Raw genomic sequence first — 121,896 nt, forward strand, 5'->3', positions numbered from 1 at the left:
TTTACATTGTCCCTCCCATGGTGACTGGCTCTGGCTATTCTGACCCTATAGCTGTTACGAGAAAGGTATGGGGATACTGATGAGGGCACATGCTAGAACCTCAGAGGGGAGCAACTAGCAGGACCACCTTTGAGCACACTTGGGATCAAATCAGAATTTGTCTTTTGGTTGGTATCTCTGCTTTCGGTCACATCAGTAACCCCTGCTCAAACTGGTGAATCTAAGGTGTGACCCATCTCACAGCTTTATTTTTACTGGAAATAAGGGACCCCGGATACTACCAAAGGCTTCTAGTCTCAAACCTATGGGAGGGTGAGGGGGACTTGGTAGACAGTATGATCAGTGTTTCAGGACAGGGGGCCTTGTCTAGCATCCTCTCCACTGAGATGGTTGGTATAGATTGCCTGGTTGGCCTTTTGTAAATCCATCCCTGTCTATACTTTGAGTGCACAGTTTTATGGAGAAGAAATTCAAGAGAGTTGGCTGGTTGGCTAAGGGAAGGGGGTGTATATTGGAGCCTGGTACCATCTAAAGGTCTGAGGCCCAGAAGGTCAGCAAAGCAGGAAGCTTGATCCTTGCAAGTAGAATGGTTCTGATTGAGACTGCGCTGGGGGCCTGGCTGTTTGGGTTTGGTTCCTTTATACGATCTGCCCAAAGAAGCAGTGACCTCAGGGACTGGCATGATGGCAGTCAAAGAAGGGAACTAGATGAGTTCCTGCTGGAGACCCAAGCCAGGAATTTCTCCAGGTCTCCATGCAAGAGAGCTAATCTGAGACAAAGACTTTTAGGTTCCTCATCTTAGACTACCAACTCATATCCACATGTCCTTTGTTTTAAACCGTATTTGTGAATATCTATGAGAATTATCATATCAGAAGTACCGGCTTGAAGTAAGACAGATCGGGCTTTGAGTTCCAAATGGGTGATTTATCAGCTGTATGGCTTTGACCAAGTTATTCCCTCTGATCCTCAGTTTCTTTACCTTTAAAATGGGAATCATACTCTTTCTTTCATAGTTGCTATGGGGAATGAACAATATGTGCCAGGGCATGTGGCACAGTCTCTGGTACATAGTAGACACTTGGTAGTGGTTGGTTCATTTCCCCTCTTCATCCTCCATCCATTTCCCACTCTCTCCTTCTTCCTCCCCAAATTCTGAAGCACCAAGGATTCAAGGGAAAGAACAGGCCCAAGTAAAATGACACACCCTGTGAAACACCACTTGGGGATGAGTCTCAACTTCAGACAGCATCCAGGACAATCGGTCACCTGATGTGTGGGAGCAAATAATCCCACAGGAGTCCCTGCCGCCATGCCTCTTTCATTTCCAAACCTGTAGGCAAATGAAAGCCATCACGAATGTGAGAAAACAGTGTGGGAACCGAGTCCTGGATTCAAAGAAATAAACCTGCTAACACCTCTTTGCCACCTCCAAGATACACAAGGCATATGGGGAGGAGGGCAGAGAGTGGGGTCATCTTGCAATCATTCATTGTTTTTGTTGTTATTGGGTTTGGTGGCCAAGTCTTTAGATTACCTGGAGCTGCAAGACGCTCAGCATACAGGGGAGGAAGTAGAGGTTATTTAGAACCACTATTACCCTTGAGCGAAGGGCTCCCTCTTACATCCATAGGTCATGAGGTAGAGCTTCTCTTTTAGCCTTCGTGCACTTCCTTGAGGCACTGGGCAGGTTGGAGAAGGTTGTAAAACACTTGACTTTGCTGTGTGTCACAGGACTTTCCACCCTCTGTCCATTTCCCACCCCCACAGGCCCCCAAACCTTCCCTCCTTTGTGCAAATCTGTTTTCACCACAGGAGCACATGCTGTCTCTTCTAGCTACAACACTACTTGCTAATTCAACGATTCATCTTTAATGAGGCCCCCTGCCAATGTTTAAATAGCATTCAGAACAAAGAAAAGGCAATATTTCCCAAACAGCTGCTTCTACTGCGTCCTCATAGCTCATCTCTTCAGAAAATCAAGAAAAATGCATCGATAGAGATAGAGGATGGAAAAATACTGGGTTATTATAAATATTTATCTATATATCTATAGAAGGATATAGATATAGATAAAATGCTTGCTCTCTGATGCCGTAAATGTTAAATACAAGCACCCAGAAGTTTTGCTGGTCTTAGAGAGTGCTGCTCTAGCCAGGTTTTCCTTATTTAGCTTTTTGATTCTTTTTCAGAATTGTTTGGGAGGCATATGCAAAGGTAGAAATAGTGTGGGATTGGGAATTAGAATAATGCAGGCCACCTTTTCGTTCCACCACTTACTAGCTGTGGAAGTGGGCGGGTCACTTAAATTCTTTGACCATGTATTTTTAGTTGGTAAACTGGAGATTACACCTTGAAAAAGGCTTGAAAAAACATTGAAGCAAGGAGAAAGAGAAATATTCAGCATTAGGCCTGAGATAGGATATGTAAACACAAATGAAACTTTTTAGTTATTAGTGAAGAATGGAACAGATGTTCAGAAAGGTGTGGGGAAAGAGCCCAAGAAGGCAAAAAAAAAAAAAAAAAATCAATGGGAAGGAGGAAGAAGCCAGGCCTTTGGGTCTCCTGCACTGGCTGCCTGGATTTTAAAATCTTGGAATTCCATCTGATGCTTTATTTGCCTTTTTTTTTTTTTTCTTTAACCATTTTGAAGTTGATTTTTATTACTTGCAATTAAAGGAACATTACCTACATAATTATGAAAATAACAAGTAACAAAGTGGTTTGTATAGCATGATCCTATTTTTGTTAAGCAAAATATGTGTAACTATCTAAAAAATAGAAGCTGGAAAAGGTAACAAAGGAGGTACTTGGTAATGGGATTATGGGTGTATTTTAATTTCTGCTTTTTGCTTATATAATTAATTCTCCATGTGTTGTCAGGAGAAAATTGCTGTTTGGTCTTCAGTAGCAGACTTATATGGTCTAGCGCATCAGATAACTGGATCTCAGTTGTCTCCTTGGGAGTTCAGAGCCTGGCCTTGGGAGGAGGGACATAGGGCAGTGATGTTTCAAGAGCAGGAGGAGAGTGTGGCTAGAGTAAGGAAGGGGCAAGTGGGAGGAGCTTGCTGGTGAATCCAGTGTTCACTAAAAAATGCCGCTAAAGGACACAGCTTTTTCATGTTTGGTTGCCCAGAAAAAAGGAAGCCTAGACAGTTGTTATCATTGGGAATCATTTGGTTACAAGGAACAGAAATTCTTTCATACTTAAAGTTTGAAAAGTTTTCGTGAAAGAAAATAGGGACATCTCATTGACCCCCAGTTGCAAAATCACAGCCTACTTTCTCTCCATGTTCCTTTCTGTCTCTGTCTCCCCCTCCCTGCGTCTGTTGGTGGCTCTTCACTTCTCTCTGCTCTTGTGTTCATAGCCCAGATGCCTTTGTAAACTTCAAAGCCACCTTGGATGAAACCAGAGAGCCAACCTCACCCATTCTGAGCTTCTAAAGCACATTATCTTGTGGGGCAGTTTTCTGTATTTGTTTTTTTCACCTCTTTGAGCTCATTGATGGTAGAACTGAACTCTTTCTTTTCTGTGTTGTCAATCACCAGAGATCTGCTCAATAGATAAATGTTTGTTTTGAGTAACAAATATAACAGTGTGAGTGAAAATACTTTATAAACTGAAGTACCATGTAATTATATGATATTTTGTTGTGTTCACTCAAGGCAGCTTCTATTGCATTCTTGCTCCAGGCCTGCTCCTATTAGAATGTTCAGGCAGTCCAGGAGAAAAATTAAAAATGAATTTAGTAACTGATCTGTCTCAGAAGTCAGATGAGCTGGGATGTGTAAAAGTGCCTATCACCATACCAGGCACAGAGTAGCCTCTTATATTTTGTTAAGTCCCCGAAGATGTATCTGTTCTCTCAAGAGGGGCCAAGGGTAGGATGTACAAAGGAGAACTAGATGCCCACAAAGGTTTCCTGAGGTCCCGGAGGTTCTCAGTGAAGAGTCTCTTCCAGCAGCTGGAGATAGGTTGCACCACAACTTATTGAAGAGCCTTAGTGCCTACATCAGCCTCCGTCACACGGCTTTGTTTTACTTATTTGACCTTTCTCTTCTTTTCCCATGCTCATTTCCCTTTTATGTCCAGAAACTGTAGCTCTAAGGACCCCTTTATAAAATTTATTTTTTAAAAATTCACCAATAAATTTTTATTTTATTTTTACTTATTTTATTTTATTATGTTTTTGGAGAGAGAGCACAGGCACACGTGGGAGAAGCAGAGGCAGAAGGTGAGGGGGGAGAATCTTAAGCAGACTTGATACCCAGCATGGAGCTTGATGTAGAGCTCAATTTCACAATCCTGAGATCATGACCTGCACTGAGATCAAGAGCCAGGTGCTTAATCAACTGAGCCTCCCTAGTGCCCCTCTTTTTTTTTTTTTTTTTAAAGATTTTATTTATTTATTTGACAGACAGAGATCAAAGTAGGCAGAGAGGCAGGCAGAGAGAGAGAGAGGAGGAAGAAGGCTCCCTGCTGAGCAGAGAGCTCGATGCGGGACTCGATCCCAAGACCCTGAGATCATGACCCGAGCCGAAGGCAGCGGCTTAACCCACTGAGCCACCCAGGCGCCCGTGCCCCTCTTTTTTTGATGCTGACTCTCCACTTAGCATGGCTCATACTCAATATCTTTCTACACCAAGTTGCAACAGGATTGCACTTCTTCCTAGCTGGTCTTAGATGATTCTACCTCGTTTTCATCCTGAATTGCCTTATTTTAGATTGTTTTGATTATAAAGTGTAACCTAAATCCTTTTAGAAGTAGGGTTAGGTAAAAATAAATCCCTGTTTAAATAGCTGTTCCTCTACATCTTTGCTCAGTAGCCTTTAGGAGTATTTAGAGAAGGACTCATCCTGGCCATCAGCTTTCACTTTTCCAGCCCTATCTCCAGTCATTTCCTTTAATGAGACATAATTCAACAAGATATTCAATATTAACATTTACCAGGTCTCTGGTGTTGCTTGCTTATTTGTTTGTTTTGATATTACTAAACCAGTGTTTTCAGGGAGCTCGGAATACAAACAAATGACAAATAATTCTAAAATTTGTTTCAGTTCATCTGTGGCAGATACGGTAGTTCACGTCCAGTCACTATGCCTTTCTGTGCTACAGAGTTTGGAATGCTCCAAACACCCTTTCCAGATTCCCTTGCAGCCAGAAGTGACCACGTTCTTGCTGCTGTGGCCAATGAAATATAAACAGAAGTGAGGCCTCTTGTCACCTGCCTTCCTCCTCTCTGCAGTTAGTGTGGGCCCTAAGGCATGGCAGCCTTCTCTCAGGCTGGTAGAAAGGAAGAAGAGAGAGGTTGATTTCTGGATAGGCAACCCAGGGCTAGTGAGACGAATCAATGTCATTTTTCATGTGAGACGAATCAATGTCTTACCTTTCAGCCATTGTTTGTAGACCAATCCCAACACCCACATCTGCTTTTTCATCAGAGCTTGGTCTGCAATTCTGGAACATATGGAATATGTATTTTTAATGTCATTACTTACTAACTCTATCATTGTGTCTTTTAGCAATAGCCCATCAAGGCCATCTAGCATGACTCATGTTCAGGGGGACAGTGCACATTTACTCCATGCAGGGAATACTTTACTTCCGTTATGGAGATAATCTTAACAGCAAAACTCAAAATTATGATATCATTTAATAGGCAGACAACCAATCAGAAAGGTACACCATTTCATTCAAACCAGTGGGCACCCATCATGTCCCTTCCTCACGAATCTATTCCAACTTTCTATTTAATTCCCTCAATTATCCTGGCCTTTTAGCACACATGATTTTATTTGAACCTAGAGCTGTGGATCCCTGCTCTCTCCCTTCTCTGCAACGTTGCCTTCTTGACTCTTCTTGTCTTGCTCTTCCTTTCTGGGCCTCCTCCCTTTTTCTTTTTCTTTCTTTCTTTCTTTCTTTTTTTTTAAACGATTTTATTTATTTGACGGACAGAGATCACAAGTAGGCAGAGAGGCAGGCAGAGAGAGAGGAGGAAGCAGGCTCCCCACTGAGCAGAGACCCTGATGTGGGGCTCGATTCCAGGACTCTGGGATCATGACCTGAGCTGAAAACAGAGGCTTTAACCCACTGAGCCACCCAGGCACCCCCTCCCTTTTTTAAAGAAGCCTTTTACTAGTCCTGGAGCACATATCTTAGTGAATTGTCTCCCTTGTGGTGGTCTCTATCTATACTACCTATGTCACATAGTTACCTCTAATACAAAGGGACACAATGCCACATTTCTCCAAAAATGTGAATTAAGTGCAGGAAAACAGAATTAAGGAGTAATGATTTGTTCCTGGGGATAGGGCTATGGGTTTAAGAAAGCTTTACAACAAGTTTAATGTTGATGGGATGTTGAAAGTAGAGAGAGGGCTGTCTTCTTAGAAAAGTAAGTTCCATTTTTGGAACAGTTTCAGGAGAATAGGTATTAATTCTTTGTAGAATTTCCCTGGGAAGCTGTCTGGCCCTGGACTCTTGTTTGTTGGGAGATTTTTGATGACAGGTGTTGTCAAGGATGCGGAGAAAGGGGAACCCTCCTACACTGTTGGTGGGAATGAAAGCTGGTGCAACCACTTTGGAAAACAGCATGGAGGGTCCTCAAAAAGTTGAAAATAGAGCTACCCTATGACCTAGCAATTGCACTACTGGATATTTACCTTGAAGTTACAAATGTAGTTATCCAAAGGGGCACGTGCACCCCAATGTTTATAGCAGCAATGTCCACAATAGCCAAACTATGGATCAACATCTAGATGTCCATTAACAGATGAATGAATAAAGAAGGTGTGGTATAGATATATAGTGGAATACTATGCAGCCATCAAAAACAAAATCTTGCCTTTTGCAACTATGTGGCTGGAACTAGAGGCTATTATGTTAAGTGAGATAAGTCAATTGGAGAAAGGCAATCATCATATGATCTCTCTGATATGAGAAACTTGAGAGGCAGGGTGGGGGTTTGTGGGGGCAAAGAAGGGAAAAATGAAACAAGATGGGACTGGGGAGGGAGACAAAGCATTAGAGACTCTTAATCTCAGGAAACAAACTGAGTGCTGCTAGGGATGTGTGGAAGAGGGATAGGGTGGCTGGGTTATGGACATTGGAGAGGGTATGTGTTGTGGTGAGTGCTGTGAATTGTGAAGACTGACAGTTCACAGACCTGTACCTTCACAGACCTGGACCTTCATAGACTTGTACCCCTGAAATAAATAATAAATTAAATATTAATTAAGAAAAGGAAGTAAATTCCAAGTGAAGAGATAATGTATCCAAATACCTGTAGGTGGCTGTCTGCAGAATGCTGAATAGTCTATGGCAGTTGAAACATGAGGGAATGGAGAGAGAGCACTGAGCATAAAGCTAAGAGGAGATGTTTGGGCTAGAGGTTGAAGAAATGGAGACATTTTGAATGATTTTGTGGGTGAATAGTAGCCAATCAAGGCCGGAGGAAAAAAAACCAGGCAGTATATTAAGCAAGAGGAGGAAAGTACCAGCAGCATGGCACTTCTGCCCTCTTTAAGATCATAAATTAATTTTCTTCAGGCCCTAGGCAGTAAATACTATGCTTCCCATTTTATAGCTGGTTGAAGGAAGGCCAGACACAGAGCTAAGCTATGCCAGAGATAACTGGGAGTCTGGACTAGCACAGGAGCAAAGAGTATGGAGAAGAGATGGATGTGGGAGGTGTTTCTGGAAAAAAGCCAGTAACGGAGACTCGATAGGACATACTAGTGGATAATGAGGGACGTAAGACATGGACCTGACAACTCTTTTAGCAATAGAATCAATAAGACAGAGTTGTTTTATAGATATAACCAATAGAATTTGGAAAGAACCAACAAAGTATGGAATCAGTCAGATTAGATAGGGTGGTCACTGTTGTTAAATGTTTCAATAAGTCAAGAAAAGCAAAACTGATAAAAATTAATGAAGAATTCAGGGGACCTTTAAGAGATACATTTTTCTGATAGTGGAGACAATAACTAAATAAAAATGTTACGAAGAGAATGGAAGGTAAGAATGGGGACCAGGCATATGTGCAGCCTTGTTTCCAGGAAGTTTGGCTGAAAATAGACAAGAGATTGTGCAGAAAATTAAGTGGGGGATGGGCATGAAGGGTGAAGAAACATCCTCTGAAGGATGAGAGATAAAGCTTATTCAAAAGCTGAGGGGAAGATGAGGAGGTGGGGTGACATCTTAGCGACAAGAGGGAAGGGAAGATAATAATCCCTTCCATTTGTGCAGAATTTTACAATTTATACAGTCTTTTGTATTCAGTGTCTCTATTCAGTGGGGTGAATAGAAGCAATGTCACCATCTATTAGACAGATGGGAAAACTGAGGTTCAGAGACATCAAAGGACTTTAGTAAGAGGAGAGAACTAGGATATGAACTCAGGACACCTGACACCAGTTTTGTTTTGTTTCATTTTTCCATTTTTATTCTTTGCTTTCCCCATGACAGAAAAGATGGCTTTGAAAGTACTAAAGAGTAGCAAGGTTTTTTTGTGGAGAAACACATTCACCGCCAAACTTAAACTAACCCTGTGAAGTTCACCAAACCTCATTACACTGTGCATGAACAATCTGAGCCTCAGTGAGGCCAGGTGATTTCCATAAGAATAGCTAAGAAGGGGTTGAGAAGAGCCTCAAACTCTTATCTCCTGACTCCTGCTCCAGGGCTCTTCTCACGGAGTTTCTTGCTGACACTACCTCCTCCTGCACATGTGGAAAAGAAAGCTTATGAGTGTTGTGGAAGATAAACCATGGTTCTGCTCCATATTTCTTTCTTTCTTTTTTTAAAGATTTTATTTATTTATTTGACAGAGAGAGACACAGTAAGAGAGGGAACACAAGTGGGGGGTGGAAGGGAGAGGGACAAGTAGACTTCCTGCTGAGCAGGGAGCCTGATGTGGGGCTGGATCCCAGGACCCTGGGATCATGACCTGAGCTGAAGGCAGATGCTTAACGACCGAGCCACCCAGGCACCCCTCTGCCCCATATTTCTAATTCTCTTCCTGTTCCTAGAACATGGGAAGACTGTATAGCTCCAATCCCTTGAATTAGCCATGACCATATGGCTGGTTTTGGACAATACCACAGGAGCTAGTCTGCAGTTCTCCATGTTCTTGCTTCCACTGTCTTGGCAGTCTTGGGAGAGAGAGGGTTGTAAGGCAGAAGCTGCCTGAATGCTGAGGCTAGCTGGCTGGACCATCACCAGCACCCCAAGCTGACTCACAGTGAGTGAGAAACAAACTCAGATGCCTGATATTTGGGGATTGTTACAGCAGCATAATCTAATCTATATAGTTGAAGACCAACACAGTCTTCCCAATGGAAGAAAAAATATCCCAGTGTCTCATAGATAGCTCTGTCATAGATAGCTCTGTTCCAAAAACGTACGAGGCAACCATCTTCCCAGAATAACTAGGAAATAAACATCACTAAGTCCCCCTAGTAGTTAAAATGCCATCAGGACTCTTTTTTTTTTTTTTTTTTTTTTAAAGGCTATATTGGATGGTGAGTTTTTATTATGAGGTTCAGTTGTAGGCTTGAGGAGAAATTGTTTTTACAGATGTTCAGGGTGTGTTATGAGGAAATGGCCTTTTACAGGGGTTCAGATTGATGGGCTCTCCAGGGACCTCCTCTGAATACATGCACAGAGGAAGTAGGGAGGGGTAGGGACAGGCACAAAAGGACACAGTGGAGTTTGAGGAAGATCATGAAAGGAAGGCAGCTGAGTCCATAAAATAGAATAAGATTCAGAGTCACATAGACTTGGGTTTGAGTCCTGGCTCTGCCACTCCTTAATCAAATTATTTAACCTGAGTCTTGGAAAGATGGTTTATAAAGTGAGACTAATGACGATTGCCTCATAGAGTATAATGAACCTAGATAGATTTAATAAATCTCAATTATCATGACTTTTGTTATTACTCTTACTATCTTACAAGGGGGACTCAATGGTCCAGTTCCTTATTTTTTTCATGGAAACTTCAGAGGGAGGATGGGAGAGAAGATTAGAAACTCCTACATCCCTTCTACTTTTGTTTTTTCTTTTTTTTTTAAATTTATTTTATTTTTTTATTTTTTTTTAAAGATTTTATTAGGTGCCTCGTTAGCGCAGTAGGTAGCGCGTCAGTCTCATAAAGATTTTATTTATTCATTTGACACAGAGAGATCACAAGTAGGCAGAGAGGCAGGCAGAGAGAGAGAGAGAGGAGGAAGCAGGCTCCCCGCGGAGCAGAGAACCCGATGCGGTACTCGATCCCAGGACCCTGAGATCATGACCTGAGCCGAAGGCAGCGGCTTAACCCACTGAGCCACCCAGGCGCCCTTGTTTTTTCTTTTGTGGCAACACTTGGGCTGGTGAGACCTTAGGAAGTACACTTTGGGGCTGAAGATGACTTCTTTATAGAAGTCACATTTGAGTCTTAATAGCTAAGAAGAGCCAGGGTGAAGCTGAGGGGAAAGGAAGAGATTGCTGGCTACTCAGAGCTGGCTCCAGGATAATGGCTCCAAGTGGGAAGACAAAGAGGCTTTCAGTGGATTGGTCTTCTTCATTGTTCTGTCCATCTGGCCAGGACTGACCTAGGGCAGGATCGTGGTCAGTACTAATGAGAACCTAATGGACTGAGCATCCCTTCTGACATAGCTCTCTGGAGCCTCAGCAAGGTGCTGGGCACCAGCACTAGGTACAGTCCAAGATTGGTAAAGGGAACCTCCAGTACATTCATTGGCCTCAGTGGAGAATTTGTCTGGCGGCTCCCTAATTTTTTATACTCTGTCAAGAATTTTTTCCTTCTGCTAAGAAAGTTATCCAGTCCTGAGAGAGGACGGAATCTTTTCTTTAACTCAGGTTTTCCAATGGTTACTTTATTCCTTAAAATCGACTCAGATTTTATTTAAGCACCTACTTTAGTTTTATTCTAAGCAATAATATCCATGAAATTATAGTTTTCGTTTCTAATACACACTACAGTAAATATGTAACTCTCAAAATTTTAAAAGAATGTTCATCCATGACTTACTTTGAATCATCTTGTGTACCACGGGTGGTGCACAGGCCACATTTTGGGATGTGGCTTTAGAAGCTGAGAGAAGCAAGGGTCATCTACCCACAGGGGGTGGTGAGAAGAGGGTATTTGCATAGAGCAACGGATGTTCTCTCAGTGCCAGCCCCCTGGGCGGCCTCCATCTTGGTTTAGGCGCCGCCATCTGCTCTGAGTGAGCAGCCTTTTGTGAGAAGCTGTGGGAGGATCAGCCTGGCTGATTGGCTGGAGCTGTGCCCAGAGTGCCCAGATGTACATGTGGCCCAAAAGAGGGGGCACAGCTGGGGTTCACTGCCTCCCTTGAGGTTTGGTTTTCTGGTGAAGCTCAACTCTGCCTCCCGCTTTCCTACAGTGCATTCTGCTCGAGTTGGCGGTGAGGGAGAAGGCCCACTGCGGCACTGCGAGCTCCCTTACCGCCGTCTGCCTGCCATTTGCTGCCACTGGGGACATGAGATTGCTTCCATGGAAACAGAACCATGGATTGTTTTTCCAGAAAACGTCTCAATCTAATTTGTGTGGAGCTGCACTGTGTGTGTGTGTGTGTGTGTGTGTGTGTGTGTGTACAAGTGTGTGTCGAGTGTTTTAGTCACAGAACAGGGGTGAGAAGAGGGAAGGGAGAATTTGCATAGAACCTCCAATTTTCCTTGAATCCCAGGGAGTTAATTATTTCAGGTGAGTGTTGGAAGTTATGGAGACTGAGTCTAATTAAGGTGTGGTGTTAGAAAGCCCTTACCATTATATTTGACTAGGGTATTCAGACATTTTTGAATTCTGTTTGGTCTAGAGAGTTCTTCTCAGAATGTCTCCCTCAAAGGAGGGAGGTGCACAAGGGAGGCAAAGTAAGGCAATGGAACAGTATTTCTCTTTAGTATTTTCCCCCAAATGCCAACATTGGACTCCAGTAATTGGGCTGAATCTCCTCCACAGGTCTTTTTCCTAGATCAGGAAGGACAATATGGCCTCAAAAATGAGTGTTTTGTGAACTCTATCTTTCTTTCAACATTCAAGTAAGAGTCTTGGATTTTATGTAGTGGAATGGCAGCTCAGACTCCTGGTAAAAAGGAGTCAAAGAGAGCAGGTCCTCCAGTGATGGAAGGAAGCTGGCTTATGCTGCCCTCCTAAATGCCCAACTGTCACAAGATAGTTAGATATATAGATAGATAAAGGGGAAGGAGAGAAGAAGAGAGAGAGAGAGAGAGAATGAGAAAGAGAATGCAAAGGGGAGAGAGAATAGAAGGGAAGAGCTGCTCAAAGCAGTTCAGACATTCTTACCATTCTGGCATAAAGAAAGGAGGTGAGAGAAGAGAAAGTGTGTAAGAACCTTGAACCTAGGACAACTCACACAACTACTGCATTAGTATGAAGATACGACATTTATGTGCTCTGTGAACTTTTGTTCCATTAGATGCTCTACCCAGTAGATGGTGGTCCAATGGAATGTTCTAGAATTTAAACAGTGGAGGCAAGAATTTCTCCTCCTTGGAAATGGAATGTCTTGCTTCCTCCAGAGAGAAGAGAGAGATCTGAACCAGCCTTTCCCTTGGGAAGGAAGATGCAGAACTTCTACCATAAAGTAGTTTAGCTTCTGCCTAGTGTCTCTTTATCCTTTCCTCTTATGACAATGACTTTGGGTTTGGCCTGTATGTAAAGATTCGTAATGGTGCATCTGATTCTTCATAGGTACTAATAAAAATAACACCAGTTGACTAATATGAGATGCCTGGAAATTTTCCCAAAGCCTTTGTCTACCTTTAGGAGAACAGCACCAGCACATACCTATGCTTTAAAGTAGTTATATTTGGGTGGGTGTCTTTGTCCATAGTTCTGTGTCACCCATTGAGAGACTGGAATTGGGCACCATATTTTCTGCAGGTGGCAGAGCTCTTAGCAATGTACCATGACAGTGGATATGCCTTAGGGTACTTGGCCCAAAGCAAGGAAGCAAATAATTGCTGAATGAGCAAATAGTTATATGTCCTTGCTGTGATTTGGGATTCTTTTAGGAGTCAAAAAGATTTGAATGACAACTTTACAGTGGCTACTTTTCAAATTCTGTATTATAACAATATCATCAAAGAAAAATATACCATACGGGGTCTTCATACCATCTAACAAATGGAGTCTACCCTTTCATTCTGTACCTTAGTTCTAGCTGCCCTCTTCATTTGGAATATTATTGTTTCTCTTCACTCTTCGAATCATGTTGGCTATTTTTTTTTTTAAGAACCCCTCAACACTAACCTGTGCGTGTCTTCCTGTCCCCCGAAGTCCTAATCTCTTTGTCTCTTTCCGTTCATATTAATACAGCTCTTCCTTTCTGCACTACCCATTTAGCACTTGGCACTTGACAGATTATGTCACCTTTTCTTTGTGAATCTTGCTTTCCTGACTTGATTACAAATTAGAACTGTGTCTTGTAATTCTTTGTATCTTTCTTCATGCTGTAGAAGAGTGTCTGACATACAATGAGGCCCAATGCATATTTTGGAATTGAAAATCAGTCCTGGGAAATTTCTTTCCATGTAAAATGAAGTTAATGCTAAAATCTGTGTCCAAATAAGACTATAAGGACTAGAAGAGTTGCTGTCATAAGGCACCTAGACTCAGGCACATACTAACTCCTCAATAAATGATATTCCTTTTCCTGTCCTTCTGGGCAAGATGTCCAGCTTTGACTTATTAATGATGTATGTAAGCCATTTGTTAACACTTGTGAAAGAAAAAATGTTGTTCCTTTCCTCATTTTACTGTGGTTTGGGGAAAATCAAAAGACCTGTGTTTTGTTTTATAATCTCTATACATTGAATTTACTGTCTTTCCAGAGCTGCAGTTTTTTATATTTGCCTTCCGCACCTCCCGATCTTACATGGCATGCATTTACTTTGAAAATGAAGCATATTTCAATTTTGTTTCAAGAATTTCAGCATATCCCTGCCCATCTCTAGAGACCACCCATGGGGTGGCTCCCAGCCCCAGATTGCAGGTATCGCTGTGTAGCATCCATCAACCATCATTCAATCCTGGCTCCATGGAGCTGGCTGCTTATATTGCGTCTGTGCTCCCCATTGGCACTGCCCGCCTGGCATTCACCCAATCCGGTCTGACACTTGCTGCTGAGGATGGGGAGGGGACCCAGGCAGGCTTCCAGTTCTTTTATGAGCTGGGTGCTGCCTGCAACCAGCAAACTGTGAAGCCCTGTTCTAAGGCTTCCGAGGTCCCCAGCATGGTTGAGTAGGGCACTGAGCCATGGGAAGTGTATAAGCACAGAGTGCAGTGGAAAGTAAATTAGCTCTTGGCATTGAGTCCTGCTGATATAAGCTCTTGATTTTTTTTCACCCCTCAAGTACCACTTAAGTCCCCGGGCTTGCTTCCTCACAAACAATGGAGCTGAATGTTCATCTGTTTGCTTGGAAAGGGTTGGGCTTCCCTCTCTTCTCAGTTCCAAAGGCTTGAAGTGCTCAGCTGTCCTCTTTCCAGAAGCCTGCACCCCCTTGGCTTCAATGTCTTCTCTGTTTAATTGCAAATTATTGATTTAAAGGGAATTACGTTTTTTAGCACTTGCCAGATTCAGTTGCTCCTGGGTTGGACTCCCCAGCGGGACACTCTAGGGGCCCACAGCTGGGGAGGGAGTGGAGGGCCGAGAATCATCAGAGGTTTTGCTGCGTGGGAGGCCAGATGCCTCTACTCACAGGTAGATTGGATGCCAGAGCTGAGACCTATTTTAACAGAGAGAAGACTGAGGCCCAGGGATTGCCAATGCTTTTATAGCCAGAGAAAGTGGAACTTGCAATTCCTAAGTTGGGATTTCTACAACAGTCCTTGACATATGTGGACTCATTTAATCCTTACCCCAAAAACCTCAAGAGGTGGGGATCAAATCAGATTTGATTCAGCAGAGTTGGGGTGATGACCAAGATTTTGCATTTCTAACAATTAGCTCCCAGGATATGCTGATGTCGTCTGTCCCAGATCACACTCTAAGAAGTAAGGATCTAAATGGTCACATAGGGTCCTAATCTTGTCAGGATATTGGAATTACATGAGTTTTTTTTTTTTTTTTAAAGATTTTTATTTATTTATTTGACAGACAGAGATCACAAGCAGGTGGAGAGGACGCAGAGAGAGAGGAAGGGAAGCAGGCTTCCTGCTGAGCAGAGAGCCCCATGTGGGGCTCGATCCCAGGACTCTGGGATCATGACCTGAGCTGAAGGCAGAGGCTTTAACCTACTGAGCCACCCAGGTGCCCCTGGAATTACATGAGTTTTAAAAATTACCAATATTTGGGTCCATTTCCAGGAATTCTGATTTAGTTTCGAATGCCCTGGACAGTGGGAGTTTTAAGAGCTTCCTAGGTGCTTCTGTCCAACACAACAGTTTCCTTAGGGAACACCTTCCAGCTGAACTCCCCGGATCCTTCCAAAATTGTGTGCAAAAATACATCATTTGCATAGAGATGCCCTCATAAGTGCTCCTAGGACAATGAGCTTTATAACTTCAGAAACCTTAGAATCAAAAGAACAAAATAATAATTACAAGAATGTAATAATTTTTTCCTGAGCACCTATTCTGTACTTTATGGCATTATCTCATTCTCCTATCCCTAAGAGCCTATAAGAAGGTGAAGCTCTAATCCAGAAAGATCAGCTGACTCTGGTCCCTGTTCTTCTATCAAGTTTGGCAGTCTATTCATGAGGCATCTCACACTTAAAGATCATCAATCTAGGGGTGCCTGGGTGGCTCAGTAGGTTAAGATTCTGCCTTCGGCTCAGGTCATGATCTCAGGGTCCTGGGATGGAGCCCTGCATCTGACTCTCTGCTCAGCGGGGGGCCTGCTTCCTCCTCTCTCTCTGCCTGCCTCTCTACCTACTTGTGATCTCACTTTCTGTCAAATAATAAAATAAAATCTTAAAAAAAAAAAAAAAAAGAAGGATCATCAATCCTTGTGTCATGTGTGGCCAGTGCCGACCCAGGTTGGTTGAGGAAGTGTTGGGTTCATTTTGTGATTTGCAAAGGTGGGGTTTCCGGGGAGCGGCAGGGCAGGAGCTGGCAATGTTCAGAGGAAGCAGCTGTGGAAATAGAAAGCTGGAAAGCATCAAGCTAGTCCTGGGTGATTTCATTGATCTGATTGGTGGGTATGAATTTCACAGTCACAGTCTCAGTTGTGCAAAACAGAACCTTTGTCTCTGCAATTGAGTTGAATTTAGCTCTTAAGCTCTCTCTTGTGTGCTTAGCAAAAACTTACCTAATTACTTTCAGATAGATGCAGTCCCTTCCACATTTTTTCCCTTAATGTCTTCGGTGTAAATACTCAATTGATCCCGGCTTCTTTTCTCCTTTCCTTCTACAAAGTGGGTTGGGTAGTGGATGGGTTTATTGTCCGGGCACCATGTGTGTATGTAGGTGCACGCCGGTATGACTTGGTCTTTCTTATGTCCCATGCAGTCCTGGCACCCTTTACAGGTCCTTGAAAGTGTTTCTGCATCATCTTTCTCTCACCTCTGAGGCTGTACAAGTCCTCCTTTGTCACTCCAAAGCAAATATGCATATAAGTATCATTTTCAATGTGCCAGACTCCATTGTATGTGCTCTTTATATGTAAACTTAGTTCTCATGAAAAACATAAAAGATGGGAATGTCTATCACCCTCATTTTACTAATGAGGACCCTGAGATATAGAGAGGTAAGTAACTTGCCCCAAGTCACAGGTGGAGCTATGATTCAAAGTGTCACTTTGTCTCTAGGACCCACACTCTTACTGATCTTGCTAATTTGCATCCAGTGTCCAGGAAGACTACAGGACTCATGAAGGAAATTGATTGGATGGTTTCTTAATACTTCTCAACTCTGACTTTGTCTCCTTACACTGTAAGGAAGGATAGCACCTTGGATAAATCTTCTACCATCTGTGTGTGTCACAAACACTGTGGAGTTAACCCTTGAACAACACAGGCTTGAACTACATGGGTCCACTTACACGTGGATTTGTGTAGCACAGCACTGTATATATATTTTCCTTAGGATTTTCTTAATATCACTTTTTTTCTTTAACTAATTTTAGTATAAGAATATAGCATATCATATACATAACATACAAAATATGTGTTGATTGACTGTTTATGTTATCAACAAGTCTTCTGGTCAAGAGTAGGCTATTAGTCGGGGTGCGTGGGTGGCTCAGTTGGTTAGGCAACTGCCTTTGGCTCAGGTCATGATCTCGGGGCTCCTGGGATTGAATCCTGCTGCTCAGCAGGGAGCCCACTTCCCCCTCTTCCAGTCTCGCTGCTTGTGCTCTCTCTCTCTCTGTCAAATAAATAAATAAATCTTTTTTTAAAAAAAAAGAGTAGGCTATTAGTAGCTAAGATCTGGGGGAGTCAAAAGTTAAACACAAATTTTTGACTGGAGGAGTTGGTCCCCATTCACCCCCCAACTTATTCAACTGTCAACTGTACTTCCCTGTTTCTTGTGCTGTTGGGGCCATGGATCTGTTCCCATCTGTGACACATGCCTGTCTTCCCCTTCTTACAGCTTCTATAAGGACAGAATAATGCATTCCCCTGTATAAAGTTCCAATGTCTGATGTATTATAGCTGTTCAGCAAGTGTTAAGAAACTTTAATGGCACGGAGTTAGCCCAAAGACCAAGTTTTCTTGATGGAAGGAAAGGGAGAGGAGGAGAAATGGAAGGGAGATGACAGGCTACACAAAAGACAATTCAAGTTCCGTGTTTTCCTTTAATTTGATTCATATTAACCTTCTGATCTATAGTACTTTGGAAGAAGATCACCAAAGAGAGAGCATTTTAAATTTCTCCAGTAGAGCAATGGCTAAAGACCCCAAGGCCGAGCTGCCATCTTGTGCCCTGCTCTTTCCCTTTCCGTTTCCCAAAGCGAGTATAAGGGTCTCTGGACCCACAAGTCCTGAGCAATGGAGAGATTCATTTTACATAGGAATCTGTCTCTACAGTCCCTCCCTGCCATAATTAACACCTCAGGGAGGGAATTTAGAATCAAGTGCTTCTTTTTCAATTACCACTTAGAAAACTGTGTAATAAAACACCCCGGCAAGCCTGCTTGCTCTTTTTGAAAGTCTAATTAATTCATTTGCGGAGGTTGCATCTTGCCTGGTACTGTGTCACTTGCTCATTTAAAAAGGTGCTAAGGCTTGGAATGTGTGGGTCACCACTTGAACAAATCCATTTTCATGTCCCGTTTTTGGAGGCTGACAGAAGAGCAGTGGAAGCTGAGAGAGCCAAGGGCTGTCTAGGACAAATGTCCTATGACCCAACAGGAGAGCCTGCTTCGGCCTCTCAAAGAACTAATCACCAATCTCGCCCTCTATCCCAGGAAGCAGGAGGCCTGAGTCAGGGCCTGGTTCGGCTACTAAAGGGCAGCATGACCTTCCCGCGGGCACTACCCTTTGTTTTTTTAGCCTCAGTTTCTTTACCTGAATCTTTCCCCCAGCTCTACTCCTCTAAGGCAGTTCCATCTCTGGCTGTCACTGCTCCAGTTCACTGAATGCACCATTATCCTTCACTGATTAACATGAAACCAATTAGATTCATTGCATTTCATTTATAATGTGCCTCTGGATGAATTTTTTGAAGAGACAGATTAAAAGAAGTCAGTTGGTTCACAAAATTCAATTTCTCTCCCTCTCCTCAAAATAGTTTGTGTGTATGGACAGAACTCTGGCTGTATGTTATCTGGGTGGGTTTCTTCAAGGGGTTCTATTTTTCTATCTTGGCCCTCATATTGCAATAAGAAACAAATGTACATATAAAGGAATTGTTTAATTCCCTGTAATAGTATCTCATGAAAGTTTCCCCCACATTACCAATCAAGGGCATCTAAATATTTCTTTCTTACTTGTGGGTACAGGATACAGTGGCTGCCTGCTGAGGCTCACTGAGCTGGCTCTCAGAGCCCCTGGAGTGGGGCCATGGCACAAGAGTCCACATGTGAAGAAAAGAAACCAGAGGCCAAAGTGAATTCATCTGAGCTGGAGGGAGCACGGGTGAAGTCAAGATTGGAGACCACCAAGAAGCAGTAAAGGCGAAACAAACCACTGTGGGCCCACGTGGACAAGGAGACCAATCAGGAGCGGGGAGCAGGGAAGTGGGGAAGAGAGAAAGTGTGAGACTGAACAACAGAATTAAGAGGAGCACAAGAGTGTCTGCATTTACAAGAGATCGAACTGCTGTTGAATGGGTAAGTTCCGTATCAGAACTTTTGTTTTTTAATTGCTCTGGGCACATGAAGTGTGGCTCTGGATACCTTCCCATCAATATATTTTTCTTTCCATCCCTTGAGAAGAATAATGGATCTGAGGCTTTCAGTGTCTAAGTTACATCATACAGGACTTGAGGCAAAGCTTACGTGATAATTCCTTATTGGGGAAGAGGGGAGTGGGTGTTCTCAGAGTTTCAAGGGTGAGGAAAACAGAGAGGAGAGTCAGGAAAGGAGGAAAAGAAACCAACCAGTTATGTAGTCATGTGGCCATCTTTAGACAGGCCGTCCCAAACACTGTGCCTGGGAACCTTTTGTTAGAGGGAGGAAGGGAGAGAAATTTACCTGCTGGGTCATTGTCTCATCCCTTCTCTTGTTGTTGAAAGTTCATGCTCTACATTTCACGGTTTTGTTACCTGGCCTCACTGAATTACTGCTGGAGAAATGGATCTCTGCCCAGTGTATAGCACTTTGCCTGAATCTCCAAATTGTATGAAGAGACAGAGTCTGCATGTGTCTAGACATGTTGAACCTGGTCACTGGATCTTCTGTGGCTTCTGTCACATGAGCATGATAAAAACTATGCTAGAGCCTATCACCTACATAGGGGAGGCTGAGGCACCCAAGGCTACCATGGGGAAAGGCAACAGTGACTGAAGATGGACCCCTCCATTGGGCAAGTGTCAAGAACTAGAGGATAGAAGTGGCTAAGTAAATATGGCGGGGTGGTAAATAAGAACACATAAGAATACATGAGGAGTTTCAGGACTATGGTGGTGGGCTGGCAGGAGAGGGAAGAAATGTGGCTTTGACTAAGAGAACTGACCTGCTATGGCTCTAAGGATATCCCAATTTCCCAAATGACAGTGGTCAAGGGATATTGGAATTCTGGGTACTGACTAGTCATACTTTGTTGTCCATGGGGTCTTTCGGTCCTTTTACTGGCACTGGCTTTATTCCCTGTCAGGTAGCTGGGAGTAGGCTGGGCCCAGTGAAGCCCATTCAGCTTGAAGTGATATGGAACAGAGTCTTTAGTCCTCTCCTGGAGGGAGATTACAAATAGGTTTTCTACCCAGCTCTACATTCTATTTGCTATTAGGAATGCTGGGATCCTGGCAGTCCTGGTATTTATTGTCTTAGGGATTGAATGGACTGAACTGATTACTATCTAGGAGTGAGATGAGTTACCTTGCCCAAGAAAGAGGTAAGCCACTCTCTTATCACCACTACCAACACCTGGTGTTGGTAGAATGTTAGAATGCTGCTAAGGTTGGGTTATCCCAATATCAATCCCAATATCAATTTTGAGCAAGATTATTGGGGAAAGGAACATTATGCTTTACTAGGTCAAATGGTACCCTCTTCACTCTCTACCACCTTTCTCTGGTCATTTTGTCTTGCAACTATCTTTGCTCTGAAAGTCACGAGATATAGATAGAAATGTGACCATTTCAGAAAATGTTCAGCTGCTATCTCACTGAGTTATATGGGTCATTCTCATTTGCCTCTAGAGAGAATGGGGTCAAGTAAGAGGCTCTACTATAGTCAAGAAGTCCTTGGAGCACCATGTGGCCCAACTCAGTTCATAAGGGCTAGGGTTCTGTGTTGGAGTTTAAAGCCAAGTCTCCAGTCAAAAGCATTTATTTGTCTGGTTGTAGTCTCTGTTCAGATATCTTTTGACCATTTCAAAGTGCTGAGAGTGACAACAGGACAGGTTTGGAGTGTTCAAAACCATGGGTCCTGACCAAATATCTTCTTCCCACCACAATATGACTTACGCATGTGTAAGAATAATATTTTGAACTACATAAAAATATGACTTTTAATACTCTATGGGTCTAGTCCCTCAGACCCTCTACAGTTAAAAAGATACCACTAAGGAGAGTGGACTGCAGAAAACAGGCTCAAATTCCTAGTCTTTGTCATGTAAATAAAACTTCTCATTGTAAGAGGTAAGTTTCTTGAGAGAGATAAAGATTTTTGTATCCAAATGGCTAAATTCCCAAGATTTAGCATAACATTTATCTATAACAGGATTATTTCAAGTTTTTTGGTTTCAGGATTCCTTTACACTATTAAAAATTATTGAGGACCCTATAGGTGTTCTTTGTTGTTGTTGTTATTGTTGTTTTGTAGGAGGGATAGATTGTATATAAACTGATATTTGTTTTATTGGAAATTAAAACATAATTTTTTTTAACTGCAAAAGAAAACAACAAAATATACGTTCTTCTTGAATTTATATGTAAGCATAAGGACAACTTTGGATTTTCAAAATAATGACTCATTGGATAATAGTGAAGTTGCAGAGGCAGAGGTTATAGCAGATATAAAAGAAGATGGTTTGTAGAAGTTCAGTAGAATCCCTGAGAAAAAAGAGAGTTAATCTCTGAAAACATAACCTAAATGAACAACTGTGGAAAATTCTGGAAACCTCAAGAATACAAAAGCATATATTTCTTTAGCTATCAGAGAAATGACATCATATGCCATGTGGTTTCTGGAAAAATCTATCGTACACACATAAAAATGAGTGTGAAAAAGGCAGATATTATCTTTGTATTATTATAGAAATAATTTTGACTTTGCCCACCTCCTGAGAAAGCCTCAGGAACCCCAGAGGTTCTCGGGCTGCTCTTTGAGAACTGCTGATTTATACATAGGATGAACATTTGTCCCAAGTTGTGTAGGATAGTCCCAGCTTATGCTTGCTGTCCCTATCAATACGGTTCTTACAAACACCCCGCTTAACTCTTAAAAGTTTAGATAAATATGGTCAGTATCTCCTAGTATTTGTGTAGGCACTTTTCCTTTGGAGATGTTGAGGATTTTCTAGGAAAGAACTGAATCCAGACTGAAACCCTGATGTGTCTTCTGGGAAGAAAAAGCCAGTGGCCTAACTCTGGCTTGGGGTCTTTCGGAGGTGGAAGAGAGATGATGAAAAATGCACATCGTTTAATGGGTGCAGTATTTCATTTTGAGAAGATGATCGAGTTCTTGAGGTGGATGGCTGTAGCGGTTCCACAATAATGTGAGCATACTTAACGCCACCAAACTGTGCACTTAAAATGGTTAGAATGGCAAATTCTATATTATGTATGTTTTACCCCAGCAAAAAATGTGCATAAGTTTGGGGATGTTGCTCAAGGAGATTGTCAACCTTATCAAGAAGCCCTGAATCTGCTCGGTAAGGGAAAATGGATCTGAGATGGACAGAGGACTGGATGGCTAGTGACTGATGTACCACATGTATGAGTAGAGTTTAAGCCAAAATAGCCAAACCCAAAAAGAGACTACCAGTATGACCACATTTACCTGGGCATGATTAGATTATGTTTTTACTCAGTTAAATGGGAGTGGAAGTGATATGTATTTATGCTAAGTGTGGAAGCATTTAATTGCTAGTGTGATATGCCCTGTCACCCACATGGTGAGTGTGGAAACACACATCTCCATTCTACTGAGTTCCTGAATGATTAGGATGAGCGCTGCCACCTGGCTCCCCATACTGGATAGGTAATAAGAGCAAGAAATAAACTGTCTTAAATTTAGGAATATTGTTTATTCTTGCAGTAAATTTTAGCTTATCCTGACTGATACATGTGATTATACACTATTTTGGCTAATTAAACTTCTAAATATGTTTGTAGTAAAAGTACATTCTTCTATTTTAAGTATTTCCAGGGTTTCTAGTAAAAGGAGATGGGAAATATGCCACTCATTAATTTTGTGAATCTATTTGGGAGTATTACTGAAGAATTGTATGAAGGGAGATACTGCACAAATGGGTAGGATAACTATAATTTCTGAAGTCAGATTCAAAGAGAATTTCATCCATCAGTTTCTACTAAGAGATATAAGCATGAAAACAAAAATTAGCAGGAAAACAAAATTTTAATCCTGCAATAGCAACGCCAATAAGTTATTTCTACTTCAAACATTAATCATGACCTATTAGAGGGAAATGATCCTCACATTGGTGAAAACTTTTCTCTATACAGTTTCAAACTTTTTCAACTTATTTGGAAACAGATGCTTTAAACATAAGAAATTCTAAAATCATGGACAATTTGAATATTCTTCCCACTCTTAAATAAATGGAAATAATAAAGCCCAATTTTTACCAACTTCCGCAGAATTTGTACTTGTCAGTGCAAGTCTTTTATGGAACATATACGAACTCATGTATATTTATTTAAAGTGTTTTGAAACTACATATAGAACTTTAACATTGCAAGGACTTGTCATTATGAAACACAATTAGAATTTTTCATAATGAGAACTAAAAAAAACTCTCAATTCCTAAACCTTCCTTTCTCAGGTCAAACTTTTAAATTATCTAACTCATTTTCTTTGAAACTCCCTTTGCACTTCTTTTAGGGCATGGAATTACCTTCACGTTTTTCTTAGTATTCATGTAGATACAAAGAAATTAGTGCATACCTGAAAATTTTACTTTCTCTACACTGAGTATTATTTTCCAGTTGTCCCTGGGAGTAAATTCAATTTATTATTTTGCAAATACTTACTATACGTATCACATTGTGCTTGGTGCTGTGAGCAAATAATAGAAATGGAAGATGTATTACCTATCTTGAAGAAACTTACAGTCTTGCTGAGGACTCAGGCACAGAGATATAAAGTATCGAAATGACTTAAAAGGTAGCAAAAGAATTAAGAGACTGAGGGCATAGTGGGGACAGCATGGTATAGAAACAGCACTGGCTGGGAGCCTGGGGACTGGAGTTTTAGCTCTCATTCTCTGTATGTAATATTGTACATCTGTATGAAATAGTACACTTCATAAAGTATTTTCACACACTATCTGATTTAACAACACTGAGAGGTCAATATCGTTATGATCCTCATGCAACAAAGGAGGCAACATTGATGTTCTGAATGTTTTATGGTTATCTACATTAAAACTCCTGATTAAAAGGTAGACATACTCCTGAGACTTTTCCTTCCAAGCATGCCTCTTTTTCTATTTCACCACAGTTGCTGTGTGACTTTAGGTAAGTCACTAGACTTACCTGGATCTCAGTAATGTAGGCTATTAAATGAGAGGTTTGGCCTATATCAGGATTTTCCAATGTGGTTATGGGGAATACTATACAGGACATTAGTCAGTGACCAACATGTTTAGAAAATGACAATTTAAACAAAGTATAACAGTGTCTTAGTTCAAAAATAATAATCTCATCAAATATATACTAGTGTATTTGTTTTAAAAATAGATTTAATATAATTCATTTATTATTAAAGTGATTGATTTCTTAACTATAATAGCTTTATAAAAAACCTGTCAGAGATTTTAGGTGCTACTGAACATTACGAATAACTAAGAGAGATTATAACACATGCAGTGTTTCTGATTGCATTTTTTACTACTTACTTTTGTGGTGGGGGCCACAAAGAATTTTAAAAGATTGCGGTGTCCTCCCTTTAGGAGATGCTGAGCTGAATGATTTTTAAGGTTTTGTGATATCTCAAATTTTAAAAGTTCATGTTTGTCAGTGGTGTTTGATGCTAGTGGAGAAGTAATATCAGAGGATGGAAGTGATGGATGGAGTTTCCTAGAAGGTGGGTAGGTGAGTCCAGGATGGGAAGCTAGAAGAAGGCTTTCCAGGTGAAAAATCAGCATAACCAGTGTTGGAGATGTTTGTTCACAGAAGAAAGTGCTCACTGATGAGTGGAGAGCAGTAGGAGACTGGACCATTGGATTGGGACATTGATTATTAAATACTTATTGGACATTATGATAAGTCCCCAACTTTATTTCCCCAGTTGGGTAATAGCAAAACTTCTTGGGAACTGACCCTCAGCTCAGTGTGCCTTGGCAGAAGGAAAAATCTCTACCCATTTGCTGGTGATGGTTAAAAATCAGTATGTTGACTCAGTTTAACTTGGAGAATATTAGTATTCCCTACAATGCTGCCCTTGTCTTTGGAGCCCATTGGTTCCCTGGCCTCATGGATGTCAGATTTTGTCACGAGGCTCTCTTTGATCTAGGAGCATCCCATCTAAGGGCTGCTCATTCAGTCTGGGTCCTGGAAGAAAGATGATAGGAAGCAGAACTGCAGCCAACCCTTATTGAACGTGTATAATGAATAAGAAATAAACACATGTTGTAGGCCACAGAAACTTGAACTTACTAAAGAGATGAAAGAAAAAGCCACAAGGAGTAAATCTACTGGGAGTTATTGAGGACACATGTAGCCCAATACCATCACAACTCAACATGAATGAGAAAGACTCGGTATGGCATGAAACCGATGCTGGAACAATGCAAAGAAACTAGATCCTTAAAATCCTGAGCCATTGGGTCCTAGTTCTGAACTCCAGATTTCCTTGTTTAGATCAGTGTAAGTTGGGTTGTACTTGCAGTTGCAAGCATCTTAACTGATTCACAAAACTAAACAAGGACACACGATCCTGGGGTCCCAAGCCACTGAAGGATTGTGAGAAGGCAGTGATGAGATAAAGGCAATGCATTAAAAAGACTCATTTAGCGTTCGTTAAAAAATGTTCAGAATAGATTGGAAGAGAGGAGATGAGGCAAGAATACCAGTTTTAGGAAAATTACAATAATCCACAGGTAGTATAATGGGAGCTGGGATGAGAGGACATAACGAACATGTGAGAGGTGAGAGGTGTTTTGAAGAATTGACAGGACTCAGTGCCTGAAGGAGAAGCAGTTGCCAAATGCCACCAAGTTCGCAGGCCTATGAGAATGGCGAAGTCTTTGATGGAATATGGAAGAGGAGGCGATGGGGATGATGATGGCTTTGGGACATCATGACTTTGAAGTGAAAACAGGAAAAGAATGTAGTTAAGTACACTTGTACAGAGTCGACTAATTATGGGCCAGGAGCTAAAGATATTGAGAGGAATAAGATCTAGCCCATCTCTTGTGGGATCCCCACTGCCCAGAAGGGAAGTAGTGGCAATTAATTACAGATGGGAACTACAAGGTGTAGAGGTAGCAAGCACAGAGGTGGAAGATCCAAGGAGATATTTACCTGTGCTCCTACAAAGATCAGGTTGGAGCTTGTGAGAAGTCATAATTGTCAGAACAGACGTAGGTATTATTTACAGAAAGACAGTAGACAAAGCTATACAGAGGATGAGTCACCAAGAGCATTGAGACACAGAGGGAAATTCAGCATAAAACAAGAAGGAAGATTTGGGTCACTGACCTGGGTCTACACTTATTGGCTAAATGTACTTGGGCTAGGTATTTGGTCACACGAAGCTTTGGTTTCCTTCCCTATGAAGGGAATAAGAGTGGCTACTTCCTTGCTTTGTTGTGACAATTAAATGATATAACTCATATGAAGTGCTTTGCACTGTATCTAGAACCTGATAGATGCTCAGGAAATGTTAGCTTTATTATTTTCATTATCTTCATCAGCATCATTACTATTAGCAGTATTTATTGCTACGTGACAAACTGCCTCAGCACAACCATTCATTCACTCATGAATCTACAGTTTGGTCAGGGATCTGCTGTCCATTCAGAGTCACCTGGCATGGTGGAAATGGGGCTGGAGGACCTACTTCCAAGATGGCACACTTCTGTGACTGGCAAGTTGGTGCTGTATTTGGATGGGTGCTCAGCTGGGGGCCTCAATTCCTCTTTATGTAGATGCCTCTGGGAGGCTGTTTTTTCTCCGTCACAGCATGATAGCTAAATACTCCAGAGACAGGAAGTGGAAGCTGCCGAATTCCTAAGGCTAAGACCCAGAAAGGAGCCCAGTATTGTTTTTGCTGCATTCTTTGACTAAGCAGGAATGAGCCCACTCAGATCCAAAGGGAGAAGACCTAGACCCCACCTCTCAGGAAGGAGGATTTGTGGCTGTCTTTCATCTACCATGTAATAGAATCAAAAGGACAACTTAGGAAAGCCTGCTATTAGGAAGAAGAATTGAAGATATATTCCTTTTGAAAAAAGTGTTTGATTGAGGCATTAAAAAGCAAAGCTTTTATAACATATTTAAAAGGAATTGTGCTATAACATTCTATTAATAAAGCTCAGAATTAATCAAAAGTTGAAACAGATGACTATCTTTTAAGCTTAACAAAAGAGCTAGGAGGTCTGAAGGAAAACTTCAAATTACAGAACCAGAGAATGTGAGATCTGAAAGGACCTTAGAGACCCTCTAAGCAGGCCTCTGTTATGTGTGGGTTGCAGAACACACTCTTGGGAGAAAGATGTATTACAGACCCGGCAGCTGGAGTATGGGTGATGTTTTCAGCTGGGCATTTGTGTAGACTCGGACACATAGTCACGAGCGTTAGCATAGCAGTGCTTCTTACGTTATCCTCTCATGCTTGTTTTGGACTGAGAGGGAATAAGTGAGAAGTGTTTCCTCAAATGAAGACATGAACCACAGTTTAATCCATCCAAACATATTAGCCTGGAACGGCACTCTCTTTCTATTCCTCACCAAATACCTCTTTGTGTGAAACACTGTATTTCAAAAATGGCTTGTTGGTCTATTGAAGAATAGTGCTTTTAGAGCTGATTTGTCAGACCCTCAGGATTTTGCAGCCGAGTGATATGTAATTCTGTCCCATTGCTCAGATCTGGCTCTCTAGCCCAGTGAAAAAATGAAGTTGGAGTTTTGGTGGGCTATCTAGAGATAGGGACCGAGGTGGAAAGGGCCAAGTTTCTGATCCAAAACTTAGCCCCTTACTAGGTCTGGGACTTCGGCACAGTTGCTTTACCCCTGAACCCCTGTACCCTCTTCAGCAAGGCAAACTGTCTTCTATGAAAGGTTCTTCTTTGATCTTCAGTCCAAGATCGTGTGATGGAGGTTGCTGGGAGAAGGGAAGAATCACAACAGATCCTGCTTTACTGAAAGACCCGCTAGTCACAAGGGAAGCACGTTAATTGAAACACAAGCTGCCAAGGGTCCTTGTATTTCCATAAAGCTTTTCTGAGGACAGTATATGAGGAATAAGTTCCTCGATTTTAACTGTGCCGCGACGAAGTCTAATATATCAACATTCATGTAATGAAAGGCATCCGCACGTCTCCTCAGGCAGTTCACGGCCTTTGTTTGTTATTTTTCAAATAATATTGTGCTGCTGACTCATGTTTGCCTTGTGCCCTGCTGTGACCCCTCCATATTCAGGGCCCTAATCACGGTCCTCATTATTATTAATAATCAGTGCCTATGAAATTATACCACACTCTGGCTTGTTATCAAGTCCTGGAAGTATGCAAATAGATTAATCAACAAGCTCCCTTGCTTCAAACCTTGAATGGAACTTGAAGTATGGTGGAAGTATTTGCCCAGGCTCTCGCTTGTCTCCTCCAATCAAGCCTGAGGTGTGTTTTCCTCCTAACTTTTAATTGCATGACCTCTGAGAACCTAATTTCCAGAAAACCCATTTATTATTTTAATGCTCATTTGGCATTATTATTTTCCCAAAGCAATCTTTTTGTCTCTGAATCTCTTAGGAGAGTTGAGAAGCAAGCCAAGAAAAGCTTCATTTTCTCCTCCTGGCCCTCAAAGGAAGCAGAAATGAAACATTTAAAATCTGAGTTTCTAGCTGGGGTTGGGAGGAGGGAGCAAGAAAGGAAGGGGTGGTAGTTGTTGGGTGGGGGGAGGGAGAGAGATTGGAAGGCACTTGCGTTGGTCCCAGATGGAAAGCAATCCAGCAAATTGCCTTTAAACAGCAGTGTCCCTGCAAATAGGGCACTCTAGCTGTTTCGTGTCACTTGAAAGCATCTTGTTGATATTTTTATAGATTTTATGATACATTCTAAAGCATGCGTCAAACAGCCACTTGAAGTTCTGGCAGTAATGAACATTGTTATACTCACAGTCTGAGTAGTCTTTACTTCAAAGGGAGGCGTTGGTCTGATCTTTCATCTTCTCAGCTGTTGCTTACCAGCTTCCTTCAGATAGTGTTTGAACTAAACCCCCACATTTCCTGGTTTGAGTGAGCAATTCCCCTGATACTTCTAATCCTCTCACTTGGAGGCTACTAAACTGTGATTGAATGATGCCATTAACAAGAAGGAGGTAAATACATTTAAACATGCAGACTTAGGCTTTACTCAAATAATAACTGGCTTATGTCCTCTTGGTTTTCAAGAAATCTTGTTCATTTACCAAAACAGGGTCCTTGGGAAGGGTGAAAGAAAAATTAAATGAGGAATGAATGAATGAATGAATGCATATCATAAGTGGTAGTTGAGTTTCGTGTTATTAAGTAGGCTTCTCATACTACTCTAAGTGGAAAGACAAGAAGAGGAAAGAAAAGTACATATTCCACTCTTTGGAGATGGTGAGCTGGATTTTTCACAAGGTAAGTAACTTATGTCTTTGGTCAAACTTATTTTTGGCTACTTTCTGCTGAGAACCGTTTACTTAAGGCAGGTCAATTTGCTCACGGATGCCTGAACGATACTAATTTTCTCCCACCACTGAACGTTGTTTGTATTGTGTGGCTGTTTAAATTTAAATATAAATTAATTCAAATTAATACAGCTGAAAATTTAGTTCCTCAGATGTACTAGACACATTCGAGAACTCAGTGGAGGCTAGTGGTTACTGCACTGGCTATTGCAGATACGGAATATTTCCACCTCAGGAGTTCTGTGGATAGAGCTGCTCCAGAGACTTCTCAAGTGCTCCTTATTCCTCCCTAATTACGATTAGATGCATTAACCATCATCTGGTTCAAACACATTCTCATCATTGATGCATACATGGCCCAATATTTATTTGTTTTTTTGTTTGTTTCAATTCCTTAATAAATATCCATAAACTGTAACTTGAAATTAAAGCCAGGACCTTAAAAATAGCCTACATATAATCCTGTGTTCCTCCACCCCCATACCATTCTGCTGTCTCCTCCCTCCTGATGTTACCATCATTAGAATTTCTATGTTGATTCATGCCCTTGCTTTTCTTTCTGTATATTTTATAGATTTCCTTTGTACATATTCATAACATTGTGTGTGTGTGTGTGTGTGTGTGTGTGTGTAACCTTTGCTGTTTTTTAACTATAAAATATGTTAAATGTAATGTTGGAAGACTTTTAAGATTTATCATGATTGTTGCATGTTGCAGTAGTTCATTTTTCTGACATGTAATATGCTATTCACTGTGTAAATATTTCACAGCTCTTTCATTTACGCTTCTGTTGATGGGTTTTTGGAATACTCCAGCTTTTGCTATTGTAAACAGTGCTCCTATGAACATTTGAATACATATTTCCTGTTGAAATGTACAGGAATTTCTCTTGGGTATATAGCAAACAGCAGAGTCATTGGTCGTAAGATATATGAATGTTTGGCTTCAAGAGACAGTGGCAAACTTTTTGCCATGTTATTCCCACAGCAATGTAAAAGAGAGCCTATGGATTCACATTCTTTATAGCACTTGATATTGTGATTTTTAACCAATTAAATGGGTGTAAAACCATATCTCATCATGGTCTTGATTCACATTTCTACTTTGCTAATGGTGTTGGACATATCTTCAAGTACGTAATGGTCACAGGGCCTGCCTAGTCTCAAAAGCCTGTTCCTGTCTTTTGCCCATTTTCATGTTGAATTGTTTGTGCTTTATAGGAGTTCTCTATATGGTCTTGATGGATATCCTTCATAGGTTGAGTATATAGTAATATCTTCTCCCAGTTTTCAACTTGTCATTTCACACTAGTTATGACATTTTTAGGTGAACAAAAGTTCTTAATTTTTATATAGTTAAATATATCAGTCTTTTCCCTTATAGTCCCTTTTTGATAGTTGTCTAAAACTACTTTTTTTCACCTCAAGGTTTAAAAGGTATTTCTTTTACTTTTTTAGTAAGGGTTTTAAAGTTTTGTTTTTGCATTTATGTACTTGGTTCACCTGGATTGATATCTGGCCATGAAGTGAGGTAGAATTTATTTGTGTCTTTTTCCATGTAGATAACTGTTTGTTTGTAGCTCCATTTATTGAACAATCCTCAGTTTTTTCCACTGATCAGATATTCCACTTTTGTCCTAATCCAAAGGTCCATATATTCATGGGTCTAGTTATGGTCTTTCCAATGTATTCCATTAATCAGTTTGTCTATTTGTGTATCAGTATGTACAGTTTAAACTACTATAGTTTTATAGTAATTCCTGATATCTATTTAGGGCATGTGCTCTCTCCATATACTTCTTATTTAAAAGTGTCCTGGGTATATGTGGTTTTCTACTTTTTATTATGCATTGTTTAATATTATCAAATTCTAAAAGCAAACTACACTATTGGCATTTTAATTAGAATTGCATTGAATCTATACTTCAACTTGGAAACAATAATTTTTGTAGTAAATCTTGCTAAGAACATGTTCTATCTCTCCATTTATTTAAGCTTCCTATAACATCTCTTATCTTGCATATATTTTGTTAGTGCTATTCCTTGATTCTTTATATTCTCTGAGACTATTATAAATGCTACCTTCTCTTTATGTTTTCTAGTTGTCTGCCTTTGTTTTCTAGAAATGAAACTAATTTTTGAATATACATGCAAATATATACATAACCACACACACAAACATATATATCTACCAGCCAGTTTTAACCTCTTCTGTTACTTTAAATAAATTTTCAGTAAATTATTTCAGATTTTCCTTGTAAATGATCACATAATCTGTAAATAGTGATAATTTTACTTTCTCCTTTACAATCCTTCTAACTGTAATTGCTATTTTGAGTCTTATTACATTGGCTAAGATTACCTGTTTAATATTATTAGAAATGAGATCAAATTGCTTCTGCTTTTAAAGAAAATAATCCTAGCATTTCCAAATTGAGGATAATGTTTGCTTTAGGACATTACAAAAAAAAAAAAATAGCTCTCCTTATCAGCTTTAAGAAGTTCCCTTCTATTTCTAATTTACTAAGAGTTTTTATTATGTATTAATATTGATTTTCAACAAATACCTTTCAGCATATATTGTACAATGATATGATTTTTCTTTTTTAATTTGCTAATATAGTGAATTACATTTAAAGATTTTCTGTTATTGGGGTGCCTGGGTGGCGCAGTGGGTTAAGCCTCTGCCTTCAGCTCGGGTCGTGATGTCAGGATCCTGGGATCAAGCCCCACATCGGGCTCTCTGCTCGGTGGTGAGCCTGCTTCCTCTCTCTCTGCCTGCCTCTCTGCCTACTTGTGTGGTCTCTCTCTGTCAAATAAATAAAATCTTAAAAAAAAAGAAAAAAAGAAAAAAAAGATTTTCTGTTATTAAAATCCTCTTGTTTCAGTGGGATAAATTCTACTTGGTTATGATGTATAATCCTTTATATACACTGTTGAATTAATTTTCAAATATCTTGTTTAGGATTTTTGCACCTGTATTCATGAGTGAAATAAGCCAGTAATATTCCTTCTATAGAATGTATAAATTTAGTTTTGGAATAAAGGTTATGCTGTCCTCATACAATAATATGGGAAATGTTTTCTTTTTTTCCTTTTTTACTGCTAGAATAAATTTATGTGCAACTGGGATGATCAATTCCTTGAAAGTTTTGTAGAACTTACATATAAAATCACCTGGGCCACCTACTACTTTTAAGGTGGGGATTTTTTTTTTTTTTTTTTTTAAAGAGAGAGTGTAAGCAGGGAAGGGAAGAGGGTGAGGGAGAGAATCTTAAGCAGCACAGAGCCTGATGGGGAGCTTGATCTCATGCCCTGAGAATATGACCTGAGCTGACATAAGCATAGGTATATGACATAAGCATACACCGAGGTATGCTTATGGTGGGGAATTTTTAACCATCATTTACATTTCTTTAACAAATACAGAATTTTCAAGCTTTTTAATTTTTCTTGAGTCAATTCTGTTAAGTTAGATTTTCCCACATATTTGTTGATTTTATGTAAGTTTCAAACTCTCAGCATATAGTTATAGTTTTCTTACTATATGTGGTTATGTAAGATTGTGTCCAATTGATGCAATTATTTATTTGTATTCTGTTCCTTATCTCTTGAAAAGTTTTGCTAAAGATTTGTCCAGTGTTTTTTTTCTTAATTTTAAAAAATTTATTTATTTATTTATTTGACAGAGAGAGAGATCACAAGTAGGCAGAGGGGCAGGCAGAGAGAGAGGGGGAAGCAGGCTCCCCGCCGAGCAGAGAGCCCAATGCGGGGTTTGATCCCAGGACCCTGAGATCATGACTTGAGCCAAAGGCAGAGGCTTAACCCACTGAGCCACCCAGTGCTTCTAGTCCAGTGTTTTTAATTTCAAAGGATAAGATTTTGGCTCTCTTGACTATCTTTGTTTTTTGTTTTTGTTGTCTATGTCACTCGTTTCCACTCTTATTTTAATTATCACTTTCTGCTTTCTTTGAGTTTATTCTATTGTTCATTCATGTAACTTATGAAGATGGACACTTAGGTCATTATTTTTGAAGCTTTCTTCATTTCCAGTGAAATTATCTAAGGTTGTACAGTCCTTTCGAAGCAACACTTCTGATGAGTTCCTTATTGTAGCCCAACTTTCTTCAAGTGTCATGTCAGATTTTACTTCCTTTGTGCTGCTTCACTCTCCTGCCCATGCTAGTCCACAGCAATGGGTTTGGTTTTACAACTCCATATTATAATTAGATAGAATAGATATAGACCCAGATTAAACCCCAGCTCTGCCACCTTATAGCTACTTCAGTTTAGGCAAAACAATATATAATTTTTCATCTTAAAAATGGAAAAGACAAAAGCTAACTCTTCAGGTTTTTTGGTGAAATTTAAATATGACTTAACTTGTGTGAAACCATCTGGTATCAGTTTCTGGCATCTAGTAAATCAATTAACTTTTTCTTTCCCTGCCTCTCCCTCCCTTCACTCTTCCTTTCTTCCTTCATTCCTTCTTCCTTCTGAGGTTAGTTTTAGGTTAGGTTAGTTTAGTTTTTCCTCTGATACATAGAGGAAATATAAATGCAAAATGTCGAGGAAATGGACTTGGCTAATTTTCTTCTTCTTCGGTTTTTATTTTTATCTTGTGAATATTCCCCCAATCCATTTCCCCCTTGATGGAGAAAATCAGAACATAGCAGCAGCTGAGCCGTTCTATCCCTCCCCACTCCTTAATTACTGTTTTGAGTTCCTTACTCTTGACCATGGAGACTTTGTTTGGTTACATAGTAACCTGCTGGACCAACTCATCAAATTGTTGAATCTGGATTCCTGACAGTTTAACTCATTTACCTAAGAAAGAGTTCCCTTTTGAAGAATCACATTTGCCAATTTAACTTTATTTTAATCTTGAAGTTGTTGATTGCCTCTATTAGAACTATCCCTTTCCACACTGTATTATTTAAGTCAAAAAGGAGAGGTTGTCCTGACCTTTATGTATTAACTTCTTAATATTCTAACATCTCTCTCAAGGAGCTGCCATTGATGGGGGTAATTCTTAACCTTTCATAATGGTACAATGATTATCTCATGAGTTGCAGGGTGTGAGCAAATATGGGCTATATATTTCATAGTTCCAAATGGAGAGATTACTTTGATCCTGCTTGTTCTTTAACTGTATACCCTCCCTGAGGTTCCAACACCTGACCCTCACTCCTGGTACAAACAGTACAAGATTAGACAACTAGTATTAAATATGAATTCATTTACCACTGGAGAATAACCAAATTAATAATTTAGCAAGGAACAGGAAAGATATACCCATCAGCATCCACAGGTACTTTTACATCCCCTTGTTCCACTGTGAGGAGTATGTTGCAACCTAAGTTATCAATCAAGAGCCCTTAGCACAGTGTGAATTGAAATGACACATGTTCCTCTAAAGCAGTGGGTATTTATACTAGGTCAAAAATATCTCCCATAAATTCTGGTAGTATTTACCAGTGGACACATATACAACTCTTGATGCCAAGTATTAACACCTAAGAATCTTCCACTTATTTCTTAAAATCCTAATATTCTAGCTCTGAAGTCTTAAGAAGTTCTAGTAATTATTTGCTTGTTTTCAACAGATGCAGCAGCAAAATGAACCTGAAATTAGATGTGACCTTTCTGGGTAAGCCCAGATTTGCTCTTAGAGTTCAAAAATGAGTTATTATACTCAACCCCTCAATATATACTTCACTACAAGTCACAGAGTCACTTCTGTAAAGATGAAGATGGGGTGACATTTATAAACAAGGCAACAATGAAAGTATCCACATATAATACCTACAGAAAAGAAAGTATAAGATCCTGCCCAAATAATAAGTCATACAACTGACTTCAGTAATGACCTGGGAGGTGCCTTGGTAGCTCAGTCGGTTAAGTCTCTGACTCTTGATCTCAGCTTGGCCTTGATCTTAGGGTCTTGATCTCAGGGTTCTAAGTTCAAGCCCTGAGCTGGGTTCCACTAGTGGGGAGCCTACTTAAAACAAACAAACAAACAAACAAACAAAACCAAAAAACAAAACAAAACAAAAACCTAGTAAGTGTTCCTATGGAGCAGGATAGCATTCTTCTACCAGTTGCAGCCTGAGCATACCCATCCTCAGTTCCAGGACCTTTAGAAATAATTTTGCCTTTCTTTCCATTCACTGATACTAAGTGATGCCAACTGAGGTCTTGGATTTTCAGAATCTTCTCTGTCACACCTTATCCCAAGGACTCTTGTGCAGGAGTAGTTACTGAGATGAATGAAACCACTTCATTGCTGGTATTGCTATCTAGTCACCATTTTAACCTAACACTATGTTATCCTTATAGCCCACTATGGTGGGCTTCCTTATTAAGGATGGTCTGAGATCTTGTAAGAAAAGACTAAGCTCCGGGTAATCTCAACATTCCCTTTTATTTTTTCATTTTTTCAGTAACTATGTAACCAATCTCCTAGACTAAATTATGTCTATGTGAATATCTTTGTTTGGCTTCCATTTTCCTGACTGTACCCTGACAGATTACATAGGTTCTCCAAAACCTCTTCAAATTTCTCACTATATTACGGTCTGGGTATAACATAATCCATGTAATCAGTGGAGTTAATGAATCTACCATAGATTATTTACTTCACTTACCATAAAATCATTAATTTAATAACCAAATATTTACACTTATCTTCAATGATATTCTTAAAGCAAACTCCAGTGGGGGAGTTATTGATTCAAGGGTTAAAGCTTTTATTAAGTATTGTGAAATTGTCCTCTAAAATGACAGTATAAATATATCATTTCACTAATAGAATGTGAAAGTTCCATTTTCCCCTATATGTTCACTAAGCCTAAGTATTTTTATTAAAAAACAAACAGTAGAAACTATTTCAATGTGAATATCCAGAAGATTGTGTTTTAATGAACTGTCTTTGAAAATGTGTGACTTTCCACACAAATGACATTTCCCCATAAAAGTCTTACAAAAGTCCTCTTTCTCATGTACATGCTCCCCTTAAAGTTTCTGTGTAGATTCTTTGCAATTCTTCTTAAATTTATTCCTAAATTTTTTCTATTTTTCTTCCTTTTCTGGATGGAATTTATTTTTTTAATAAAAAAATCCTTTTTTGTTCTACTAATTTAAAAAATTATATATGTTCATAGAAAATACAAAACAGTGATAATTTACACAAAGAAAAAGAAAACCTCCATAATCTCAACACTCAGAGATAATTCCTGAGAATTCTTACATACATTTCTTTTCCAGACTATTTCGAGACTTTCCAGACTATATGCCTATTTACACACATTTATGCCCCAAACAATGGTTTCATGCTGTATGTAAAATTTTGTAATCCTGTTCATTTTATTTGCAATATATCACCAATGTGTTTTCATGGGAAAAAATACCCAACTATAACATTTTGCTTAAAAGACTAAACACAGTATTTTATTTTTTCAACTGGTAATTTTTCTGGTTTTTCTATTTTTACTATTATACAAATATTATGATTAATATTCTTATAAAAATCTTTATCAACATTCTTAATAATTTCCTTAGGAAAAAATCCCTGGAAATTGAATTGCAGGCTATAGGATATGTTCTACATGTAAGGTTTAATATATAGTTTTGCTAAATTGTCATTTATATACAGATGGCTAAATTGCCCTAAAGAAAGTTGAAACAAGTTTACATTTGCATGAGAATACCCAGTTGCCTGAACCTCAGTTACTGGGTATTGTTTTTAAAGAAAAAAGAAAAAGTAGCCAGCCCATAGGACAAAATAATATAGTTTTAATTGGAATTTATTAGTTACAAAGCAGTTAAAGATTTTTAATAATTTTATTCATCATTTGTATTTCTTTTTTGTGAAGTACTCTTTTATGTCTTTTGACAATTTTAAAATTAAGTTTTTATATTTTTTTCTTATTCACAGAAGTATTTTGTACTAAAAGGACATTAATTCTGCATCTATCCTATATATTAGAAAGATTGGTCTAGTATTTTATGTTATTGTATTTTACTTTATTTTATTATTCAGAAACCATACTTTTTTCCAGCTTTATTTAGATATCATTGAAAAACAGCAATGTGTAAGTTTAAGGTGTAGAACATGATGATTTGATATACTTACATATTGTGAAATAATTACCACAATAAAATTAGTTCTTTTTGTTTGTGTGTGTAGTGAGAACATTTAGGATCTGCTCTCCACTTATTGAATAATCTAAGCTTACCTTACTGATTTAAAATACCACCTCTGAACTTTTGATTAGTCACGGCAAATTGAACACACATATTTATCTGTGCTTCTTCCTGAAAGTCCATTTAAAATGGCAATAAAAACATCCAAAGTCTTAAACCCCCTGTAAAAAGAAACTGGGAGATATTACAGGAGTTGAGAGATGTTCACCAGAGGAGCTCAAAATTTACACATGCAGAGAGAGCTTCAAATCAACATTCCTGAAAAAGTTGGCTTCACTCAAGTATAACTTACATACAGCAAAAATACATTTTTATTTACATTTTAAAAATATACAGTCTAGGGGCACTTGGCTGGCTTGGTTGATCGAACAGGTGGTTCTTGATCTCAGCGTGGTGAGTTTGAGCCCCACATTGGGTGTAGAGATTACTTACAGTCTTTACAAAAAATAAATGAACTATACTGCCTGTGCATTTTGAAAGTACACTGTGTCACTACTGTCACAGTCGATACAAGAATGGTTCAATCAAGCCCCCAAATTACATTGTGATCAATTACAGTGTAGTCAACTACCCAGTCTTTGGCAACCATGGATCTGTTTTCTATCACTATAGAGTTTTGCCTTTCCTAAATGTCATATAAATGTTATTATATAATAAGTAGAATTTTGATCAGGCTTCTTTCATATTCATCCATGTGTTGAGTGTATCATCATTAGTTCTTACCTTTTATTGAAGAGTAGAATTCCAGTGTTTGGATGCACTCTAATTATTTTTATCCATTTGCCAGTTGAAGGGCATTTGGGTTATTTTCCATTTCCTCTCTATCTGCTGCTTGTCTTTCATTGTCTTAAGAGTGCCTTTCAAAGAGTAAAAGTATTAATTTTTATGAAGTCCAATTTATCAATATTTAATTCTTGGATCATGCTTTTGGTGTCATAGCTAAGAAATCTTTGCCTAACTCAAAATCACAAAGATTTTTCTCCTATATTTTGTTCTAGAAGTCTTATAGTTTTTTGTTTTACATTCAAGTCTGAGTTTTTGAAGTTAATATTTATGTTTGATATAAAGCATGACTTGAGGTTCGTTTTTCTGCATATAGTTTTCCAATTGTTCCATCTTTTGCTGAAAAGATGATCCTTTCTTCATTGGCTTGTCTTTGCACCTTTGTTGAAAATTGACTACATATGTGTGTGATGGAGGGTACTATTTCAGGATTCTCTTCTGTTCTGTTCTATTTATCTACATGTTTGTTTGTTTTTTTCACTAATAACACATGGTGTTGATTTTTGTAGCTTTATAATAAGTCTTGAAAACAAATAGTTTGAGCCCACCAACTTTATTCTTTTTTCCCAAAATTATTTTGACTATCTTACTTTCTTTTTCTCATAAATTTTAGCTTGTCAACTTCTACAAAAAAAATCCTGCTGGAATTTTAACTCAGATTGCATTGTCTACAGATTAATTTGAGAGGACTAACATGTTAACAATATCAAGACTTTCAATCTATGGTTGATGGTATATCTCTTTATTAAGTCTTCATTGATTTCATGGTATATCTCTTTATTAAGTCTTCATTGATTTCTTTCATCAGTTCGAAAGTAAACCCGTTGTTAATGTTGCTTAGGTCTTCTGTCTCTTTACTGACCTTCTCTCTACTTGTTTCTATTGGTTTCTGATAGAGCAAAGTGGAAGTCTCCTACAACACTTATGGATTTGTCTATTTTTTTCCTTTCAGTTCTGAAGTGTTTTTTCAAGAATTATGAGGCTCTGTTTTGATACATATACAATTATAATCTTATATTGGTGCATTCACCCCTTTGTCTATGTAATATCTTCTTTATTCTAGGTAATATTCCTTGTTATGGAGTCTACTTTGTCGAAAGCTAATATAGCTAGTATGTTTTAAAATAGAATTTTTGTGATATAATTTTTTTCCTTTTAATATCTGTATGTTTAAAGTGTGTTTCTTGTAGAAAATATATAGCTGGATCTTGCTTTTTATAAAGATGCAATGTGACAACTCTATGTTTTAATTAATGTGATTAAGCTATTTAAATTTTTTAAGCTGTTTAAATTTAATGTAACTATATGTTTGGGTTAAAATCTAGCATCTTGCTAATAATTTTTCTGTAGATAGTCAATTTTCTTTTGAACAATTAAAAATAAGAAAATGTCTTTTGTATTTTACTTTTAAATATTTCTGGAGATAGACTTTTCTTTGTTCAGAAACAAAGCTGGTTTTAAAATAGTTTTTTTGTTGTTGTTCATATACAAGTTCTCACTGAAGAATTTTAATATTTTCTTATAGGGCAGGTCTTCTCATGATTTATTTTCTCAATTTTTGTTTATTTGAATGTCTTTATTTCTCTTTTATTTATATAAATATTTCTACTGGGTATAGAATTCTGGGTTGAAGGTTTTCATTTTTTGATAGGCTTTAAATATGTTAATCCATTTTTTTTCTGGCTTGCATATTTTCTGACATATTTTGCCTTTGTGGAAATATGTGCTGTCTTTTTTCATTGCTGCTGTCATAATTTTCTTTTTAAATTTGGTTTTGAGTGGTTTGAATATAATCTGTCTTTAAGGAATGAGGAGGGAGAATTTACTTTGCTTAAAATTTTCTGGGTTTCTTGATCTGTGATCAATGTAGCTTATTATTCTTGAATGATTCTTGCCCATTATCTTTTCAAATATTTTTTTTTCTGCCAATTCTTCCAGAATTAAAAATCTAAATTTTTTAATATGGTCCTAATAGTTATTTGATAGCCTCTTCTTCCCCCCTCTTCTTCTTTTCAATCTTATTTTTTTTCATATTTCACTTTGGGTAATTTCTATTGACCTATATTCAAGTTAATTTATTCTTTTCTTATCTGTAGTGAATCTGCTGATGAGTTTGTCAAAGGTATCTCTATTACTCTGTGTGTGTGTTTTATTTCTAGCATTTGCACTTGACTCTTACAGTTTCCATCTGTCAGCTGAAATTCCCCATCTCTTTATTTGTATTGTTTATCTTTTCCATGGGAATATTTAACATATTAATTATAGTTATTTTTAATTCCTTATCTGATAGTTTTGACATCTGGTCATATTTGAATCTGATTCTATTGAATCCTTTGTGTCTCTTTAGGGTTTCTTGTGTTTGGAACAGTAAAGTCTGAGGTAAATAGTATTTGCATCTGGAAATAAGCATAGTCTTCTCCTAGATCATTAGTGGGTGGGGCTGTATCAGTCTAAACAAACTGACCTAGTTGTTCATTTGGTTGTTAATAACTTTAGTGCATCAAAGCTTTAAATTCTTGTAGGTTTACCTTTTGTTTAGAATGGGAGCTGGTTTGTCAAGGTGTCCCCCCCCACCCATGTTTCTGTTGTACCCTCAGCTTTAAACCTTCTTTGTGTATCTGTGCCTCAGAAAATAATCTCTCTTCCCTGCTTTCTTCTTGTCATATATATTAGATTCTTAGGACTATAATAATAAAATATCATGAACTGTGTGGCTTAAAACTATAGAAATTTATTCTCTCACAGTTTCAGAGGCTAGAAATATGAAATCATTGTATCAGCAGCCTTGTTTCCTTCTTAGGGCTTTGAGGAATAATCTGTCCTATGCTTATCTCATAATTTCTGATGGCTTGCTGAAAGTCCTTGGTATTTGCTGGCGTATAGATACATCACTCCATTCTCTGCCACCATTTTCACATGTTGTTCTCTCCATGTCTCTGTGACCATGTTTTCCTCTTCTTATAAGGACACCAGTCATATCAGACTAAGGTCCCACCTTATCCAGTATGATCTCACCTTACCTAATATTAATATATAATACTGCTACTAAAATTATCATACTAATATCATGAAATACTACATTAGCATATAGCACCATATAATATATACTATACTATACTGGTTTACTATCAAAACTAATGATTAATCATCTGAGGATAATAAGTAGTTACATCTTCAGTGACCTTATTTCCGAACAGTATTGGAGGGTTAGCATTTAAATATATCTTTTTGGGGATACAATTCAACTCTTAACACCATGGATATTGTGTGATTTCTAGTTATTTGGTATGTTTTAGCCTAGTTTAGGGTGGGGTGTGTATCTTATGGAGAAGCCCTATGTTCTTGAGTCTTAGAGATCAAGCTTTCTCAGTGATCACTGTCCTTCCCAGTGGTAGGAGATTTCTTATGGCCTCTTGCCCATATCCCAAGGATGGAGGGCTCTTCTTTTACTTTTCTTCCAGCACAGTGGGTTTTAGTTGAATTCTCAAAGTACAGGATTTGCTGCCCTGCTTCTATCTCCAGACACTTAAGATATTTATCCTTTGGGAAGAAGTGTCCAGAAAGATCCTTCTGCCTTTTCTGTAATGTACCCACTACCCTCCTCCAGTTCTCCATCACTGAGGGAGGCTTCCTCCAATCTCCCACCCTGCTGCAATCTTTCCCATATGAGCCCTGAGACAGTACATGGAGAAAAATACGGTACTCAGAGCAGACTTCTCCTTTACCTATAGTGTCTGATAGTTTCAGCTTTTCTTGATATCCTACACTCAGACTTTAGCATTTCATTAAAAACTTGAGCTGAATTTCTTCATATTCTCTTGGTCATACTGTTTTCACCCTGTGCTCTACGAAAGGTGAACCAGTACTCATGACCCTTTTTCTTCTTAGAAGTGCTTGTATTGCCTTCAATTTCAGGCTGTTGGTTGCTTTGTGACCTCAGCATTCTGATGACTTCAAGAAAAGTTGTAATTTTGAGCATTATCATGGTTTCTTTCCTCCCCGTTTTTAGGGTTTTAAATGGCACACTTTCAAATAATAACACAGATCAAGTTTCAACAAACACGAAAAAAGTCTTTAACATGAAAAAGAGACTAATAAACAAAGAGGAAAAAAGGAAATTAGATGGCGCAAAGGCAATGTAGGAAGCAGAAGAAAACTTCAAAACAAAATAAAAGCAATATTCTTAATAAAAGAAGATTACAGGTTACATCCACAAAATGGAAATATAAGTATATATATGTGTGTGTGTGAATATATGTTTGTTATGTATATGTACATATATTTAGATAACACTTAGAGAACAAAATACAACTCTTGATCTGAAACATATATTAAAAAATCCATCCCCCAGCCACTGCAGGGCTTCAGGAGATCTGGCATAAGAAGAGTGACCCAGTGCAAATTTTGTTAGTATTGCCACCCACTCCCAAGTTCCAAGAAGAAGAAGAGAGAAAAAGGGACAGAAAAATTATTTGAAGGAATAATAGCTAAAATATAACATTGGTAAAAAGGTAGGAAGGTAATAGGAAATCTCTCAAAAAGACAACAAAAAGATAGAAAACTAAAAACAGAAGAGGATGTTGGGCAATCAACACAAAATGTCCAATACCCGATTAACAGAAGTTTCAGAAAGAAAGATAAAAGAACACATGACAGTGAGCTTGGGAAGATAGCAGAGTAGAAGGACCCTGAACTCACACTGTCTCATTTTTTCAACTAGATATCATCCACATCTATGTCAACAAACTAGAGAGAGATCCAAAGACTTGCAGAACAAATTCCACAACTGAAGTAGCTGCAGCTGAAAAGTTAGGAAGGTCAGAAAGGTGGAGGGAGGCTGCCCAGTGGAGGGAGGGAGCTGCATGTGTGGAGAGGGCAGAGAAATGGGCCCTTGCACCAGGGAGCTCACATGAGGAAGACTAATCCCTACAACATTTTGCTTTGAAAACCAGAGGGGCTGAATACTGTGAGCTTATAAAACCAGTGGTACTTGGAGTCTGGAGTTTTAATAGTCTACTAACTAAGCACTGGGCAAGCCAGTAGGGTGAGTGACAACCCCACCAACACCCTTAAAGAGACTGCAGTCCACTAAGAGAGACAACATAAAAATGGCAGTTTATACAATACCAGGGACAAAGGGGAGACAGAACTCTTTATAATGATTTTGGAACTATTGGAGGACTTCTCTGAAAATGAGGAGCTGACAGGTGCCATTTTCTTCCTCCTTCCCCTAGCACAAATACAGAGCCACCTGTAGGAAGTGGACTGCACTGACACTTCCTACCTATCCCACTAATAGTGATCTATGCCCATGAGTTCTACTGAGGACTAGCTCACTCCAAGCCTATTAGTGTTGGCCCTGAGCTCAAGGCAAATTTTGTTAAAGCTGTGCATGCATGCCAACCAGCTGTCATATACATAGCTGGCATCGTGTGCTGTGCCCAGGTATGCCCAAGCTTATTCCCCTGGAAGCCATGACATCCATCCCCCAGCCACTGCAGGGCTTCAGGAGATCTGGCATAAGAAGAGTGACCCAGTGCAAATTTTGTTAGTATTGCCACCCACTCCCAAGTTCCAAGAAGAAGAAGAGAGAAAAAGGGACAGAAAAATTATTTGAAGGAATAATAGCTAAAAATTTCCTTAATCTGGGGAGGGAAACATATCCATTCCCAGGAGGCATAGAGAAAAAATCAGTAATCAATAAAAGAAGATCCATTTTTCCATTTATCTCAATAAATCAGATCCACACTAAGACATATTATAATGAAATGTGCAAAATATAGGGATAAAGAAAAAAATTTAAAGGCAGGGTAAAAGAAGTGAATAACTTACAAGAGAGATTTTATTTTTAATAGAAACTTTCCAGACCAGAAGAGAGTGGTATGATAAATTCAAAGTGCTGAATGAAAAAAAATCTGCAGCCAAGAATACTCTATCTAGCAAAGCTATCATTGAGAATAGAAGGATATATAAAGAGTTCCCCAGACAAACACTAAAGAAGTGCTTGACCACTAAAAACAGCTTTGCAAGAAATATTAAAAGGGGATTTTTGAGGAGAAAGGAAAAAGTGACAGTATAGAGGAAGGTAACACAAAAGCAGTAAAAATGCATATTTCTTTAAAAAAAATCAAAGAACTCATACAAAAAAAGATATAACACATCACAACATATACCTAAGTGTGGGGAGGAGGTGAGAAAAGAATGCATTCGACCTTAAATGACGATCAACTTAATATAGACTGCTATATGCGAAGAGTTTATATATAAACCTAACTGGTAACCGTACATCAAAACCCACTAATAAATATGCAAAGAATAAGGAGAAAAAAACTAAGAGATATATCACTAAAGAAAATCAGCCAACTCTAAAAGAAAGAGAGAAAGGATCACAGAAAATCTTCAGAAAAAAAAAAACAACTAATAAAATGGTAATAAATACATATTTATTAATAATTACTTTGAATGTAAATGAACTAAATGCTCCAAGAAAAAAAATAGAGTGACACAATGGATAAAAATAAGACTTATCTATATGCTGCCTCAAGAGACCCATTTTAAATACTTGCAAACTGAAACAAGAGGATGATGAAACATCTATCATGCAAGTGGATGTCAAAAGAAAGCCAGAGTAGCAAGCCTTATATGGAACAAAATATTAAAACAAAAACTGTAACAAAATACAAAGATGGAAACTATGTAGTAATAAATGGGACAATCCAATAAGAAGATATAACATTGTAAATTTTTTTTACACCCAACATGGAATCACCCAAATACATAAAATGGTTAATAACAAACATAAAAGAACTAATCACAAATAATACAATAATAGTAGGGGACTTTAACAACCCACTTATATCAATGGACAGATCATCTAATCAGAATATCAACAAGAAAACAATAGCTTTGGATGACACACTGTAACAGATGGACTCAACAGATATAGTCAGAACTTAACAGATATATTCAGAACATCCTAAAATAGCAGAACACACATTCTTTTCAAATGTACACAGAACATTCTCCAGAATAGATCACATATTAGCCCACCTCAACAAATTCCTGGAGGTTGAATAATATGCTACTAAACAATGAATGAATAGGTCAACCAGGAAATAAAAGAAGAAATGAAAAAATACATGGAAACAAATGAAAGTGAAAACCCAGTGGTCCAAAACCTCTGAGATGCAGCAAAAGCAGTTTTAGGAGGGAAGTTTATAGCAATACAGGGTTACCTCAAGAAGCAAGAATAACAAATAAAATAAAAATAAAAACACAAATAAACAACCTAATCTTATACCTAAAGGAGTGAGGAAAGAAGAACAAACATAACCTAAAACCAGCAGAAAGAAGGAAAAGAACAAATATTAGAGCTGAAATAAATGATATAGAAACTAAAACAAACAAACAAAAAACACAATAGAACAGATCAATGAAACCAGGAGCTTGTTCTTGGAAAAAGTCAATAAAATTGACAAACATCTAGCCAGACTTACCAAGTATAGAGAAGAAAAGACTGAAATAAAATCAGGAATGAGAGGAAAAATAACCCACACCACAGAAATACAGTCATAAGAGAATATTACAAAAACTATATGCCAACAAATTGGACAACCTAGAAGATATGGATAAATTCCTAGGAACATATAAATTACCAAAACTGAAACAGGAAGAAATAGAAAATTTGAACAGACCAGTAAGTAGCAAAGAAATGGAGTCCATAACCAAGAAAACTCCCAACAAACAGAAGTCCAAGACCAAAGCTTCACAGGTGATTTCTACCAAATGTTTATTTAATTTTTTTAAAAGATTGATTTATTTATTTGAGATAAGAGAGAACAGCTGCGAGGGATGGAGGGAGAAGGAGAGAGAAATTCAAACAGACCTCACGTTCAGCAGGGTGCTGATGTCGGACTCCATCTTACGACTGTGAGATAACAACATGAACCAAGACCAAGAGTCAGAGGTTTAACCAACCACCCCACTCTTTGGCTCTCCTTTACTAAACATTTAAAGAAGAGTTAGTACCCATTCTTCTCAAGCTATTCCAAGAAATAAAAAAAGCAGGAATATTTCCGTATTCAGTCTATGAGACCAGCATTACCCTGGTATCAAAACCAGATAAAGACGGCACTATAGAAGAGCACTGCAGGCCAATATCCCTAAGGAACATAGAGGGCAAAAATTCTCAACAAAATACTAACAAGCCAAATTCAACAATACATTAAAAAAAATCATTCAACACCATCAAGTGGGATTTATTTTGGGGTTGCAGTGTGATTCAGTATTTTCAAATCAGTCAATGTGATGCATTATATCCATAAGAGAAAAGATAAGAATCATATTCTCATTTCAATAGATGCAGAAAAAGCATTCAACAAAGTACAACATTAATTAATGAATAAAAACCCTCAAAAAAGTGGGCTTAGAGGGAACATACCTCATCATAGTAAAGGCAGTATATGAAAAACCCACAGCTAACATCATCCTTAGTGGGGAAAAACTGTGAGATTTCCTCTTATGGTCAGGACCCAAACAAGGATGTCCACTCTTATGGCTCTTATTTATTAGTACTGGAAGTCTTAACCATAGCAATCAGACAATAAGAAACAAATAAGAGGCATCCAAATTTGTAAGGAAGAAGTAAAGCTTTCACTATTTGCAGATGACATGATAATATATATAGAAACCTGACATATTCCACCAAAAAATACCCCTACTAGAACTGATAGAAGAATTCAGCAAAGTTGCAGTGTAATGAAGTAGCAGAAAGAGAAATTAAGAAAAACAATCCCATTTGCAATTGCATAAAAAATAATAAACTATCTATAACTAATAAACTTAACCATGTAAGTGAAAGACCTGTGTTTTGAAAACTATAAAATACTGATGAAAGAAATTGAAGATGATGCAAGGAAACTGGAAAGACTATCCATGTTCATGGACTGGAAGAACAAAAATGTTAAATGTCTATTACATAAAACAATCTACTTTTCATGCAATCCTTGTGAAAATACCAACAGCATTTTTCACAGAACTAGAACAAAGAATCCTAAAATGTGTAGGGAACCACAAAAGACCCCAGATAGCCAAAGCAATCTTGGAAAAGAAGCAAACCTGGGGGAGTCACAATGCCAGACTTCAAGTTATATTACAAAGCTGCAGTAAACAAAACAGTATAGTACTGGCACAAAAATAGACATGTAGATCAATAGAACAAAATAGAAAAAGCAGGGGTGCCTGGGTGGCTCAGTTGTTAAGTGTCTGCTTTTGGGTCAGGTCATGATCCAAGGGTTATGGACTCAAGCCCACATCGGGCTCCCTGCTCAGTGGGAAACCTGCTTCTCCTTCTCCTCTTCCCCCAGCTTGTGTTCCCTCTCTTGCTGCTTCTCTCTCTGTCAAATAAATAAAATCTTAAAAAAAAAAAAAAAAAGAAAATGCAGAAATAAACCCACAGTTATATGGTCAAATGATTTTCAACAAACAAGAATATCCATGGGGAAAAAACCATCTCTTCAACAAATGGTGTTGGGAAAACTGGATAGTAATATGCTAAATGAATGAAACTGGATTGTTCTTGTAAAACATACATAAAAATAAATTCAAAATGGATGAAAGACCTAACTGTAAGACAGGAAACCATCAAAATCTTGGAGGAGAACACAGGTAATAACTTCTTTGACATTGGCTATAGCAACTTTCTTCTAGTTATGTCTCCTGAGGCACAGAAAAAAAATAACTATTGGATCTACACCAAATAAAAAGCATCTGCACAGTAAAGGAGACAATCAACAAAACCAAAAGGCAGCCTACTGAGTGGGGGAATATATTTGCAAATGGCATCTCTGATAAAGCATTAGTATCCAAAATACATAGAACTTATACAACTCAACACTCAAAAACCAAATAATCCGATTTTAAAAATAGGCAAAAGACATGAATAGGTATTTCTCCAATGAAGATATACAGATAGCCAACAGATGCATGAAAAGATGTTCATCATCACTTACCAACAGGGAAATGCAAATCAACACTACAATGAGATATTACCTCATACTTGTCAGAATGGCTAAAATCAACAACACAAGAAATAAAAGATGTTGGCAAAGATGTGGAGAAGGAATCCTCATCTACTGTTAGTAGAAATGCAGACTGGTGCAGCTGCACAGTATGGAGGTTCATCAAAGTTAAAAATAGAACTACACCACAATCCAGCAATCACACTACTAGGTATTTCTACAAAGAATACAAAAACACTAACTCAGAGGGATATATACATTATCATTTGTTTATAAACATCACTTAACAATAGCCAAGATGTGGATGTCTCTTGATTGATGAATGAATAAAGAAGATGAGGAACATATATACAATGGAATATTGATAGATGACTGGATAAAGATGAACATATATACAATGGAATATTATTCAGCCACAAAAAAGAATGAAATCTTGCCATTTGCAACAACATGGAGCTAGAGAGTATATTGCTAACTGAAGTAAGTCAGTCAGAGAAAGACACATGTCAGACTATTTTTCTTGTGTAGAATTTACGAAATAAATGGGCTAAGAGAAAGAGAGAGAGAGAAGCAAATTAAGAAAGACTCTAGAGAACTATAGAGAACAAACTGGTGGTTATCAGAGGGGAGATAGGTGGGAGGATGGGTGAAACAGGTGATGGGGATGAAGGAGGACATTTGTCATGATGAGCACCGGGTGATATATGGAATTGTTGAATCACTGTATTATATACCTGAAGCTAATAAAACATTGTGTGTTAACTAATTGGAATATTGATTTAACCAATATTGTTTCATTGCCATAAGGTGAGGACAGGAAACTATTGTGCATAAGAGAGATAAATCCTCATCCTTCAGACCTGGAACTGGTAGATAAGGTCTAAAATCAAAAGTATCAAAAAATGGCGGGGCGCCTGGGTGGCTCAGTGGGTTAAGCCGCTGCCTTCGGCTCAGGTCATGATCTCAGAGTCCTGGGATCGAGCCCCACATCGGGCTCTCTGCTCAGCAGGGAGCCTGCTTCCTCCTCTCTCTCTGCCTGCCTCTCTGCCTGCTTGTGATCTCTGTCTGTCAAATAAATAAAAAAAAATTAAAAAAAATGGCAATGTAAGCTTTATTTTGAGAAACATAAAGTTATATACTAACAGCCATACCTATAATAAAAGTGGCTGCGTGTGGGAGAATGACTGTGTCTCCTTTGAAACTTTGAGGTACTGATCTTTTAGATTATGTAAAAATAAATTTAAAGATGAAAACTTCGTTTATTAAGTTCTTCTAAATATCTTTTACAGGCACTGAGGAGAGGAAGGCTAGGTTTTCAAACAGTTTCACACTTATGGTGAGTGAGTGGGGCTGTTATTTAATGTAACTGCTCTGCTTTCTTCTTCTGAGATGCAGATAAAAACAGTATTTACCTCACAGCACTGTTATGTATATCAGATAAAATTAGTTAATGCATGAAAAGCACTTAGTGCACGGAACAAAGAAAGCAACTAATAAATGCTGGCTACAGTTATCTTATCCCAGCAGTAGTGCCCAGGTGTTCCACTTAGCACAGCTTTATATTGTATTAAGGCATGCTGGAGGAAGTAGGTCTCATTTCTCTTCCTTATTATTATTATTATTTTTTTTTTTGGTAAATTTAATGAGGTATTTTTTCCCCCTCCTAAATAAATTTGTGAGTCATTTTACCTTCTCCACACGAAATATATTTTATTTCTGAATTTATCTAAGTCTTTTGTCCAAGCACAAAGACTATGGCTTTCTTTCTCAAAGTCTGCACACTTCTTGTTCAGTTCATTCCTACATATCATGAGTGTATCTATTCATCTTCATCTCTCCTTCTCTCTTATTCTTATTCTTGCTCTAGGTCCTTGTTCTGTTTTATGCACTATTGTGGATAAGATCTTCTTTCCCTACATTTTTGTTATATCTCTTTGTATATAGAAACAATCTTGATTTTTGGAATCTTATTTTTTAGTCTGTCACCTTTCTGAATTTTTTTTTCCAGTTTTACTATTTCAGTTGATACTCTGGTGCTTTCCCATTATACAATTATAATATCTGCCAATTATATTTTCTTTCCCTTTCCAACATGTAAGATTAACTTGTTTTTTCTTTCTCTTGCTTTGCTTTCTGTTTTTATTTTATAATATATATATATTTATACCATATGAAAGTTGATTTTTTGTTTTAATTAGTATTACTTTGATCTTGTTTTGTGCTTTCCCGTTGTCTCCTTTATTTTCTGTCTTTTCACTTATGGTATTTTTTCTTTGTTTTTAGTCTTCCAGTGTTTTAGTTTGATATATATCCCATTTTTACTCAAATAGTAGTAATAATAGCATGATAATTCTATTACTATTATTATAATAGTCATTTATTAAAAGCCTGCATGCACCTGGCGATATGTTTGGCACTTTACAGTTTTCTATAATGTTAATCTAACTACTAACAACATCAACAAAATGAAAACAATTGTTATCAATATTGAATATTTCCTATGTGCTAGACATTTTTAAACACTTTACATGCATTAATTCCTTTTATTTTGATAGCTCTCTGAAATAGTTGCTATTATTGTTCTGGCAAAATCCTATGAGGCATATATAATTACCTCCATTTTACAAATGAGAAAATGAGAATTTGGGGTATGACATCAGCGCCTAATAATCTGTGGTCTGTCGTACTTACTTTTAATGTCTTCAAAAATATTTTTCTGGCTTTACATTATTTCTGAATCCTATCATTCCTCCTCCTCCTCTTCTGTATTTTTCAGCTGTGGTCACTTTTCTTATCTTCTTTCTCCTCTATCACAGACAGTTCCACTTTGCATTTCTGTCTCTTTTCTGTCTTCAAAGAGCAGTAATACAACGTGTATTAGAAAGGAAGACAAACGAAAAAGAAAAAGGAAAGGAAAAGTTAGGAAAGAAATCCTTTACAAGACAGTGATTTCAGGTTACTTCCATAACAGTCTTCTCTTTCTTTTTCCAAGATCAGACCTCCTTGCTCCTGCAAGGACCCTGGAGGCAGGCAGCAGGGACAGCACATACTCAGTGTCTGGGGTGTGATGGTTCCTGTGAGGGTGGCTCCTTCTGGGTTCAGGTGCCTGAGAGCAGCCACAGATGGTCTAGGCCATTACTCACTACCCTAAGGCAGCACAGCCAGTCCCCCATTGTTCAGGATATAACAAAGTACTTAGATCAAGCCAGTGACAAAGGCATTCTCTCTGAGCACTAATTAGCCTCTGAGTAATTTCTAATCTAACTCCAATTTCAACCATATGTATATACAGATGCAGTTTGCTTTACACTTCTTGTCTTCTTTTTGCCATCGCTCTTGGATCCTCTTGCCACGCTCCCTCCCGTTCCTGCATCCTTTTAATTTTATTCATCAATTTCCTTCCTTGAGATATTTTTAACATTTAACCTGGGACTGGAAGGTTGACCAGTTGGGGTCCCACATATTCTCCTACACAACTGTGCGGGGCTTTCAGGAACTGATCACTAAAGTTAGTATAAGTTAAACTCAGAATTCCTTTCTTTCCAGAATGACAACATACAAGTAGAGATGCAACTAAGGCAGGGGTTGTGGCTGTCTGCTGATGCTGTGACATTATTATTATTAATTTCTTACACTTTTCATTTTATTTTTTAAATGTTTTCCCTGCATTACCTATAAAACACCATTTTTTTACTTGCATACTTTTTTAAAAAATTTTTTTTATTTTTTTAATTTTTTTTTATCAGTCAAAATAGGCTCTAGGTTCTCAGGTCTTTCCTTGCATTTGTTTCTATTCTTTCCATATCAGAAGACTTCTTGGGTCACAGATTTCTTCAGATGACTGCATTTATCTTTCGACTTGACATTAGCTATGACTGATTTATAGCAACTTTACATTGGGAACTTGTGGTCCTTCTTTTTCTCTATTCATGGGTTGACTCCCTTTTCCATTCCTTTTCTTTTTTTTTTTTTTTCATTGTCAAGAATCTGTTTCTCAAATTGTGTGGCACATACTAACCACACCTTCCATTCTCTTCTCAATTGACATGACATCCAAGATGGTAGTGCCATTCTCCTATAGGAGCTTGCTTCAACATCCACTGTTTATTTTTCTTAATGAAGGCCAGTGTGGTCATTAACTCTGCTGGAAAAATGTACGGCACCATGGAAAGTGATGGCTTTGGAGATAGGTAAGCCGAGCTTAAAATCTTGGTGCTATATCTTACCAGCTGTGTGGCTTTGAGAATTACTTAGCCCACCTAAGCCTCAGCCTCCTGAGGTTTACAAATGGAGAGAATCGCACCTACCTTTTAATATTACTGTGAGGATTTAGAGGCCACTATGTAAATCACCTGGCACATGATAGAATGAAAATAACTTTTATTTGGCATCAGTCAGATGTAGGATTTCAATCCTAATTTCTCCACTTCGTAGGAATTTTTAAAAGGACATTAACTTAATCACTTTTTAGACCTCAGTTTCCTTATCTGTAAAATGAGACCAAAGTTCCCAATCTTGTAAGATTCTAGGGAGACAATAGCACCTGACAGAGTATAAGACAGTTGCACACACTCTCAATGAATCTTTCTCTTCTACCTTCTGGACAAAGTCACAATCTGTCGGACATGTCTGAACTTTACGCGAAGTCTTGTGTGTGTGTGTGTGTGTGTGTGTGTGTGTGTGTGTGTGTGTTTCTTTGTTTTACAGAATGAAACTCCCAGTGAGTATTAAATTAGTTTGAAGGCCTTATTTGGTTCAGTAGAGTGCTTGTTTTGATATCTTGGGAAAGCAGCATCCATTTTCTCTTTCTGATCAACAGAAATATGTTTTCATGAAAATATTACTTTTGGTTTTCTCTCTTAACAAATGTGTACATCTTTTACCCCCAGGGTACCATTTGAATAAAAAGAAAGAAAGATATGAGAAAGAGAAAACGCACAATTTACTGAAGTGGGTATTTTCAGATAGTATGAAAAAGAAAAGAGTATGTATAGAATATGCCATTTGAGCATCTTGATGAACTTATTTTTCACAGTTAACTGAAAGAAACAATTTTATCCTCATATATTTTTTTTCAAGGATTTGGAAAATGCTAAATAAGAGGGAACCAATAAAGTAGGAAAAATAGTACTCTCACCAGAATACAGAGACTCTTTGCTTCTCACAGGACTCTGAAAAAGACATGCCCTTAAAATTCAGATTGTTTCACATCCTTTGTAATCCCAGAGGAATAGTTCCATTTCTGATGAACTGGAGGGTGTAAGCTTTGAAATCTGACATGCCCTGATTTTAATCCAAGCTCTGTTGCTTACCGTTGGCAATGCATTTAACCTCGGCAAACTTTCATTTCCTTAGATGGGAAAAGAAAAAAATGGGCAGCCTAGTTCTTGCCTGATATTGTTTTTAGTAGGAACAAATAACATAATTGATGCATGGTAAAGCAATTAGCACAATGCCTTGTATAGAATAGATAATAAATTCTAGCGGCCCTTATCTTTTTCCTGTAGGTCTATTCAATAGTGTGAACTTGATAATCATAGATGACAGATACAAGTAAATAAAAGGACCTGTTGGAAGAATGTATCCATGGAATTTATCTCATTTTCATTAGTACAAATCAGTTTGAAGAACCATCTTCTCTTGAGAGAAGCAGAAATAATTGAATTGTGTTTATACTTGGTATAACTTGATTTTAATTTTGATGAGCAACATAAAGATCCGATCTGTATTATGATGATTAATTACATTATTTTTGAGAAATATAAATGCTACCATTTGTTGACTTATTCTGAATCAGGTGCTTGCCTCTTAAGGAAAGAAATATATATCTTACAGGTAAGGAAAACAAATTCAGAATGGGAAGATTTCCTCAAGTTTACACAAGTAATGAGTAGAAGAGTCTGGATTTGAACTTGGATTCTCCCTTTCCATGTTTGACATTTTGTACCATTTGGTGACAGAATAGACCATTGCTACAAACATGCACATTATTTAGTTCATAATATAGCTAAATCTATGATAATATTTTAAAAATTCTTATTTTCATATATCTCTGGAAAAGCATAAATAATCTGGAGGTATGATAATTTCATTTTTGTCCATTTTTGGTGTCAAACTCTATTTTATTGAGTTTATTGGTAAGTGACTAGAATGTCATACCATTATATATATATCATCTTCCTAGCAAATGAGAGCAGCCTATGGCTGGGGTAGCAATACTACATATTTACTGACAAATCAGGGAAGTAAGACATATTTTTTTAAGAGTTTTTACACTTCCAGGAAGAAGGGAACTAACATTCAAAATGTAGTTACAATATGACAGGAATCTAGGTAGGGGCTTAAAATGTATTCACTCATATAATGATCACAACAACAACAACAACAACAACAACAAAAACCAAAATGAGCCAGACAAACAGTATTATCTCTATTTTATAGTTAAAAATGAAGGCTTTGAAAAATATAGCTAGGTTTTAAGGACCGAAAAATGTACTTATATGGAAAATCTCATTCTATGATGATGCTTATGAATGAAGTATGAGTTCTTTCCCCTAATTTTCTACTTACCTAGACAAGGAAAACATCCATCACTTTTCCCAATGGTGCCTTGGCTCATTCCAGGGTCAGGCTGTCTTTCAAGTAATTGATGTACAATTTGAGAAGAATACATGGCTGGACCATCTTCAGCAGACCCCTCAGTCTGCAAGCTCAGAAGGGTGGGGTATAGGGAGGACACACGGATGATGTAAAATGATGTGATGTGGAAATGATTTTTAATCAAGTTCAGTCAAGGAAGCCTCTCTCCAGGTGTAACCAGATGCAATCAATAACTGACATTTCTAGCCCTCTTGTCTCTCATGTGATCTTATTGAACACAAGTTTAATTGACCTGAAAAAGAAACTTACTTCTTTGGATAGTTATGTGCACTGCCAGCAAAATAAACTTCCCTCATTTCTTGCCATGCATGGGGTTTTGTTGGACGGTTTTACATAGTAAAACAAACAAATGAAAAATAGTAGAAAGTTGTCAGATCACTAGGCTGCAAATGCTTGAGAAATAATCTATGAAGCTACTGTGACAATGAGAAACATTATAAAATGTGGTAAGGATTTCCTTTCATTGGGCTTGCTCATTCCAGAAATGAAATTGGATTGGTTACCAGGGAGAAATTCCATTGCAATCATGCCCAAGAGGGACAAAGTGACACAAAGGTGTCAGACTTATATAAAACTTAACTCCCTTGACATTTTATATTCCATGAAGAACCTACCTCAAGGAGGTAGACTAGAAGAAATTCCTCAAGGAAAAATCTCATGTATTGGAACTCAAGCTATGCACTTTGTCCCTACATGCCTTGCTTTCCTCATCTATAAAATAAAAATAAGTCCTACATTATTAGAATGGTGCAAAGATTTCTGGATTTAAGCAACTCAAGATAATTTAAATTATGCTTTCCCCTCGATCAAGTTTCTTTTGCATGTTGAACATCTTGGTGGCCTATAATGTGAGCTTCACATTTCTTATATGTACAATGAGAGTGTTAAGCTAGATTGTCTATAAAGTCCTTCATGACTGTAATGCCAAATACTTGCACTTCCACCAATATCCTAGGAATAAGGCAGGCTTGCAGTTATAGAATATTCCAGGCTCAGAGAGCTGTTTTGGAAGACATGCTTTTATAGAAACCCCTTGAGTTAGGAGACCTTCACTTGAGTCCCACTTGAGTCCCACCATATCCTTGCCATGTGGACTTTGGCAAGGCATTTCACATCCTTACACCTGAGTTTGTTCAGCTATAATATGAGGACAGTAATAATCTACCACACAGATATTTATTAGATTGTATATATGGAAGTACTCTCTATACTATAAAATCCTGTACACATTGACATATTTTGACTGTCATCTAGTACAGCCCATTCATTTATTTTTTACCCAACAAAGAGCTTTTAAAATTCATATTTAAAAAAATAAATGTAAGGGCACCTGGGTGGCTCAGTTGGTTAGGCATCCAACTCTTGATTTTGCCTTGGGTCATGGTCTCAGGGTTGTAAGATTGAGCCCTGCATTGGGCTCTGAGCTTAGCATGGAGTCTGCTTGGGATTCTCTCTCTCCCTCTGCCCCTCTCTCCTCAAAATAAATAAATAAAATCTTTGAAAAAAATAAATGTAATTTATGTTTTTATCAAGGTTATGCATGCTCATGGTTTAAAGGGTCAATCACCTCTATGGAGCCCGTTACATAACAAGTAGTTCGATGCTCCCTCTCCCTGCAATCACTGGTATCTGTTCCCCAGAGGCAACCATTGTCAACTCTAAGTTGTTTTTTTTTAAGTCTTAAACTTCTGTGCATCTAAATAATATCCATATAGTGCCATTTCTTGATTCTTCAATTCTAAGCATTATATTGACCTACCAATTACAGAAAATGAGAATTTAGCCAATTTATATCCCCAGCACTCTACTACTAGCAAACATATGCACAGTAGTTATATTTCCATTCTCCCAATATAAATATATGATAATATCACTTTGGTTAGATCTATCATCAGTGCTTAAATTAACCTGAGTACATAAATGCTATTCACAGCTGAGCAACATAGGGTACTATCCTTTTCTTCCTTTCTTGTGTGATTATTTCTCCCAGAGTTAATAATTGGTTTATTTTCTTTACCCACTACATTTTCTTTTTATTTATTTATTTATTTATTTATTTATTTTATTTTTATTTTTTTTTATTTTATTTATTTTTATTTCCAGCATAACAGTATTCATTATTTTTGCACCACACCCCGTGCTCCATGCAATCCGTGCCCTCTATGGTTTTGTTAATTCAGCCTCCAGCTCTCAATATGTCTCAATGGATTAAGTATTTTTGACAATTTTTTTCTTTTTGGAGACATCGCTGAAGGAGACTTCTCATCTTTCAATCTAGGCTTGTTGGTCGCTAAGGCTACTGCCTGATGCCATCTGGAGATTACTCTTTGTCATCACTCTGGGGATTTCTTCTACTTCTCTGATATTGAATTTCACTACTTGGGCCCCATGTTTGCATCTTTATTGGTTTATTCCCTTGCTTTAAAATGGAGTACCTTCTCCAGTAGCTTCCTGTAAATATGTGTATTTTGAGAATTTACATCCAAGAACATATTTAGTTTACCTTTAGGTTAATTTAATAGTATCACTAGGTTTGGAAATTAAGTTGAAAATAATTTTTCCATATAATTTTGATGGCATCACTCTAGTATTACTGTTAAAATGTCTGGGGAGGTTCTGATCATTTGTATACTCAAACATTTTTCTTTCGAAAAACTTAAAAGATCTTCTTTTTCCCTGGTGTTCTGAAATCTCATGGTGATGCACTGAGATCTATGTTCATTTATTATGCTGGTGCTGGGCCTTAAACTAGATGGTCTTTATGTTCTTCTCCAGTCCAGAGATTCAGTGAGCCTCTTCTTAACTATTTTTAACCAAGAACTTTAATGTTCCTCTCTCTAACACTACAAACACACTTCTATAATTGCTCTTATCACAGTTTCATAGTGAGTTGGCTATATCCGTAGCATATGGCATAATGTGCCTCATAATGGAAACTCAACTGACTTTTTCTGTATAAATGAAAACAAAATTACTTGTGATCTTCTGGCAACATGGACATAGAAACATGTAATATGGATATGAAAAATTAATAATAGCTTGAGTGGTATTGGTTTTCTGAAAATATTACCTCTGTTTGAGGTTTTACTATTTGCTATAAATTTTGTAACTTTTGGTAATAAGTGACTTAGTTATCAACCTGGACTATTCTAGACTTCTATCTGCAAGCACTTGAAACTTGGAAGGAGAGAAATAAAAATAGTTTAAGGTTCTTGAGGTTTCCAAAGACCTTTAAACACCCATTGTTGGTTATAGTCAAAATGTTTATAATAAAGGAAAAGGAAGTATTCTGGATACAGTTTCCCCTTTAACATTTGTGAGTCCCAAGATAAGAATATACATGGTGGCCCACATGCACATGCACATGCATGTTTAAATATTTAGAATTCATAACTCAAGCTTTAAAAATGTTAAATAAAATGAGTTCTAGCCTCATACCTTAATAAATACAATTTCATCAAGACCTGGAAGGCCAAATTACATTTAAATTCTGGGATTTCTTGACAGCCTAGGAGGAGCCAGTTCTCAGCTCTAAGCTTGTCTCTCTTACCTTCTTACTTTCAGTTGGATCTGTTAGATATTTGAGACACTCAGCTGGCATGCATGTAGACACATTGACACTATAGTCACACCCACAAGTTCCATTCACATGCTTTTGAAACAGTCTTCCTTGGTCAACAGTTGGGAAAACAGTTAAACATACTGGTGACTGAGTCAACACGTGGGAGGGCAGTCTTGGACCAGAGGCCTAAGCAAACGATGAAAGTGGTCTACACGTCAGTTGGGAAAGCAAATCAAAGGTTCTACGGAGAGAAATCTAGAGGGCAGGCACAAGTTCCAGATAGGCATGTCCTCTTGGCCCCATGGACCCCTCCACAGGAGGACAGTCAGAATGGGGGCCTCTAGGTGCAAGGTAAAGGGCAGTCCCCTTCTGACTGGGGCTGAAGGTAGACACCCAGAGAATAAAAGAAACCTGGCTGTGATCATTTGGTCAATTGATGGCAAATCTGAGAAGGAAACACAGGCTGTTCTGATCGATTCCTTTGGCCTCTAACTACCTCTTCCAACTCCATAATCAATTCCATTAACCAAACAGGGAAGAAGTAAGTTCAGTCCTTTTACTTTTACTTTACACAAAAACAAAACAAAACAATGGAACATGAATCTTCTTGATAGCTTATACTAGTCCAGCCTAGATCATAAGTCAGAATTTAAATGTCTTGTGGTTTGAGGTAAGGGCTGAGCTGATGTTATCCTCCCCTTTTATGAAGCCTTAGAGGCTCACAAACCCAGATTTAGGCTTGGCGGTTTGGATATTAAAAACTGGTTCCTTTCCCTGGGTTTTATGTAACCACTTCAAATTCCAGTAGGAAAGAAATAAGGGCTATGGTAGGAAAGCTCAGAGTACAAAAAATGCCCACAACAGGGTCCAGGGAAGACCCTCAACTCAAAATATATTTGTTCCTGATAGATTGCATGATGAATCTAGAAGAAGCTAAATTTTGAATTTCAAAAATTTTGTAAATGGTTGGGGTGCCTGCGTGGCTCAGTTGATTTAGTGTCTGCCTTCAGCTCAGGTCCTGATCCTGGAGTCCTGGGATTGAGCCTCATTTCAGGCTCCCTGCTTAGCAGGGAGTCTGGTTCTCCCTTTACCTCTTCACCTTTGATAGTCAAAGGAACACTGCTCAGATTTGTACCCAAGATAAGAAACTACCCATCTTTAAATTAGAATAAGGAAATGTTTTCGCCTCTCATTTCCTTACCTCCAGGGTCATCTCATGCCTTTCAATTCATATGGCCTCATTCAGAGTTCTCTATTTGTGAAATTTGACTGTGCCATTATAGGAACTTACTAAAAAGCACCTAGGCTTATTTAAGAAGCAAATACAACAGAGCATAAACACTGCTATTGGCTTGGCTCTTCGGTGTACTTTCCTTAAGAAACCAACTGCTTATTTCAATAGTGCTCCTTTGCTCAGTACTTTTTTTTTTTTTTTTAAATATTTTATTTATTTATTTGACAGAGAGAGAGATCACAAGTAGGCAGAGAGGCAGACAGAGAGAGGGGGAAGCAGGCTCCCCTCCGAGCAGTGAGCCCAATGTGGGGCTTGATCCCAGAACCCTGAGATCATGACCTGAGCTGAAGGCAGAGGCTTTAACCCACTGAGCCACCCAGCAGCATGGCATTTTATCCTTTCCACAAAATTTGGCTCTCTAGGCTCTTACCATGTGAAAAAAAAAAAAAATCTATTCACCAAGGTGTAAACTGTGCAGCCACAAATAAAAACATAAAAAGAGGATATTCAGATTTCTGCTTCTGGTTAGTATGCGGAAACATGTAAGAGACCTTCATTCTTGACAAAACAGTAAGAAATCACTAAATAAAACAAATCTGAAATAATTGAACTTTAGAGGGATGGGCTCTTCCAAGGCAAGCAAGGGAGAGAAGATGTCCCATACCTGGGTTCAGTTGTTGAGATTAAGGGTAAGGTCAGCAGGGGACCGAGGCTACCAGAGAAGGCTTGCTTCAGCATGAAGAAACCTACCAAACTTTGGCAGACTTAGAGATTGATATCATCAGATTTGAATCTGGAGGAGCTCTGAATGCAGAAATAATCCTGTCTGCCCAGCATTCACTGATTTTCCTGAATAAACATAGGCAAGAGGAGAAGCAGCCTCACAAGATGATACAGCACTCTAGCAGAAAGAACTCTCAAGATCTAGCAGTCTCTTGTATTCAAAAATCATGTGCTCTCAAAGCCATATGGTTTTAGACTCACTGCCTTCAAGTCTCATGATCTCACAGTCTTGCTGTTTTGAACTTGGGATCACTACGCTTAGTGGCTTTAAAGTCTCATGGTCTTTGGGTCTCACCTTCCCTCAGTTTTGAGGGCTAGCCATTGTCCTGTCCCTGGGCCTCCCAGAGAAAGAAGCCCGAACTTTCCTTCAAACTGTTTGAAGGCAGAGGCAAATTGAGTCTAACCAACACTAAAACCAAACACCCAATCAATTCAACATCTGATCCCTTCAAAGATTTCAGTGGCAACGCAAGAAATGAATTAGAGGCTGTGTTGAAAAGCAAAGATCCCTTAAGCCCAAATTCCAATGGCTGTCTTGCTAGGGAATGAAATCTACAATTATGCCCCCAAACAGTTCAACTCCTGATTGGATCATATTGATTAGCCCCTCCAAGTTGCACATACCCACTTTCTTTCTTCAGACTGTACTATTCTTTGAGACCCACTGTGCAACATATAATAGAAAATTATGAAACAGGCACCAATCAGGGAAATGTGACAGAGTTAAGAGAAAATAAGTGAACAGTAACAAAGCAACAAGCCAGATGTTAAAATTAACAATTTCCTTAAAATAGCTATCAAATATTTTAAATATGTTAGTAGTTTAAAAAGTGTGTTGCGTGTATTTTCCTCCAGTTTATAAACCCAATAAAATATTATTGATGTTTTCCTTCAAATAGTAAATTGTATTTTAAAGAATTTAAAATGGAAAAATGCTTTATATTAAAGACATGTTAAACAATCCACAGAAAAAGTTAAGAGTAATGGATAAAGAGAGAGAGAATCTCTGAAGAGTTTCAGAAACAATAAAAAAGGGCTAAGTGGAGATCCTGGAATTGAGAAATGAAGAATCTGAGTGAACATTTTAGGGGTGCTTGGCCAGCTCAGTCAGTAGAGCATGCAACTCTTGCTCCCGGGGTTGTGAGTTTGAACTCCATATTGGGTGTATTTTATTTTTATTACTTAAAAATTAAAAAGCAATTGAAATGAGTGTTTTACTGCATGAAGTTAACATTAGATTGGATTAAACAGAAGTAAGGGACAGTGAATTAGAAGAAAAATGAATTAAAATCATCCAAACTAAAACATAGAGAGAAAAAAAAGGATAAAATGCAAAAAGAATGGAGCCTCAGCAATCATAAAATAAAGTCAAGTAACCAAACATACGTGTATTTGGAGTCCCAGAAGGAAAGAAATAGGAGACTAGGACAGAAAAGGTAATCAAAGATTTTCAGACCCAAATTTCCACACTTGAATAAAAAACATAATGCACCAATTCTGGACTTTAGGTGAATCCCAAGCAGAATAAATACAAAGAAAACCCCAGACAAAGAAACCCCAGACATTACATATAGGGGAACAAACACAGCTGATTTCTCATGGAAGACAATGGAATAAAATCTTAAAAGTGCTGAGATATGAAGACCTACCCTAAAAGAAAGGGATATTTTTCAGGCTACAGTGGAGTTATACCAATTGAAAATTTGAATATTATAACAGCTGAAAATTTGAAAGGAAGATATGGAGTTCACTAGAAATGGTAAATATATGGTTGAATATACAAGATGATTTTCTCCTTTTAAAATTCTTTAAAATAGAGTTTACTATTTCAATGAAAAAATAATATATTATGGGGTTTATAATGTATAAAAAGAAAAAATATATTACAACACTATCAAAAATGAAGAAAACGTGTATTTAAAATTATATTAAATTTTACAATATAATTATAAGGAAAGAGGAATGCAAGTTAAGAATGCATATTGTAACCTCTAAGACAACCACGATTAAAAAATAAAAGAGAGTATAGTTAAAAAGCTAATAGAAGAAATAGAATGGAATACTAGAACATTACCAAGTAATCCAAAAGAAGACAGGGAAGGGCAAGAAAAGAAATAAAGAACAAAGAGGCAATAAAGCAAATTAGAGCAAATGTGGACTCAAGCCTAATTATATTGATAAATACATTAAAGGTAACACTCCAGTTAAATGGAAAATACCGTAAACTGATTAAAGAAATAAGACCCAACTATAAATTTTTTACATAAGAGACATTTTAAATGTAAAGACAGAAGTTGATGGGGCACCTGGGTGGCTCAGTCAGTTAAGCATCTGCCTTTGGCTCAGGTCATGACCTCAGGGTCCTGGAATCAAGCCCCATGTCCGGGCTCCCTACTCAGCAGGGAGTCTATGTCTCCCTTTCCTTCTGCTTGTCCACCCACTTGTGCACACACTCTCCCTCTCAGAAATAAATAAATAAAATCTTAAAATAAATAAATAGACACAAGCTGAAAGTTAAGGATGAGAAAAGATATACCATGTAAATACTAAGATTAAGGAAGTTTTTTTGGCTCTATAAATATCATGAAGTAGATATAAAGAAAGGAGTATTACTAGAGATAAAGGGGATAACTTTATAAAAAGAAAGACAGTCCTGGTACAACTATGTGGGTATACTAAAAACCATTTAATTGTATAGTTTAAATGTGAGAATTACATGGTAGATAAATGATATTTCAATAAAGTCATCGCTTCTCGGCCTTTTGGCTAAGATCAAGTGTAGTATCTGTTCTTATCAGTTCAATAAAGTCATTAAAAAGGAAAAGAAGAAAGGTGACCTGGAAGGTTATTGAAATGATTTTCATTGAGTAATACACTATATCACACTCCTACTGGTTTCAGCCATTTTTTCTGCTTTAGACATAGACTGTATTGAATTAAATTAGCCGAAAACTCTTATATAGTCAAAAGCCCATCTTCAGAGTCATCAGACTTTAAGAGATGACCATGCTGATATTATGTTTATTGTTTCATTTATTTTTTTATTCATCTCTTTATCTGTTATACCATGAATGGTATTTAAAATAGCTTTGTTCATGTAATAGCATGTTCATCTTTATGTTTTAAAAGTAACAAAATATGTTTACCTTTATACTGTCATGTTATTATCTCAATTAATTTTTAAAATTCTTACTATAGAAAAAAGAGACATAACAATTCTAGTATCTATGTACTTAATAACAAAGTTTCAAAACATATAAAACAAAATTTGACAGAACAAAAGGAAAAAATAGACAATTTTAACAAATATTAAATATAAACATATAAGATAGTTAAATATTTTAATAACCCTCTTTCAGTAATTGCCAGAACAAGTGGGGGAAAAAATCAGTGTGGGTATGGGAAATTTGAACAATATTACCAGTCATCTTAACCTAAGTGGTATTTATAGAACACTACATCCAGTAACCACAGAATACACTCTTTTCAAGTGCACATGGAACTCTCAATAGTAGAACATATGCAGGGCTATAAAATGTCTAATACATTTTAATGGACTAAAATAATCCAGAGTATGCTTCCAGAATGTAACAGCATTAAGCTAGAATTCCACAATAACCTCTCTAGAAAATTCAACAGAACTTGAAAATGAAACACACTTCTTAAAAATCATTAAAAAAGAAATAAAAATAGAAAATATTTTGAATTGAATAAATAATAAATACTTATATCAAAATGTGTGGAATGCAACTAAACAGTTCTTAGAAGTGGGATACTTGGCTTGAATGATATATTAGAAATGAAGAATGAGATAAAATCAATTACTTAAACTTCCACCATAGGTAATTAGATAAAATAATAACAAATCACATTCAAAATAAGTAGGAAAAAAAAAGATGAGAGCAAATATCAATATAATAGGCAAGAGCAAAAGGGTAAATAAAGACAAAATTTGACTTTTTTTTAAAAAAGATGTTATTTATTTATTTGACAGAGATCACAAGAAGGCAGAGAGGCAGGCAGAGAGAGAGGAGGAAGCAGGTTCCCCGCGGGGCAGAGAGCCTGATGCGGGACTCGATCCCAAGACCGTGGGATCATGACCTGAGCCGAAGGCAGAGGCTTTAACCCACTGAGCCACGCAGGTGTCCCAAAATTTGACTTTTTGAAAGACTGATGAAATTGATAAACCTTTAGCTAGGCTGATAGAGGGGGAAAAAAGAAAATATAAAGAATAAGATAGGATAGCTCTATAGATCCTCTACATATCAGAAAAATAATAAATGGATTCTATATATAACTGTGTGTCAAAAATTGTGATGACTTAAAATATTTGTGATGACATAGATGAAACTGAAACATGCCTTAGAACTAGAATTTTTCACAATGAAAACAACAGGAACAGATGGTTTTATTGGTAAATTCTATTAATAGGTGAGAAAAAATCTTATTTATCAATCTTATTCAGATCTTAAGATTTATCAATATTATTCAGGCTCTTTCCAAAAATAGAGGAGAGAATAATTCTCAAATCATTTATTGAATCCAGGATGATTCTGATATGAAACTCAAACAATATATGAGAAAGGAAATAATAGACCAGTATGCCCCATGAACATAAATGGACAAATCCTTAAGAAATGTTAGCAAATCAAAGCCACCATTGTATAAAAATGATAAAGCAGTATGACACAGTAGGAATTATCTCACAAGATATTACATTGGTTCAGCTTTTTAAAAAATTCATTTACCACACTGGCAGAGTATAGGAGGAAAAGATGTAATAACCTCAACTGATATGGAAAAGCACCCATTCTTAATAAATACTCTTATAAAACTAGAAAGGCAAAGAAATTTCCTGATAAAGGGCATCTGTGAAGTCTATGAAAAGCTGGTAGCTATCATCATGCTTGATGTTGTATTGAAGGTTTTTCCCCTCAGCTTGGAAACATAGCCAGGGTGTATGATCTCAATATTTCTACTCAACATTGTTCTGCAGTTCCTAGCTAATTAAAGGCCACTTTAATGTGAAAAAGAAAAAAAAATTGCACACATAAGAATGGAAGGAATAAACATTTACTTCTTTATGAAGAGAAACCCCTGCATTTGTGTAGAAAGTGCTAAGAAAGACACATGAAAATGAATACAACTAATAAGTGAGGTTAGTCCATTCTCGGGATATAAAAAGACAACAATTGTCTTTTCCATTTTCTAGCAATGAACAATTAGAAAATGAAATATTTTAAAGAGTAAGAATGTGACAGGAGAGTAAAAGGACCCTAGGCTGTCTCTTCCCATGAATACAACTTGATTTAACACCCCAGAAATTAACCTAAGACTGGTAGAACAAACTTCACAATTAAAGGTAGAGAAGAGGCCACACTGAATAAGCTAGGAAATGTGCAGACATTGTTTGGGAGAGAAACAGATCATGGCTACTGTGGTGGGAAGGAGTCACGGTTACAGAAAGGGGTAAGAGACAGACTAGCACATAGGAGAGTATGAGGAATATGAATCCCCATAGCAATTGGCTTGAAAAGTAGGAGGGGCTAAATTTTGTGTTTCTGCAACCAGCAGGGCTCGAAGCCTGGAGTTTTAAAGGTCAGTGTGCTCAGCTCTGGGAGAGGTCAGAGGGCATTGGGGCTGCTCTTGGCGAGAAGGGGCAAATAGTCTGGGAACACAGAGCATGGAAACAGTGCACTGAGGAGCTTGTGGGGCACAGAATGGGGAGGTTATTTGCTCATCTCAGAGAGAGTGTTCACAGAGAGACCCCACTGGGAAGAGAGAAACTAGGTGACAGCATTCCCCTCCTTCACCCCTCGCTATAAGTACAGGGCCACCTGTGGGAACCAGCCCAGCACCAACAATCTCTACCCGGCATACTTACATCAAGTCCTGCCCCCGTGCTCCCGTGGAACCACTCCTCCCTGTCACACTTGCCTCAGTCCTAGTGCAGTGGGCCCCTTCTCCTGCAAGACTAGCACAAAACTCTGCTCACACCATGTCTCCTGACTTGGAAATTTTGTGGAGACTTGGTTCTGGTGGTGGTGGTGACAGGCCTCATTTCACAAACAGACCTGAGCAGACCTAGTTAAAACATACCACATTCGAGACAGGGACCAAACACTGCCCACAATAGGCAAAGAGAGCTTCTGCAGACAACTAGCCTGAAGGATAAAGCGGCCAAGACAAAAAAGCAAAGCACATGCAGACACAGAGTGGAGATACTCCTGGAAGAACCAGGTATTAGGGAACTGAGGCAACTACACAGCAGGGCAGCACAGTACCTCTTCTTCATAAAGCCATTACCCTTGAGACAACTGACTTTCCTAGCACAGAGAAACAGCCACAAAGACTTAGATAAAATGAGAGGATGGAGAAATTTATCCCAAACGAAAGAACAGGACAAGACCATATCTGGAAATCCAAGCAAACCTCATCTAAATAACATGTCTGATGGAGAATTTAAAGCAATGATCATAAGGATACTGACTGACTTGAGAAAAGAGTGGAAGATATCAGCATGACTCTTATCACAGAGATAAGAATAACATAGCAGAGATAAAGGGCTTAATAAATGAAATAATAATGTGCTTGTCTGAAAGAACAGGAGGATGGAAGAAGCAGACGAATGAATTAATAACCTAGAAGACAGAATAATGGAATGTAATTAAGCTGAAAAAAAAAGAGAAAGAATTATTAAAAATAAGAATAAACTTAGGGAACTTCATGATTCCATCAAACATAACATTCATATTATAGGAGTTACAGAAGAAGGAGAGAGAGAAAAGGCAGCAGAAAATTTGTTCGCAGAAATAATAGCTGACAACTTTCCTAGTCCGGAGAGGGTAACAGATATCCAGATCCAAGAGGCACAGAGTATTCCATCAAAATCAACAAAAGCAGGCCAACACAAAACATCTTGTAATTAAATTGGCAAAATATATGATTAAGAAAAAAATTTTAAAGCAGTAAGACAAAAGAACAGTTACACATAAGGGAAAAACCCCATAAGGCTAGCAGAGAGTAGCATTATATATTCAAAGTGCTGAATGGGAAAAATTTGCAGCCAAGAATATCTAGTAAGGCTATTATTCAGAATAGAAGGAGAGATAAAGAGTTTCACAGACAAACAAAACTAACGGAGTTCATGACCACTAAACCAGCCCTACAAGAAATATTAAAGGGGACTCTTGAGTGGAAATGAAATACCCAAAGTGAAAGGATGAGATAGGAAACATAAAAGCATTAAAAATGAGTATTTCTATAGAAAATCGGTCAAGGAACTCACAAAATAAATGGTGAAATATAACAATATATGCATAAGACACAGATAGGAGATGAGAAAAGGATGGGTTCAAACTTAAATGTCCATCAACCTAATATACACTGCTATATGCACAGGTTATGGACAAACCTAATGGTAACCACATATCAAAACCACTAATAAATATGTGAAAAGCAAAGAGAAAGTAATTCAAATATATCACTAAAGAAAATCAGCAGGAGAGAGAGAAATGAAAAAAGGGATAAGAGAAAATCTTCAGAAACAACCACAAAACAAATAATAAAATAGTAATAAATACATGTATATCAATAATTACTTTGAATGTAAATGGACCAAATGTTCCAACAGAAGACAGGGTGAAGAATGGATAAGAAAACCAAGACCCATATGCTGTACATGCTGCCTAATAGAGACTCATTTCAGATCTAAAGACACATGCAGATTGAAAGTGAGGAGATGGAGAAATGTTTGTCATGCAAATGGATGTTAAAAAAAGAAACGAGAGTAGCAATATTTACATAGGAGAAATAGACTTTAAAACAAACACTGTAACAAGAGACAAAGAAGGACACTGTAGGGGATAAACTTATAAGAAGATATAACAACTGTAAATTTTTATGCACCAAAATATATAAAACAGTTAATAACAAACATAAAAGAACTAATCAGTAATAATGCAATAAGAGTAGGAGAATTTAATACACCACTTATATCCATGGACAGATCATCTAAAAAGAATATCAACAAGGAAATGAAACAAAGACTGAATGACACGCTGTAACAGATGGATCTAACAGATATATTCAGAACATTCCATCCTGAAACGGCAGAATACACATTCTTTTCAAGTGCACATGGAACATTCTACAGAATAGATCACCTATGGGCCACAAAACAAGTTTCAACAAATTCAAGAGGATCAAAGTCATACAGTGTATACTTTCTGACCACAACACCGTGAAACTAGAAGTCAAGCACGAGAAAAATATGGAAAGATTTTTATTTATTTAACATGGAGGTTATTTATTTATTTATTTAACATGGAGGTTAAATAACATGCTGCTAACAATGAATGGGCCAACTAGGAAATAAAAGAAGACATGAAAAAGTACAGGGAAACAAATTAAAATGAAAAGACATGGTCCAAAATATCTGGGATGCAGCGATATCAGTTTTAAGAGGGAAGTTTACAGCAATACAGGACTACCCGGAAAAATCTCAAACAGCCTAATCTTATCTAAAGAAGTGAGGAAAAGAGGAACAAAAACCCCTAAAACAAGTGGAAGGAAGGAAATAATAAAGATTAGAGCAGATATAAATGATTTAGAAACTAAAAAGCAATAGAACAGATTAATGAAACCAGGACATCATTCTTAGAAAAATATCAGTAAAATTGATAAATTCCTAGCCAGACTTAACAATAAAAAAGAAAAAGGACTTAAATAAATAAAATCCAGAATGAGAGGAAAAATAACAATTCACACCACAGAAATACAAAAAATTATAAGAGAATATTATAAAAACTATATGCCAAAACATTGGACAACCTAGAAGAAATGGATAAATTCTTAGAAATGAATAAACTGCCAACACTGAAACAGGAAGAAATAGAAAATTTGAACAGACTGTTAACCAGTAAAGAAATTGAGTCAGTAATCGAAAAACACACAATAAACAAAAGTCCAGGACCAGATGGCTTCATATGCAAATTCTATTAAACATTTAAAGAAGAGTTAATACCTAATATTGCCAAACTCTTCCAAAAAATAGAAAAGGAAGGAAAACTTCCAAATTCAGTGTATGAGGTCAGCATTACCCTGATACCAAAACCAGATAAAGACACTACTACATAAGAGAACTACAGGCCAATATCCTTGAGGTATACAGATTCAAAAATTCCCAACAAAATAGTAGCAAACAAAATTTAACTATACATTAAAAAAAATCATTCACTACTATCAGGTGGGATTTATTCCTGGGTTGCAAGTGTGGTTCAATATATTCAAATCAGTGAGATACATCACATCTATAAGAAAAAGGATAAAAAAAGAGAGACAGAAAGGACAAGAACCATATGGTCATTCCATTAAATGCAGAAAATGCCTTTAACAAAGTACAATATCCATTCATGATAAAAACCCTCAAGAAAGTAGGCATAGAGGGAACATGCCTCAGCATAATGTAAGCCATATATGGTCACAGCTAACATCATCCTTAGCAGAGAAAATCTGAGAGCTTCTCCTCTATGGTCAGGAGCAAGACAAGGATGTCCACTCTCACAACGTTTACTCAACACTGTACTGGAAGTCCTAGTCACAACAATCTCAAACAAAAAGAAATAAAAGTTATCTGAATTCAATAGAGAAGAAGTAAAGCTTTTCACTATTTGCAAATGACATGGTACTATATATAGAAAACCTGAAATATTCCACCAAAAAACTGCTAGAACTGATAACTTTCATAAAGTCATAGGATACAAAAATCAATGTACAGAACTCTATTGCATTTCTGTACACTAATAATAAAGCAGTTGAAAGGGAAATTTTAAAAAAAATCCCATTTACAACTGTGCCCCAAATAATAAGATACCTAGGAATAAACCTAACCAAACAGGTAAAGGATGTGTACTTTGAAAACTATAAAACACTGATGTAAGAAATTGAAGATGATGCAAAGAAATGGAAAGATATTCCATGCTCATGGATTGGAAGAAAAATATTGTTAAAATGTCTATGCTATCCAAAACAATCTACACATTTAAAGGAATCTTCATCAAAATACCAATGGAATTTTTCATAGAACTAGAACAAAGAATCCTAAAATTTGTAGGGAACCACAAGACTCCAGATAACCAAAATAACCTTGGAAAAGCAAAGCAAAGCTGGAGATACCACAATTCTGGACTTGAAGTTATATTACAAAGTTCTAGTAATCAAAACAGTATGGTATTGATACAACAACAGACAAGACACATAGGTCAATAGAACAGAATAGAAAACCCAGAAATAAACCCACAGCTATATGTTCAATTAATCTTCAACAAAGCAGGAAAGAGTATCTAATAGGAAAAAGAGTATCTTCAACAAATGATGTTGAGAAAATTGGGCAGCAGCATGCAAAGAAATGAAACTGGATTCCTTTCTTACATCATACACAAAAATAACTTCAAAATGGTTTAAAGACTTAAATGTGAAACCTTAAACTGTCAAAATCCTAGAAGAGAACATAGCAGTAACTTCTTTGACCTTGGCTGTATCATTTTTTTCTAGATAGGTCTCCTGAGGCAAGGATAACAACAGCAAAAATAAACTATTGGATCTACACCAAAATAAAAACTGCACAGTGAAGGAAATCATGAATAAAACTAAAAGGCAACCTACAAAATGGGAGAAGATATTGGCAAATAATATCTCTGATAAAGGTTTAATATCTAGAATATATAAAGAACTTATATAATTCAACATCCTAAAAATAATCGAATTAAAAATAGGCAGAAGCACACCTGTCAGAATGGCTAACATCAACAACACAAGAAACAACAGATGTTGTTGGCAAAGATGTTGGCCAAGATGTGGAGAAAAAGGAACACTCATGCACTGTTGGTGGAGATGCAAACTGGCACAGTCACTCTGGAAAACAGTATGGAGGTTCGTCAAAAAGTTTAAAATAGAACTATAGTACAATCAGCAATCTCCCTACTAGCTATTTACTCAAAGAATACAAAAACACTTATTCAAAGGATACATGCATCCCTTTGGTTGTAGCAGCATTACTTAAAATAATCGAGATATGGAAGCAGCCCAGATGTCCTTTGGTTGATGAATGGATAAAAAAGAAGTGGTATATACGTGTGTGTGTGTGTGTGTGTGTGTGTGTGTGTGTGTGTATTCCATATTCCATATATTCCATATTCCTGAATAATATTCCATATATATATGTTATATTATTCAGGTGCAAAAGAAGAAGGAACTCTTGCCATTTTCAATGATATGGTTGGAGCTAGGAAATGTAATGCTAAGTGAAATATGTCCGTCAGAGAAAGATATGATTTCACTCATATGTGGAATTTAAGAAACAAAATAAACAAGCAGAGGGAGAAAAGAGAGAGACAAATCAAGAAATAGACTCTTAACTATAGAAAACATTGGAATGCCTGGGAGGCTCAGTCAGTTAAGTGTCCAACTTTTGATTTCAGCTCAGGTTGGGATCTCAGGGTTGTGACATTGAGCTCCATGTCAAGATTTTCTCTCTCCCTCTCCCTCTGCCCTTCTCTGCCGCTCTTCAAAACAAAACAAAACCTTTATGGTTACTGGAGGAGAGGTGGGGGGGGATGGGTGAAATATGTGATGGGGATTAAGGAGTGCACTTGTGATGAGCACTGGGCAGGATATGGAATTGTTGAATCACTGTATTGTACACCTGAAGCTAATATGACATTGTACATTAACTAGCTAGAATTAAAGTAAAAACTTAAAAAGTCAAAAAAAAAAGAGAGAAAGTGAATTATTTTAAAAATTGCTTCCATAGCATGGAAGAAAATATAAAATATTAGGAATGAATTTAATGAAGAGAATGCAAGGCCTCCTTACTGATAATGAAAAAAAAAAAACCTTCAGAGAAAAAGCAAAGAGAAAACCTAAATGAATGGAGAGATATACTATGAATTGGAAGATTAGATTTTATGAATTGGAACATTCGATTTTGTTCAGATTTCAACTCTTTCCTAACTGATCTATGGATTTAGCATAATTCTGGTAAAATTGCAACAGTGTTTTTACATAGAAGTAGGTAATCTGAATCTAAAATTTATATGTTTTATATGGAAATGGAATGGATTTAAAAGCATTAAAAAAAACTTTGAAAAAGGGTGTTTGAAGATTTACACTACCTGATTTTAAGACCTACTATAAAGCTACAGTAATTAAAACTGTTTTATTGGCAGGATGATCAATAGAACTGAATAGAGTCCAGAAATAGGTCCATAGATGTACAGGCAATTGATTTCTGACATAGTTGCCAGGTTAATTCAACAAGAAAGGATAGTCTTTTGAACAAATTGTGTTGGATCAGTTGGATACCCACATGAAAAAAAAATCGAACTTTGATCTCTACTTTGCACAATACACAAAAATTAATTCAAGGTAATTCATAGACCTACATATAAAAGTGAAACTTAAAATACTTCCAGAAAAAAAAATCTTTTTGACTTTGAGACAGGCAATGTTCTTTAGGACATTATACAGAAAGCATTAACCATGAAACAAAAAATGGTAAGTTGAGCTTTATCAAAATTTAAAACTGTTCTTCAAAAATGTGCTGGACTGTTTAACGGTCACAACTTCCTTCTCTCCTAATATGCCCATCCCTTTGCAGTATTACTTTGCCATTTCTCACATCCAGAGACTGAGCCTTTTTCTTAGTCCCTTGAATAAAAGCTTGTCTTGTGACTTGTTTGGAACAGAAGAATGTGGCAGAAGTGACGTTTTGCAAGTTCCAGAGCCTTCTATCTTCTGCCTTTGCTCTCTGCAACCCTTCATTGAGGCTGCCATGTTAAGGATGTCAGTCTAGCCTAGTGGAGGATAGGAATTCACGTGGAAGAGAACCAGAGTTCCCCAGAAGCCAATGTTAGCTTCCACACATGGTGCGCAAGGACATCTCGAACCTTGCAGCCCAGCTGACCCTCCAACTGAATCAAGTTTCGTAAATAATCCTGGGCTAAACTACATGACGATGTAATCAAACCATGGAATTGAGAAAATAATCGATCATTATTGCTTTAAACCACAAAGTTTTGGGGTGTTTTGTTATACAGCAAAAGCTAAATGAAAAAGAAAGGAGGTGGGACGCTGTGTTACAAAACCCTGAAACATTGCATTGGCTTGGGGATTAGGTGGCAGATGGAGGCAGAAAGGATGCAGGAAGAAACAGTGTAGACTGAAAGATCACAGGGAAGTTCCACTGGAGGCTGGAAAAAGACCCAAATTATGTAATGATGAAAACACTGGCAAAATTGTTATCTGTAGCAATTAGAAGCTGGAAATGTATTTAATGAACTTGTGGGTATGGATAACAGATTTCTAGGTAAAATGTTGAAAGAATCAATTCATGTTTTATCTACACATGATAAGATTCATGGAGGGAGAAATGAACTAAAAAAGTAACTGGTTTTCTTTTTTTTTTTTTTTAAGATTTTATTTATTTATTTGACAGAGAGAGATCACAAGTAGGCAGAGAGGCAGGCAGAGAGAGAGGAGGAAGCAGGCTTCCCACTGAGCAAAGAGCCCAATATGGGGCTCAATCCCAGGACCCTGAGATCATAACCTGAGCTGAAGGCAGAGGCTTTAACCCACTGAGCCACCCAGGCGCCCCAGTAACTGGTTTTCAAGGAGAAAGTAAGACATGTGTTAGGCTCAGTCTTAGATAAAATCTACTTGGAAATAAAACTAATTTGGGAAATAAATCTACAGTTGACCCTGAACAACCCAAACATTGGGGCACTGACCCCTGTACAGTAAAAAATCCATACATAACTTTTGATTCCTCAAAAACTTAACCACCAGTAGCCTACTGTCTCTGTAAGCCTTACCAATAACATAAACAGTCCATTAGCACATATTTTGTATGTTGTACTGTATAATATACTGTGTTCTTACAATAAAGTAAGAGAAAAGATGTTATTAAGAAAATCATAAGGAAGAAAAAATATGTTTATAACATTATACTGTATTTATCAAAAAAATCCACATATAAGTGAACCCATGTAGTTCAAACCTGTTATTCAAGGGTCAACCATATTTCTTCTTCCCAGTCTCTCCAAGGGAAAGTCTTAAAGTAGGAAATTGCCTCTGGGCAAAGATTAAATTAAGGGTATGGCTCTAAGACAGTTTTTTAGGAGTTTGGAACAAAACCAAGGGCTGCTAAGAATCACAAAGGCTTTGTGCCCAAAGCAGCCCCACACATGGCCTCTAGAGTCAATGTTACAGATGTAGTTTTGGAGGCATTTAATGAATTCTAATGGGAGAGCCATAATTTTTAAAAAGTTGTATTAGAAGAAACAACACCAGCTTTACAGAGACATGGTTCTTCTACTTCCTTGCATTCACCATTTTGTCCCCTCTGAAGTGGCTTCTGCACTTTTTACTCTATAGAAACTGCTGTCTTGACAGTGTGGATGACAATTGTGCCCCCCCCCCCAGCTGCTTATCAAATGGACTTTTTATTCCTTCTTTGTTCCCTTGAACTTTTGGTCCATTTATCACTTGTGCTCCTTTCCATTTCCTTGAAACTCTTCTCTCTCAGTCTGACACTACACAAACCTACTTCTCCTTTGGCTTCTCCAGTTACTTCTTCTCTAAACTCTTTATGATTTTTCTTCCTCTTTCTCACTAAACAAGTCTAGTTCTCGGCCATCCTCTCTTCTTTCTCTATATTTATTTTCGGGGTAATCTCATATTTAATCCCATGACTTAAATTTCATGTCTGTATGGATATTTATATCTGCATCTGCATACCCTCCCCTCATTTCAGAACTCTAGACCTCTCATTTCAACTACTTTAAAATCAATGTCAGCCGTTTGAAGCTCAGCTCACTTAGGATAAGGCCTGAACTTTGCCATTGTGTCTCCAGAGCCTCACATAGTGCCAGGCACAGCATCTGACATAGAGTGGTTGTGGAATTTGGTGATTTATTGGGTGTTATGGGTGGCTAGGTGTTCAGTATGGCAATGATCCCTAATTTATTATTTGGGTTACTGTAGAGATGACCAAATCTGAATCACACACTGTAATCTGGAATTTAAAATGTTCCACAATCTGGCCACTACTTAGTGATCTTCAACCATTCCCTTTAACCAAACATCTGCTTTTCATCTCCTGGGCATGCGCCAGACAGTCCCACCTACTGAGCCACTCCTTCCATCTGGAATGCACTTTCTCCAACTTACTACCCATGCTTTAAGACTCAACTCAAATAGCATTTTATACAATTAGAATAGTTTCTCCAATTACCCCAAGCAAAAAGACTTGTACCTCTAAGGACTTATCAATCTTGTTATACGTACCGATCATATAACATTCCTTCTTACTTGTGTTGTAGCCATTCACATATATGTTTTATTGTACCTATGAGACTTAAAGCTTTAAGAGGTAAAGATTGTGTTTCATTTATATTCTCAATCTCTCCAAGTACCTAGCCCATCATGTGACATGTAATAAATGCTTAATAAATAATTATAAAATGGAAGAATAGAATAGAGATGAATGAATAATTGAAGGCAAAAGAAAGAGTGAATGGATGAAGTCTTTGAGAATAACTATTCCCCAGTTGCTTTTACATACATACCCCTCAGCAAGTTCTTAATAACTGTACTGAATGTGCGAACACTGAATGAAGTGTGTGTTCAAGAGAAAATAAGAGACCAAGAAATCAGCTTGTCGGAAGAACTATCAAAGTTTGGGCTAATTGATCCATGGCTCAAAGTTTGTGGCTTTTGGTCCCAGGTAGAACGCCTGTGCCAATTAGTAGAATAGACAGTAAAAGTAGAAGCCAAGTGAAATGTTTATACTTCTCTAGGCTCACTATATATAAATTATTAATACTTCCTGATACTACATTTTCCCTGAATATATTTAAATGTGAATACATTGATAGAAGAAGAAAATGCATTTATATTTCCATTGCTCCAATAAACTAACATTTATAATATATATAAATATAAACTAACATTTAAAATATATTTCTGATTACCAAATAAATACTTTCATTGTAGAAAACTTATAAAGTGGAGAGAAGCACAAAAATGAAATTAAAATCACCTATAAGCTCTTTCTTGTGATATAAATTAATTAATATATTGAAATCTATTATTTTAGAGATTTTTTATAAGTATAGAATGATTGCATCTTCTAATCTGTTTTCTTTCTCTTAGTGTACTTAGAATATTTTCTGTGATTAAACTCTTGTAATAGAATGTGACATTCAGTGGTTGTTACATGTTCCATAATATTCACATATCAATAGTCAATTTTTTATTATGTGACAATTAGCTTGCTTTGAACATTTTATAATTATACATAAGTCACTGTGATAAACATTCTGTCCTCAAAGCTTTAGCACCTCTCTTATTATAATTATAGTCAATTCTAGTTGTGGAATTACTGGTTCAAAGAATGTGCACAATCTTATGGGTTTTCATACATACTGCCAGATTTTGTTTGCTTCATTTTGCTTTTAAGAAATTTATACTCTCATCAATACTGTGTGAAATTTTCTATTTCCTCACACGCTCTTCAGAAGTTTTATAGGTAAACAGTTAGCATTCATTGCTGTTTAATTTACATTTATCTCTGTACTTGTTTATTCAATACCTTCCCATGTTATATAAGCTCTTTCTATTTCTTCCTTTGCACTTGATGGTTTATATCCTTTGTCTTTTGCTTTTGTATTGATGATTGCAAGGCCTATATATATTAAAGATATTAATCTTTTGTCATATATTATCATCATATTTTCCCAGTCTTTTTATGCTTGTGAACTTCATTTATGTTGATTTTTTTAAATATATAGAAAACTTTGACTTTATGGTGTCTGATATATCATTCTTTACCTTCACAAATTCTGTCCTTACATGTATACAGATTGATGTGCTTTTGCTTGTTCTTTTTATATTTTAACCTCTTAATCAGCACATAGTTTATCCTGAAGATGGTGTGGGGTGGGATTGTGATTTTACTTTTCTCCCCAAATAATTAGGTAAGACTTCTAGGACTATAATTAAATAATTCCTTTATTTGAACAATTTGAATACCACTCTTACTATTAAATTGTAAATTAAATTCTCTACTCTAGACTTTCTATTTGTTTCATTTATCTGTTTATCTCTTCTAAAAGGACATTATGTCAGACTTATAAGGTGTATAAATATTTACTAAAGTAATTACATCTTTCTTCTTCTTTTTAGAAGATTTGTTGGCTCTTCTCTTCTATTTATTTGTCCAGATAAACTTTTAAAATGGTTTACTCAAATTCCATAAAAGTCTTTTTAAGATTTGTCTGGAAACTCCTTAAAATTCATAAATTAAATAATGGTGAACCGATAACTTGCAGAATCTTATTTCCCCAACCAGAAACCTGATTCTATTCCAACTGTTCTTTAGCCTGTCAAATTTTCTCATGCATCAAGCAAATTTTTAAATTTCATTTATGGCTAAGAATATCATTGTGTTGTTGTTGCTATCATGAATGGAACCTTGATTCATTATATTTCTAACAGAATATTGCTGACTTATTGTGAAATAAGTCAGTCAGAGAAAGATAAATATCATATGATTTCACTCATATGTGGACTTTAAGAAACAAAACAGGTGAACATAGGGGAAGGGAAGGAAAAATAAAATAAGATGAAATCAGAGAGGGAGGTAAACCATAAGAGACTCTTAACTCTAGGAAACAAACTGAAGGTTGCTGGAGGGGATGTACGTGGGGGGATGGGGTAACTGGGTTAGTACATTAAGAAGGACATTTGGTGTAATGAGCACTGGGTATTATATGCAACTGATGAATCACTAAATTCTATCCCTGAAACTAACAATACACTATATGTTAATTAATTGATTTTAAATTTAAAACAATTTTTAAAAGAAAAATAATAAATGAGTACCCTTGTTAAAATTTTTTTTTTAAACAAGAACATCTTTTACTTGAAGCATAATTCAGAATGCAGGGTTCTAAAGGATATATATAAAGTATTCCATCCAAGAAAAATAGAATACACATTTTCTTCAAGTATACACAGAAGAATCTCTTGTTAAATCACATAAAAAGAGACATAACAAATATTACAAATTGAAGAAGATTGAACTCATACGAAGTATATTTTCTGACCACAATGTTATAAAAGTAAACATCAAAAATAAAACAAAGCTGTAAAATCTACAATGTAAATATTAAGTACTTAATATGCATATATTAAGCAACACATATTGTACAAGCAATGGGACAAAGAAGAAATCAAATGGCAAATCACAATATATCTCAAAACAAAAGAAAAGAAAACATAATATTCCAAAATCTATGGGATTCAGCAAAAGCAGATGTTAGAGTGAAATTTATGATATAAATGCTTGAATTAAGAAAAAAAATTCAAATAAAACTAACATTACACCACAGGAACTAGAAAAAGGAGAAACTTAGCTGAAATTTAGTAAAGGAAGGAAATAACAAAGAAAAATTAGAAATAAATAAAATAGAGACCAACACAAACAATAGCATAACATTGAAAGTAGTGATCAGTTTTTCCAAGAGCAATAAACAAAATTGGCAATGCTTTAACTGCATTTACTAAGAAAAAAGGAGAGAAGACTCACAAACCTAAATGAGAAATGGAAAAGAAAATAATACAATAACAATACAATAACCACAGAAATAGTGTGGTAACAGATTACAATAAACAATTATATACTAACAAAATTAGATAACTTAGGAAAAAAAGACAATTCTAAAGAGGCAGAAGTTACCAAGATTAAATCATGAGCCTAAAATCCAAGAAGTAGGAAATCTTTTTAGACCAGTAACTAGAATGAAAATTGAATTAAGAATCAAAAATCTCCCAGCAGGGAAAAAACCCAAGACCACAAGATTTCATTGGTGAATTCTTAAAAAAACATTAAAAAAAGTAATTCATGGGGCGCCTCAGTGGCTCAGAGGGTTAAGCCTCGCATTCAGCTCCGGTCATGATGTCAAGGTCCTGGAATCGAGCCCCACATTGGGCTCTCTGCTTGGCAGGGAGCCTGCTTCTCCCTCTCTCTCTGCCTGCCTTGCTGCCTACTTGTGATCTCTCTTTCTGTCAAATAAATAAATCTAAAAAAAAAAAAGTAATTTGTGACAATCTTTATCAAAATCTTACAAATAGTGGAATAGAGGGAACACATTCAAAATCTTTCCATGATGCCAGTTCTACTCTGATACTAAGGCAGGGTAAAAACAGTACTAGAACAAGGAAGTCTAGTTTGTCTCATATAAGTATTGCTACTCTGACTTTCTTTTGACATTCCTTTGTGTAATAAACATTTCTCTACCACCTCACTTTCAATCTGCATGTCTAAATGAGTCTCTTGTACACAGCATATAAATGAGTCTTGGTTTTTTGTTGTTGTTTTTGTTTTCTTACCAATTGTTACAACCTATGTCTTTTGATCAAATGTTTTTTTGATCAAAATGTTTAGCCCATTTACATTCCAAGTAACTATTGATAGACATGTATTTATTGCCATTTCATTACTTGCTTTGTCATTGTTTCTGGAGCTTTTCCCTGATTCTTTCTTGCCTTTGTCATTTTTGGTCTCTCCTTTGCACTCAAAGAGTCTCCTTTAATATTTCTTGCAGAGCTGCTTTAGTGGTCATGAACTCCTTTGGTTTTTGTTTGGGGAACTTTTTATCTCTCCTTGTATTCTGAATGATGGTCTTGCTGAATGGAGTATTCTTGGCTGCAGATTTTTCCCATTCAGCACTTTGAATTTATCATGCCACTCCCTTTTGGCTTGCCAAGTTTCTCTTGAGAAATCTCCAGCTAGCCTTATGGGCTTTCCTTTGTTAAATTAAGGACAAGTTAAGGACTTTTTTTTGTCTTGCTGCTTTTAAGATCTTTTTCTTAATCACTATATTTTGCAAATTTAATCACAATGTCTCGGTGTTGGCCTGCTTTTGTTGATTTTGTGCCCCCTGGATCTGGATGTCTGTTTCCTTCCCAAATTAGGGAAGTTTTCTGCTATTATTTTTTGAAATAATTTTTCTGTCCCCCTTTCCTTTTCTTCTCCTTCTGGACTCCTATAATACTAATGTTATTACATTTGATGAAGTCACTGAGTTCCCTAAGTCTATTATCATGTCCCCTAATTCTTCTTTTTCTCTTTTGTTCAGTTTCATTATTTTCCATTATTTGCCTTCTAGGCCACTAATTCATTCTTCTGCTATTTCCAGTCTGCTGTTCATTGCATCAAGCTTGTTTCCAAACTTGTTTATTGCATTCTTCATCTCTGATTAATTCTTTTTTAGCTGTTCTATTTCTGTGGTAAGGGTCTCATGGATACTTTCTATTCTTTCCTCAAGCCCAGTGAGTTTCCTTATGATTGTTGCTTTAAATTCTCCATCAGGAGGGCACCTGGATGGCTCAGGATGTTAAGCCTCTGCCTTTGGCTCAGGTCCTGATCTCAGGGTTCTGGGATTTAGCCCTGCATCAGGGTCTCTGCACAGCCTGCTTCCTCCTCTCTCTCTGCCTGCCTCTCTGCCTACTTGTGATCTCTCTCTGTTGAATAAATAAATAAAATGCTAAAAAACCAAATTCTCCATCAGGCATATTATTTATATCTGTTTCACTTAAATCTCTGGCCATGGCCTTATCTTGTTCTTTCACTTAAGATAAATTCCTCCACCTGGGCATTTTGTCTAAGTCTCTGCTTTCCTCTCTGTCTTAGAAAAGCCAGTTATGTCTTCTGCTCCTGAAAGTAATGGGTCTATAAAGAAGAGGTCATATCGTTCCCAGGGTCTGGTGCTTTGGGGAATGTCTCCAGTGTGGGCTGCATGTGTTTTGCTGTTAGGTTTTGGGTGCTCTATCCTTCAGGCTAGTTGTCTACAGAGGCTCTCCTTGTCTACTGAAGGCAGTGTTTGGTCTCTGGCCTGAATGTGGTGAGTTTTAACTAGGTGTGCTCTCGTTGGCTTGCGGAATGATACCCAGCACCAGCTCCACTAGAACTGAGGCCCTGTAGAACTCTCTAGTCTGGACACATTGTGTGGGCAGGGGTTTGTGCTGGTCTTCTGAGGGAGAGTCCCCTCCAAGCTGGGACGGAGGCAAGTTTGTCTGAGAAGGGTAGTCTTGCCAAAGCACAGAAGGGTGGGATTTGGTGTAAGCAAATTAGGCAGCCAGTGTCCATGCTGAAATGTTTCCCTCAGGTGGTTTTATGTTGAGGAGTCGGGAGGGGAAATGGTACCATCCAGCTCTTTTGTTCCTGTAGGGGCATCTCTGTTAATGAAAAAAATAAAAATCTCTTTTTTTCCCCCAAAATTGATTTAACTATTCAAGAACTTTTATTCTTCCATATAAATTTTTATTTTATTATATATTATTATTTTTAGAGAGAGTGTGTAAACACACATGCATGCAAGCAGGAGGAGAGGGGCAAAGGGAGATGGTGAGCAAGAATCTTAAGCAGGCTTTACACCCAATTCAAAGCCTGATGCACGGCTTGTTCTCACAACCCTGAGATCATGATCTAAGCCTAAATCAAGAGCTGGATATTTAAGCAACTAAGCCATCCAGGACCCCTCTTCCACAGAAATTTTTTTTTTTTTAAGATTTTATTTATTTATTTGACAGACAGAGATAACAAGTAGGCAGAGAGGCAGGCAGAGAGGGGGGGGGGAGGAAGCAGGCTCCCTGCCGAGCAGAGAGCCCAATGCGGGACTCGATCCCAGGACCCCAAGTTCATGACCTGAACCGAAGGTAGCGGCTTAACCCACTGAGCCACCCAGGCGCCCCTTCCACAGAAATTTTTAAATAAATTTGTTGAGTTTCTTAAAAAGAGTCCTGCTGGAATTTTAATTGGCCTTGCATTGAATATTTAGACTGATTTGGTCATATTGAAGTCTTTATATCATGAGATGCTATCACATCCATGGGAATGGTAAGTCTATTTTATTCAAATTTTCCATTATGTCTTGTGAGTTGTAAAATTTTCTTTCTAAAAGTTGTGTGCATCCCAGATACTTAATAAAATTTGTTGCTATTATGAATGACATGTTATTTCCTAATTTGTTTTTGAACTGGTTATTGCTGTGATAGAAGAATACTGCAAAAGTCCAGTTGAGCTCTTTTATTAGTTCTAACAGCTTCGATTAGGTTTTTGGTATAGATGATCGTATTTTAAAAATTACTTATTTAAATTCAATTTAGTTAACATATACTGTATTATTAGTTTCAGGGCTTGAATTTAGTGATTCATCAGTTGCATATAATACCCAGTGCTAATTACAACAAATGCCCTCCTTAATGCCCATCACCCAGTTACTCCATTCTCCCCCACCTCCCCTCCATCAACCCTCAGTTGGTTTCCTAGAATTAACAGTCTCTTATGGTTTGCCTCCCTCTCTGATTTTGCCTTATTTTATTTTTCCTTCCCTTCCCTTATGCTCATCTATTTTGTTTCCTAAAGTCCACATATGAGCGAAATCATGAAATATTCCTTTCTCGATTGACTTATTTTGCTTAGCGTAATACCTTCTAGTTCCATCCACATCATTGCAAATGGCAAGATTATATTCTTTTTGATGGCTGAGTAATACTCCATTTCATATATATATATATCACATCTTCTTTATCCATTCATCTGTTGATGGACATCTGTACTCTTCCCATATTTTAGCTGTTGTGGATATTGCTGCTGTAAACATTGGGATGCCCATGCCCCTTTGGATCACTATGTTTGTATCCTTTAGATAAATACCTAGTAGTGCTATTGCTGGGTCATAGGAGCCCCACTTTTAACTCTTTGAGAAACCTCCATACAGTTTTCCCGAGTGGCTGTGCCAGTTTGCATTCCCACCAACAGTGTAAAAGGGTTTCTCTTTCTCCACATCCTCACGAACATCTGCTACTTCCTGAGTTATTAATTTTAGCCATTATGACCAGTGTGAAATGGTAGCTCATTGTGGTTTTGATTTGTATCTCTCTGATGGCAAGTGGGGTGGAACTCTTTTTCAAGTGTCTATTGACCATTTGTATGTCTTCTTTGGGGAAATGTCTGTTCATGTCTTCTGCCCATTTCTTGACTGGAAATTTTTTTGGGGGGGGGAGTGTTGAATTTGATAAGTTCTCTAAATGATCATACCATTGGCAAATAATGATAGTTTTGATTTATCCCTTCTTAATATTTGAACTTTTGTATTCAATGATATGTTAAAAATAATAATGATGGAGAAAATGCTTATTTTACTTGAATCTTAAAGAGATTATGTTCTTAAGATTCTCCATTGAGTTTGATATTTGCTTTTGGTTTTAGCATAAAATCTTTATCAAGTTAAGGAAGTTCCCTTTTATTCTCAATTCTTTAAGAGACTTTTTAAAATATCATAAACAAATAATTTAATAAAGTACATTCTCTGCATCTACTTTTAATGTGGTGAATTACAATGATAGATTTTTCTGATGTGAAACCATTTTACTTCTTTGGATAAACTCTTGGCTGAGGTGCACACTCTTGGGTTTAGTTAGCTAATATTTTCTATGCTCTCTTCATTTTGTTGATATTTTCTAGAATTTTAGTTTGGGATTGTAATGGATATGTGGCAAATCTATTTTGGTAAATTCATATTATATTTATATTATATTATCTCCCTTATTTTTTTCCTGCTGAAATACTTTCTGTAAGAGTTTTTCCAAAAAGGTATTTGAAGCAAACTTTTTTATTATGCACTCATATTTAAATGATAATTTCTGTGGACATAAAATTTTAGGTTTTAAAATAACTTCTTTCAACATTTTGAAAATATTTTCCCATTGCCATATGATGCTGATGCTACAGTTAAGAAGTCTGATGTCAAACTATTTCTTGTTCCTCTGTAGGTGATTTGCTTCTTTGTTCTGGAAGTTTATGGAAATATTTCTTTGATTTTTTATTCCTTAAAAATTCAATAGTTTAGGTTGTAGATGCGTAGTGTAGGATGTTTTTGTTTACATTTCTTTTTAACCAGGAGTTTATGTTTTTTAAAATATGGAAAATTCACAAATATTTATGTCCTTTCAACTGTGTTATTTCCTCTTTTTTTTCCACATTTCTAAATATATTTTATATATCTTGTTTTCTTACTACATTCTTTGTGTCTTTTGGGAGAGTTCTTTCATATGATCTTAAAATGATTACATGTTGCCATTCAAGCTATCAATTTTATTTTTCTTACCTAATATGTCCAAAAATGTTTTCTTTTTGACTCCTCCTTCAGTTTTGAACCTGTCCTTCTTTTACATTCCTCTTTTGTGTTTTGAACATGCGCCCCCCCCCCCCCCCGCAATCATCTCATTGGTAATAACACATTTATTTTAAATTCTTGCTCTATCTGTTCCATCACCTTTTCTTTGTCTGGTTTAACTTGTTTATGTTGTGTTACTTTTTACAAAAGTTGTGAAAATGTCTTGTTATTGTGTCTAAAAACCTCACAGTCTCCTTGAGGTTTTGTTTCAACCATAAGGCTCAGGTTCCAGCTTGTGCCCCCTCCTAATGAGAATACTTGAGCTCTGTTGGCTCTATCTTTGCCTGGCTCAGCCCCTTCAGGAAGTGTAATCACCGACTTATTGACATGTGGATGGGTGTCACTGGGATAAGAACATGCAGGGGCAAGCCCTAATTGTATTAATTTTTGTTTTCCAGCTTTCTTGAAGTATAATTGACAAATAAAAGTTGCATATATTTAAGGGGTACAATGTAGTGTTTTGATATATGTAAGTGTGAAATGATTACCATAATTGAATTAATTAACACATCCATCACCTCACATAGTTCTGATTTGGGGGGGAGCAGGGTGTTGAGAACACTTATGATCAACTCTCTTAGCAATTTCAATGGAGAGTACTCAGACCTAGAAAAGAAGGAGATCCTTCCATTCATGACAACATGAATGAATCTGAAGGATATTATGCTAAGTGAAATGAGGTAGACAAAGACAAATACCACATTATCTCACTTATATATGGAATCTTCAAAAGACAAACTCATAAAAGCAGAGAATAGAATGGTGGTTGGCAAGAGCTAGGGAGCTGGGGTAAATGGGGTGGTGTTGGCACAGGGTCAAAATTTCAGTTATGCAGGATAAATAAGCTCTGGAAATCTGATGTACAAACCCTACTTTTTATCTGTACTCCATTCCAGACAGGTTGACACACTAGCTTGATTTTAATCTCTCCCCTTATTGCTAAGGCTGGTGCTTTTGCTGTATTAGTTGTTACAGATGATATCATATATGATGTTCTGCCTTTCAGAAGTAGTAAGACTAACCCTGGGGGGACAAAAGTCACACTAAGACAACTTTCCTTGTCTAATCTATGAAACCCAGTTCTCTTTTCATGTGAATTGCCTACATTCCTATACTACCAGGAACACAATCACATGGCTGGATCTTCTAGCAAGGTTGGGTTTTTTTTTTTTTTTTAATGTTAACTATGAGATTCATTGATCTCCTTCTAGATTCTGTTGAATATGTATTCATAAGAGGAATTCAGAAATACTTGCCAGTGCTGTTATCCTGTCTGCTGTGAATTTTGTATGTTTTATATCCAGCATTCTTGCTGAATCTTTATTAGTTTTGTCTGCAGATAAGATATTCTATGCACAAAATTTTATTTTTTAGAAATAATGTCAGTGATGTATCTTCCATTGCAATTATTGAACTTCGGCTTTTTCTAGTCCTGTATTTGTTAGGATCTCTGGGATAATATTAATAATAGAATTGACATTGAAAATCATTGCCTTGCTTTTGACTTTAATAAGAATAATATTTGCTTTAAGTTTTGAGTAGTTGTCCTTTATCAGGGTAAGGAAGTTTCCTTCTATTCAAAGTTTAAAAACTGGGAGTTTTGCTTTTGTTTTTGTCTCAAATCATAAATGCTTTTGAGTTTTGTCAGATATCTTTCTATTTACTGTGATGATCATATGGCTTTCTTTCCTTTTTTCCCCTTCTTTTCTTTCTTATTTCATTCTTTTCTCTCTCTCTTTTTTGTTTTTAATTCTGTTAATTAATATTGCAGGATTAATATTAGTTAATACGGATTTTCTGATATTGAAATTTCTTTGCGTTCTTGAAAATAATAGAATTTGGATTTAACTTGCTAATAGTTCAAAATTTGTATACTTATGATCATAAATGAGATTATGTTATATTTTATTTTCTTGCTTTATTTTTGTCCAGTTTGGGTCAATCTTATATTTACCCTTTAAAAGGAGTTGAATAACTTTTCTCTACCCTCTAAAACTATTTATGTAAGATAGGAAACAGCTATTCCTTGAAAGTCTAGAAAAACTAGGCCATAAAACCACTTAGATTGTATTTTCTTTATGTGTGGGAAGAAACATTTTACCAATTAAATAACTTTGAAGTATACTGACAGGTTTTTTTTTTCCTTAAGATAATTTTGAGAATTTAGACTTATCTACATAACTATCCACTTCTCTAAGTTTCAAAATTTATTGACATAAAATTGTTTGTAATGTTCTCATGATTTTTTTAAAAGCTCTATGATACATACAATTATGGCCCTTTTATACATTACTAATTTTTATTTATAACCTTTTTTTTGATCATTATATATTCCCTTCCCGTCACTCCAACTCCTTCTGGTTTGGAAATTATAATTTTTATTTTTAGTCTTTTAACAGTTATTCTTTCAAATATATAAACACTCTTCTTTTTCTGATGAAAACTCTACAGGAGTCCTTGGCCGGAAAGGCCTCAGTTTGCTAGGATTACGCAGTAGCACAACTCTCCCACCATCATTATTATTGTTACCTCTAGTTTTAGGTTTTTCTTTAAAAATATACCAAAATTAATTACTTTAAGTAAATTATTTTATTAAATTTACAAGTATATTTTATCAGTGTCTGGGCTCACCACTGTTTCTTACAACACTCCTTTTTGCTAGGGTCACTGGTCACTTTTTAATGGTGCCTTCAATGTGGGTTGCAAGATGAAAAACAATTTTAGTTTCTGTATGTCAAGAAAAGTCATATTTCATCTTCACTTTTAAATGGTAACTTAAATGGGTACTGAATAACAAAACTATTAGTTCCCCTCAGCCCTTGTTTTTCAGCAACTATTGCTCCTGGTGAGCGGTTTGCTGTCATTCTAACATTCCTTTCTAGGGAATGTGCTGTTTTTCCCTGGTCACTTTTTATCTTTTTTTTTTTTTTTTTTTGATCTCCCCTTGGACCTCTGGTATACAGATTTGGAGTGATCATAATCCATGGTTCATGAACACTAAGCTCTATCTATCTATCTAACTATATCTATCTATCTGTCATCTATCTATCTCTATATGTCTCTCTCTACATATATATCAGCATATTACATTTATATAGAAATAAATATATAGGTGCACCTCGGTGGCTCAGTGGGTTAAGCCTCTGCCTTCGGCTCAGGTCATGATCTTGGGGTCCTGGGATCAAGCCCCGCATCAGGCTCTCTGCTCAGCAGGGAGCCTGCTTCCCCCCTCTCTCTCTGCTTGCCTCTCTGCCTGCTTGTGATCTCTGTCTGTCAAATAAATAAATAAAACTTCCTAAAAAAAAGAAATAAATATATAGCTATATATTTATATAAACATATAGTACTTAATATCTAATATTTAATGAGCCCTTAAGAAAAATTACATACATCTTTTAATGGGGTCTTTTCTGATCCCATCTCCCTATCTCATTCCCTTCCAGAAGTAATCCCTAACATGAATTTCATGTTTATCTTTTCTTTGCTTTAAAAAAAGCTTTATCGTTTATCTACTTAAAATCGTCTATCTATCTATCCATCTGTCATCTATCATCTATCTATCATCATCTGCTTTTGCCTCTACAGTACATTATTATTTGATCTAGTTAATTTTGGACTTTATAAAAAGGGCATCTTATTATATCTAGTCCTCTGGGACTTTTTAAAAAGACTTAATTTATTCATTTGAGAGAGAGAGAGGGAGGGAAAGAGAGAGAGAACACAAGCAGGGGGAGCTTCAGAAGGAGAGGGAGAAGCAGGCTCTTTGCTAAGTCTGATGCACGGCTCAATCCCAGGACCCTGAGATCATCACCTGAGCCTAAGACAGTCGCCTCACAAACTGAGCCATCCAGGTGCCCCTCTGGAATTTTTTTTTCACACAATATACTAATATTCATCCTGGTCATTGTATGTGGTTGTAGTTCTTTCATTTTCTCCATTATGAAGTATTCCACTGCATGAATTTACATTATTTAACTTTTCCCTGTCAATAGACATTTAAGGTATTTCCCATTTTTTTAAATATATGAATAGTGCTACTATGACATTTTTGTACATCTCTTGAGACACATGTACTAGAGTTTCTCTTGAATATACATCTAGGAGTGGAATTGCTGAGTTGTGAGTTATAAGAGTGTTCAATTTTAGATTATAATGTCCAATTGATTTTTAATATAATTGTATCAATTTACACCCCAACAATTACACATGAAAATGAAATTGACATATATTCTTGCCAAAAGTCAATATATCAGATTTCTTTAACTTTTACAAATCCAATCAGTAAGCAAATGACAACTTATTTTGTCTTAATTTGAATTTCCCTGATGACTAATGGAGTTGAACATCTCTTCACTTTTTTATTTCTTCTTCTGTAGAATTCAGAAACTCTTTTTTTGTTGTTCCCAATTGAGTTGTTTGTTTCTCTCTTATCATCTTACAGAAATTTTACTTACAGTCTCAATTTGAACATTTTGTTGGCAACATGAGTATTTTCTATCAGTTTGTATTTGATTTTTCACTGTTTAAAGTGCTTTATTTTTTTTAGCAGTTTTAACAGTCTTAATGTAGTTGAATCTACCAATGTTTTCTTTTTAAAGTTGGTGCTTTTAGTGTATTATTTAAGAAATCCTACCTTAGCATAAAGCCAGAAGACACTTACCAATACTATTTTCTAAAAGTTTTTTTAAATGTGACCCAATTTTTCCACTTTGATTTCTTATTTTTTTCCAATTTTAGTAAAAAAAATTGTCATACATCACTCTATAAGTTTAAGGTGTACAGTATGATGGTTTGATTTACATTATTGTGAAACGATTACCACAATTAACATTCATCATTTCATAGATACAATAAAAAGAAAAGAATTTTCTCCTTGTGATGAGAACTCTTTAAATCTATTCTCTTAACACCTTTTCTATATATTACATAGTGCTAATTACAGCCATTATGTTGTACATAATATCCCAAGTACTTATTTACCTTATTACTGAAACTTTGTACCTTTTGACCATCTTCTTCCAATTTCCCCTCCCCCAGTCCTCTGCCTCCAGTAATCACAAATCTGATCTCTCTCTCTCTCTCTTTTTTTTTTTTTTATCAGTTTGGTGTTTTTGTTTGTTTGCTTTTAGATTCCACATATAAATGAGATCATACAGTTTGTATTTCTCTTTCTGACATATTTCTCTTAGTATGATGTCTAAGATTCATCCATGTTACTGCATATGCTAGGACTATCTCATTTTTTATGGTTGAATAACATTCTTTCATTATATATATAATATATACTATTCTATTATATGTAGTACATGTATATATCATAGAATAATATTCCATAATATTCCATTATATATAAATATTCCATATATATGGAATTCCAATATATTCCCAATATTCATATCTATCTATCTATCTATCTATCTATACAAGAGCCATGCTTTTATATTGGTGCCCTAGCCCTCCTATTCTGCAGTTAAATTAGAAATGTCATTGCTTCAGGATGGCTTTGATTCTTTACTTGGTTTTAAAACTCTGCTTTCTTTTCCTTCTCCTGGCCCAGGAAACACTTGGCAACAATATTTAGAAAGACTGAAAATCAACCCCAAAGTACTTTTTATTCTGTATTTTCTTAATTGTTAAAGTCCAGAATGAAATATCTCTTATTTTGCCCCACTTTAGATACCTTCTTTTTTACTTTTTGGTTTTGCTGATATGATTTGGGATTTAAACCAGGATTATTGCTCTCAGTTTATTATTTTAAATAGCCATCTTTCCTCTTAAACTGGAAATGCTCCCATGTAAAGAGTAGGAATACCTGTGGTTTTCTAGACTTCCTTAAAATGCAGCCCAGGTGAGTGTGAAGAAGATGAAGGTATTTTGGGGATGGCCAATTTTCTTTTATCCAAATTGCAATAAATGAAAAATAGAAGTATCATAACTAAAATAGATAATCTTTTCAGGTCTTTCTAATAGTTTTAAGGGTAAATTAACTCATAAGAATGTGAAAGTGTTTATTTATTTGTTTGTTTATTTATTAAAGATTTTATTTATTTATTTGATAGAGATCTCAAGTAGGCACAGCAGCAGGCAGAGACAGCGGGAAGCAGGCTCTCTGCTGAGCAGAGAGCCCAATGTGGGGCTCAATCGTAGGGCCCTGGGATCATGACCTGATCTGAAGGCAGAGGCTTTAACCCACTGAGCCACCCAGGTACCCCAGAATGTGAAAGTATTTAAATAAATATTAATTGCAGGCACTAGAGATACAACAAAACCCCAAACATAGAACTGGATAGCACTAAACTATCATGGAATTTATAGTCTAGTTAAACAAACTGAATCATCCAAAAGTTTTTTTCAAGTTCACCTTCAACACACTTCATTCTGTCTTCCATCTCCACAGCTTCTTTCAAGGACACTTATGGCTTCCATACTGCCAAATCCAAAAGACTTTTCACTGTAGTTGACTTCTTGACAACATTCAAAAACAATGGCTGTCTATCTTTTTAAATCAATTTTCCTTTTTAATTTTGATGAGACAAAACTTCTGTTTTTCCTTCTGTTTTTCTAACCACTGCTCTATAGTTTTGTTGATAAATACTGGAATTCTCAAGGCTTGTTCCTGAGTTTCCATTTTCTATCAACACTCTCCCCTTATGAAGTCTTATCCAGTTCCATAGTTTTAAATAATGTATAAGGAGGGTTCTCAAAATTAATATTCAGCTTTAAAACTTCTCCTAAGCCCTGAACTCATAGGTATAATGCCTATTGGTAGTACTACATGAATGTGTAATAGAAACTCAAACAGACCATCAACTGTTACCCACTAAACAGTTCCTTCTAAATGATTCTTTTATCTCAGTGAATGATTTTACCAGCCAGTTACTAGACTAACAGTCTAGGAATTTTTCATCACTTTTCCTTATCCCCAATACCCAATCCTTCTCATTATCCACAAACTATATCTTGGATCAATGAACTTTCTCCACTCCCATTACCACCACTTCAGTCTAAGCCAGCATCATCTCCTGCTTTGACCTCAATAATAGATTCTAACTGATCTACATTCTTTCCTACCTGCCTCACTCCAGTCTCTTCTTCATATGCCAAAGTGATCTTTTTAGAATATAAATCATATCATGTAATTCCCCTGCGTGAGACACCTCATGACTTCCCAATGCCTTTAGAAAACATACACATCTTCTTAACATGAACAGTTTCACCAATTTTATCTTGTTCTTTTCTCTCCAGTTCTTTTCAATTTTTCAAAATGGCATCTTTTGTTCTGCCTTAGATCCCTGTATTTGCTGTTCCCTCCTGGCTCTTTGCAAGGTCTTGACTCAACTACGTCATTATCAAAGAAGCTTTTTCTGACCACACTCCCCCAGAATGTTTAATTCAATTAATGTTTTCTTTTTTTCCTTCATAATGTTATATGAAATCATCTTATTGTTTTTTATTTATTATCAATCTCTACCCATTAGAATGTTAGTGCAGTAAGGGAAGAGACTTTGTCTTGTTCATTGATGTAGTCTCACAACGAGAACTAGGGTGACAGTATAATTTATTGTCCAAACTGGGGCACTTGTGTTTGTGCTAAAATAGTAAGATGGATGGAATACAAAGATAACAGTTGTAAACAGGCACTACCCCAGGCAAACTGTGATGTATAGTCAATCTGCTGAGAGCATTATCTGACACCTATTTGGCCCTCAATAATGAACTTTTAAAAACAATTACAGAATCACATAGCGCTAAGTGAAAGAAGCTGACATGAAAATGCTTAATACCACATGATTCCACTTCTATGAGATTCTAAAAAGAACAAAATTATAGAGGTGGTAAACAAACACATTAAAAAAAAAACACTTAAAATAGTGGTTGCCAGGGACTTGGGGGAGAGGGAGGGTTGAATAGTTGAAGGACAGAGGATTCTTTAGGACAGTGAAACTATGCTATGTGATATTGTAATGGTGAACACACGACACTCTGCATTTGTTAAAACCCATAGAACTTTGCAGTACAAGCAGTGAGCCTTAATAAATGCAAAATTTAAAAACCATTGAGAAGGTCAAGGGATCTCAGGATAGAGTATGAGCTATGACAAAAGACTTTAACTGTACCATAAAGGTATAAAATACCCTCACTGAAAGAAGAGTGCGTGTTTGGTAGAGGTGATGCTGACCTAAGTAACTTTAGCAGTGAGTGGACACTGTGAGACTAAAGCATAAAGAACTGTACATAGTACTGTGCTCTGTTTGGTAAAGTCATTTCTCACAGTGTATGGGTTAACAGTGCTGAAACTACTCTACATGTATACTGAAACTGAACTATTAATTAAATGAATGCAGTTGGTATAAGCCAGGTTCTCACTGTTGGAATGGAAGGTAAAGAGAAGCAAGAAAAGAGAGAGTGATCCATGGGGTACTGAATTAAAGTTGGAGGCATCAGTACAAACTCATGTTTAGTTTGATATAGATATGAATATATATATATATATATATATATATATATACACACACACACATATATATGCAAATTTTATAGATATATGTATGTAGGAGGGTTAGTATACATATATTTCCTTACTCTGTCATCAGTGAGCTCATTCAACATGCAGATCATGGTTTCTAATATCCTCCAACAAGAGAAATCACCGTTTTTTGGGGACTGATTCTAGACCTGAGGCAGGGAATATACAAGATGAGCCTCTAGTAGTGCCAGAAAATAATCAAGTATTCGCACACACACAAACAGAAGAATGGGGGTATGTCAAAGGAACATAGCAGCCAACCTGAAAGAGCTCTCTTGGGCCCAAACTGGAACAATTTGAGCAACAAAATAGGCGATAGCCTAAATGTAAGTATTCAGGAGTCCCTATTGTTATAAATAAATGATTAAATAAATTAGTAAGTAGAAGAGAAGAGACAGCACTTGTGTGCCAAAAAAATTCCAAGTAATTAATATAGAAACTCATTTCTCAAGGAAGTGGAGCGTAACTCCCCATTTCTTAAGTGTGGGATACATAAGGTTACTTCCTTCCAAAGAGTGAAGTACTGAAAGGGGGGAAAATGACTTTACTTTACATTAAAGAAAGCTGACAAAGTCTATCACAGCCAGATGATCAGGGTCAACATCAGTGGTGATAAGTCATGTTGCTAACATGCATCCTTGAGATGAAGTGATGAGAATTCCTCCCCCAAACCCATAACCCAGTCTGGCCATGATTAAAATATCAGGCACACCCAGACTGAACAATGGTTTATAAAATACCTGAACAATATTCCCCAAAACTGTCAAAGTCATGAACAATAAGGAAAGTCTAAGAAACTATAATAGTCCAAAGGAACCTAAGAAAATATGATGACCTTACATAATGTGGTACCCTAGATAGGATCCTGGCCCAGAAAAAGACATTAAGTCAAAAAAATTAAGGAACTCTGAATAAAATTTGGAAATATATGGAATACTCTAGGAATACAAAATGGGATAGTTGACTTAGTCTGGTGATGTGGGGAGTAGAAGGCTTCTTCAGCAAAGCTATCCATAAACTAAAGGCTGAAAGATGAGTAAAGCCAATGCAAGGGTGGGTTCTGAGTTGGGAACAAACTGAAGAATGTTCTGGGCCAAAATAAGCTTGTGGGAAGACCCACAGGTTAAAAAAAAAAAAAAAGTTGAAGAACAGTAAACAAGTACAATATCTTATGTCTATCTTTCTATTCTTTCTCCAAAATAGTTCTTTTTCAAAAAAAGATTCTATCTATTTATTTGAGGGAGAGAGCACAAGCAGAGTGGAGAGGGAGAAGCAGGCGCTGCAAAGAGCAGGAAGCCCAACATGGGGCTTGATCCCAGGACCCTGGGATCATGACCTGAGCCAAAAGCAGATGCTTAACCCACTGAGCCACCCAGGCACCCCTCCAGGATAGTTCTTAAAAAGGCTATGGTTAGTCCCAGTTTACAGATGAAGAAATGGGGGCCATGTTCCCAGAGGCACATGGTTGATTAAAAGAGAATTGGAAGCTCAGCCCATCAGACTCTAAAACCTATATTCCTTTCTCTCACACTACTTTCCATTTTCCTAAGAAAGAATTGTATAAAAGTAGGTTGTGGTCAGGCAGTTTCTTACTTCTGAATGAGCAAAACTGAGTCTGCAAGGAGTTAATACAGATCGGCAGGGATTCTGGGAATGGTCAGCCAGAGCACCATTGGTTCTCACTAAGTTGCTCTCACAAGAAGCACTCTCTCACTTGCCAGCAACCAGAGCCCTCTGAATCCAGAGGTCAAATTCCAACCTGTGAACCCAAGGGGAATTATGTATCATGAAAATATGGCCTGGGAGCTGGAACAACAACAACAAAAAAGCCTGTTATAGAAATGCGAATTATAGCAGTGGAAGGAGGGATGGGTTGGAGACAGGCTGTACTCCAGTGGGGGAGAAGTGGAGAAGGTGAGGAATTCAGCCTCTGCTTGGAAGGTGCCACCGAGAAGAGTCAACAGTCAGACCAACATTGTTAATTTAAAGGATTCTGCTGCCACTTCCCCCTCTGGTCCCTTTTGTCCTCCTCCATGACTACCACTTTTACAAGCTGTTGAAAAGTCAGGAGAAACCGTCCAAACCAGGCACCAGCTTGAAAAGTCTCATTGGCTCCTCACTGGCCAAGCCCAGGACAAGGCAGCATTTGGTGGCGGAGGGTAGGAAAAAGGATACTTTTGATAGGGAAAAAAAAAAAACCCTCAAGCACTGGACTGAACGAAGCATTATAGCGCTGGTAGCAAAGGGAGTGATACAGAAGTTTTTAAATGCCAAAAAGAGAGCCAAAAATAATTTAGAACACCCATAACAATGTAAAAAAAGCACTCAGAGGAGGTTGACTATTAGGGAAACTTGTTCTAAGGAATCATTAGATTAACTGCTTTTAACCTAAAGCTCTGGGAATAGGTTTACCAATGAAAAAGAATGGCAAATATAATATTATCCTATTATTATTGGCCAAAAGAATGTGGGGCTGGGAAGGAGAGCAGGGAAAAGCAAGTCCCCTTTTTTGTCCCTCTGTCACAGCTCCCAGGTGAAGTCCTTAGTTGGGTAACCCCAAGGTTCAGCAGTATAGCATCTTTGGGTGCCCTCGAGCCCGTTAGTTGGGCCCCAGATCTGATCTGTCTTGGGTTCCACCCACCTAAAGGATGGCCTTTTCAGAGGCTGACCTGTTGTTTGTGTGGTCGTTTGAGAGTTAGCCAGAATTTTCTCCAGAGCACATTATACTGCAGGGATCCAGGTTTGAGGCACGCCTAGTATCTCTTAATTACTTAGCTAGAGAAACTCAATTTTACCACACAGATGGAGTCAGGCATGTTGTTCTCTTTCCGAGCAAGTTTGAATCAAAGGGAGGTGTGGTAAGAGATTCAGAACTTTGAAGCTGGAAGCAATTGACATTTGGATCCTGGAGGAGGAAGGGGAAGTATTTGTGGTTCGTGTTTACATTGGCTCAGATAACAGGGCTCAAACAGTTGCGGTATGACTTTCTCATCATCACGCCCTCTGCATCAGCTGCACAGAGTTGGCTAAGTGGGGTCCTAGGGACATTCTTCACCAGCTGACCTTTGTCCTGGCTGTTTCTAACACAAGCACCATTAGCTGTCTTGTAGCTTGGGATATTAAATGTCGGAGAGTGGGGGTAGGGTGGGAGTTCACCAGGTCAGCCTGCTGCACTGACTCTGAGTATAACAAACTGTTGATTGTCAAGAAGTTCTGTACAAAAAGGTGGCATGACTTTAAATTATTAACACAGAATGGGGCTACTTGGGGACAAATATATGAGGTATGTATGTTAAGTACTAGGAATTATTTTATTAAAAAAAATATAACAGAAGGTAACACTTTTGGATGAACATTGCTGACTTTAATATACTTACTCACTGAGGCCAGCTGTATGCTGACGCCATTTTCATCCTAACACTGAATACCCTTAATGTTGGAACTCATCTTTGGAAATCGTCTTTGGGGACTTGTTACATTCCTTTGTATATTATCTGGTGAGTCTTCATTCTTGGAGGATGTATTTGATTTGAAGAAAGATCCAAAAGTCATAATGACCTCATTATGGTAGGTGATTTGGCAGAGAATTATTGTTTTGGTAAAACCTTTCTTCCCCCTCTCTAGCATCATCTCTCTAACTGACATCATAGAGTTGAAGATTTTTAGTTTTGGAAAGACTAGGAGAAATAACGTAAGGCATTCCAAAAGAAGTTCATGCTGAATGATATTTGGACAATCTAAACTCAGTTCTGAATTTGGAGTATCAATATCATCTATTCAGGGACTATTAAAAAAGAATGGTATTTCAAGCCAATAAAATTAGTAATACTAATATTTGTGCAATGCTTTTAACTTTTCAGAGGGCCTCTGGAACCCATATTTAGTGGTTGCCAAGTTACAATGAGGTAATATTTGATTGCAACAATTTTTAACCCCTTCAGGTATAGTTAAAGAGGGGGGCTTAAACTAATATTTAAAATACTCGGTGCCCTGATTGAATGAAAATGGGTGAAGAATCTTGATTATTTTTTAATATACTATCATATTTTATGGTAAAGTACTTAGGAATCTGGACTCAGAAGCCAGTTGCTCAGGTTCAAATCTTACCTCCATTGCTTACTTAGCTAAATTAGCCTCTTAGAACCTTAATTTTCTTATCTGAAAAATAAGAATAATAATAGTATGTAGCTCAGAAATTTTTCAATTATCGAATGAATTTAAGTATACATATTGCACATAGTAAGCCCTCAATGAATGTTAATTGTAACTACTATTAGTATTATTTCCCAAACCACACTGTAAAATAAGCAGAACAGGTTTTCTGAATCTCAATTTTATTTAATTGGCATAATAATCTTGATTGTGAGACATGAAAATCCCTGAAGAATTAAACTTAAGAGTGTGAAACTTTCTAAAACTCCTTGTATACAAGATAGATTATAACAATAAGATCTGTTTTTCCTTTCAGTTATTCTAGTGAACAACATACTCTTAGTTTTAGGACATCTTGATTAAAATGGGATTTGTAAATTCTGTTTTTATTTGTTGCTTCTTTCCTAGTCAGGGCATTCCTGAAAAGGCTTAATGCATGCCAATGCTTTAAAATTATCATAAAAATAATGCAGAAGATGAATATTACATGTACTTTCTCCTGTATGTTCATTCAAAATCGATGCAAATGATTGCAAATTCCTTTCCCAGGGATCATTCTAGAAAATTTTGTAGGATTTTAGGTTATGCAGATAAGTGGAAAAGTCTTCTTCATTTGGGGTTTACATGGTAGAATTTAAGTATTTGAATATAAATGACATCCTCTTTTCAGTCAAAATGCTATCATACTTGCATGCGATCAAGGACAAGTTATTTAATCATTCTAGATAATCTTTGGCCAAGTTATTCAATTATGAAATCTATATTTCCTCATCAATAAAATGGGGTTAATAAAATACTTAGCATTAAACTAAGAAAGAGGATATGTGTTATGTTCAAAAAACTCTGCCATCATTTGTGTCTTCCTTACAGAGTTAACAGTTTTGAGAAATAAGAGATGACACAATGAAAATACTTAGCACCATGCCTGGCACCTTTAACCTCTCCATAAAGATGAGTTACTAATAGTAGTAGTAGTAGTAGTAGTAGTAGTAGTATAACACGACGGTCACTACAGGTTCTTGTTGAAATATGAGCCCACTCTCCCTCCCTAGTCCCAACATGTGATTTATTCACTTATCACAATTGTATATTATCTGGTGAGTCTTCACCAGATAATATTGTATGTGTGCATAACCCAAGAGCTTAAGAGGATGCCCACACACTTCAAGAGGGTCCCTTCTACTGCTCCAAGCATTGAGCATCTTTATGGGTATAAGTGACAGAGAGTGCTTGAGCTGGAAGAAAGGGTATGGAGGTATAATGGTACCTGAGCGATCCTGGTTTCCTGGGGATGGTAGGGAGACAATAGAGATAATTTGAATATTTAAGATATGAGAGCCTTGAGTAGTGTGTTGGAATAGGCAGCGCTAGGGTGGGAAAGGTCCATGCAGAGAGAAAGAATGAGAGGTGTGATCCTCATGTCAAGGAGCCCTCACATCTAAGGCACTGGGTGTTGGAAAAGAAGAGGGGCCTTGACTGACCCAACCAGATAGCCCTAAGATAGCAGGTTCTCCTAAAGCTGAACATAGTCCTCTCTACAGTGCCTCCTCTACCTCCCGGAATGTCCTTAAGTAACCCTCCTCTGGGTTCTATGGTGTTATCTTCACATAGCTGGTTGACTAAGGAAATTCTTACCCTGAGGAAAGACATCATATGATTTTATTTTTTGCCACTAGCTATCCTCAAATACTCTGTATTGAACATTCATGCCCATTCTCACCAGGAAATGGGTCTTCTAATGGCACGTTGTCTAAATCTCACAATAATCCGATCATATTTACTTATTAAAACTTAGTGTGGTCCCATTTAAAAATTTAGACTCATGTGTGGTCCAAAGTGCTTCCAGTTCCCCAGCTGAGGTGAGGCTTGTGGGACGGAGTGGCTGCTCTTTGCTCACCCCTTGGCACGCACCAAGGTGCATTTCCTCTGAAGTGTGGGTACAGAAAGAAGATAAAGGGAACAGAATGTTCTAAAAGGGGCTTCTCTGGGCTTAGGCCAGGAGAAGGACAGTAGTGATGTCTGGTCTGGCTCTGGCCGTGTGTCCCTTGCCTCACTCTGCTTCAGTCTAGTTCTGTCTCTCTGCTGAAATTGTGGTCTTTATGTAGGTGGATGGAAGGTTTTTGTTTTGCTTTTTTTTTTTTCTGGAGGATGTTCACCCCAGCCTTCTCCATTGCCAGGGAGTTGTTTGGTAGGCCACCCATTTTGGCTGTCAGCCCTGCTAGCATTGCACATTCTAGATTTCCTCTGGGTTGGACATGACATTGTTTGACCTAGTAAGGTCTGGTCTGCCCGTCTGCTTCTGTCCCTTAGCTAAGCTCTCTGGTTCTTCAACTAGAGCCGCAGGTACCACTGGGCTCTCTTCCTCAACCTCCAAGACCTTATGAGAACTGGGAGGAGGTGGACTCTGCCCCATGTTCGTTCTGTACACCCATCATTATGTTCCCTTCAAACCCTGATGATGGCTCAGATGCCTCAAGGGAACTTTCTATCTTCAGAATCTCAGGATGAGAAGCAGGCAACACTCCATACATGGTCATATGCTTTAGACTTTAGAGAATACAGATACAACCTTCTCTATGCTCTGCTCCTCAGACAGCTTCAGAAGGGGCCCACGGGTTTCTCAGCTCAGCAAGTACCCAGCTGGGATGCAAGAGTCAGGATTCCTCTGCTGGCTCTGCTGATGCCCACACCTGATGCCCTTTTGGATCCCTTGGTGGCCTGCAGGAGGGCAGGCACCCTTTTACGCCCCAGAGAGAAAGAGATTCTTTCCACAAATTCCCCTCCCTTAAAAAGCTGATCAATGCTCCTTCCTTCTTCCCAGTAGAAGTGGGGTGAGAGGTGGTCCAGGCAAGTTGTTCTGACACCTCTTGGCAAGCTCCGTGGCATAGTGTCTGGTGCCAGTCACTGACATGTCCTCATGGATCTCTTTAGGGTCTGTAAATTCTGGTTCCTTTCATGTTTGGCTGTGGGGCCTAGCCTGTGATTCTAGGACATTAGGAAAAAGTCCCCTCTTAACAACTTCTTACTCTAGCATACTGGAATTTTGTGTTTTTTTCATCTGTTATGAGCTTTACAAGGACATAACTTACATCTTACTCATCATAGTTTTGTCTCAAAGTGTTGCTATTGTGGAAAAATAAACATAACATAAAATTTACCTGAATTGATCTTAACCATTTTAAAGTGCATGGTTTAGCAGCATTAAATATATTAACATAGCTGTGCCGGCATCACCACCATCCATAGCCAGAACTCTTCACCTTCCAATCTGAAACACTGTACCATGAAACAACTCCCATTTCTTCTCCCCCAGCTTCTGGAGACCGCCATTCTACTCTCTGTTTCTATGAATTTGACCATTCTAGTTACCTCACATAAGTGGAATCATGTAGCCTTTGCCTTTTTGTGATTGGCTTAATTCATTTAGCATTTTGCCTTAAGGTTCATTCATGTTGATGCATGTGTTAGAATTCCTTCTTTTTTTAAGGCTGAATAATATTATGTTAACTTGTATATACCACATTTTGTTTATCTACTCACTCATCAATGATTGAGTTGCCTCCACTTTTTGGTCATTATGTATAATGCTGCTATGAACACAGTGTACAAATATTTCTTCAAAAACCTGCTTTCCATTCTTTTGGGTATATACCCAGAAATGCAAGTGCTGAGTCATATGATAATTCTATGTTTAACTTTTTGAAGAGTTGTTATAATATCTTCCATAGCAATTGCACTACTCTACATTCCCACTAGTGTGTGCAAGGATTGCAATTTCTTCATATGCTTTCCAACACTTGTTATTTGTTTTTTAAAATAGTAGTCATCTTAGTGGGTGAAAGGTGGTATCTCATTGTGTCTTTGCAATGCATTTCATTAATGATTAGTGATGCTGAGCCACTTTTTATGTACTTGGTGGCTTTATATCTCTGGAGAACTGTTTATTCAAGTCCTTTGTCCATTTTTAAATAAAATTAATTGATTCTTTTTGTTGCTGAGTTATAGGAATTTTTAATATATTTTGGATATTTACCCTTTGTCAAATATGTAATTTACAATTATTTTCTTCCACTCTATAGGGTGTCTTTACACTGTATTGATTGTATCCTTTGATACACAAAGGTTTTTAAGTTTTATATAATCCCATTTGTCTATGTTTGTTTTTACTGTCTGTACTTTTAATGTTATATCCAAGAAATTATATATATATACATATATATGTTTATATATGTATATGTATATATATCAATGAAATTAATTATATCAAATCAATTATTTTTAAAAAATATATTATATATATTGTCTTCGTTTGTTATATTCATTTGTTATATGGTCATATATCTCATATATATATATATATATGTATAATATTCATTTGTTATATGGGTCTAACTTCATTTGTTTACATGTGGACATCTTGTTTTTCCAATACCATTTGTTGAAGAGACTGATATTCTCCCAATGAGTGTTCCTGGCATCCATAAAATCATTTTGCGATATATGCAAGGTTTTATTTCTAGACTCTTTATTCTATTCCATTGTTCTGAATGTCTTTATGCTAGTATCACCCTGTTTTGATTACTATATATTTGTAATAAGTTTTGAAATCAGGAAGTGTAAGATCTCCCACTTGGTTCTTCCTTTCTCAAGATTGTTTTTACTATTCAGGCTTCCTTGAAATTCCATAGGAATTTTATGATGGATTTTCTATTTCTGTAAAAAATGTCCCTGGAATTTTGATAGGAACTGTGTTAAATTTATAGAACACTTTTGGTAATACTGACAGCTTAATATTTAGTCTTTTAAGTCATAAACATATGATGTCTGTCCATTTATTTGTGTTTTCTTTAAATTTTTATCAATATTTTATGCTTTTCAGTATATAATTCTTTTTCCACCTGGTTAAGTCTATTCCTAAGTATTTTATTCCTTCTGATTGAAAGTGGAATTGTTTCATTAATTTCCTTTTTAGATTATTCATTGTATTTAGAAGCACAATTAATATTTGTATGTTGATTTTGTATGCTGCAACTTGATGAATTTGTTTGTTAGTTCCAACAGTGGTGTGTGTGTCTGTGTCTGTGTCTGTGTCTGTGTGTGTGTCTGTGTGTGTAATCTTTAGAAGTTTCTACATATAAGGTTATGTCATCTGCCAACAGAGAAAATTTTACTTCTTCCTCTTCAATTTGAATGATTTTTATTTCTTTTTTTGGTCTAATTGCTCTGGCTAGGACTTCTAGCACTGCAAGAATAAAAGTGACCCAAATGGGCATCCATGTCTTGTTCTTATCTTAAGAGAAAAAACTTTCAGACTTATACCAGTAAGTATTATGTTAGCTCTGGGCTTCTCATATATTCTATTATGTTGATGTAGTTTTTCTATACTATCAGTTTGTCAAGTGTTTTTATCATAAAGGGTAATGAATATTGTCAATTTTTTTTTATCAACTGAGATGACTGTCATTTTTTCCTTTATTCTGCTAGTTTGATTGGTACATTATATTGGTTGATTTTCATTTTTTGAACCATCCTTGCACTCCAGGAAAAAAAATCTCCCTCTCCTTATGATCCTCTTAACGTGCTATTAAATTCTCTTTTCTAGTATTTTGTTTAGGATTTATGTATCACTATTGATCAGGGCTATTGGTTTATAATTTTCTCATAGTTTAGTTTCAGTATCAGGGTTATGCTGGCCTCATGGAATGAATTTTGATATTGTTACTTCCTATACAACATTTTGGAGGAATTTGGAGGGGATTACTTCAATTCTTCTTTTAAGGATTGGTAGAACTCACTAATGAAGACACCTGATCTTGGGCTTTTCTTTGTGAGGATGTGTTTGATTACAGATTCAATTTTCTTACTGATTTTTGTCTGTTTAGGTTTTCTATTTCTGATTCAATCTTGATAGGCTGTATGTTTCTAGGAATTTGTCCATTTCATCAAAGTGATCGCATTTTCTGTCATACAACAGTTTCATGCTACTCTCTGATAACCCTTTTTATTTCTGTATAATTGGCCTCATGTCCACCACTCATCATATTTTTATATTTAAGTTATGAGTCCTTGCCCAAGTTGAGATACTTGGAAACCATTTATTGAACTAAATGTAAAATGGAAAAGCACTAGATCCTTCCAACTACATGGACAACTTATTGTGGGTAACTTCACTGAAAAGGAATGGATCTGGAAAAGCAAGGCCTTCAGGTCAGAGCTTGGGCCATCAGGACAGGGCTCCCTAGGCTGGCCCTGAATGCTGGGTGATGATACCCTGTGAGACGTGATGGAATCTTCAGGCACAGAATTGATCAGAGCGATAGTGATCTTGCTCATTATGTAGCTTAGAACCTGTAGAGTGAGCTTAACCTGGCCATAGAAGCCAGCAGGTCTAGCATGCTTTCTGAGACCAGCTCAGGCAGCTCCTTTCAAGCTGCTGAAGAGACCACTAGAGGTGTTGTGTAGTAATCCACATGGGAGGTTATTTGTCAGGGACAAAGCCTATCTATCTCTGTGCTCTTGGAAAGCAGAGTCCAGGCTAGGTGTCACTTAGTAGGCTTCTTGAGAACAGAGTGGGGCACTATCAGGTCTTGTTCTTTCATTGTTATGACCAGAAAGAGCTATAGAAAACCACAGGTAGTGTGTATATGTGGAGAAGGCATGGCCAGCTTTTGTCTCACAGTTGGTCTTACTCCTTAAGATTTGAGCCCACTCTCACAGAAGCAATTCCATAATCTGAAGGGGCATGCCTATCCCCTGCTACAGACAGCCAAAGTTGGCAGGCTGTTGTTTTTATGTAAAGAGCTATTCTACTTGCTCAGCATGATTTCAGACTCTCATTTACAGCTCTGCCATTCCCACCTACCTGACCCTACCAAGAATCTCTCCTTATCATCTGCATTAGCTCACTTTTGCGCATTGCCCACACATAGTGCAGTGCTTGGTTCTTAGCAGGTGTTCGATAGATAGGTGCTGGATCTCTTCTATTACTGTAGTCTTTCCAGTGTCCTGGTTGAGAGAAGACAGAGAAGGAATGTGTTCTCTGCCATAATCATAAACACCAAAGGGAAATGTGTGTGTCGGTGTGTCTTGCCTCTGTTTCATTCTTCTCATTTTTATTCAACTACCCAGAGACCAGCATTCTCATTTGAGGTCTTTTGAGAACCCGGCAAACACTGCAGATGACAGGCAATGCTAGCTAGCAATTTTTCCCCCCTTCAAAGCAGGTTAGCAAGTTCAAATAAAATACATTGAAGAGGAATTACATGAAACCAAAACGGAAACTGTGAAGTGCAAGCTGATATTTTTAGAAGTTTGTGTAATGACAGGTCAGATTCCTGAGGATTAACCAAAGTGGCAAATCTAACACCACTTATTCAAAAGGGGGTAAAAGATACAACAGACAATTATAGTTTAGCAGCAGTTGTGTGTGTGGGGGGGGTGCGGGGGATCAACTCTTCTTGAACTTACTGAGGGGACAGCTTGAAAAGCGTAATTTGAATATAGATAGCCAACCAGAAGGTTTCTGTGAGGAGGGGCTTGGGAAGCTGGAGGAAAGGGAAAAGGAAAGGAAGGGGGGTGCTAGGAGTTCATTATTTTCATATTTTAAAGCTCTGAGTGGTTTGAAAGGATGATTGCCAGAGGGGACCAGGAAAATTAGTGGTTGTTTGATTCAGGATCAATTTTCAAATCTGCCCAGTTTATAATTGTGCGCCTCTCGCTGTCATCACTCATGTGATTCAGGCTCCAGATGTTCAGGGTTGAAATGTCCCCAGGGCTCGCCACCTCCTTGGTATGCCTCCCAGCCTTTCTGTCTTCCCCCATCAAACAGTTTTCCCCTGGACTTGTTTATGGATATCTGAAATGCCTGCATTGGGGCTTAATAATAAGAGGTGAAAAAGAAACATTTAAAACACAGGGCACAAGCTTAATGTGTATCATCTTTGCAAGAAGTGGTATTAATAAAATCCACACTCAGACATGAAGGGCCAGGATCCTCCTCTTTTCCAAGAGCAGATTTTTGTGAGGACAGAGTTCTGAGATTCCAGGAATGAGGAAGATATGGGCACAAAGAGCGAGCGGTGGGTTGGGGCACAAAAGACAAGTTTGGATAACCTGATGGTTTTGGTTAGGACTCACTCAACTTAGTTGCCTGTTTGGAGTTTATAATTTCTGACTTTAAGGATAATGGGTGAACTTTAGAACTGGAAAGGATCTTTCATCCTTGGCACAGCCAACCTCAAACTGGGTTCAGCAGGCTCCTGGGATCCACAAACATATTCTTAGCTACAAGTTTTTTTTACGAGATTTAGAATTTTGTCCTCTCATTTTAATAGTGATATAAATATATTTTCAGAATATTCAGGGCATCTGAATACAGATCTGGAGCTATGTGATCTTAGGACACTGTTTATGGTGGGTTTTTTGTTTTGTTTTGTTTTGTTTTTGGTGGGGGAAACAACCCAAAGGGAACTTGTACTTGGCCTTATCTGTGTGAGCGCAAGTTGGCAGGTCCTAATATTATAACGACAGCTACCAACTTGTGTTCTCTGTTTACTCACACTGAATTCTTTACCAGTAATAAATACAAGACTTATTTGCCAGAGATAATTTACAATTAAAAGACACTTTCATAGACATATAGTTTTTTAAAATAAATTAATACTTTAATTTGACATCTTGGAAATGATATATTCTAACAGATGGCTAATGAAAAAGAACAGAGTCAGTTTTAATAGATGAATTATGCATTTCATAAAGTTAGGATGAAATACTATCATGGCACACTGTATGAATGAAAGTTTCCAGTAATTTTAAAAGAGGAAAGTGATATGAGAGTTTTGTCATCACATAGCACACAGAAATATAAACATATCAAACCCCGAAGTAACTAGTTTGTAGCCTTCAGCTCCCATTCATGTTGGGGATAACAATTTAGTTTCTGCCACACAACATTACTTACTATCTTAAATTAATGACTTTCATTGTCTTTTGAGTTGTGTTTTTATTTACTTTGTGAATATGACTTTGTAGTTACTTAATACTTATAAGAAGTCATACCTAATTTTATATTTGTGTAAAACATAATACAAATGTTAAGTCAACACTGTGTGTTTGCAAATTTTTTCCCTGTGAGAAGGAGTCTCTATATAACTTATCCTCAAATAACACTAATCTGGTCCTTCGCTCTCATTTAAAGAAATGATCCTTCAGTGTTATGGGTTATGTCTTAGTGTTAGAGCCCCCATAGTCTCTCCAAAGAAAACTCAGCCTCTTGTCTATATATATATATATTTGTGGACAATATATATATTTGTGGACATATGTATAACTTATATATAAGTTATTTTATATTCTGCCGAGTGTAGATACTCTTTCTCTCTTCCTATATTTGCTTCTTCTACTCCCCAGATTCCCTCAGTGTTCCTACATCAATCATAGCAAACTTCTGTTCATGTTTCAAGACCAGCTCATAGAAGGTTGGCTCGTCTGTGAAGCTGTTTTTTCCTAACACCATCAAACTGTTCTTCAATTTTCAGTGGACTCTGACTGGGTGTCCCACAGATTTCACCTAATTCTCACACTACCTACTGCAAGATAGTGTCCGATCCCACAGGTTAAGGGCGTAGTCTCCAAAAGCTGCCCTCACTCTAGATGCCAAATACAACTCCAGGTTATCACCTGATTGACTCGCTATAAATCAGAGGTTTCCATGATACACTTCTCAGGCTCAATTAATTTGCTACAGTGGCTCAGAGAACTCAGGAAATCAGTTTATTTACTAGGTTACTGGTTTATTACAAAGAATACTTAAGGGTATGAATCAATAGTCAGACGAAGAGATACATAAAATAAGACCTGGAAGAGTCCCCAACGTAGAGGTTTCTATCCTGGTGAAGTTTGGGATATGCCATCCTCCCAATGCTTTACCAACCTGCAAGCTCTCTAAACCCATCCTTTTGTGTTTTGCTTTTTTTTTTTTTTTTTTTTTACAATGGAGATTTCGTTACACGAGCATGATTGATTAAGCCTTCAGCCATTGGTGACTGAACTCAACCTCCTCTCCTCTCCCCCGTTTGGAGGGTAGGGATGGGGCTGAAAGTTCCAACTCTTTAATCATAATTCCACTGGCAACCAACCCCATCCTTAGTGGGTTTCCAAAAGTCACCTCATTAACATAAACTCAAGTATGGTTCAAAGGGGTTTTTTAAAAATGACAAGACACTCCTTTCACCTTTATGGCTCTGGAACTATTTCAAAAACCAAGGACAAAAGGAATCACTACAACAGAAGATGCTCCCATTGCTCTTATTGCTTATGAAATTCTGAGGGTTTTAGGAGCTCTGACTCAGAAACTGGACAAAGACCAAGTATATATTTCCTCCTATAAATCACAATATCACAGAAGCTTTTTTTCCTAGTTCGGTGAGTGGCTCTCTCTGTTTCCTACAGTTTGCAGTTCCTATGTCTCATGCAGCCTTTTCCATGGGACATTGAATATATCTACTTACTCTCCAAACTTCTGATTTGAGCTTCTCACAGGCATGGACCTAGCTTTACTCATCCACTATTCTATTCTGTGGTCATAGTCCAGTCATTGTATATTCTTAATAAAAGTCTATTAAATAAGTTAGATATCTCTATGTTAAAATAATACATCTTAATGAAACGGACCATCACATCGTGAGGCACAGCCTCTGATATTACTCTTGCAAGATTTTTAGGAGACATGAAGCTGCTAGGTTTATTTTTACTAAATTAGAGTATTAGAGGAATAAAACAGAAACAGAGGGAAAAAATTGCAAGAAAGACTTTATTAAAAAGCCCTGGAATTTATATGCAGAAGTAGGAGGAGGCCGTCTCTAGGGTCAGCCTTTGACCTTCTCATTGAGAAAGAAGGGTTGGAAGTTAATTCTTGTTTGAATCTGGCCTTGTGATTGGTTGCAAATGGAGAGACTTCTCCTCTCTGCAGGAAATGATGCCATCACATTGAGAAGCTGTTTTCTGGACTGGCAAATGGAAAATGTTCTTAATGAAAACACAGAATAATCACTTTGAGTGTGGGGAAGAAGCACTGGGAGGAAAAAGGAGAAAGAATACATATTAAATAGATGTGCCTACCAGCATATTGATGAGGAAAGGGATTTAGAGGTTATTGTAGGGGGAAAAAACCTCTTCATATTATTATCCTAATGCTTTTCTGTAGCTTAAAAAGTGAATATACAGAATGTCACAAGTAGAAAGAAAATGCCAGTCAGTGCTCTCTAATATAGAGGTATGACGGCCACTTTTAGAGCTATGATGGAGTCCAGTGTTCTGGCCTGACGAACAGTCCAACACTTAAATTCACTTTTACATGTCAGACTATTTGTCCAAAGTTTTGTTTAGAAAATATGGTTATCAAATTTTCAGACATCTATTACAATCACCATAGTGGCTTACATTGACTAAGTCCTGAAATATGTTCTAAACACTTTATGTGTATTAGCTCCTTTTCCCCATTTTACTCAAGAAATGGAGACACCAAACAGGTAAGAAATTTGGCCAAGGTCACAGAGCTAGTGGGTCACTCAGGCTGACTTCACAGCCCCAGCTGCGTAGTATTATGACATTCCGCCTTCATCGTGGAGAAACACTGGCTTTGAAATCAGCTAGTCTTTACGCAAATCCAGACCACTGGCCCTTGGCACAGGACAAGTTATTTAATGTTTCTCAGCCTCCATCTTATGCAAAATGGGAATAATAATATTTGACTCACAGTGTTTTGTGTGGATTAAGTAAGCTAATAAACATGAAATACTTGGTAGAGAACAGAGTGGATAATTTCCCCACACCAATCTATCCCTGATTTAGGAATCTTTAGAAGGCAGAGCTGTCAGGTTTTTGGAATAAGACATGATGCATAAAGCTGGATTTCTGGGCTGGTGTCACCAAGAACGCATATCCCATCAGGCTGAGGTCCCACTGAGGTCATGGACGGGTACCTGAGGATGCTCAGAACCAGAGACTGATGAGATTCTTCCTCTGTCCTTGTACGTTCTCTTCAAGGGGATAGACCTTAGGAAGAGGAGGAAAATGAGACTTCAAATTAAATGGCGTCCACTAATCCTGTATGGTCTCTGCAAACAGAGTGAAATACCTCCATACATACACAAATGTAGCTGTCATGGGATTGGTGATTAGCTCATGTCCTTTGCCCAGCTCATGTCTCAAATGGAGCTGAAGTTCTGATCTTCTTGGGGGAGGGTATAGATGGGTGACATGGAGCAGGGGATGAGGCAGCCCTAGAACAAAATAACCTCACACTGGGGGTGGAGGATGGGTGATTATATCCTCAGTTTTCTCCCAGCCCAAACCACTCACATTGTTCAATGAAACAGATCCTAGCTAAGTGAAAATTCTTTGAATCCTTTCTACTGTCCTAAAAATGCCAATTTACAGACCCAGAGTTGTCTCCATCAATATTTAAGCCAGAGTGAAGAATTACCATCAGGTGGCACCAAACCACAGCAGGGCACAGAAAGGATTCAGTTTGCATAGCCTGACTCCTAGAATACCTCCAGAATTTCAAGCTGGTCACCTGTGCAAAATCTACCCGGTCGTTTCATTAATCTTGAACAAATAAGAGATGACACTTTGCACAACTGAAGTTTTTGGGCATCACATACCATGTTATTGTAGGTTTTATAATATATGCTGAATATCTACTATTTGGGGACATATGTTAAGTGCTTGGGATTCAGGAAAAAAAAAAAAAACACAGCCCCAGCTTCTAAGAGGTTATGGTTCAGGATATAGATAGTCAAATAAACAAGGAATTACACCATGGTGTGACAAGTGCTACCACAGTGGAAAGCAAGGAATGCTTTGGGACTTCAGGGGAGACACAGGAGGAGCATCTAATGGATGGTGACTAACACACCATAATTTAGAAAGAAAGAAAGAAAGAAAGAAAGAAAGAAAGGAAGGAAAGGAGGGAGGGACATCTGAACCATTTTCCTGAGGGGGAACAGGAGGATGGGAAGAGCATTATAGGCACAGGAAGCAGCTTGTACACCAACCTAAAAGACTCATGGTTCTTTCCTGGAAGTGAAGAGGAACAATGTGAGAATGAGAGATGAGTCATGAAGGACCCCAAACGCCATGATAAGGAGCTTGAACTTTGTGCTGTATATTAATAATTCTTCTTCTTTTCTGGGATGCAGACTATAATGGAATTTATGGTCCTTTTTCTTTGGAAAAAAAGGTGCAGTGACACACACACAAACACATAATTTTACATTTTATATTCAATTTCAGGGACAGTTGTAGGCCCTCTGCCACCCGTTATTTATGGACTCTTGGTTAAAACACCCCACCTACAGCTAGTAGAGATCATCAGGAATCAGATTTGACGTTGAACAAGCATGTGTCCATCAAATGACTGGCCATGTAACCACTGAAATGGAAACACAAATGATGGATTGGAAGAAGAACAGCCTGAAAATGAGGAAGACAGAACTGAAGCTGGGAGCCTGTTGTCAAGGTGTAGACAAAAAGTGGTTTTGTTCAATCTCCTACACCTCCAAAACTTCTGCTGGGTGATGGGTAAGAGGAAAAACCCAATCACAGGACTCAGAGCCTTTCTGCCCCACCCCCGTTCTTTCTGAGAAAGCATTCAGCTGTGAGGGAACACAAGGGGAGAGTAGTAGGAGAAGCTGTAACCTACAAGTGATATCACCAGATCCTGCATTGTAGATCGCCTAGGATGGCACCCCGGAAGTTCGTCTCCGAGAACATGCTCCTGGAGCATGTTGTCTGCTTCTAATAACCACAGTGCTATCTCAGTAGGCGATGAGGAAGTCTCTAGGTAACAGGATTTATTGGTTCTTCTGTGTATTGGGGAGAGGCGCTGGCCCACAGAGAGAGAAAAGTGCATTCTTTTAGCAGCAAAATAGGGATGTAGGGATAGGAACTTAATCCTGACTCTTCCTGTGAGAGCCTGGGAAAGTGTCTCTGCACTCCTCTTCCTTCATATAAGGGAGTAACAATAAAAGCGCTAATATACTCTGGGAAGGGTAATAAGGAGGTGAGATTACAAAGCACCTTCTAAATTCTGCAGGAAGGTGACACGACATTGGCGGATGGCACGTTCACTGGAAGAAACAGCGGTATTATAGTCATTCTTGTTTTCTGACAGACATTGATTTCTCCCATCAGTAAAGCCCTCCCAGAAGTAAGGGAGTTCTGCATCCCTCTCTTGTTGCCTCCTTCAACTTTGTTGCTATGTGACAGCAATATGGCGGAAATCCCAGAAAGGAAAGTGTCATGAAGCTGTGGGAAGTTGGAGAGTTGAGCCAGACTCACTATCTCTCTGAAATAGCTGCTTAGGGAAGCCAGGGCTGGCTCCACCATACGTGGTTTGGTTTTTTGTTTGTTTGCTTTTTTAAGTTTGGGTTTAATTGAATTTCACTGAAGCCAAGAGGGCCTATAGCACTTGCTGTCTCCCATAACATGAGCCCTAGCTGCTCAGAATGGTTTGGTTTCCTTGAAGTCCTATTGTGGCCGACTGATACACCCTCCATCCAGTTCCATGACTGCTGCTTTTTCGGTAGGACCATCCTCGCACCTGAAGAATGTGGGAATGATGAGCCCTGCTGGAATCTAAACCAATCTGCCCTTCACTTCAGACTCCCAAATGCTTGCTCCACAGCATGATGCCTTGTTGGGATTGAGGTGGTTTTTTGTATATTTTTTTTCCCCTCTTTTTTTTTTCAAGAGTCGGGTTTTGGCACCATTTCTGTCGGTTGCACTGGAACATAAGAGGAGAGTAGCTACAGGTAACAGATTATTTTTAATTCTGTCTTGTTATTTGGAACTGATTTCCCATATGTTGTTGTTGTTCAATTCCTTGCATGAATTTTCTCAAATATTTGTAACATATGTCATATCTATATGCAGATTTTAAATTATGGATGCCTTCATCCAATCATTTTCGAAGGAGGAAAAACCCAAGTCTAATACTCTCAAGCAGGACCACAGTCTCCTGGGCATCAGTTATCGTTCAGGTAGACACATCTGGTGAAATGCATCACATCAAATTAGTATCAAGGGTATTGAGACTCTGAAACTACAGGCAGACAACCCCCTTCTAATGTACTGCTTTTTAGATTGTTGGGGAAACTTGAATCCCAATTCTCTTGTGAAATGAGTGCTACTAACATGCCTGTTCAAATGCTCAAAGTGAAGATCAAAGCAGCAGTGTCCAAATTGCCTTTGCAAACAAAGCAGCCCCTTGCCTCCCCCCTGGGGATACCGTGCTAATTTTATCTACTCTGCCCGGCTCTTCTGCTATTAAATAGCAATAAATAAATGTTTTTTTCTGGGTTTGCCAGTGGCTTATTTGTCTGACAAACAAGCTCATTTCCTTTTAAGTGTGAGGTTTTAGTCCAACTAATAGAATTAATCTATTTTTAATGAAAATGCGAATGGCTTTTACTTAGAAATCTACCTACCCATCTCCCTCACGGCAAGAGGCCCCTCCCCCAGCGCCTTCTCTGAACACATACAACCAGCCATGAATATTTCAATACATCTCGGGCTTTCAGATCAATATAGGCAACTCTCAAGCCCTATTGATTTTCAGAGGTTTGACTCACAAGGGTGATAAATATTTCTTGACTTATGAAACCTGAGTTAAAGAGGCTTTGCTGGCCCTTCAACTTTTCCAGACATCTTTGTCTCCTTTTCTGTCCTCTTCCCCTATTCCTTCTGCTGGTTTTCCCTCCCTCTCTCACCCTGCACCGCCCTCCTTCAATGCCGTCCCCCCTACACCGCACAACAGCCCTGAGATGGAGGATTATGACTAAGCAGTAAGTTCTGCAGAAACAGGCACTAATTCCCCACTGGGTCCACTTCAGGTCAGAGGGAGAAAAGGCCAAGGGAGGATAGCAGCCCCCCATCCATCTCGCCTGCAGGGACTCTGCCAGCTTTCCTCCTGTCTCTCTGATTCATTTATCAGCACAGCCGACTCCTCCTCCTGCACACCTCTGAAGATGTAATCCCAGAAGGCGACCCTAGCAACATACGAGGAATTCCCCACTGAGGCCCAGGAGCTGAGCTGCTCCATATGGGTAGGAAATAAGCTAATTATACAGTCAGCCATGTCCAATGCCAGGATGTATGTTTTTATAAGTTTATCCAGCCTAGTTATGAAGCAGTGAGCCTGAGATTCTTGGAGAATTTTCCTGAACCTTCGGTAGTTGATCTACTGTGATGAGCATCGGATTAGAAGGAGTTTGGAGACCTGGGTGTGGATTTCTCTGGCTAGCCCTGGGCGGGGTTTGTCAAATCAAATGACATCCTTTTGTGGGCATCTATTTCCTCATTTATAAAATATACTCATTCACTCATTCATTGATTCATTCATTTATTTAACAAATCTTTATTGAGTTTTTCCTGGGTTCTAGGGACAGAGGCTAGAATGGTACACAAGATAGATATAGATCCCTGTTCTCTTGAAGCCTGTCATCTAGTTAGGAGTAGTCAGGAACATACACTAATGTTGCATCCTCCTCTGAACTCCCATACTGCATTCCTCTAAAATTGTAAAGACATTGTATTCTGTAAGTATGTCATTATCATATCCACAGTCTGAGCCCTTGCTAAATTGTGTGCTATTTGTCGGTCTGGATTGTGCCTAGATCTTTGGAGATGCTTGTTCACTGGATGTTAGTTGAATAAATTGACTCTTTATGCTGTGTGTCCTGCTCAACATCAAATGGAATTGAGGTACTAATCCTGTGTGTGAAGCCTCAGCAGCAAAAACATTCAGTAGTTATGATCCTGCCCCAATGGTTTTTCATTCCAAGTCCTTGTGTAAGAGAAAACATATGAAAGGACTTAGAGAATGCAAGTGATAAGCTGTCAATAAATTGTAGCTGTCCTTTTGATGGAAAGTTAGAGATGACAAAATGACCCCAAGACCAAAACAGACAGATTAAAGTCTTTTTCTTGAAGTACAATCATGTTTTGAGCAAAAGTATGAGCAAAAAATCTCACTTTTTAGAGTAGTCTGGTATATTTCTGGATTTGAACCTTTTAAAAAGTTTCAAGTTTATTTTTATTTTTAATTAAAGAATTTTCAAGCTTTATTGAGACATAATTAACATATGACATTGTGTATGTTTAAGGTGTACAATGTGCCAATTTGATGTACATATATACTGCAGGATGATTACAATAAGTATCTATTAACAGATGAATGGATAAAGGAAATGTATTATATATTCATAGTGGAATATTATTCAGCCATTAACAAGAAGGAAATCCTGCATTTGTGACAACGTTGATGGGCATTGTGATAAGTGAAGTAAGTCAGACAGAGAAAGGCAAATACTGTATGATCTCATTTATATTGGAATCTAAAAAAGGAGAATTAATAGAAAACAGTGAGTAGATTGGTGGTTTACAGGGGCAGGAGTTAGGAGAGAGAGGGAGTGAGGAAATGATGAGGTTGGTCGAAGAGTACAAACTTCCATCTGAAACTTTTAATGGAACTCACATTTGCTGCTATTGGACCTTGAACAACACTTAGATCGGAAAAGATGCACAAGGCTCCTGCCAGCATTGGTATTGCTTGATTCTACATCGCATTGTTGACCATTTATGTGAGCACAGAAATAAATCCCCTCCCTTCTCTTTCCTACTCCCTCATGAGTCACACAGGGGGAGCAGCCCTTTCTTCAGGAAGAACTCTCTGGGAGCTTCCTTCACCCAACGCTCAGAAAGGGCTTCTCCCACACTTACCTCTATTGTAAGTTTTCCTGATTGTCTCCTCCACTAAAATTGGAGTTCTCTGAAGACAGCAGTTCTTCATAACTTTCTTCTTATGTTTCTTCTTCATGACATTTCTAACAGCTTCCTAGCACATTGTTGGCACAAAGTAGGTACTAGTAAATGTTTACTTTGAATAAAATTGAGAAGTTCTCTGCCTAATGTGTTGAATAAATAAACAAATTGAAGATCTAAGGTGTGGAGCACCTCAGGGAGGTGCTGATGTCATCCCTTCTTGCTCTTAAACACTCAAGAAACATGTAAGGAAGGAATCAGGAGTCATTTACTTTCTGTGCCCATTTCACTGGATGAAAATGATGACCATTTTGATATCATTGAAAGACATTTGGTTTTTGTTCCCAGTTCCTTGCACAGACCTCCTAAAAGTTTTGGAATTTCCTGAGTGATAATTGTGGTAGGAGCCTTTTTTGTTCTAATGAGGCAACTCTTTGCAGGCCCCAGATAGCTCCTGGATGGCAACTGGTCATAGCTTCAGTAGGGTTTGGTCACCAGAAAGACCATCTGGGATTAGAAGCTTGAATCTTTCAGCCCCTATCCCATCTCCAGAGAGGGTAAAATGGTTGGAGATTGAGTTAATAAGCAATTTACAGCAATTTCATCAATCCTGCCTACATAGTGAAAGCTCCATAAACCCCCCTAAACTATGGGGTTCAGAGAGCTTCTGGGTTAATTATGACACTAAGGTGCCGAGAGGGTCGTATGCCTTGTCCCTAGTACATTCCCCTTGTGTGTCTCTTCCATTTGGCTGTCCCTAGTTGTATTCTTTGTTAACAAACTGCTCATGGTAAGTGAAGTGTTTTCCCAAATTCTATGAGGCATTCAAACAAATTGTCAAACCTGATTGGGATTATGGGAACCCCAAATTTGTTTCTAAGTCGGACAGAAGTGTAAATGATCTGGGCACCCCACTTGAGACTGGTATCCGAATTCAGGACGGTCTTTTTTTTTTTTTTTTTTTAAGATTTTATTTATTTATTTGACAGACACAGATCACAAGTAGGCAGAGAGGCAGGCAGAGAGAGGGGAGGAAGCAGGCTCCCTGCTGAGCAGAGAGCCCGAGGCGGGGCTCAATCCCAGGACCCTGGGATCATGACCTGAGCCGAAGGCAGACGCTTAACCCACTGAGCCACCCAGGCGCCCCCGAATTCAGGACAGTCTTATAGGACAGAGTCCGTAGGCCTTTGGAGTATGGTGCTAATTTGAGATAGTTAGTATAAGAATTTAACTGAATTGTAGGATACCCAGTTGATATCAGAAGTATGAGTAAAACCAGCTCAGCCATGAGGACAGACTTTACTGTTTGCTTTGGTTTGCTTCTCCTGCTGTGGGAGAAGGCCTAGTCTCCCACCATGAGGACAGAAGCTTGCAACTGGGTGAGTACTCCTGGAGTGGGGTTTGCAGGGAGTGTTGTACAGAGGAGGGGATACGGTGAAGAGTTCTTTGGGGCAGGAAATTGTCTGATGGATAAGATGGAAGTTCTGAAGGATCTCAAAGACCTTCCTGGGGAACAATTCAGTTACCCTCCACCGGAGACAGAAATGCAAAGCACACTGCAGAGCACAAGGCTGCTCTCCAACTTGGCAAACCAACACCCCAGTGGTGTCAGAGCTAACAGTGGATGTGGTGTTGGGCACATCCTACGGTGTGGATGACAGCTGCTTTGCCCTCAGTGTGCCAGATGCTTCGCTGGTTGTTCTACCAGCTGTCTCATTTTATTCCTCTCAAAAGGGATAAAGTACTATGTAGATAAAGTACTATGATCCTTAAGGTACAGATCAAGACATTAATTCCGAAATTCTGGGGAAAATCTGATGTGTCGCATCAGAAGTCACAAAGGTTACAAATGTTCCAAACTGTGTGTGTGGCTGGAAGACATGATAAGCAGAACACTTACATTGCCTCAGTATCATTCAAAGTATTTTGAGGAGAGGCAAGGCAGGGGCAGTATTTTATATACCAAAAATGTGAACGTAGGTTTCACTTAAACATGAAAAGATTAAAAGCACATCTGCAAAGGGGGTCCTGGCTGGCTCAGTTGGTGGACCATGAGACTCAGTCTCAGGTCTCAGGTTGTGAGTTCCAGCCCCATGTTGGGCATGGAGACTACTTAAAAGAGAGAGAGAGAGAGAGAGAGAGAGAGAGAGAGAGAAAAGAAAAGAAAGAACAAAAAGAAAAAGAAAAAAGTGAATCTGCAAAGAAAGTGTAAGGGTAGCAGGTTTTCAGACCTCATCCCAGCACTTCCAGTGGCATCGGAGTTCTTTGACAGAAAATTTTGAAAGGCAGGGATGTGGGAGTCCTGAGGTCTCACAGCTTGCTATTATGGAGTTAAGGCTCTCTCAGGAAGTTATGAATGTCAGAGTGCTTTCAGGCATTAACTCTGGAGTATAATTTCTTTTTCTGTTTCTGAGAAAAAGAGAGGGGCCAGGTCGCTTTATTAATCAAATGTGCAAGCAACATTTGTTCTCCAGCTAAGAGTCTGATGTTTCCCATCCAGTGGCATGCCCTCTGTTGCCCCCACCCACCCCTTATTCCAAACAAGACAGGCTCTGGAAATACAGTCAATCTGGAATTTTAAAAAAAAAAAAATCAATTGCTGTCTGTTAGTGTCTAAGGGCATCACATGTAATCATTTGGATGGATTTCTCACTAAATTTTGAGGGCGTATAAAGGGTGGTCTGTTCAAAAATCTAGGGTATGTAAAGTTTGTGAAATTTACTTTCAGAGGTTTCAGGGTCCCCTTAAAGGGAAAGACAGCTGTCTTCCAGAGCATCTGAAACTAAGTTTACTGGGGGTGTTCCAATGACTTCTGATCCACATGTTGTAATATGTAACAATAGTTTCAAATATGAGTCCCAAATTAGAACTCTCAAAAGCAGGTGCTCTGAATTGATCCACAATTGAGTTAATGTTTGTGTGGGCAAGTTGACCAAGTAAGATGCAGGCTTTATCCATACAACCCAAGCAGTGCTGGGGGCTGGGCTGGGAACCACTAGTAACACACATTTCCCCAACTGAGCAGCTTTCTTTTTACATTTGCCTCCTTTGCATTGAGCCTTTCTCTAATAAGCAAGTATTAGCTGACCATCACTCTGTACTCCGAGCAGTGCTGAACATCTACTTGTAAAGGTTATCCGCTGCAGGCTAAAAAGCACCGTGAACACCACCTTGTCAAAAGTTCTTATTGTAACAGTGAGGAAACAGGCCCATAGTGGTGAAGGGACTTGCCTTCATAAAATGAGCTTAATAGTAACACTATTAGGGGACAAGTGTCTCCTGACTCTCGTCTGAGTGCTCTCTTGTTCCAAATAGTATGCCATCTTTTCCAGATAAACATAGATTTTTAAAAAGTATTTGGCTCATTTGATCACTTTTCTCTGAAACCAGAGAGCTCATGACTAATGATACAAACTGCAAAACTGAAAATAATTTTTCAGTGGGGCATTCTTGTGGAGCATATATTCCCTCTCTTTCCTCTCCCCCACGAAAGGAGTAGACTTTTCCACACCACTGGAGGGCTTAGCCATGTGACGGCCAAACAGGTTTGGCCAGTGAAAGTGAGCAGAGGTTTGCTGTTATGGTGAAGGTTCTGTGTTCTCTCCCTTTCCCATAGGGAGGACATGGTCTAGCCTCCTACTGCTCCTTCATCCTGGGTCCTAAAATAGAAAGACATGACATAGTCCTGAAGCCAACTTGGTGCAATGCTGCTGCAAGGTTGACCTACAAACCCGCAGGCGAGGATACAGGTTTGTTGTTGGAATCCATGGAAATTTGGAAGGATTGTTTGTTATACAGCATATATATCACAGCACAAGCTAATGCACTCAAGCAAACCTTGCCTTAGATATCCATACCTTTCCCTCACCTTTCCCATTGTAGTGTACAAGCTCAGACTGTTGCTTCATTTTTCAGATGAGAAAATTGCGTTCCAGATTAGATGCTTTTTATAAGGACATATTGGAAAAGAACAGAGGCATAACTGAGGTTAAAATTCATATAACCTTCCTGATTTTCAGATTTCAGTTTCATATAGTATTTAGATGTGTGATTCTTAGTATCTTTCAGGTTGGAAAAAACCAAAGCTATTTGGTTTTGTCCCTGTCTGTCTATCTATCTATCATCTATCATTTCCCTCCCCTACCCCCTTTCTCTATTTATCTATCTATTTATCCACCCAACTATGGATTTCTTTGAACTGGAAAAAGTCTTAAAGTTCCATTGTGTTTACTGTTATGGGGTTGACATTTTCATGTCTAAAAAAATCAGCTGAGTTGATAATGTTTAGTTGATCTGTCTGCATCTGATTATGCTTGTTTCCAGATCCAAGCAGTTGTTAATGAAACAGTTGCTGTTTTGTTGACAGAACATTAATTACTTGATCTTAGGACTCAGTAATTGCACAAGCCCCCTCTGTATACATTACTAATTACATTAGCAATTATATGGCATTTTAAAGACAAAGAAATGACTGAAGCAATTGCAGTGTCACAGGTAACCTGCTGTTAGATTTCAATCACATTCCTCACGTGCCCATGATGTGTGGAAGCAGTTCTGATGCATCTGTGACACTGACTTGAAGAAGTGGCCTAAGACTTCCTGTCTGTGAACCCACTGCCTAGTGGGAAGCCCATCGGGTGGGTGGAGAGAGTGTCAGGAAAGTCTATAGTTTTCATTTCCCGCCTCTATTCAGAGAAAAAATTGGAGCGAGAAAGGTTGGACAAGAAAAATTCATCTGTTTATTTATCAAATATTTATTGAATTTCACTATGTTCTGTGCTAAGTGATAGACCTCCTCTATGACTCTGTGAAGTTTATAATCTTGTGGAGAAGACAGAGGGTAAGCAATAAACGCTAAAATAAATTGGTAACGGTCAGAGTAATGCTTGGTAGTTGCTGTAACAAACTACCTTTCAAATCTCGGCAACTTCATATAATGAAATTTTATTTCTTGCTCAGATCTTGGTCAGCTCTGTCCAAGCGGTGGCTCAAGGACCCAGCTCTCCCACGTTGTGGCCCCGTCATTATGGAACTTTTAATTCCCAGCTGTGTGGACAGGGGAGTGTGGAGAATCTTGGGAGATTTTCGAGACCAGGCTTAGAGGGCCATATACCATTTTCCCTATATTTTACTGGCTGCAGGGCTATTCCTGACTGCAAAAAAAGGCAAGAAAATGTAAAAGGAAAGGAAGAAGTGAACACTCAGCCAGTATTCGGTGCACTGTGTAACTGCAGATGGCGACTAGTGCTGTGGAAGGCAAGCACAAGGCACAACGAAAGGGTGCAATGGGAAACTTCACCCACATGGCATCCCGCATCCATTCCTCCTTCTGAAAGGAACGGATTCATTGCCTGAGAAGGGAATGACCCTCCATCGTGTGCAGTTTTCACGGAGCTATCATTCATGTTCTCTCTCCATTCAAGCAGGAGAACCTGACCGGCTCCACACCATTCCTATGAGGCTCGTGCAACAGTACGAGCTGCGCTCATCGGATTCTCTCCCTGGAACTTAACCTCAACTGGAAAGACACGAAAGACAAGGGAAGGCAGGATCTCATTCTCTGCCATGAAAGCACGATAAATAGCGTAAACATCAGTTCTTGTCACTTGGATCTGTGTGTTCCTGCTCCCTATCCTTCCCGAGCCTATTCATGGGTTTTCCTCTCAGTCTCTGCAGGTTCTCATGTTGTTCCAGTTCATTCGCTTTCTTCCTGCATTAACCACTTGGTTTCTGTGCTTGTACCAAAGAACTAATTGACACAGGGGTATGATTTAGGTTGTGAGGTTCAGTGTCTCTCTAAGGAACAGCATTTTTGCTGACACCTGAAGCGTAAGTTAGGGTTAAGTAGGCAAAAAGTGGGGAAAAAAATTTTTTTAATTTAAATTCAATTAATTAACATATAGTGTAGTATTAGTTTCACAGTTGAGTTCAGTGATTCATCGGTCTTGTGTAACACCCAGTGCTCATTGCATCATGTCCCCCCCTTATGCCTGTCACCCAGTTACCCCATCCCCCCACGCCCTTCCCCTCCAGCAACCCTGTTTGTTTCCCATAATTAAGAGTTGCTTATGGTTTGTCTCCCTCTCTGATTCTAACTTGTTTTATTTTTCTCTCCTTTCCCCTATGTTCCTCTGTTGTGTTTCTTAAACTCCACATATGAGTGAAATCATATAATTGCCTTTCTCTGAT

At 37.7% G+C, this 121,896-nt stretch overlaps 1 long non-coding RNA gene and 1 pseudogene across 2 annotated transcripts; both read left to right on the forward strand.

Annotated features, from left to right (window-relative positions):
* The first annotated feature begins 29,305 nt into the window (after window positions 1-29,305).
* On the forward strand, window positions 29,306-121,607 carry LOC116584205. 2 transcript variants are annotated; one of them, XR_004283092.1, is made up of 4 exons: window positions 29,306-29,605; window positions 112,473-112,697; window positions 119,324-119,456; window positions 120,667-121,607. It is a non-coding gene; the product is annotated as an uncharacterized LOC116584205 (long non-coding RNA). The 2 variants fall into 2 exon arrangements; XR_004283091.1 differs by lacking the exon at window positions 29,306-29,605 and having other exon boundaries at window positions 112,197-112,697.
* LOC116585310 lies at window positions 63,647-63,810 on the forward strand (annotated as a pseudogene).
* Window positions 121,608-121,896: the final 289 nt, after the last annotated feature.

Source organism: Mustela erminea, chromosome 2, assembly GCF_009829155.1.
Source record: "Mustela erminea isolate mMusErm1 chromosome 2, mMusErm1.Pri, whole genome shotgun sequence".
Taxonomy (NCBI): domain Eukaryota; kingdom Metazoa; phylum Chordata; class Mammalia; order Carnivora; family Mustelidae; genus Mustela; species Mustela erminea.